Source organism: Camellia sinensis, chromosome 13 (genome assembly GCF_055761805.1).
Source record: "Camellia sinensis isolate YWXY chromosome 13, ASM5576180v1, whole genome shotgun sequence".
NCBI lineage: Eukaryota > Viridiplantae > Streptophyta > Magnoliopsida > Ericales > Theaceae > Camellia > Camellia sinensis.
Genome location: NC_138973.1, coordinates 31,156,728 through 31,300,906, shown reverse-complemented (window position 1 = coordinate 31,300,906; position 144,179 = coordinate 31,156,728). Strand labels below are relative to the sequence as shown.

At 40.2% G+C, this 144,179-nt stretch overlaps 8 protein-coding genes and 2 long non-coding RNA genes across 13 annotated transcripts; 2 read left to right on the top strand and 8 right to left on the bottom strand.

The window, feature by feature from the left end:
- Window positions 1-44,852: 44,852 nt before the first annotated feature.
- On the bottom strand, window positions 44,853-46,176 carry LOC145806094 (uncharacterized). The gene is made up of 2 exons (XR_014348616.1): window positions 45,733-46,176; window positions 44,853-45,425 (listed from the first exon to the last, which is right to left on the bottom strand). It is a non-coding gene; the product is annotated as an uncharacterized LOC145806094 (long non-coding RNA).
- A 3,883-nt stretch (window positions 46,177-50,059) lies between these two features.
- Window positions 50,060-64,203, bottom strand: LOC145805277 (protein NLP6-like). The gene is made up of 6 exons (XM_082900389.1): window positions 64,175-64,203; window positions 62,578-62,866; window positions 60,901-60,996; window positions 60,751-60,795; window positions 60,132-60,615; window positions 50,060-50,346 (listed from the first exon to the last, which is right to left on the bottom strand). Exons 1-6 carry the CDS (start codon window positions 64,201-64,203, stop codon window positions 50,060-50,062), a joined length of 1,230 nt encoding a protein of 409 aa, XP_082756515.1.
- Window positions 64,204-69,324: 5,121 nt separating this feature from the next.
- Window positions 69,325-70,146, bottom strand: LOC145805276 (uncharacterized). The gene is made up of 2 exons (XM_082900388.1): window positions 69,699-70,146; window positions 69,325-69,581 (listed from the first exon to the last, which is right to left on the bottom strand). The coding sequence occupies exons 1-2, from the start codon at window positions 70,144-70,146 to the stop codon at window positions 69,325-69,327; spliced, it is 705 nt and encodes a 234-aa protein (XP_082756514.1).
- Window positions 70,147-79,348: 9,202 nt separating this feature from the next.
- LOC114264162 (urea-proton symporter DUR3) lies at window positions 79,349-83,848 on the bottom strand. Its single transcript, XM_082901850.1, is given in 9 exon segments — window positions 79,349-79,859; window positions 80,407-81,056; window positions 81,661-81,899; window positions 81,969-82,231; window positions 82,318-82,538; window positions 82,661-82,743; window positions 82,857-82,952; window positions 83,040-83,147; window positions 83,428-83,848. Coding segments are annotated over 9 exon segments (2,169 nt in total). The 5' UTR covers window positions 83,641-83,848; the 3' UTR covers window positions 79,349-79,563.
- Window positions 83,849-90,198: 6,350 nt separating this feature from the next.
- On the top strand, window positions 90,199-91,047 carry LOC145806093 (uncharacterized). Its single transcript, XR_014348615.1, has 3 exons — window positions 90,199-90,555; window positions 90,640-90,721; window positions 90,813-91,047. It is a non-coding gene; the product is annotated as an uncharacterized LOC145806093 (long non-coding RNA).
- A 290-nt stretch (window positions 91,048-91,337) lies between these two features.
- On the top strand, window positions 91,338-93,824 carry LOC145805275 (formin-like protein 14). The gene is made up of 4 exons (XM_082900387.1): window positions 91,338-91,394; window positions 91,488-91,604; window positions 92,454-92,520; window positions 93,646-93,824. The coding sequence occupies exons 1-4, from the start codon at window positions 91,338-91,340 to the stop codon at window positions 93,822-93,824; spliced, it is 420 nt and encodes a 139-aa protein (XP_082756513.1).
- A 1,193-nt stretch (window positions 93,825-95,017) lies between these two features.
- LOC114287832 (protein NLP6-like) lies at window positions 95,018-100,070 on the bottom strand. The gene is made up of 4 exons (XM_082900386.1): window positions 99,758-100,070; window positions 98,541-99,040; window positions 95,764-96,533; window positions 95,018-95,628 (listed from the first exon to the last, which is right to left on the bottom strand). Exons 1-4 carry the CDS (start codon window positions 99,945-99,947, stop codon window positions 95,100-95,102), a joined length of 1,989 nt encoding a protein of 662 aa, XP_082756512.1. The 5' UTR covers window positions 99,948-100,070; the 3' UTR covers window positions 95,018-95,099.
- Window positions 100,071-110,227: 10,157 nt separating this feature from the next.
- Window positions 110,228-129,409, bottom strand: LOC145805274 (uncharacterized). The gene is made up of 9 exons (XM_082900385.1): window positions 129,156-129,409; window positions 129,029-129,058; window positions 128,689-128,939; window positions 128,402-128,608; window positions 128,233-128,322; window positions 128,051-128,137; window positions 127,614-127,955; window positions 127,433-127,516; window positions 110,228-110,398 (listed from the first exon to the last, which is right to left on the bottom strand). The coding sequence occupies exons 1-9, from the start codon at window positions 129,385-129,387 to the stop codon at window positions 110,228-110,230; spliced, it is 1,494 nt and encodes a 497-aa protein (XP_082756511.1). The 5' UTR covers window positions 129,388-129,409.
- Window positions 129,410-129,446: 37 nt separating this feature from the next.
- On the bottom strand, window positions 129,447-133,066 carry LOC145805273 (uncharacterized). The gene is made up of 4 exons (XM_082900384.1): window positions 130,479-133,066; window positions 130,290-130,389; window positions 130,119-130,213; window positions 129,447-129,450 (listed from the first exon to the last, which is right to left on the bottom strand). Exons 1-4 carry the CDS (start codon window positions 133,064-133,066, stop codon window positions 129,447-129,449), a joined length of 2,787 nt encoding a protein of 928 aa, XP_082756510.1.
- Window positions 133,067-138,030: 4,964 nt separating this feature from the next.
- LOC114289874 (urea-proton symporter DUR3) lies at window positions 138,031-142,803 on the bottom strand. 4 transcript variants are annotated; one of them, XM_082901837.1, is made up of 9 exons: window positions 142,369-142,803; window positions 141,775-141,882; window positions 141,592-141,687; window positions 141,396-141,478; window positions 141,052-141,272; window positions 140,703-140,965; window positions 140,395-140,633; window positions 139,076-139,725; window positions 138,031-138,536 (listed from the first exon to the last, which is right to left on the bottom strand). In XM_082901837.1, the coding sequence occupies exons 1-9, from the start codon at window positions 142,549-142,551 to the stop codon at window positions 138,241-138,243; spliced, it is 2,139 nt and encodes a 712-aa protein (XP_082757963.1). In that variant the 5' UTR covers window positions 142,552-142,803; the 3' UTR covers window positions 138,031-138,240. The 4 variants fall into 4 exon arrangements, with proteins under 4 accessions (XP_082757963.1, XP_082757964.1, XP_082757966.1 ...); XM_082901838.1 differs by having other exon boundaries at window positions 140,703-140,950; XM_082901840.1 differs by lacking the exon at window positions 142,369-142,803 and adding an exon at window positions 142,006-142,138.
- Window positions 142,804-144,179: the final 1,376 nt, after the last annotated feature.

Genomic DNA, 144,179 nt, shown 5'->3' with positions numbered 1-144,179 from the left:
AGTCAATGCCCTGGATGAGGGATGGTGGTTCGCTTGGATGTGCCGCTTGTCCGAAGACCGTATTGCTTAGCGGTGCCCTTGGCTGAGCCTTCCGGCAATGAGTTACAATATGCCCCGGCAGACTGGGATCCAATTGATTGGTCTCACTCACTGTGTATTCTACTTCCCATTCCGGATTCGGCGCCAATTCGGCCATGATCAAACCTGCCCGCCAGAGGGGATAGAGTATCCTGCTGCATTCCCCGCCCGAGGCGCACAGCTTGCTTGGCAGGCCACCACGTGGAGGACAAGAGAACTCCTGGCCCCCGCTCCCACTTTCAGTTGCACTTTGTCTGACGAGTGCTTGGATTGGCTTAATGAGGAGACACAGGTCGGACCCACCTTGGCATCAGAGGCTTTGACCAGCTCTGGGAGAGGGCGCAAGAGCACCTGACTTGACTATGCCCCGGATTTATTGCTTTATTAGTACTTTCAAGTTTTCTTTATGAATGTAATAAAAAGCAACTTCGATTGTATGCAAGAGCAGGAGAACTCTGTTTTGAAATCAATGAAATTGAAGGTTGTGGTACTGAAAATTTTCCGCTTTGGTCCAAAAATGGTCTAAGTTGTAAAAAGATTAATTTGAACAAAGTCAGTTTTTATTAAAACTTCTCAAAAGCATTTTCGATGTGGATCAGAACTGGACACGCCTGAGATTTGTCACCGAGATGCACAACCCCAGATCTCTGCAACTGGAAAGTTGCCCCTAGTCTGAGGAGTACCACGGCACTACATGGCAACGGAAAGTTGCCCCTTGTCTGAAAAGCACTGCACCGGAGATCACAACCGGACCCTTGAATGCTGAATAGACAAAGATGGCCGAGACAATCAAATGGACAAAGTTGATCGGGGAAAAAGGGTTATGGCTGAACTTCAGGATGAAGCTGCCTACGTATCCCAAAGATAGGAATCAAGCCTTACGTAGTTCAGGCTCAGGTTCACTCGAGTATTTTCACTCCCCTTTTACGCTCTAACTTTTGCCAAGGTCGCCCTTTGCGGGTTTTCAACCTTGCGAGCTCAGTTTTTATATTTTCCAATTTTCTATGCTCTAACTTTTGCCTAGGTCACCCTTTCGGGTTTTCGGCCTAGCGAGCCTCTCAAGGGTAATATTTCTTCAACTTGTCCATGTTGATCGGTTGGGAAAATTCCAGGCCATCTAGGTCCATCAGAACTACAGCTCCACCTGACCAGATAGCTTTGATGATGTAAGGACCAGTCCAATTAGGTCTGAACATGCCCCTTGGGTCGTGGATGGGGGCTCGGTTGTCCTTGAGCACCAAATCTCCTTCCTTTAGATTCCTGGACTTAACTTTCTTGTTGAAAGCCTGGGCAATTCTGTGCTGATAACTTTGAACATGGTACAGTGCTTTCAGTCTTCTCTCATCAAAGAGCACGAGTTCCTCAAACCTGCTCTGCTGCTAATCTGCTTCGGCTATTTGACACTCGGCCAATACTCGTAATGACGGAACCTCAATTTCGATAGGTAGAATGGCCTCCATCCCATAAACCAATGAATACGGAGTCGCTCCGGTAGAAGTTCTAATTGAAGTCCTGTAGCCCCATAGAGCAAACGACAACTTATCTGGCCAGTCCCGGCAGGTTTTCACCATCTTCTGTAGTATATGCTTGATGTTCTTGTTGGCGGCCTCAACTGCTCCGTTGGTTTGCGGCCGGTACGTGGATGACTTCTGAAAAGCCACATTATATTTCTCCAACAAGTCAATTACTTCCTTCTTAAAGTGGGAACCGTTATCCGAAATAATCTCGTTTGGGACCCCGTAGCGGCAGATGATGTTGTTTCTGATAAACTTTGCAACGTGCGATGCCTTCAACACGGCATATGATTGGGCCTCGACCCACTTTGTAAAGTAATCTATCGCGACTAGAATGAACTCATGCCCATTCGACCCTTTTGGAGTGGCAGCCCCAATCACATCAATTCCCCAAACTGAAAATGGCCATGGTGAAGTCATGTTGTACAGCTTTGACGGCGGGATGTTCATGCGGTTTGCATGGATCTGACACTTGTGGCATTGCCGAACAAAACTGATGCAATCCTCCTCCATGGTGGACCAGTAGTAACCCTGTCTGAGGATCTTCCGTGCTAGCATTACTCCGTTCATGTGCGCACCGCACTCTCCTCCATGGATGGCCTCCATCAGGCGCTTCGATCCTTCGGCTTCGACACATAGCTTGTGCATTCCCAGATGGCCTCTCTTATACAGCTTACCCCCACAGATGATGAACTGAACGGCCATTCTTCTGAATGCCCTTTTATCCTTGGCATTTGCCCCTGGTGGATACGTCTCTTTCTTCAAGAAGTTCCAACTGTCGTAATACCAGGGGTTGTCGTCCTGAGCCTCATCTATGGCGGAAATCGACTCATATGCTGGCGCAAACTTCTGGTCGATAATGACTGGACGCATCCGGACTCCGGACGGGATGTCTATCATGGAAAATAGAGTTGCTAGTGAATCTGCGAACTTGTTGTTCTCTCTCACTAGGTGGGTGAAATTTAGCTTCTCAAACCGAGGAATTAACAAATCCAAGGTCTGATGGTAAATTATCATTTTCTCCTCCTTGACTTTCCAGTCTCCTTTTGCTTGAGACACAACAAGGTTCGAGTCCCCAATGACGTCCAACCGCCTTGCCCCTAGTTCTAGGGCTGCTTCTAGGCCGGCAATACATGCCTCATATTCTGCTTCATTGTTCGAGACTTTGAACCGGAGCTTGAATGCTAAGGGGATACGGGAATCGTCAGGTGCTATCAACAACACTCCTATCCCATACCCATACTAGTTTGATGCCCCGTCAAAGTAAATCGTCCAAGTTTCATCTTTGACGTGCAGAATGGCTTCATCTGGGAATAGGTACTCAACCGCCTCATCCCCTTCAACCGGGTGGTTGGCAAGGAATTCCGCTACCGCTCTTCCTTTTACTGACTTGCATGTCACATACTTCAGATCAAATTTAGAAAGCAACAGCAGCCAGTGAGTTAGCCTACCCGTAAGTGCTAGTTTCTAGAAAAGATATTTGATGGGATCCAAGCATGAAACCAACATTACAGAGTGAGCTAACAGGTAGTGCCGCAGCTTCCTGGTAGCCCATACCAAGGCCAAACAAGCCTTCTCCAGCAGAGTGTAGCGGGTCTCGTAATCTAGTATCTTCTTGCTTAGATAGTAGATAGCCCTTTCCACTTTGTCCTCGGACTCTTGTGCAAGCATGCAGCCTATGGTAGTCTCAGTTACTGAAAGATACAATATCAACGGTCTTCCCTGCTCGGGCGACGATAACACGGGCGGGTTCTGTAAATATTCTTTGATCTGTTCAAAAGCTGCTTGACATCGGCCGTCCCATTGGAATTTCTTTCCTTTCTTCAGGAGACCAAAGAGTGGTTCACAAGTCAAGGTTAATTTGGAAATAAACCGTCTTATGAATTGCACTTTACCTAGAAAGCCTTGCACCTCCTTTTCAGTCTTTGGTGGTGGCATTTCTAAGATGGCCTTGATTTTGGAAGGGTCGACTTCGATGCCCCTTTGTGTAATCAGAAATCCCAGCATTTTTCTCGCTGTAACACCGAATGTACACTTCTGAGGGTTTAGCCGCAGCCGGAATTCTCTGATCCTTTGGAAGAACTTTTGCAAGGCGGTGTAGTGGCCTTCTCTTTCTTTGGACTTGACAATCATGTCGTCCACGTACACCTCCACCTCTTTGTGGATCATGTCATGCAATATCGTGGTCGCGGCCCGTTGATATGTAGCTCCAGCATTCTTCAACCCAAACGGCATCACTCTGTAGCAGTAAGTCCCCCACGGGGTGGTGAAAGCAGTCTTCTCCTGGTCTTCGGGCGCCATCACTATCTGATTGTAGCCTGAGAAGGCATCCATGAACGAAAGTAAAGCATGCCCCGCTATAAAATCCACCAACTCATCAATATGCGGTAGGGGAAAGTCATCCTTCGGACTAGCTCTATTCAAATCCCTGAAATCCACGCATACTCGGATCTTGCCATCCTTCTTTGGCACTGGAACAATGTTGGCCAACCAAGTCAGGTATTCGGATACCAACAGGAAGCCTGCATCGATTTGCTTGGTGACCTCTTCCTTAATTTTGATGGCCCAGTCCGAACGAATCCTTCTGAGCTTCTGTTTGATCGGTTGGGCCTCGGGGTCAAGAGGGGTCCGGTGCTGTACAATCTCAGGATCGATTCCAGGCATGTCTTCGTAGGACCACGCGAAAACGTCTTTGAAATCTTTTAATAAAGTGACTAAGCGCTCGCGTTCCTCCGAAGACAACATGGACCCGATCTGGACCAGCTGCGGATCCTTCTCAGTACCAACATTCACAGTAGTGATTTCATCCATTAAGGGTTTAACAAATCTCTCATGCTCTTGATCAATTAATCGTTGCAAAACCGGAGGAATTTCTTCCTCGTCGTTTTCATCAAAATTTTGAAAATCCTGATTTAAGCAATAAATCAAAGGCACAGAAAAATACTCAGAAACCACATCCACATCATTCTCATTAAATACTTCCAAGCCGTCCGATTCTTCTGTTACAACAGACTCAAAAGAGAAAGAAAAAGACGACCTAGACAGGACTGTGGCATCCGGGTTATCACCCCCAGGAATACCAAACTTAGACTCAGTCGAGCTGGAACCTGATTCCGACTCACAAGACTCGGTGGAATCAGATTTCGGCTCACTACCTGACCCGGTGCTGCTGGACAAAAATCCTTCTTCATATTGCCAGACGAGAGAGGGTGCGATGGATGCATCCAAAATAGTTGATGGTAGGCCCGCAGCCGTTTCATTCCCAGTCATGCATACCGAGGAGTTATCCCCCAAGCACTTCTGTTCGATCGGAGGATCCGAAAGTAGACATGCCAGCGCTACCCCCATTTCATTTTCAGCGTCCTCAGACTGTACTTCCTTACTTTGCTCAGCCTCGGCCGATAGATCTGCCTGCCCTTCGGCGATGTCATTCTCAGGTAACTGCAGGTCAAAGAAAATCTCAAACCCCGGTACACGCTTCTGTAGACACCCCATTTTTGACCGTCCTCAAGACTTGGACGTCACCGTTTGAACACTCGGTGATTATCCATGTTTGTGTTCGTTTGGAGTTCCTGGAGGTCTCGGCTCGCGCGCCCTGCCTCAGGATCCCCGAACTCGACCGTTTAGTGTCCGGTTTTGCACCGAACACTTGTGTTTTGCCTTGGAAGGGCAGGGTAGGGCTTGTAGACCATCCCCACCCATCACCGGCAGTGGCTAGAGGCCACCGGCTGGTTTTTGCTGCCACCGGCAAAATAGTTTGCCGGTCGGCACTATTTGTTGCCGGTCAGCACTTTTTTGTGCCGGTCGGCACTTTGTTTGGCCAAGATGGCATTTTTTGCCGGCCGATTGCTGTTCATCTGCTTTTGCAGATATTTTAGGACAGCTGTATAACTTTTTCTCCCCTCCATACACGTGTATGGAGGGATCTCCCTCTTGCAAAGCTTGTTGAATAAGCTTTACAAGAGGCTTATAGAGAGGGCTCTCTCTAAGGCTTAGAGGAGAGGCTTAGACATTTTAGAGAGAAAAAAGACAGAGAAGAGCTCTGGTTTTCTAGGGTTAGGGTTAGATACACTCAATCTATCTCTCTTTTCCTCCCATTTTGCACACTAGGTGTTTTGTGCCTTACTATTGCACACAAACACCTAGTGTTTCACCTTCCTCTTAAGATTAGAGTTCTAAGGGGTTGTTCTTGAGTTTCTTGACTGATTTGGAGCCAAAGGAGGCCATTGGAGCATCCTTGTTGAAGAGGACTACAAGGGTAAGAAACTTACACCTTTATTCCCCATTCTTGCATCAATTTTATACCTATCTTAGAGCTGTTTTTGTGATTATTGTATAACATAAAAAAGTTCTATTTTTAAGCCCTCTTTATTGTTTATTCAGAGTGTTTTGTTGTTTGAGGGTTGTTGACCACCCTTAGGCCTCAAAAGGCCTCATTTTGAGCCATTTTGTGCTAGCTCCGGGATTTTGGTGTTGAGGTCTCTTCACCACTGAAATCTTGAGGGATTTCAGTGGTGAAGATGATGCTTTGAAGTCCCAAGAAGGAGAGGGCCACCCCCTCTCCTTGTTGTCCTTGAAAAGGGCACATTTTGGCCTCTTAAAGAAGCCTATGCTTGAGTGTGTGTTGAGCATGTTTGGTATGTTTTTCATGCTTATATATCCATGATATAACATGATTTCAAGTTGGTTTTGGAACTCCATGCATGTTTAGCATAGTTGCCTTGTAATGCCATGTTTATGCCTTAATGTGCCTTAGGTTGTTAGCCTTAGTTGGAGCATGTTTTAGGCTTGCATTTGTGAAGTTTATGTGCTTATTTTGCCATGCTTTAGCTCTGACCATAGTCGTTTGGGTTGATCTTTGCATGCATTATATGGCTCCTTTGCATTTAGGCTTGTTGGCTTTGAGTATGTGCATGTGTAGCATGCCATCTTTGCATGAATTTGATGATTTGGAATCATCTTGCATGCTATTTCAGTCCCATTTCCATGCTCGTTTGATTGCCTCGCATGCCTCTTTAATGCTTTGAAAGCATGTGTTGCAATGCTCCATGTTTTGGCCATGGTATATGCCTTTGTATTTGGGCCATTTAGATACCATCTAAGTGGTCCTTTAGGTTTGTTTTAACATGCTAAACCTCTGATTTTGGTCTCTCTTTGCATGCCTTGTTTGGTCTTGCTTAGTGTAGTTCAATGCCTCATTGATTTGCTTTGAACGCTTAGGCCTTTTGGTGCATGTTTTGGCTTGATTTATAACTTGATTTGGCATCATTTTATAACATGATTTTAGGGCTCATGTTGCATGCTAATTAGTCCATGATCCCTCCTTTCAAGTGTGCTTGAATGTTGTTTGATTCATGCTTAAGTGTTGGTCCTTATGTGCATGTGTGTGTGCATGCCATTTAGCTCTCACTCTTTAGCACTTTTGGCTACTGTTTTAGGCCTATTTTAGAGTCGCCTAATTCATGTTTAAGTCCATCTTTGCACTCATTTGTATTGCCATATGCATGCTTGTATGCTTGCATAAGTGTTTTGCCATGCCATGTTGCATCCTTAGCTTGTATGCCTAGGTTGCATTGCATCTGGCATGCATGCCTTGCCTCTTGATCATGTGATAGAGGTTGGGCTTTAGTTTGTTTGATTGGTTTGCATGCATTTGAAACCAAAGTTGCATACTTGGTTCCTTGGGCCATCATGCATGGAAATGCGTGATTGGTGGTCCGAGAACCGAGGCACATGTCCCTTTGAGTCATTACAATGATAAGAGACATGGTTGATGCATACATACCTTGAATTGTGCTGCCATGCCTTGTTTGCCCTCTGTTGCTGTGAGTTGCAGGTTCTGCAGGAATACTCTGCCGACCGGCAGTGTAATGTGCCGACCGGCACAATTTTCTCTGCCGACAGACCCTATTTTGTGCCGATGGCCATACTACACTGCCGGTGGAAGTTTCATCTAGCCGGTGGTGATCCCCTCTGTCCAAGGATGCAGTCCTGAGGCTTTGACAGCCTCCAGAGGAGGAAAGGAAGGAAAACAGAGGCAGCTTGCGCATGGTGGCGCATTTCCCGAGACGCTTTCCTGCTTTAATTAATTTAATTTAATTTGTTAATTAAATTAGTTAATTTGTAATATTTAAATTAGCTTGCGTAGTTAATTAATTTGTAACATTTATTCGGTCCCTCCGAGCGAGGGCAAATCTGTAATAAGTGTGTGTGGGTGTGTGAATGTCTTCCAATCCCCACTTCTTTCTTCCCTTTTACTTACCTGCTTTGATGGTTAGTATTAGGTCACGTCTAATTTAGCATACCTTATGCTATGCATGTGTGCATCCATGCATTTGTATTGCATGCATTAGGCTCGGTACATCACGCTAATTGCATCAATACTTCAAATTTTCAAACTGAATACGTGATAATTGTGCATTTTCACATGACATGTCTAGGATTAGCCGAGCCTATCTTAGCGACATTTTGTATGCGATGCATTAGGCACTTCACATGGACTTGGATCATGCATGTTTGCTAACAAGTTCTTTGTTTTGGCACGGAGTACTATGTAAGTATTTCCGCTTTAGCATATCGCATGAGTGTGAATGTTACCATAACAGCATGCTTAACATGTGGCTAGATGCTTATGTGTTAAACTGTTTTGAATGCCTGTGGGTGAAGGTTGGGTTGTTTGAGTTGGAAAAACTCGTTGAAATCCGTATTTTAGCCTACTTGCGAGTAGCAAATTCCAAAGCATTTTCAAACCAAACGGATATGCAATGTTTATTTCCAAATTAGGCAATCTAGTCTATACTTGTTTGCTGTGCGCATAACATAGTAATTCTAGGCTAATAAATGGAATAAGAACACGTAAAGTTTTCAAAAACGGATATCATGGTTAGTAGAGGCCGGTCTTCGGACCGGGCGAAAGGGGGTGCTCATAGCTGACCTTCCCCGATCGTACCCAAGCTCCCGAGCCGAGACAACTCCGGTGATGACGGACATGTGGCCTTCGGCACCGAGTCAGGGTTTCCTAAATTCTCCCATAAAAAATATTTAGGTGGCGACTCTGTATCTGGCAAAGCAGTCCATGTTTGGCACTACTTTTTCAAAAAAAATCTGTTTCTCAAAACGATTTGCCAGATTTGGACTCTTTGGTTCAGATTTAGAACCGTGACACAAATCGAGAGTCCGAACTGTAGCGCGAGGCCCCACGCGGGCGCTGTTACAGTTTCTGGCGACTCTGCTGGGGATTTTAGAGAGCTTGACTCGAACTCATGATATCCCGTTTTGATTACAGTTATGTGTTTCTTTGCATTGCATGTGCATTGGTGCGCCTAGGAACACAGTGTTTGCCATCTGCCATTCCTGAACGGTTTGCCGGAGGCTTGTCTTGTCAAGGCATGTCCATAAGGCTGACCGGCTATGGGCTCTGACAGCATGGGAACACAAACCCCGGTTTACCGGGGCACCCTTTTTGACCATTCGACCTAGTGCATATTCGGAATCCATAGTGACCATTCCAAGCTAGGACAGGTTGCTTACCCGATTATAGGTTGTTTGAAACCGCTGCGTGCGTAGTGAAATCCTAGTTCCTGACAAAATAGGACAGGGAAACCCTACCCCAACATAGGGGTGTTTTGGCTCTCTCTTACTTGCTATGTGCTTTTAGAGTGTATCTCTACAGGAATGTACATACCAGTTTGCAAGTTTGGGGCATCAGGCCTAAGGGCATTGGTATCAGAATTTGAGAATCAGTTATCCGCGGGTATCAGATTCAGTATTTTGGGGAACAGAAATCTGGGAACAGTGATCAGCAGTAGGGAACAGTTGTTCGGCTACACCCGTGTTTGATCAGTTTGGGCTGAAGTGCTGTCTGTTTTTCTTTCAGTTCAGAGAGTTGCAGAGTTGATACAGAACAGCCAGTGTCTCCCCTTTGCTGAGGCAGGATTTATGGCGGCACAAAATTCAGAAGAAGTTGTGGTTATGACGGCTGCATTGGAGCAGGGGATCGCTCCACAGAGTGAGGCCAACATCAGTATGTCATATCCACCCAGGTCGCCCGTTGTGCACCCAGTTTGGGCTCCCCAGTTATACCAGGCTCGTGAGCCCACCACCTTTGAACTGATGGGGATGATAGGTGACCTCCAAAGGTCTGTGGCAGACCTCGCCTATGGAATGTCCGCTTCACCGCCAGCGGCGTCGTATGCCGGGAATTTTGTACCACAGGAGCCCCCGCTACTGGGGCGGATTGTGATAGAGCTCAGCCAGCCAGAGGTGGCTTCCGGCTATAGCCACGACATGCCAGAACCAACCCAGGCCCTCGATCAAGCTGAGGCCAAAGGAAAGGACAAGGCAAAGATAGACGCCGACCCCATTGAGCAACTGCTGTGGGCAGTCGAGGCTTTGAAGGCCAGAGGGATGAACAAGCAACAAACATCTGCAATAGTGACCAAAGCTGTAGATGATGCTTTCCCCGCTCCGATCAAAGGCAGCTCAAGCCAGACAGAAAACCGGGATGGGCCCCGTCATGCCCAGACAATTCCAGTAGCTCCCACCCCTGCACCGGGGAAGGTTCAAAAAGCCAAGGCAGCGCCAGCTGATCCTTTCGCCAGCGCATCTGGCAAGAATCCTCAAACTGCAAAGTACCTGCCCCGAGGGCGCAGGGTCTTTCACGACCTCCACATGCCTTTGTCTAGGGCATTGTTGATATTGGCGAAGAATGGGCATCTTAAGCCTTTGGAGCCCCGACCGCTCCCGAAGAATCTCCCCGCCACCCATGATGCTACCTTGTACTGCGCGTACCATCAGCAGTCCGGTCACAGTACCGATGGATGTTCCCGCCTTCGTCATGAAGTGCAGGATTTGATTGATAACAAGGTTATCCTACCACCTACCTCAGGCAAGCCCGTCACCACTCAGTTGTTGGATTTCGAGGGCTCAGATACTGCGAGTATGTAAAGTGAACCGCCTGCGGGCAACATTTGGTATATTTTTTTTTTTTTTGATGAAGCGTTTGGCACGCATTTTTGAGCATCGGTGAAACCGAGTTTTGTAAATTCTGGCTTGGATATCGAGTCGGTCTTTTGTTTTGAGTCTGTCTCTTTGTCTTGAGTCAGTCTTTTTTTGCTTAAGGGTCTGTCTTGTTGTATCGAGTCAGTCCCCGTTGTATATAATACCCGGTGATTCAGGGGTTGTTGTCCCGAACACCGTCTTGTTTTATTATTATCTGTTTTTGTTTTGAGTCTGTTTCTGCCGAGGGGCCAGTTGCACCAACAGAGCCGATTGAAATAGCTGTTGCTATCTCAACTTCATGCTTGCTTTCAGCATAAGGACCAGAGAATTTGAATGGGCTGACAGTACATCTCGCCTGCTCTCCTGCGCGCCAAACTCATAGCATTAACCTAAGTTTTTCAAAAAAAAAACTTTTGAACACTGCGGTGATGAAAACGAAGAGGAAGGAATTCCTCGGGTTTTGCAAAATTTTGATCATTTTGAGAGAAAGAGAGGCGTGCTAAGCCATTTTATGAATGAAATCATGCTTGTCGGCGTGAGTACTGAGAAGGACCCTGGCCTGATCCAGATTGGTTCCACACTATCTTCGGCACGAGCGATTCGTCGCCTTCTTAAAAACTTTCAAAAGCAAATGTTTTACGCGGCCCTGCGAAGACTTGTGTGGAATCACTCTTCAGATTGCGCAGCCTAGGATCGCTCTCAGTCTCAAGATTCAACCTATTTGTTTTCCGAGTTTGAACCCGTTCAGAATGTTCAGAAAGTTCAACGGACAAACGCCATGGAGGCCCGTGTGGCCAGTTTCGAAACAGCCCTCGAGCAGGAGGCACCAAAGCCGAATCAGAAGGAGTAGATCTCGTCGGAAGAAACTCGTAGAGCAACCGAGATGGATTCTCCGCGAATCAGTGCAACAGCCGTTCTCCTAGATACAGAGAGGCTTCAATTTCAAAAAAACCATTTGGCATGGACTTGCTACACTTTTACCCTTTGAGAGGCTCGCTGGGCCGAAAACCCGGAAGGGCGGCCCAGGCAAAAGTTAGAGCAAGAGAAAAATACAACAAAAAAAGAGAAAAATACAAAAAGAAAGATTGAAAAAGAAGAAAAGAAAAAAATAGAAAAGAAAAAGAAATGAAAAAGAAATAGAAAATGAAAAGAAGCTCGCAAGGTCGAAAACCTGCATTGGGCGCCTTGGCAAAAATAAGAGCCAAACAAAGTGAAGGTTAAAATACCCGAGTGGACCTTAACCGGAACTACGTAAGGCTTGATTCCCATGTTTGGGATACGTAGGCAACTTCATCATGAAGTCCAGCCCCCAACGCTTTCATAAGCGTCTCAGTCCATGCAATGGTTTCAATTTCGTTCCAAAGTCCAGTGGCCAACACCCTTCAAGGTGACTGTGTCCATATATGTGTTGTGACCGTCTTCGTCATCGCTGTGTCTAAGAGCTCGACCACCACCAATGAAGACTGTCTGTGAATTGCTGCGGCACCATCCCAAACAAGGGGCAACTTTCCGTTGCCACGAGCCGCTGTGAGCCGCCTTTCAAACTAGGGGCAACTTTCCGTTGCCTCCCAACCTCCTTCAAACCAGGGGCAATTTTCCATTGCCTCCGATCCGAGGTTGCGCATCTCGAAGGGTAAGTTTCATGCTTGTTGAGCATCAGCTATTTGAAAAATAGTTTTTGAAAATTTTTACTGAGGTTGACTATTTTCTCGAAAACTATTTCATTTTCCAAAACCGGACCATTGTCTTGGACCTAAAAGGAAAATTTTCAGTGCTTGCTGCCTGACTTGCATGCTTTTCAAAACAAAAGTCGAACAAGTACGTTAATCCGACTCTCATTTCGATCAAAACCGTTTTAGTAGAAAGCAAAAACGAAAAAAATGGTTAAAATGATGAACTAGGGGCACAGTTGAGCCAGGCGTTCTGTCTCTCCCCCGTCATCGACGTACTTGCCAGAAGAGCACTCTGCCTGCCGGAAGAATAGCCGTGAGCTAACGGTGTTGAGCATAAACCCGCACCTTTCCATTTATCCATCAATCACCCCGGGGAGGGATGAAAAATGAGAGAATGAAGAATAGAGAGGTGTAAGTTGAGAGAAAAGTGAGGAAAAGGGTTTTGAGAGAAAATCCGAGCTTGAAAGTCGAGTGATGTGAGGATCGCAAATCAGAAAGGGTGGGAAACAATACCTAGATTGAACTGGCTCCTCGTGGTCCGAGGTCCCCCATCTTTGGTTACGCGTCTGTGTGTCGTGTCTCTTTCATTTGACGGTCTCGTCTTTTGTTTTGAGTCTCTCCCGAGCGTGTCTCGTTGTGTTTAGGTCGTGTACCTTTATATTTGAGTCCTCCCCGCTGTGTTCGGTTGTAGGCTCGACATCCCGGTTTGAAAAACCCTCATTCGATTTCAAAAATCGCTTATGCTCAGAATGCTGTGCCATTCTCTACATTTGAACGCGTGTTCGACTCCAACCGGTTCCATCTTTGAGGTCCGTCCTGATTAGATTGGGCTGTCTTGTTTGAGAATTGCAGTGTGCAGAATGAACTGAATGCTGTGTTTTGGGCTGTATGCAGATCAATCCCCAACAGAGTAAGGGCTGTGTGTTCAAGAATCAGGCAGTGGGTTGCTTGGGTTGTTTCGGTTGTTAGCTGTTTAAGTTATCTGATTATTACAGTGCAAGTGTTCAATTTTCAGACAACCAATCAGTTCCGTTTACATTAAAGTGTAACATGATGAGATGCGATGTAATGCATGAAATGTGTAAATGTAAACACTTTTTCAGATAAAGAGTCTGTTTCATTTCACTATCTTTTCAAATGTACAAGCTTTGGAAACAAAACCTGCCTGTGGCAGTACAAGGTAATCTATCTACCAACCAAAAAGAAAAGTACAAGGAAAGAAAGAAAAGATAGCAAAAATCTACATCTATGTCAAGCACTCCGAAGGGCCGTCAGTCTGTCCTGGTCCTCTTCCTGGACGAGGGTCCAGGAGCATCATCAGCGTCGTCGTCAGAGCCTGAGCTAGAACCGTCTGCGGTCTCCTCATCCGATGACCCTGCCTCCGCCTCTGACTCCTCGTCGTCGTCATCGTCCGGGACTGGAGCCCGCGAGCTGCTCCCGACGTGAGTACGCCCACCCCTAGTGCGGGGAAATATCCTGCCCTCCTCATCTCTCCCCCGGGCAGGGACAGAAGGTCTGGCTGGAGCACCTCCTGCCATGGGAATCTGGAAGGGAGGCTGAAAAGTACACAAAAAGTGAAATGCATCAGTATACTGTAGACAGTTTATCAGTGCAGAATGCAGTGTATGGATACAGTGTATGAATGCCGTGAGCAGTTTGTCAGTACAGAGTTCAGTGCAGAATGCAGTGTGTGCAGTGCTCAGATACAGTGAGATCAGTGTATCAGGTGTTGTGCCGTGAATCAGATTATGCGAAGCAGTGTATGAATGGTTTGAGGCCAGTGTCAGAAGGACATACCGGTATGCTGTAGACAGCCAGAAGGTCAAATGTCCACTGGAGCATCCCCATCATCGAGGCATTCATCGCCAACGACTGACGGGTGTACTCAGAAGAAGCCTGCAAAGGTATCAGATGCATTAGTATTCTGTGGAATATCAGTAAACTGAAATGAATAACTGTACGAAATGCAGTAGAACATACCGGCGGTAAGTCGGAGATGTCAATGAACTCGTGACCAGCCGGTGGAGGGGCGAAGGGGATCTGATAGGTCGACCCACCCTGCCCCTGGAAAGTCAGTACAGCAGGCAGGGCAGGCCAGCCAGCTCCTCGTCCACCCCGCACTCCGCCCCTGCCACGGACCCGGGCCCTCCTCGAAGATCCAGCCCCTGCTCCCGCTCCGGCCCCAGCCGCCGATGCCACAGGCCTGGCCCCCTCTGCTCGACGGCCGCTCAAAGGTCGCATCAGGTACGTCCGCACGTACTCCTGATAGTCGCCGGTGCCTCGGAAGCCGGCCTCCTCCCAGCCGATGGAGTAATCATCCAGCTGCTCAGCGGTAAGCCCCTCGGTCTCCCTCATCTCTGCAGGAGGGCGAGCCGGGACTATCTGCTCAGGTAACCCGCGGGTCTGGCGTAGAAAACGCTCCCCCAGGTACCAAGCCCGACAGACCGGGCCCTCTAGCAGAATCCGGAAACGCGAGGTCTCCTCAGCACCAGGGAACCGACCCTGCATCGCCGACGGCAAGGAAGCCCATGGCCGCCATGTGATCTGAAAGTAACAGACAGTTTGTTATCTACTGTTATTGAAACATGCAGTGGGAAAGCGAAGCTAAACGAACTGAAAGTAAAGCATACCTCTGTGGGGGTGATGGTGTCGAAGTATCGGCGGAAGAAGCCGAATGTCTCCCGAGGTCGCCGGGTGCATCCCCCGTCAAAGCGACTCGAGAAAGGAACAGCCGGAGGAGGCTCCGCGACTGGCACAAGCGCAAGCCTAGGGAAGTAGGCATAAACCCACAACTGCAAAACAGATGTCAGTATGACCATCAGATAAAGCAGGATATACAGAATGAAGCAGAAATGGCAGAGCCGTGTGTTGAGCCGTGTATTGTGTACAGTGTGAGCAGTGTACAGTCAGTGTGAAGCAGAATGTATGTGCGTGCCGTGTGTACAGTATACGGTAAGTGTAACGCAGACTACAGTGTGTGCAGTGTACAGACTACGGAAAGTACGAGACAGAAAGGAAAAGAGGAGAAGAAATGTACCTCCCAAGCCCGCCAGTAACCTCCGAGCAGCTGGCCGCTGCCGCGAGAAGCCGAGCTCATATAGCCGTACAGGGTGGCCAGAGCAGCGCCGCCCCAGTCGTAATGCAAGATATCTCGGACGTCCACCAGTGCACTGAGAAGGCAGAGAGGCACGGTGTTCGCCCGGTCGGCGAAGATAGTAGTCCCGAAAAGGAACATGAGGAAGCCCCGAGCATACCTCTCCACGTCCTCCTCGGTCATCTGAGTCTCCTCCCCCAATGCGGGCAGGACCCTGAACTGTGCCTCGAACCAGGAATAGCGGACGAAGCCTGGGCGAGCTAGCGGAGGGGCCTCCCCCAGTAAATGAACCTGAGCGGCGGTCCACTCATCCATCGCTATGTCGAAGGGGATCGGATCACCCCCTACCCCAATGCCTGTGAGCATCGAGAAGTCATGAGGGGTCATCGTCATATCTCCTGTAGCAGAGAAATGGAAAGAATCGGTGGTGTCCCACCACCTCTCCGCCAAAGCAGCAAGGAGAGGTCTGCATGTGGAGAGCCTAGAGAGCCCTCGGCAGAAGGTGCCGAAGCCCGCTCGGTCCACGATGCGCTGGACCGCATCAGGGAGCTCGTCATACCACTCCCGCGCACCAGTATTCCCATACCCGCGAATGGTATGGGAACCCTCCTGTAAACAGAAAACAACAATTGCAGGACAACATTCAAAATGCGATTTTGAAAAGACAGATATGGCATGTATGCAAGTTTGTCAGATTCAGGCAGATACCGGGTGCCGGTGTGCTTATAGAAAATACGTGTGCTGTGTCAGCGTGTTTGAGTGTTTCAGAACAGATGTAGCATGTATGCAAGGTTGACAGATTCAGACAAATACTGGGTACCATTGTGTGTGCAGTAGAATACAGTGGGCGCCGTGTGTTTGGGTGATTCAGGGCTAGTGCAGTGTGTGTGCATGCGTCAGTCTCAAGCAGATATCGGTTGCATGTATGTTTACAGTCAACTACGGTCTACGGCATATCAGATTTCAGCAATTAAAGAATACAGCTAACTATGGCAGTTTTGTATCCTACATTGCAGAAAGTAAAGCAGAAGATGAAGAGTTACCTCGGGAGTGCCGAATGAAAGGTGGGAGGTAGGCTCGCGTAGCAGTAACTCAGGGGGCGCGTACCTCTCGAAGCTCCGGAACTGACGCAGGCCGTCAGGGGGCAGAACGTGGATCGCCGGCCGGTAGGTCGCCGGGTCGAACGGGCGCTCGCTTAGTGGTAAGAGCTCGACCCCGGGGTCCATCTCGTGGTCCGGGGGAGTCCCGACATGTGGAATGTCGTCCGCCATGTAGAGAGTGGTGTGAAAATGGCCGGAAAAGGAAAACCGAGCCGGAATACGAAGAGTCAACTGAAAAGTCAACTCCCGAGAGGGTCGGAAATGGCCGGGAAGGCCGGAATGTGAAAGGACACGGAAATGAAGAGGAAAGTGAGGGGAACAAACCCCGAGAAGGCGAGAACGCCGAACGAGGCACCGAAACGAGAATGTGATCGGTGGAAAATGTCCGAAACGCGAAGAGGATCGCGAATCCGACGACGAAACGAGCGTAGAACGCGAAGAAACGGGCGAAAAATGAGAGAGAAGCACTCTAGAGAGAGAGAGTGAAGGATTTCGGCGGTGGAAAAGTAAGGAAATAGGGCATGAAGCCCTATTTTATAACACCCAAGGTGAAAAGACAAAACTGCCCCGCACCAGCAACTGTTTGCCGGTCGGCAATGTTTTGTGCCGGCCGGCACTTTTTTGTGCCGATGGAATTGTTTTTGTGCCGATGGCCAGCCGGTGGCCTCCTCTTTCTGCCGATGGGGTTCCCACAGCCTTGTTTAGGCCATTTGAATTGTTTTGGGTCTTCATAGCTGAAGAAAGTGCAAGAAAGCGCATCTCCGACATTCAACCGGCCTCCGTTTTGACTTCGGGCCGTGTCTCCAGTGCGTGGCACTCGAATTCGTGCAAGGTGTATCCTTTTTGTATCCTTTTTGAATTCAAAAGTTGCCCCATGTGTGTTGCACAAATTCATCACACTACTTCGGTGCATTACATCGCACTGTCGTGCGCCACACATTTGCATTGTTATGCACGTGTTACATGCGTTGCAACACGCACCCCTTTGCATTGTCGTGCACATTTCTCATGCATCATCATTGCATTTCCATTCCATGCATTGTCATGCATTCCGGAATACATGCGTTGTTGCGCATTTGAGCCCATTTACACTCCGTGTGGCATGCACGTCACACTTGGCATTGCACTTGTTAGTGCATTGTATTTTGTTCGCGCTATCTTGCGCACCTTACTTGCACTTGTTAGTGCATTGTATTTTGTTCGCGCTGTTCTGCACATTGCACTTGTTAGTGCATTGTATTGTTCGTGTTGTTCTGCGCATTGCACTGTCTTGTGCATTTCAAACCTCGCGCTGTTCTGCGCATCGCACTGTTTTGTGCATTTCAAAATTGTTCGCGCTATCTTGCGCACCTTACTTGCACTTGTTAGTGCATTGTATTTTGTTCGCGCTGTTCTGCGCATTGCACTTGTTAGTGCATTGTATTGTTCGTGCTGTTCTGCGCATTGCACTGTCTTGTGCATTTCAAACCTCGCGCTGTTCTGCGCATCGCACTGTTTTGTGCATTTCAAAATTGTTCGCGCTGTTTTGCGCATCTCATTGCATTTTGCATGCATTCCATCGCACTGTCCTGTGCACTCGCGTTGCCTAACGCATTGCGCTATTTTGCGCATCATACCGTCGTGCAATACCGCCGGTCTGGCGAGACCTTAAACACGCACGGTCTGGCGAGACCTTAAACACGCATGGTCTGGCGAGACCTTAAACACGTACGGTCTAGGAGACCTTAAATCCTTGGAAGGTGTAAGACCTTTAGTGTTCGCATTGTCGTACACTTCGAGAGCCGCGTGTTGTCGCGCATTCCTTGCAACATGCATCACTTGCATCATTTGCATTTCAAAAAAAAAACAAAACAAAAAAAAACATGCATTGTCATGCATACATTTTGCATCCCGGTCTAGGAGACCTTAAATCCTCTGAAGGTGCAATTCCTTCGGTGTTTGTCGTGCCCGAACGACTTTTCGGTGGTCTGGTAAAGCCACCTGTCTGTGCTTGCGATGAGTTCCTAGAAGACCAACGGGGACGGTGGAAACTAGAGTTCGAACGGCTTATGCCTAGAACGCAAAGGTTCGGGAGTTCCGAGACTAAAGTCTGGTTTAAATACCCAGAGGTTTACCCTCGGCTTGAAATCTGTATGGAAGCCCCATAGGTTGAGGCGGCATGTCTACGCCTCAGTTCTGGATACTGAACCAACCTAGTATATCACCCTGTTGGTAAGATAGGGAAAGTTGCAATCATAGTCATTGCATATTTGCATTGTCTTGCATTTGCATTGTAGTTTGCATGCATTCATTGCATCACCTTCCGCCTATGGCTTGCGCCTTTCCAGGTTGAGCTTGGTCTGGTATGTGTCCTTACATTTCATGTTAGAACACAGTTCTGTATGTGTATCGCGCCGATTCCACGTTGATATGTTGGTTGAGGGTTGCGGCACCTTTTCTGTGTTACACATGGCTCGTATGTGTGCATGCCTTTCCTAGGCAAGATTTGGTTTGGCTTGTATGCCATATCCATTGTATCCATTCCATTGCATATTTGTAAATATTGCATTGTAGATTGCATGCATTCATTGCATCACCTTCCGCCTAATGGCTTGCGCCATTCCAGGTTGAGCTTGGTCTGGTATGTGCCCTTACTTTTCATGTTAGAACACAGTTCTGTATGTGTATCGCGCCGATTCCACGTTGATATGTTGGTTGAGGGTTGCGGCACCTTTTCTGTGTTACACATGGCTTGTATGTATGCATGCCTTTCCTAGGCAAGATTTGGTTTGGCCTGCGTGCCATATCCACCCATTACATTGTAGTGTAATTTTTGCATCCGGCATTAGGATCGTAGTCCTTTCTCCAGCGGTTTGTTTCCCCACTTGTGTCATTCCACCCAATACTTGTTCTTGCGTCTGTCTACAATACTCATAGTTCAGTTGACCGTTCTATGGTAGACAGACTTGTTACCTCCATCAATCTATTTGACATAGGTGTGGTTTCGAACCGCTCGTGATTGGATCACGATTCAATTGCTTTGCATGTAGCTTGCATTGTTTCAATTACATTGCATCTGCATTTGCATTGTTTATACATTGTTTTGTATATATCGCATATCGTTTTGCATCCACATTTGCATTGTCATGCATGTTGCTAACCATATTGTACCTGTTAAGTTTGTTTTCTTTGCAGGCACGATATTGTATGTACGGTTCATTTGAAGCTGGTGCAACCAGACGAGCCGCACAGGTATTGTATCTCCCGAGTGAGACGTATTGAGAATTCCATAATTCTCTTACATCCTTTCTGCATTGTAGTGTAGTTTGGTATGCTAGCTTAAAATTGTTGCATGTTTGCTTCATTACAGCTTTCTTTGCATGATCATAAGTTATGCTCGGCTCCATGCATTGTCGTGCATTTTGCCCCTGCCTTCGGGCGCATATCTTATTTGTATTGCATGTTTGTCTAAGTCTTCGGCCTTGTCAAAAATGGGTCGTCTCTGGGCTTTGACATTCACTCCCGTCATTGTTATGACTTTCGAGTTCTGTCAAAGAGGGGCAACTGTAGACACCCCATTTTTGACCGTCCTCAAGACTTGGACGTCACCGTTTGAACACTCGGTGATTATCCATGTTTGTGTTCGTTTGGAGTTCCTGGAGGTCTCGGCTCGCGCGCCCTGCCTCAGGATCCCCGAACTCGACCGTTTAGTGTCCGGTTTTGCACCGAACACTTGTGTTTTGCCTTGGAAGGGCAGGGTAGGGCTTGTAGACCATCCCCACCCATCACCGGCAGTGGCTAGAGGCCACCGGCTGGTTTTTGCTGCCACCGGCAAAATAGTTTGCCGGTCGGCACTATTTGTTGCCGGTCAGCACTTTTTTGTGCCGGTCGGCACTTTGTTTGGCGAAGATGGCATTTTTTGCCGGCCGATTGCTGTTCATCTGCTTTTGCAGATATTTTAGGACAGCTGTATAACTTTTTCTCCCCTCCATACACGTGTATGGAGGGATCTCCCTCTTGCAAAGCTTGTTGAATAAGCTTTACAAGAGGCTTATAGAGAGGGCTCTCTCTAAGGCTTAGAGGAGAGGCTTAGACATTTTAGAGAGAAAAAAGACAGAGAAGAGCTCTGGTTTTCTAGGGTTAGGGTTAGATACACTCAATCTATCTCTCTTTTCCTCCCATTTTGCACACTAGGTGTTTTGTGCCTTACTATTGCACACAAACACCTAGTGTTTCACCTTCCTCTTAAGATTAGAGTTCTAAGGGGTTGTTCTTGAGTTTCTTGACTGATTTGGAGCCAAAGGAGGCCATTGGAGCATCCTTGTTGAAGAGGACTACAAGGGTAAGAAACTTACACCTTTATTCCCCATTCTTGCATCAATTTTATACCTATCTTAGAGCTGTTTTTGTGATTATTGTATAACATAAAAAAGTTCTATTTTTAAGCCCTCTTTATTGTTTATTCAGAGTGTTTTGTTGTTTGAGGGTTGTTGACCACCCTTAGGCCTCAAAAGGCCTCATTTTGAGCCATTTTGTGCTAGCTCCGGGATTTTGGTGTTGAGGTCTCTTCACCACTGAAATCTTGAGGGATTTCAGTGGTGAAGATGATGCTTTGAAGTCCCAAGAAGGAGAGGGCCACCCCCTCTCCTTGTTGTCCTTGAAAAGGGCACATTTTGGCCTCTTAAAGAAGCCTATGCTTGAGTGTGTGTTGAGCATGTTTGGTATGTTTTTCATGCTTATATATCCATGATATAACATGATTTCAAGTTGGTTTTGGAACTCCATGCATGTTTAGCATAGTTGCCTTGTAATGCCATGTTTATGCCTTAATGTGCCTTAGGTTGTTAGCCTTAGTTGGAGCATGTTTTAGGCTTGCATTTGTGAAGTTTATGTGCTTATTTTGCCATGCTTTAGCTCTGACCATAGTCGTTTGGGTTGATCTTTGCATGCATTATATGGCTCCTTTGCATTTAGGCTTGTTGGCTTTGAGTATGTGCATGTGTAGCATGCCATCTTTGCATGAATTTGATGATTTGGAATCATCTTGCATGCTATTTCAGTCCCATTTCCATGCTCGTTTGATTGCCTCGCATGCCTCTTTAATGCTTTGAAAGCATGTGTTGCAATGCTCCATGTTTTGGCCATGGTATATGCCTTTGTATTTGGGCCATTTAGATACCATCTAAGTGGTCCTTTAGGTTTGTTTTAACATGCTAAACCTCTGATTTTGGTCTCTCTTTGCATGCCTTGTTTGGTCTTGCTTAGTGTAGTTCAATGCCTCATTGATTTGCTTTGAACGCTTAGGCCTTTTGGTGCATGTTTTGGCTTGATTTATAACTTGATTTGGCATCATTTTATAACATGATTTTAGGGCTCATGTTGCATGCTAATTAGTCCATGATCCCTCCTTTCAAGTGTGCTTGAATGTTGTTTGATTCATGCTTAAGTGTTGGTCCTTATGTGCATGTGTGTGTGCATGCCATTTAGCTCTCACTCTTTAGCACTTTTGGCTACTGTTTTAGGCCTATTTTAGAGTCGCCTAATTCATGTTTAAGTCCATCTTTGCACTCATTTGTATTGCCATATGCATGCTTGTATGCTTGCATAAGTGTTTTGCCATGCCATGTTGCATCCTTAGCTTGTATGCCTAGGTTGCATTGCATCTGGCATGCATGCCTTGCCTCTTGATCATGTGATAGAGGTTGGGCTTTAGTTTGTTTGATTGGTTTGCATGCATTTGAAACCAAAGTTGCATACTTGGTTCCTTGGGCCATCATGCATGGAAATGCGTGATTGGTGGTCCGAGAACCGAGGCACATGTCCCTTTGAGTCATTACAATGATAAGAGACATGGTTGATGCATACATACCTTGAATTGTGCTGCCATGCCTTGTTTGCCCTCTGTTGCTGTGAGTTGCAGGTTCTGCAGGAATACTCTGCCGACCGGCAGTGTAATGTGCCGACCGGCACAATTTTCTCTGCCGACAGACCCTATTTTGTGCCGATGGCCATACTACACTGCCGGTGGAAGTTTCATCTAGCCGGTGGTGATCCCCTCTGTCCAAGGATGCAGTCCTGAGGCTTTGACAGCCTCCAGAGGAGGAAAGGAAGGAAAACAGAGGCAGCTTGCGCATGGTGGCGCATTTCCCGAGACGCTTTCCTGCTTTAATTAATTTAATTTAATTTGTTAATTAAATTAGTTAATTTGTAATATTTAAATTAGCTTGCGTAGTTAATTAATTTGTAACATTTATTCGGTCCCTCCGAGCGAGGGCAAATCTGTAATAAGTGTGTGTGGGTGTGTGAATGTCTTCCAATCCCCACTTCTTTCTTCCCTTTTACTTACCTGCTTTGATGGTTAGTATTAGGTCATGTCTAATTTAGCATACCTTATGCTATGCATGTGTGCATCCATGCATTTGTATTGCATGCATTAGGCTCGGTACATCACGCTAATTGCATCAATACTTCAAATTTTCAAACTGAATACGTGATAATTGTGCATTTTCACATGACATGTCTAGGATTAGCCGAGCCTATCTTAGCGACATTTTGTATGCGATGCATTAGGCACTTCACATGGACTTGGATCATGCATGTTTGCTAACAAGTTCTTTGTTTTGGCACGGAGTACTATGTAAGTATTTCCGCTTTAGCATATCGCATGAGTGTGAATGTTACCATAACAGCATGCTTAACATGTGGCTAGATGCTTATGTGTTAAACTGTTTTGAATGCCTGTGGGTGAAGGTTGGGTTGTTTGAGTTGGAAAAACTCGTTGAAATCCGTATTTTAGCCTACTTGCGAGTAGCAAATTCCAAAGCATTTTCAAACCAAACGGATATGCAATGTTTATTTCCAAATTAGGCAATCTAGTCTATACTTGTTTGCTGTGCGCATAACATAGTAATTCTAGGCTAATAAATGGAATAAGAACACGTAAAGTTTTCAAAAACGGATATCATGGTTAGTAGAGGCCGGTCTTCGGACCGGGCGAAAGGGGGTGCTCATAGCTGACCTTCCCCGATCGTACCCAAGCTCCCGAGCCGAGACAACTCCGGTGATGACGGACATGTGGCCTTCGGCACCGAGTCAGGGTTTCCTAAATTCTCCCATAAAAAATATTTAGGTGGCGACTCTGTATCTGGCAAAGCAGTCCATGTTTGGCACTACTTTTTCAAAAAAATCTGTTTCTCAAAACGATTTGCCAGATTTGGACTCTTTGGTTCAGATTTAGAACCGTGACACAAATCGAGAGTCCGAACTGTAGCGCGAGGCCCCACGCGGGCGCTGTTACAGCTTCCTCTCCGCGTTCAGCCACGGCTCCGGGAAGCCACAGAACGGAAAGTCCTCCCCCTCTTGGACAAAGCGTCCGTTTAGGGTACCCTGGATGGGCCGGTGCATTAAGTCAAAGGGCTTCCCCATCTGTTTCGCTCTAGCTCTTCTGGCCATTTCCTTTCCTTTCCTTACCCAGTCCTCTTTGGTGGGTAGGTAACCCAATCCAAAGGTATGAGGGTTGTGTGGCACTTCGGCCAATGCTGCGACGCCCTTCCGGCCGCTCTTCCCCAATCCCATCCCGGGGATATGCTGGAGTTTGTTCATGAGATAGACTGCTTGGGCACTGACATATACCCCTTCATTAGCTGCCATGATGTCCTGTACAACCCAAGCCTCAGCTAAGGTAAAACCCGATATGAACACATCTTCCATACCGTGCTCGATTTCTAGAACAGGCGTAGATACCTCCGGCGGCAGGTGAATTGATGAGTTTCCGAAAACAATGGCTACTCCCTTCCCATAGGGGTATTTCACCACTTGATGTAGGGTGGAGGAGACCGCCTTTACCTGATGCAGCCACGGCCGCCCCAAAAGCAGGTTGAACGTTGCGGGAACCTCCAAGACATGGAAATCTATCTCGTGCTGTCCCGGCCCAACCTTTGTTTGAATCTTAACTGTTCCCATTACTTCCCGACTCATGTTGTCATATGCCCGAATCACCTAGGCCGTTGGCACAAAGTCCGCGACTTTCAAACCGATCGCATAGGCTGTCCTTGCCGGGCAGACGTTGATGGCGGACCCTGTGTCGACAAGCACCACAGGTATCCATTTATCTCTGCACTCCACAGAGATGTAGAGTGGCTTGTTATGGTTCGCACCCTCATGTGGCAGTTCTTTATCAGAAAAAGTCAACATCGGGGCGGCCCCTCCCGAAAAAACTAGGCCCACCAGCTGTTCGGGCGTGGTGTCTATGGAAAGCTTGGCTTTGTCCATGGCTGAGAGGACAGCCTGTCTATGTACTCGAGAAGCCATAAGCAGCCCCCAAATGGAGATGTCTGCTTGTATCTTTTTCAATTGTCTCAATACGGCCTCATCTTCGAGTTGTTTTTCTTTTTGCTTCTCTGCCTCCCTATCTTTTCCAGACGCCTCTGGTTGATCAAGGTGTGGAGGCTTGAAATACTGTCCACTCCTGGTCATGTGATCGACTTCGCCGACATACCAGGTATCATCTGGTTGGTTACTCCCCCAATCTTCGTCGGTGTGGGCAAGACATAGATCATCATGCTCGCACCACATTCCATCTGCGGCTGACAGGCACCTGTCCGGTTCTGGCATGACTGTTCTCATACTTGCAGCACTTTCTATTCCTATGCTCGCGGCATTCTCCCTTTCTGTACTTGCAGCAATCTCAATACCCACATGGGCTTTTGCCTTCCTGATTCTCTCAGAATCTTCAAATCTTCCCTGTTCCGACTGTGTCAATGCAGCCGACTGTCCAATAATCCCCGTACTCGAAATACTCCAATCCCGAGCGAAATTCTCGACACCGGCGCTCTCCGGCGATGCATTCTGTTCTTCAACCCTTCCGGCTGCCACTGATATTCTTCCCCCTGCCGAGCCTTGTTGCGGCTGAAACTCCTCTACCACATCTGGTTGATCATCTAACCATCCTGTAGCCTCTGTCGATTCCTCATAATCGAACCAGTTGACGGCTAAGTCCTCTGGATCTTGGTTACTGTAAAACTGGAGCTTAACAAGGTCCTGTTCCACGGCCGTTACATCATTCGTTCCCGGTCCCAGACTGCCTCCTTGGATCACACACAGCTCCCCCTCTGTTGGTAGTTCCATATCTGGCTTGTCTCGGCCTATTGACAAAATGTAGTCACTCAGACTATAAGCACTCCCAACACCACTCCCAGATTCTGCAGACTCTGGCTCAACGACCCCCTTCTCCTTTAGAGCCTTCTCTTTCCTGTTCTCAATAGTCACCACCGTTGGCTTAGGTTGGGCTAGGGAGATATCCATCATGCATAAATCGGTGCAATCGGGAAGGAACACTTCCGGCTTGGGCAAGTAGGAAGGAGTGATATAGATGCTAGGATCGTAAGGCACGACCCCAGCTTGGATGAAGTTGACTCTTTTGGGTGGTGGAGTTTGGTTATGTGTGGGGAGAGGGTTTGTAGTAACGTTGGGTTTCTCGGGAGGCAAAATCACCCCATTGTCAATGAGATCTTGAATCTCATGACGCAATCGGAAGTACAGGTCGGTGTCGTGACCGTGCTGTTGGTGAAATGCACAATATTTGGTGGGGTTGTGGGTAGCGGGGAGTCTTTCTGGTAAGGGCCGTGGCTCTAGGGGCTTCAGATGCCCCTTTCTGATTAAGACCCCCAAAGCTTTGGACAAGGGCATATAGAGTGGAGCGAAGGTTCTGGTGTTTTTGGGTGAATATTTGACTGTTTGTGGGTTACTTCCGGACACACCGGAGAATGGTGTGGCTGCCGTAGTTCTTGGGGGAGGGTTGGTGGTGACCATACTCACTTCGGAGGTCCTGGTAGTTGTAGTGCCACTCGGACCTGCATTAGTGTTACGGTTGAAAGTTCTGCGGGGTTGCTCCCGGTCATTATCAATTAAGCCTTGCTTTAAGGCATCCTCAATCTACACCCCCATTTCATGTAGATCTGAAAAGGTAGGGAAGGGGAGTACAATCATCTTCTGCATTAACTTCGGCTGAAGATTGCGCACAATCATCCGAATCTGGTCTTTGTCTGTGGGCCTTAAGGTCATCATCGAAGCCTTAGCCCGCCATCTGGTTACGAATTCTGAGAAGCTCTCTTTGGGTTCTTGCCTCGTTGTCTCGAGATCCCGGGTCGTAATCTCGATTTGTGTATTGTATGAGTACTGCAAGATGAAGGCCTCAGCCATCTCATCCCAACTCCTCTTGACATCATCCTCCAATTTGGCATACCATATGGCCGCTACACCCGACAGGGTCCGGCCAAATAGAGACAGCTTCTGCAGTCTAGTGAGGCCCATTGGCCTTAGGATGTCTGAAAACAATCTTAGGTGCACCATGGGGTCTCCAGACCCATCAAATCGGTCAATGTGCGACATCTTGAATCTGTCAGGCAGCGTCACGGCTGCGTCGGTATACCCATCTTCGATGTCAGGGATGGTCTTGACTCCCTGGGATCTTTTGAACAGCTTTTCCAACTTACTCAATTTTAAGGCTGTGGGGTCCATTTCGAACTCAAAAGGAGAGTCCGGTATATTGACAGGCGTGGGTGCTTTGGATAGTTGTGGCGGGATCGGGGGCGGAGCTGGCCTCGTTGGAAGGTCGGTATCCTCTTGGACATTCCGGACATTCGGTGTTTCTTCGGGTATCGGAACCCTTGGTGGGGGTGGAACTTGTTGCGAAGCAGATGCTCCGTTTTGCTGTTGTAACCTCATGATTAACTCTGCTTGTTCGCTCACAATCGTGGCCTGCTATTTGGCGAACTCTGCCTGCCGAACAGCATCCTGCTGCATCATTTTCATGCTCTCTTGGAGTTGGCGCACCATCTCCTCTAAGCTAGCCATACTATTCTGCTCTGGTTGAATTACTGGTATATGTTCCCTCTCTGTAGGTGAAACAGGACCCTGATCCCTACTGAACTCAGGTGGGGTAGATAAGGCCCTCTGAACTGACTGTTGAACTGATGCCCTCTGCCTAGCTGTCCTCCGTCTAGTAACCGGGGGTAGGGAGCAGTACACTGGTTGTCCGTCTACCAGATCCTCAGATCGATGGAGCCGACGACCTCTAATCCAGAGTGCTTGGGGAATATCTACCGGGTTGGAAGCAATGGTGCTAAACTACCTAGCAAAAAGATAAACAAAGCAGTAAATAAACAAACAATCGGACGGCATAACGGCATAAAATAAACACATACAACGTGCAGTTGGGTATTTCATAATACACAGTTGGTAAGCCGAACACACTGTTTGTCGATACTGATCACTGTTCCCCAGAATCACTGTTCCCAAAACTGAACCCGATACCCACAGATAACTGATCCTCATAAACTAATACTGATGCCCTCAGGTCTAATACTCAATCTTGCAAACTGACATGTACGTTCCTGTAGAGATACACTCTAAAAGCACATAGCAAGTAAAAAGAGCCAAAACACCCCTATGTTGGGGTAGGGTTTCCTTGCCCTATTCTGTTAGGAGCTAGGGTTCCACTATGCACGCAGCAGTTTCAAACAACCTATAAACGGGTAAGCAACCTGTCCTAGCTTGGAATGGTCACTATGGATCCGAATATGCACTAGGTCGATTGGTCAAAAAGGGTGCCCCGGTAAAACCGGGGTTTGTGTTCCCATGCTGTCAGAGCCCATAACCGGTTAGCCTTATGGTCATGCCTTGACAAGACAAGCCTCCGGCAAATCGTTCAGGAATGGCAGATGGAAAACACGGTGTCCTAGGCGCACCAATGCACATGCAATGCAAAGAGACACATATATGAAATCAAAACAGGATATCACGAGTTCGAGTCAAGCTCTCTAAATTTTCCCAGCAGAGTCGCCAGAAACTGTAGACGTGCCCACGTAGGGCCCTCGCTACAGTTCGGACTCGATTTGTTGTCGCAGTTCTTTATCTGAACCAAAGAGTCCAAATCTGGCAAATCGTTTTGAGAAACAGATTTTTTGAAAAGAAGTGCCAAACATGAACTACTTTGCCAGATACAGAGTCGCCACCTAAATATTTTAAAATGGGGGAATTTAGGAAACCCTGACTCGGTGCCAAAGGCCACGTGTCCGTCATTGCCAAAGTTGCCTCGGCTCGGGAGCTTGGGTACGATTGGGGAAGGTCAGCTATGAGCACCACCTCTCGCCCGGTCTAAAGACCGGCCTCTACTAACCGTGATATCCAGTTTTGAAAATGTTATGCGTTCTTATTCCGATTATTAGCCTAGGATTACTATGTGATGCGCACAGCATACAAGTATAGACTAGCTTGCCTAATTTGGAAATGAGCACTGCACATCCGTTTATTTTGGAAAATGTTTTGGAATTTGCTACCCGCAAGCAGGCTAAGATACGGATTTTCAATGAACTTAGCAGTCCAGCCTTCACCCACAGGCATTCAAACAATTTATCACATAAGCATTTAGCCGCATGGCAAGCATACTGTCATGGCAACACTCACACGCATGCGGGATGCTAAAGCATAAATACTTACATCGTACTCCGTGCCAAAACAATAAACTAGTTAGCCAACATGCATGGTCCTAGTTCATGTCAAATTGCCTAATGTAACACATACAGGATGCAATCAAAGTAGGCTCGGCTAACCTAAGCATGGCATGTGAAATGCGATCAATTGATGCACGTATTCAATTTGGAATTGAAGTACAAATGCAGTTAGCATGATGTACCGAGCCTGATGCATGCAATACAAATGCATGAATGCACGCATGCATAGCATAAGGTATGATAATTTTAAATGTGCCCTAGTCTTCCATCATAAGCAGGTAAATAAAAGGGAAGAAAGACGTGGGGTTGGAAGACATTCACACACTCACGCACACTTTTTACATCATTGCCCTCACTCGGAGGGTTCGAATAAATATTACAGTCCGAATAATAAGCAAATGAATTATTACAGAATTTCTAATTTACTTAACAGAATAAATGTGAGAAAAAGAAAGGTAGCCATGGCCCCTACCTTGGGATGCGCGAATGATGCATGCTCAAACCCGTTTCGTCCGGAAAGCCCGCACCATACCATTGTTGCCTCTGTTTTTACTGTCTTGCTTCTCTGAAAAATGCCAAAATTCTGGGACCGGTTCCTTGCACACTGCAGAATACCACCGGCTGGGGGGAATTCCCACCAGCAGTGCATAATTTTCATCGGCTGCTGCTGGAGTTATCGGCCGTTCACCTATGGCCGGTCGGCACTGAATTCTGCCGGTCGGCAGAAACTTCCTGCAGAAGACAGTTTTGACAGCAACAGAGGACAGACAGCATATGGCATAGGATTTCAGGCACATGTGAGCTTGGTCATGTTTCCTATCATGTATTAAACTCAGGGAGGCATGGCCCTCGATCCTCAAGCCATCAATTGTGCATGATAGCCCAAGAGATCAAGCTTTCCATTTGATGTAAAAATGCATGCAACACACAAATGAAGACCAAGGCCTTATAACGTCGAAGTCAAAGGCCCCGGTGACCGAGAGTTAAGGCACGTTGCATCACTTATAGTATGAACGCTCCTTAACCCTCACACTTGGTTTGACACCCCAAACCAAGTAATTCAATGCATGTTATGCTCACATGGCTCAAAATGCAACATGATACTAATTATGCAAGGCATGCCAAATGCCATGCAACTACTATGGCAAATATGCAATGCTAGGCATGCAAGATGCAAATGTGATGCAAATATGGACCAATATGCCATAAGGCTAGCATGGGACAACACATTAATGAACCAAATAAGCGACAAGCATATGATAAGCATACAATGGCGGACTTAAACCATAAAGGGGCAGACCTCAATCCACCCCAAAACAGTGACCAAAAGTGCCCGAAAAGGTAGGCAAACTCTCATGCCAACATGCAAGCCAATGGACCTAAGGCCAAGGCACAAAAAGGGGCATTTTACTTCTACCAATATGACCAATCATGGCATGAATTAGACAAGTAAAAACAGAATTTTTACATGCAAAAATGAACTCCAAAACCTCCTAATATGACAGCTTAGGTGGCTCCAATGAAATGCATACACCAAAACTCATTTCTAGGCATAAAAGGGCACACCCTCAAAGCATGAAAGAGGTCACATATGCAAGCATGCAAGCATGATTTATGGGCTGAAATGTGACCCTAAATGATGGCAAATCATGAGGATGGTCTAAGCTATGCATGTTGGAGGTCAATATACTCAAGGCTTACAAGTCAAAATACAAAGAGAGGACACCAAACATGGTAAGCATGACTGAAACAAATGGCCAACAGACCTTGAACATGGTGAAATAATGCCAATATCTTCATGAAACTAGGCTAACACATGCAAGAATTATGGCCTAAACACAAGATGTATTTCTAGGCCAAATAGAGGAATGTAAAGCAAGTATGTTAAGCATGCAAATGGGTACAAATCCAACCAAAAACAGAGATCATATGTGACCTAAAGACACCCAAAAAGCTCTGAAATATGGCCAAAACCAATCAAGCATACATGTTGCCCTTTAAGCCAAAAGGCAAGGAAATGAGGCAATGAAGGGAGAGAGGTATCCCTCCCCTATACAAGACTTCAAACCACCTTCCTCACCACTGAAAACCCATTGGTTTTCAGTGGTGAGAAGACCAAAACACTCAAGCAAACAAGGCCTCACAAAGGAAGCACCAAAAGGGCCAAATAAGGCCTAAGAGGGTGAGTTTGAACTCAAATCACAAAATACCCTTAATGAAAGTTCTTAAGCATGAAAATACAAGCTTTTTTTTATGTTATGCACAAAACTTAAAACAGCAAGCAAGATAGGTAAAAAACTAGTGCAAGTTTGGGGAAACTAAAGCAAAGTAGTTACCCTTGAAGATCCTTTGAAGAACAGTTGGTCCAGCCCTCTTCTTTTGATCAAAATCAGTCCAAAAACTCAAGAATCAACCCCCCAAGCCTCTCAATCTCGGAGCAAGGTGTAATGGTGTGTATTTTAGTGCAAAAGTAAGGCCAAAATGCACTTTTGGGCTTCCAAACACACCCTAAGGATGAGAGAGAGAGATATATAGAGAGAGATGATATATCTAGTAGATATATGTATATAAGCTCTGGTTTTTAGGTTTAAAACTCCCAACCTTAAACAAAGGAGGAGGAGGGCTCTATATATAGGCTAAGCAAATGGTTCTTGGCTTCTCCAAGAAGCCAAGTGAAAGGGGCAAAGGGTGCAAAGGAGTCTAGGCTTCCTGGAGAAGCTAAAACAGCTGGCAAAGCTTCTCCAAGAAGCTTAGCCAAGGGTTCATCCTTCTAGAAGGAACCAAGGGGTTCAAAGGCTCATACCAGCCAAAACCGCACGGGGAGGAGTGATGGTGCATTCCAGCTGGCACAGTTGGCATGTACTATGCCTCAAGGGTGCAAAGGAGTCACACCGGCCAGCCAAAGATGCCACCGGCAAAAAAAAGTGCCGGTCGGCAGTATATTATGCCGACCGGCCATTGATTTTAAGAAACCATGGCCGGTGGAACCCCTACACAGCCGGTGATGCTAGGGGAAGGCCGGTGGAATGTGAGGATGGCCAACAAGCCATTCTCCTCCCTCCAAGGCAAAAGCACAAGTGTTTGGTGCGAAACCAGACACTAAAGAGTTGAGTCCGGAGATCCTGAGGCAAAGCGCGTAGCCGAGGCCTCCGGGAACTCCAAACGAACACAAACATGGATGATCACCGGGTGTTCAGATGGTGACGTCCAAGTCTTGAGGACGGTCAAAAATGGGGTGTCTACACCCATATAGAGTGAGCCACAGCCCAGTAGAAATATACTAAACCAACTATGAACAATGACTAAGAGATTAGCAACTGATAGATGGTCAACACTTACACTTCCATTTACATCTTATTACAATTCCAGGACGGTCAAGTCTAGGTTACAATTTACCTTCCATTTCTTATTCAACTTTGAGTTTGAAAACAAGGTTCAGTACTCTGGCCAAAACATTTGATGAGATTATAGTTCATCACTAGAACATTTTCAAAATTCAAGGTGGATACACATTTTGGTGTTGTATCAATAACACATAAACTACTTCCATACTTCACAAACGATGATGATATACATTTTAGTGCTATATCAAATCAAACAAACTTTTCAATAGATAAGCGTATGAGCTATATCACTACTACAACAGATAAGCATATGAGTTATATCAATACTACAACAGATAAGCATATGAGTTGCATCAACATTCCAATAGATAAACATATGAGCTATATCAACACTTTAACAGATAAGCATATGAGCTGTATCATCACTACAATGGGAGAGCATATAAGCTGCATCCCTGGGTCCATCCCCCATCTTCCCTTAACCATTAACCGGTTTAGAGGTACATCCCCTATCTTCCCCTAAACCGTGGAGTACATCCCCCATCTCCTCCCATACACAAGTAATGCATATAAACACAGAATCACATACGCAATCAATCAATAAATAAAGTTAATGTATTCTATCAACTGTCTACACATAATGCATATAAACACATTGGCCATATACACAATCAACCAACACATAAAGTTAATGTATTCTATCAACCGTCATACTCTATGACACATCCAATTGATTAGTTTTAGTTGGCCTAATCATCATGCATTGTCTACAACAATCAACACTACCCTCCACCGGTAGCCCAAAGCAATTATTTCTAAGCAGGAAATAAATGCACAAGTGGATAGTATATCAACATTTCAACTAGATAAGCAATAAAAGATTCGACTACACTCTTTAGTCCCACACATCCCAATTTCAACATTCTCAATTCAATTCCTCGTTTTCTTCAATTAACTATATGCATTAATTAATTAAACCAATTAGGGCAAATTACCATAATTCACAAAACAACCCTAAGGTTCCATTTCCATCAATGTCCCAACATTAATCTCATTTCTCTATGCCTAACATGCATATAGGTTTATATATATATAACCCCAACTTTGGTAAAATTACACAAAGGCCTAAACTTTCTCAAAGATTACCTAACAACCCCCAACATATCAAAATGCTAAAATTCAAAGACAAGGCTCATAAGATGGAGTAGGTTATCCCTACCTCGAATGATGGGACTCAACGAAGGAGATGAAGAAACGGAAATGCTCCAAATCCCAAAATTTTCAAATTAAAAGATAGCCCTCGACGATCAACACAACTTTTGTAAAGGCCCAAGGTGAGAAAACAACTCCTACTAGATCAATCCTAAGAGAGAAGTTAGGGTTTTAGTGAGAGGAACTCTCAAAATAGCTTTTTGGAAAAGTAAGAGAGAGAAAGGATGTTGAAAAGTGAACAAAAAGGTCGGATCTCGGCTTTATATAAAAGTCACCCCGCTCGAGCGGCAAAATCCCCGCTCGAGCGTCAATCACAGATCCCCGCTCGAGCATCCAATCCCCCGCTCGAGCGGCGGATGCACGCTCCCAGAACTTTTACAGACATGGTGCCCGCTCGAGCGTCAAACTCCCTGCTCCAGCGTCAGACACAAACTCCCGCTCGAGCAGCCAATCCCCCGCTCGAGCGTCTACCACTGCAGGTGAAATACTGGATGGGTGATTTCCCCGCTCGAGCGCCAACACCCCCGCTCGAGCGGACAAGCAACAACAAAGTCCCGCTCGAGCGTCAAAAGCGCCGCTCGAGCAGAGAGACCAAAAACTGGGCAAAGATTTTATGTTTTAAAACACAACCAACTTATTCCGAACTTGCCCAACACAACCCAAAGCTCGAACACAAAGAGAAAGGGATAGAAAGAGGATAAGACAATAGCACCCTTACGAAACCGAATCCGGATTACAGTTAAGCACGAAAGGGAAAACCGGGATCGCTATAGAGTATCTTGCCCATTAACTTCTACACATACACAAGGGTACAATTACCATCTTCAAATACCATGACCAAGGGGAAAATCTCACTCAAAGCTAAGAGAAAGGCTTTGGAAAATGATTAGACTTACCTTAAGCTTGAGGTCCTTAGATTCTCTACCTTCTCCTTGTTAAATTCCTCTCAAACCTCCACTCTCTCTCTCATCCTTTCTCTCTTAGAAAAATATCTTGAAGAAAATCTTCTAAGTCCAACACATATGAACATGAGTATATATTTATATATAAGCATACCCTAGGTGAATAAAACAAAAATCACTCAGTTTAATCATCCTAAATTGAAATTTCACAGAAACGCTTAATATTACCTAAAAATTATGCTAATCACATATATAACATCAATTTTAGATAATTAAGCCCCTAAGGCTTCCAATTTCTGCTTCAAACATTCTAATGTGACAAATACTTGTTTTGTTAAACAGATAGACTCCCTTAAACATGGAGTCCCCCTACTTAGCCATAATTTTTCATAGAATTTTACGATACACATTCAAAAGCATAAAACAAAAACTGAAAATATAGCAAAAAGCTTGTACGAGGGTCGGGTTATTACAAGTAACTCATTATGATATTGAGTTGTATTAAATGTATGTAAAAATTAATTTTTTGAAAGATAGTTTAGGTAAAGAATTTTATGTAGATCAACTCAAAGGTTTCTCTATTGAGAAAAATGAAAATGTGACTTGCAAACTTAATAAATCAATTTATGGATTTAAACAAGCTTTCTAAAAATTGTATCTTAAGTTTTATAATACTATTTTTCCTTTGGATTTAAAGAAAACATTTTTGATTAGTGTACATATCCAAAGATCAGTGGGAGCAAGTTTATATCTACGATTTTGTATATTGCTGATATTTTGCTTGTCAATAATGTATGTGATTTATTGCACAAGTTAAGAAATTTCTCTTTAAGAACTTTGAAATGAAATATATTAATAAGACAACCTATGTGATAGAAATTAAAATATTTCTGATTGAATCACATGAATTGTTGAGATTATCTCAGAAGGTATATATTAAAAGTTCTATAGAGATTTAGAATGAGAGAATATTTACATAAAGTTATCCATGTTTCAAAAGGAAATAAATCCAGTCTTATGCAAAAATTTTATAAAATCAATTGAAATGGAAACAATTATTTATACATTTATTGTAAGAAGCTTAATGCTCAAATAAGGAAGTGATAAGGTAATTATAAGAAATAAAAGATTATTTACTCACATTTATAAAGTCTGATAATCTTGAATTGATTGGCTACTTAGATTCAGACTTTAGATAATATATTGATAGTAGATAATTCACTTTTGGTTCTTTGTTTCTATTATCTGGAGGAGCAATATTAAGAAAAGTGTAAAACGAACTATCATAAGTATCCTCTATGAAAGTGAATTTGTGGTATGCTTTGAGACTACAATTCATGAATTGTTATTACGGAACTTTATCTCAGGACTTGGGATTTTGTTGCAAAGTCATTGATAATTTATTTTGATAATTTTGCAATTGTTTTATTTTCTTAGAATGACAAGTATAATGATGCTAAACACATAGAATTAAAATACTTTGTTGTTAAAGAAGAATTTCAGAAACAGAAAGTGTCAATAAAACATATAAATATATAACTTTTAACTGCAGATCTATTGATGAAAGGATTACTCTTAAAGACAATTAAGAAACTTGCCAATTGGGTCTTGAATGTGATCCATAACAGTTGTTTATGATTGATTGTTATTTGACACATTGAGATCTCATTAATTGTGTTTCTGATATATTTCCTGTTATGAAATGAGTATGTACATATATGAGAATGAATGAATGATAACAAGAATAGTCTTTCATAAAAGACATTATCGTTGGACCTCTTTATACTCTTCACTTAAAAGGCTATGTTAAACTAGTTGCTAGTGTTGTAGTACATGGAAGGGACTATATTGCACTATTGGTATAGAACTGTCATGACTCATATTAGTGAACTATTTAATTATAGCATTATGATGATGACCAAATTATAGGTAATATTGAATATGGTTTATTTCACGCCTAATGTTAACCTTGTTAAATCTTGACGTAAGTTCTCATATGGGCCAAGTGGGAGAATATAAGACTAAATTATTTATTTAGTCATTATGTTGACTCACATGATATGGTAATATGAATTAGAGATTTGGCATAATTATGATTCCATATTTTTTGCTACATTAATTGGTAAATAAATAAGAGTGTTTTCCAAATATCCTACTTTGATGGGCAAGTGGAATCATTGTTGAATAAGGAAACTGGTCCTCTCTCTACCTATAAAAGGACATTCAGACTACCCATCAAAATAATTCTGAATTCAATGTCTTCTAAAGAGGGTCAAGAGAGAGAAGCCTTTTTCCACTAATATTATTATTAGGTTTATGTTCAATGAAATTTGGGTCTCTTGCAGGTTTCGCATAACTGATTCGGATATGTTATTTATTTTCCGCATTATGTTATTATTTGTGAAAATCAAGACAGTTCACAATTTTGGAGTATGAAGGTTGTTATATGCATAACACCATAAATTTTTTTACATTTTTTACTTGTTCAGCAGCAAAAATAACAAATAAATAAATAAATATGGGGCATGTGGCATATATTCAATCATGCCAGATGGAAGTTTCCTAGCAAACAGAAATTTTTATTGAAAATGTAAACATTTCAATGAGGCTAATCATGCAATTCTCCAGCTTTAAAGATGCTCAAATGAAAAGCCAATATTAAACTACTGTAACTTATTATTGAAACAAATTGACTGCTTGTGCAATTGATACAATTTCAACAAGTTTATCGGTAAAATAAATTTTGGCCTATAATTTATGGGAATTGAGTTTTTGTTTGGTGATGAATTTTTCATTTTAATTTTGGGTAATGGCTTCAAAATATAAGGGATAAGCATTCATGTGCTATGGAAATTGAAGCAAAAATGCGAATATAGTGTCAAAAACTGGTTATATAATGTACCTACAGGAAAAGAGAGTACAGGCCACAACAAAACAATCACTACAGTGAAACCCACACCCCATTTCACAATCCACGCTGTCGCTCTTATCAGCTTTTCCTCCTTGAACTCCTCAGCCGGCAATTCGCTCTTTTCCTTCTCAACCATAGTTATCTGCTTGGTAGTATCCTAATCATAGTTTTGAGGCCACAAAAACTACACACAGCATGAATCGCTCCACCAGTAAGTATAGACACAAGATTTCCAACAAGCATCAGAGCATTCCTTCCACCCATGTCAAGATTGACCCTACCATACTCAACGCTTGCAACTGACAACCAAGTGATAATCCCAAGAATGCAACCAATGGTTGTTCCACAAATTGCACAAATTGCATTTGCTTTGTGCCATAGAAGCATGAAAGCTATGGGAAGGACGACTGAGCCAATGAAGACTCCCATGGCATGGTATATTCATCCTAGTGAAACTCCGGCCTTGTTTAGTATTAATTCTAAAAGTCCCATGAAACATCCAAAGCCTAGGATGACTTCCCTTGACACTCTGAGGATTTGTTGTCCATTTGCGTCCGAGTTTATGCAAGTGTGGTAGATGTCATAAGTGCAAAATGAGACTACTATTAGTTCAGAGTAATTCAGTGTTCATAACACAATACAGAAATATTGGTGTTTCAACATTTAGAACAATTTTGTATGAGGTCTTAAAAATTAAATTGTCAAAACTTCAACTAAAATTTGACATTTTAAAATACTGATAAAATAATTCAAGGTTTGAGTCAGAACAGAGTCCAAAATTTAGAAATTTTGGGGTTAGGGTAAATTTGAGTAGTAAAATTGTCCAAAGTTATAAATGTAAAATTTCCAAAATCTGAGACAGCTGGAAAGGGCACAAAAAAAATGGAATGTTAGGATTCAAATGGTGATTGTATACAATTTAGTAGCCAAATGTATAGTTATTGGCGACTAAAAATCAATTTAGTTGCCGATTATATGGGTTTTACAGACTAAAGGTTTTTTAGTAGCCAAAAGTGACGGTTTTTGGCGACTAAAATAATTTAGTAGCCAAAAGTATAGGTTTTGGCTACTAAAAAACAGTTTGGTCGCCGATTATACGTGTTTTGGTGACTAAAAACAGTTTGGTCGCTGAAAGTGAAGCTTTTTGGCTATTAAAAAAAATTTAGTAGCTAAAAACAGGCAATTGGCGACTAAAATTCAATTTAGTAGCCAAAATGGGACTTTTTGGCGACTAAAAACAGGTTTAGTCGCCAAAACTGTTTATTTTTAGGCGGAACTTATTTTTTTAGCGACTAAAAAATAATTAGTAGCCCAAAATTACAGAATTGGCGACTAAATGGATTTAGTCGCCAAAAGTGGCCTCAATTTTTTTTTAGTAAATAATTTATTTTTTACATAAATTATATTGAATAAAATAATTATATTTATATATATATAGTTTTATATTAATACGAGTCAATATACTATATAAATAATATATATTGCATGTATATTCATGTGGTGTCGTAGTGGCATAGTGGAGGGAGTGTGTTGCTAAAGGTTTAAAATGTGGGACAGGTTGGTGGTTCGAATCTCAGAAAAAGCAAAAAAGTTGGTTTTTTTTTTCACGGAAGCACCTTTGGCAACTAAAATTATTAGTCGCCAAAAGTCTTCATTTTGGCGACTAAACGGTTTGGTCGGCGATTCAATGAGTATTGGCGACTAAAGGATTAGTCGCTAAATGTATGATTTTCAAAAGTGTAAATCACTATTGGCGACTAAAACTTTGGTCGCTAAAGACCTGTTTTTTGCCGACTAAAAATGTTTTAGTCGCCAATACCTCCGGCGACCATGTATTTGCGACAAAAGCGGCGACTAAAAATTTTAGTCTGGGAAACTAAAAAGTTGACTTTTGGAGACAAAAAATGGACTTTTGGCGACTAAAAATTTAGCCGCCAAAGGTGATTTTTCTTGTAGTTACATAACTTGTAAGTATAAGATCTCACCAATTGGCTTATAGCTCATTCGGTTTCGAGGCCATTCAACTTTTATTGGGGATGTCACTTTTGTGTCTGAGCTTCATTAAATTTTATTAGAGTAATTATTTTGAAAATTATGTGGGTTCTGTTTGAACAAAAAAAATGTTAAATATGAAAAATATTTCAGCCTTTTAATGTCAAATGGACAGAAGTGTTACACTACAACTTGAGTTAAAGTATAGCGATCCCGATTTTACCTTCATTGTTTAATTGTAATATATGACAACTTTTCAAAGATTATGCATGATTATACTAGATTCATCTCATTAGTAAGATACATGTACATCAATTAGATGGTGACTAATCATTGATACCTATTTATACAATGTATAGAAGACTAATGCTAATACATTGAATGTGATGGATTTATTATGAATGAATCTTAGAGATGCATTATGTTTCTATTATGAATATGTAAGATACATTAATCTATCTAATGAATTCATTAATATAGAAGATGCATTATGTATCATGAATGTATGAGATACATTAATCAATTGAATGAAGTTCATTGAATGAATAACTTGAGAGTTTCTCTCTCTAGACTACATCTTCTCTCTATAAATACATCTAGTTCTAGTGATCTTCTACCCTAGTTCCTTTGTATTGAGTGCGGAGCTTCCCTTGATCTTCATTTTAATCTGAAAGTTTGCCGATTTGGAGCACCTTGGTTTTTGGCTTTCATCTTCTCCATTTGAGGTAGGGATTTCTTTGTTCTTTTTCAATACTCCGTCTATAGATAGACATGTGGTAATTTTGTATTGCATGAAAATCATATCCGTGTTGGATTTGTTTTAAAATCATGAGGGGAACCTAGGGTTGGTTGTTTGAGAATGGTTTTGTTATCATTGACTGTGGTTTGGACTAATTAGAGAATAAAATTAGCATGTTATTATTGAAAGAAGCGAAAGCCCTAAATTATATTTTGATTTGGTAAAATAAAAAGGGTTTATGGTTGAACAATGTTAGTAAATTTCTATTGTTAATATGAGTTGTGTAGAAGGTGTTAAAGGATTAATTATGGTATTGGAGTTATTTTGAAATGAACGTATTGAATCAAGTTGGGTTATGGCTTATTATCCATGGAATTGATTTTGTAAAATGAAAAGAATGTAATTGGTTTTGTGAAAAGGGAAAAGTGTTTTTGGAATAAGTGATGGAACGTGTTGACTTGAAAAATTATGAAAGTTGATCTTGAAAATGGTAAATGAAATGTTAACTCTATGTGAGTCTCAGAAAATAAATTTGAGAATTGAACTATTGTATCATGAGTGTTGAATACACACATTTGGGGGTTTTATCTTTACCCATCGTACTAGTGTCGTTGTTGGGTTTAAGGATTGCTTGAGAGTTGAGTCTCTTTTATTAGGTGTACTGAATACATGCATCTAGAGGTTTTGTCCTTGGTCATCGGTGGAGGATGACATTGTTGTGTTGAATTGTGATGTATGCGTTACACTTGTGTTGGGTAAACATTATTGAATAGTTTATGTGTATGTATTACACTTGTTATTTATGCTTTGTTGTATTGAGGAATTTGTACATGATAATCGCTTATGTACATTGTTTTGTGTGGGAGGAGATAGGGGATGTACTCTAGGGTTTAGGGGAAGATAGGGGATGGACCTCTAAACCGGATTTTGTTTGGGAGGAGATAGGGGATGGACTCCATTAGCACCACTATATGTGTGCTTATTGATATTAGAAATGTTTTTGTTTGATATTGATACAGCACTAAAATGTGTATCATTTGTGAAGTGTAGAAGTGTTTTTGGTTACTCAACGGTTTAGGGGAAGATAGGGGATGGACCTCTAAACTGGATTTTGTTTGGGAGGAGATAGGGGATGGACTCCATTAGCACCACTATATGTGTGCTTATTGATATTGGAAGTGTTTTTACATGTTATTGATACAACACTAAAATGTGTATCATTTGTGAAGTATGGAAGTGTTTTTATCTGAGATTGATACAGTACTAAAATGTGTATCTATTATGAGGTATGAAATGTTTAAAATGAGTTATTATCTCGCTTATCGCTTGGCGTATCCTTAGCTTACTGTGCATATAGTCGGTAGAGCAGAGTTTTAATTGTTATCGTCAGTGTATCTAAGTATGTTATGGGTTGCGATGGTTACAGGTTTGAAAGGCCGAGCTGCCTCATTTGTGGATTATATACATGTTGATGATTTGTTATTTCCCTTTTATTTAAGGCATGCATGTATTGATATGAATGTATTGGGAACAAACCAAAATGCCATTTTGAGATTTTGGAAAGTGTGAAGGAAAATGGGGTATTTGTGAACTTGTTTTCAAAAAAGGTCATTTTGTTGTAAGTACGGAAAATGGGGGAAGAGTAATGGGCTTGGTGAAATTGTTATCTAGAACTGTTATTGTCATGAAAGTTTGTGAAAAAAAAATGGGTAATGAAAAGGAAATAAAGATGAACTGCTTATAGCGTAGAATGAAATGGCTATTTTCGAGAAAAGTTCATACTTATGTATGTTTTGTATAAACTGTCACATTACTATTCTAGTATGAGATTGAGCATTCATGATCATAGCTATCTGTAAGTTGTTATTGTTGGAGATCATGTTGAGATCCTTACTGGACTATATGTTCATCCCACGTTGTTGAATTTTTTTCAGGTGATAGCCAGGATGTTCTACAAGGTTTTTGATCTTCTTATTTGTGGGCCACGGGGCCTCTTTTGTGTTGGCGGAATGCCATTTATGTAAAAAGGGTTATACCCTTCTTCTTGACTTTTAATGATGTAAGCCTAAGGGCAATTTATTTAGTGTACTCATGTTGTATTTACTTGCATACGAATGAGAGCAATGTTATTCACTTCTACAAGTTGAATATGCGAGTTTATTTCCGCATGTTATCTCTGAAATGGAATTAAGTAAATGAAATTGGTAATACTTTGAGTAATAAAACGTGGGGCGTGACATAAAGTATAAAAGGTTGATTGTCACAATTAAAAGTGAAGGGTTCACAGTGAAATTGTCTATGGAATCAGAAAAAATAACTAGAAATTGACAGAATTTCTCATATCTAGGGCATAGATTTAATCTTTTTGTTATGGGGTCACTCCATGAATGAATTTTGGTCTTAGATTTTAAGTTCTGGATAATTTTTTTTGGGTTATGTAGAGCTTTCCTTTAGTGAGAATGCAAAGGTGCTAAATGTAACTAGACTACACTGAAATTATAGCCTTTCGCAAACACCACTAATGTTGTATTTAGCTATTGGATTTCTAGAATGATTTGTAGAAGGAGAAAAGAGTAAGAAAATAATTTGAGTAAAAAATTAACTTCTATTTTATTTACTTTTCTTTTTTTTTTTCTTCCTCGAATTTAAGATTGTTACACAGCGTTAAGGCAATTGCTGCAGATTCGAAAGAAAATTGTGTGTATCCATGTGAACAAGATGGATAACATATATATCAAGTTAATTAGTGTGATAATGCAGTAGAAAAAATGTGTACCAAAAAATTAAGGTTAAACCTAAACCTCAGAAAAGAAAAGAAAAGAAAAGAAAAGATCACCAAAATGAGCGTTTGAACAGCTACAGATTTTTAACTCTAAGTCAGCCAGTTTTGAGTTCACTCATAAAATAGAAGGGATGGCGAAAAAGCACAGAAAGAAATACCATATTTTAAGATTAAGAATTTTTTATAGCTACTGTGAAGGCTTTTAATTAACCTTTAAAATTTGCACTGTAAAATCACATAAAAAAATGAATTTTATATAATAATTACAATACAAAAATAATAATAAATATTATTTGAAAAAAGGTTCCCACTAAAAAAAGAAAAAAGAAAACATGTTGCCTTGGTCCTAATCAAAGAATAAGCTGGCCACGATGGGGTACCTAGCTAGTTGGTTTTGTATGAAAAATAATTCGTAACATCAATTCATCAAAATAGCTCAATCAATCAATTAAACAACGTGCAATAAAAAAAAATTAATGCAAACTTTAACAAACATACAAGATACAAACTTTAACTACAGGAAATTACACTTTTGGTGACCAAATTTTTAGCCGCTGAAGGTTGTTTTTTAGTCATTGAAAGTCAATGGCAACTAAAGTGCTTCATCACCCCGTTGGTCGCCAAAGCCTTGCCAGCAATGGTCAATGGTGACTAAATTGACGTTGGTTGCTAATTATCTTATCTTCAGCTACTAAAACGGACTTAGTCACCAAACATAACGTTTTGGCAACCAAATATTTAGTTGCCGAAAGTAATTAAACAAAATGAAATTCTCTTTCAACAACTAAAATATTTAGTCGTTAAAACATTTTAGTTGCTAATACTAATACATTTACCAACTAAAAATTTTAGTCACTAATAATAACACATTTACCGACCAAATAGTTTAGTCGTTGTTAGTTTTCACGAGTAAACATTTTAGTCGCCAAATGATTAGATATATCATTCCATGGTATTTTACGACCAAGCATTTTAGTTGCCAAAGGAGGCCATGTTCTTTCATGACAAAAGTATTTAGTCGGAAAAATTTTCTTCCCTCATCTTGATTTATTTTCGCTACTAACTATTTGGTCGCCAAAAGTCTTTTGTTTCTTTTTTACTACTAAATATTTCGTCGTGAAAAACCTTTGCCTGCATTTTTTGCCAACAAAATATGTAATCGCCAAAAATATTATAATTTTTTTTTTAATTTGTTGACCACCTATATTTATTCCATTATTAGTACAATCTATACCCTGTATATAAGTAAAATAATCCATATACAAATAAAATTAGCAACCATTCCACAACATGCACACATTTCACTTCGAACCATCAAAAAAATTCATATTTAACATCAAATTAATATTTTCAATAGAAATTCCATAGAAACCAAGTATAATCCAATCTCAAAAATATAATTCCATACATAATAGAGGATTAAGAAAAATTAATATCCAAAAGTTAATCTGTACCACCAAAAACTAATTTGTTCCACGCCAAAAGGTGATCAACCTTTGCTTTATCTTCGTCTTCAACTATATCAATCAAGCTTGGTAGTTTGTCTTCAAACAATTCTGATTTGTTCTCAACAAATTTTGAAACTTTGGCATAAAGATAGTTGTCATTGACAATTTTTACTAATTCAGGAAAATGCCAGTTGGCGGAGGACACATCACATGGCACAATATATAAAAGAACAAAAGTAAAAAGAAATCAACCCTTGGAACTGAGCTCCCAATGTTGTCATTTGGCATGAAAAGAAGTAGAAAATTGACTGATCTTGTTCAAGTGGCTGGCAAAGTATTTATCAAAAAAAAAAAAAAAAAGTGGCCAGCAAAGTAAATGACAAACTTTACCTATTTTGGAAAGATCAGGGTCACAATTATTAGTTCATTGACAATGCCCTTTTGTTGATTCTATCTTTTGGTTTCTAATATTATTTTAAAAAATGAATTTCTCACCATACAGTCTATACACATAACGAACATCTATGACTTTTACAAGTATTGGCAACAACAGTGACACAAAATTAGGCTAAAATACTAACAGTTCCATGATTTAATCATTTTTTTAATATTTATTTATAACAATGTTTAAGGGATATCTGGCAGTCAATTGTGCATACCCTAGCACTGAATCAAGGCAATTCTTTTCCAATAGCCAAATCAACATGGATACTGAAGAACAAAATTCAAATAGACTAAACACAAAGGATGAGAAATAACCTTCACTGGCATGATGGCATCAAAGAATTCGCCTTGATTAGACACAAAGCTCGGACACCTAACTTGCTTCCCAAAATCATCAACCCCAGCAAAGCTACCAACACTCACCAACTCACATCGAGGATCGAAGAAATCATCCACCATCGCCACCATAGAACCTCCATCTCTGTCCTCACCACCAGTCTCCATACCAAAAACACCATCATCCACGACTTTAACAACAACAACAACTACATCACCATTCGAATTCGAATCGGTCTCACCTCCTCCTCCTCCACCATCACCATCGTGATACTTTAAAATAATCCAAGAGTAAAATCCAAGATTCTAACCGCTCACTTGAGTTGAGAAGAGATATAAATAAAATAATCCAAGAGTACCATTCTCTGCATTAAGTTTCACATCTGATTGTCAATTTATGTGGGTGTTTCATTTCGACATATGGTCGAGCACATGGTGGGCACACCATTAAATAGTTGTAAGGAACAAGAGAAGAGCCCGAAATAGACAAGTTAGAAATAATTGTACAATAGACAAGAGGAAGAGGATGAAAAACAACAACAATTACAAGCATAGATCAAAAAAATAGGTATATCATCAATTTTCAATTGAAGATCTATAGATACACAAATATACTTATGTATATATACACACCTACATATATATATATAGAGAGAGAGAGAGAAAGCATACGCGAGATGGAGCATCAATGGAGTAGAGTTCTTCTCAGCAATGAAGCCTCTGGATCTCGCGGCGATGGAGGTGGATCTATGAAGATTGGCGAAGGAGGAGGAGGAGGAGGAGGCGACGGCGTGAAAAGATCGGCAGTACTCAAATCTATGAAGATCGGCGGCGACGAAAGGTGAAGAGAGAGAGAGAGAGAGAGAGAGAGAGCAGCGATGGAGGTGGTAGCGGTGGCAGTGGTGGTCGCATCAGTCATGATGGCGATGGCAGAGAAGAAGGAGGTTCTCCGGTTGCTGATGAAAGCGAGGAGGAGCAGCGGTAAGAGAAGGAGAGGAGAGGAGCAGCGGAGACAAAGACGGAGATAGAGACGGAGACGAAGTGGGTGAGTGAGAGTGAGAGTGAGAGTGAGAGTGAGAGACCCTGAAAATAAAGAGAGAGATGCGCTGGTTGTTTAGGGTTTGGTTTGGAAACAAAATATATATATATATATATCATTTTACACAATTCGCGACTAAATATTTTGGTCACCAATTAATTTTTTAAATCCCTTCAAAATTTGAAATGTCTCTCTCCAAATAATTTAGTTCTTTGGCGATTAAAATTTTTTTTAGTTGCTGAAAACAAATTTTTGGCGACCAAACTTTTGGTCGCCAAAGATAAAAAGTAAATTTTTGTTTTTCATTCGACGACTAAATAATTTTAGTAGCTAAAACTAACTATATAGCCACTAAAAAAAATTCGTCGCTAAAAGTAAATTTTGGCTACCAAACATTTGTTCGCCAAAGATAAAAAGTACATTTTTATTTTTCATTCGGCGACTAATAATTTTAGTAGTCAAAACTAACTATACAGTGACTAAAATTTTTTTTAGTCACTAAAAATAAATTTTTGGCTACCAAACTTATGGTTGCCAAAGATAGAAAGTAATTTTTTGTTTTTCATTCGGCAACTAAATAATTTGAGTAGCGAAAACTAATTACACAGTAACTAAAAAATTTTTTAGTCGCTAAAAATAAATTTTTGGCTACCAAACTTATGGTCGCCAAAGATAAAAAAAATAAATTTTTGTTTTTCATTCAGTGACTAAATAATTTTAGTAGCCAAAATTAACTATGCAGCGACTAAAAAATTTTGTTTGTCGCCAATTGTGGTATATTTAGCAACTAAGAATTTTTTGAGTCGCCAATTGTGACATTTTTAGTGACTAAATTTTTTTTAGTCGCCCATAATCTATATACTCCGACTAAAAAAAATTAGTAGCTAAATCTTGTACTTTTGCTGACTAATATAATTTTTGGTCGCCAATTCCACAGTTTTGGCAACTGAATTTTTTTAGTTGCCAAAAGTGTAATTTCCTGTAGTGTTTTAATGTAAACTAGGGAATGCAACATGCAGTCAAAGTGATAAATAGATATTCAGTAGGAATTTAAGGTGGGCAATTAGTAATTGCCTAAGCAACATTGTGACTATATTCCTCTCTTGTGATATTGAATTGCAAGTATAATTTTGCAAGTCCTCATCGCATGCTATTAAAATCCAGTCATTGTTCTCATCTTCAAACTTGACACAATAAGTCCAACCCACACTTCTCCTTAAAACCCAGGTATTAAGGAGAAGAAAACCAGAGCCTTAATCGTGTATGTTATAACTAGCACAGATGGGACATACACTAGCCGGACAAACGACACACCAGTCATAAGCCCAACCAAGCTCTAATACCAAATTGAAAAGTCTAGCCCACATTTCTCCTTAAAACCCAAGTATTAAGGAGAAGGAAACTAGAGCCTTATAACTAGCACAGATAGGGTAGCTCCATGAGATGTGGGATACATTCCAACAAGTTCCACCTTGTAGGTTCAGGTTTTTGCCACTTGTTGTTGAAACTCTACCATTCCTGTCACACACCAAACCCGGGTATGGCCGGCCGTGGCCCATAGGGCCTTAGCCCAAGGCATGCGTAAGCCTAAACACGAATCCATAATCACATTGAACAACTATACAATAGTCCAATAATAAATAACCAAACTCAATCCAGTGATATGCCACAAGTATGAACGGCAAAACCAACCATAATCAATACCATCCAAACTTATGGGATATAAAAAACCCACATATCAAAATAATACTAAATGAACCTCAATAAAAATAAAAATAAATATGCACAAACTTGACATAACAATCTAAAACAAAATAAATGAATCCCCGCTATGCCATGAGTCCACTCTCAATCCTTCTAACACCTGGAAATGATAAACAACTAAGTCAGCTAATAGCTCAGTGAGTAACATCATGGATAGTATATACAGTTTTGAAAATAGGGATCAATTCCAAAATAAGATATATATCACAAAAACTAGATTGGCATACAGTTTTGATAAAGATAATCTATTTCAAAAAGAAGGCTTCACAATTCAACAGTTAAAATACTCATGTCTCTCAAGAACATGATAAATGACATTTTCCACTTAAAATAGATTACAACATGAGCACCAATAATTTTTTGAGTACCAAAAATAACAAGTAACATGCCACACAGTTCTCAAGGTAATAAGCCCATTGGATCCAATATCGAACCAAGAGTCATCCTCAGGGTGGCAACACAAGCCTTTTCTCTAAGACGATCCAATTGAAGGTCACCTAGCCTAGACTAGGTCTTTTTCTTACAATCGTTGAGCACTAGAGGCAACACGGTCCAACCCGAATCTGTTCCCCAGTGGCTAGAGTCACCACACACAATGGAATAATTTCGCTGGACTAAAATATACAGATGGCCCTAATAATCAATACACATCAGTTTCGCAAAACATGGTAGTTCACCATTATAAACATGAGATCATAACAAATAGTTTACAATATGCCAAGTTTACACATGTTTCAGAAATAATTTAATTCCATTGATAATATAATAATTTATCAAAACAGTTTAGTCCTAAAACAACAATTTAATTTTCTAACAGTTCAGGGTAAGGGAACATTTATAAAAATATGTAGCAATCAACTACTCACCTGAACACGGTATAATATAATCCTCAAATAAAGTATGAAAGTCCAACTAGTGCCCTAAACAAAGTATTAAAACTACACGTCACTACTAATTCAACATACTAAAAGGAATAATAAACTAAGTAATCCCAAATTAAAGCGCACTAACACAGCTCAACCCAACTCATTGTTAACTCTTAAATAATATCTAAGTTCATGTTCTTCAAGATCTAAAATTACCCAAGACATGGGTTCAAATTAAAACTTAATTAAAAGTAACCTTAAGTTAAAACAAAATTTTAAACAAGTTTTCCCAATCTATTCGTTAACTTTGAAAATTAAAAACCCACTCCATACTATTAAAAAAATTCCAAAACCCTCCAGATATCAACTAATATATCCTAAGTTTCAAACTCAATTGGCTTCACTTGATTTTCTTATCAATTATTTACAATTAATTATATCCAAACAGGTTGTTTTCTGCAGAACTTTAAAGAAATTAATGTTTCTCTTAGTATATGAGAGCAATCAATGCAAGGCCAAAAATTTAAGAAACTAGACTCATAACCGGTTCTAATGACGCTGATTTGATAATTTTCAGATTTATACCCAAAGAGAACGACACTTCCGAAATTACTGTTTTACACCAGTTTTCTGGGCATATTTGAACGCATCAGTTTATATGGGTTTTGACTCCCAAAAATTATAAGAAAATTCTGGTATGCAATTCAAAATGTAATTAATCTATTGTAAAAATTTCAATTCAAAATTCATCCGTTTGATAAGGTTTCTCGATTTTTAAAGTTTGTGATTTTAGAATCAAGAATTTCCATCCACCATTGTAACCCAAAACTTCCCATCACCAACCCCTAGCTTCACACCACCGTCCATCATCCACACAAAACAATGACTTCAGCAACTCAATGATTACCATGGTCTTAATTAAAGAAAACAACATACATGCTTATATATAAAAATATTTACCTGTACAACAACTCCTTTTTCCTTCTTTAATTTCCTTCACAAAAGGCACCCTTCCCTCTCTTTTCTCTATATCTCATGGTTGCTGCTAGGGTAGCTTAGAAAATAATTGATATCTCACCATTAGGGTTTTATCCTCCTATAATAAATTTTCAAAATGACCCCTTACTAACTATTTTATTATTATTATTGTTACTATTATTAAGATTATTATCAATAGTCTTTAAAATTGTGGACTTCCATAAAATAAATTTATTTATAGTTTAAAATTAATTAAAAGATTGTTTGGTAATATTTAATTTGCACCTTAAGATTTACAAATAAAATATTTGAGGCTTGTAAAACAATTATTATTTAATTATTTATTTTATTTTTATATTTGGGTTCTCACAATTCCCGACGACACAGGGGGGTGAAATTTGATAAAATCATCTCCATATTTTGCCTTTATAAAATGTGGCTTTGTGCTAGAAACAGTAGCCATGTCTTGCTTACAAGGTGGATCAGAAATTGGAGGCTGACTAGGTTCTTGGATTTGTTCTTGAACAGCACCTTGGACAAGTTTATTGGAAAGCGAGTGGTTATCCTTACTTCTCTTGCAAGGTGACCACCAGGTGATATTATATTCCCTGCAAGTACGCTTCACTGTGGATTGGCTAACTGCAAAACAAAAAAAAATCCAAATTCAGATAAAAAAAATACATTGTTTACTACTACCAAAAGTATATGACATTTCCCAAGGATGTAGCTAGGAAAGATTTTTCCCAAGTATGTAAGCTTACTGCCAAGGCTTTTGCAGCCTCTTTAAGTTTCATTCCAAAAAGTCGTTGGAGATCCTCCAAGCTAAATGGAATTCTAGCTTTTTTTTGTAGCCTCTGGGATGAGTTAATTATGCAATTTTGCTGTGTAGAAGTAACAACATTGTTGTTTTCTTCTGTGTTACTAACAACATTGTTTCCAGAGTCTATAGTGTCACGCCCTCAAAAATAAACCCATAATATATATATCATTGACATGCAATATTAAAAGAAAGCAATTTATTATCTCAATCATCAGAGTACTACTAAATGAAAACATTACCTGTAACATCAAATTAAATGCCCTACAGGCTTACATCTTTCCAAGCGAACACTTGCACACAAAAGTATGAGTTCTAACTCAAATACAAATAAAGCCCTAGGCATGAGTGTTTACATGTACAAACAAATAAAAACAAATAACTGAAAATAGTCTTCATAATCCAAGTCCTTCCAAGCTAAGTTCTTGGAGGTAGCTTATCACCTGAACCTGAAAATGATGTTCCCATATAGGGTGAGCCACAGCCCAGTAGAAATATACTAAACCAAATATAAATAATGAATAAAGAGATAGCGTTCAATAGATGATTAACCTAGATAATCAATTATATCATTAAACTGTCTCATGACACTAATGTCTAAGACACGTTTTACTTTCCAACATTATCAATAGGGCTCAGAACCTGGCCAAACTTACAACAGTGAACTATATATATATATCATATTCACATTCTTCCAATGTCTACCAACAAATGAGACTCAGGCTCAAATCAAAACACTTCATACTTCCAGTTTGATACACATTTTAGTGCTGTATCAATAAAAACACTTCAATATAAATAAGCACACATAAAAGTGATGCTAATGGAGTCCATCCCCTATCTCCTCCCAAACAAAATCCGGTTTAGAGGTCCATCCCCTATCTTCCCCTAAACCGTGGAGTACATCCCCTATCTCCTCCCACACAAAACAATGTATGTAAACACATAACATATACAACACACAATCAATACACATAATGTCTGTATTAATTCAACAGTCAAAATTGATGACTTAATCAATGATTAGTTTCAGTTATCCCTAATCCACATGCAGTGTCTACAACAATCACGACTATCCTCCACCGATAGCCCAAAACAGTTATTTCTAGACTTGGAAATAAATAACTCAACAATTAAATGGACGAGTGATTTAAATTAACCAACTACCCCATTTAATCAATAGATTGCTCAAACTCATGAATTTAACTAGTTTTCCCCAATGTTCCTTAAATTAAATATACAATTCAATTTATTTAAACAACTAGGGTTTTTCCCAAAATTACCAAAATACCCCCAACCTATTAAAATGCCAGAACTTAGAACAAAACGTATACATTGGAGTAGGAAATCCCTACCTCGAAGAAAATAACCCGAATGGAGAAGACAGAGATGAAGACCCAAATTCCAATGTGCTCCAAATCACCAAACGTTCAAATTAAATGGAAGCCCTCGACTCACTCTATCTTTTTAATAAAGGATCTAAGGTAGAAACTCACTCTAAGTAGATCAATCCTAAGAGAGATGGTGTGTAGAGGGAGAGAGAACTCGTACCTAGGGTTTTGGAATCTGAAAGTGGATCAAAAACTGATCTGAAACACGCTACTGCCTATTTAAACCTGACAGACTCGCTCGAGTGAAGACTTGGTCGCTCGAGCTACCAGAAACACGAAAACCTCGCTCGAGCAAAGAAAAGCTCGCTCGAGCCAAAAATGCAATGCTTCAGGTCTGTAACCCAGCAGCACGCTCGAGCAACAGAAAGCTCGCTCGAGCGAGGAACTCGAAAACATACACCTCGCTCGCTCGAGCGAAGAAAATCTCGCTCAAGCGAATAAGCACTGCCCTCAGGTCTATACTAGACGCAAACGCTCGCTCGAGCGAAGCAAAGCTGGATCGCGCCAGAAGACACAAAATACAACCCTCGCTCGAGCGACCAAGCCCTGGCTCGAGCGACCAACCCAAAAACTGGACAGCAACACTTGGTTTACGAACCCAACCAACCTGAAACAAACCTGCCCAACACATCCTATAACTCCAAATGAGAAAATAAAGGACGACAACAACAATTATACAACGAAAGAATAAACGGAACCTAAGTCCGGATACAATAATCAAATGGGAAAAGACCGGGGTCGCTATAACCTCCCCCCTTAAAAGAATTTTGTCCCCGAAATTAAGCATAAATTTTTTTTTTTTTTTAAATATGACAATTCAATAGTACACAACTTGACCCAATACTGGTCATTTCATCTCTTTATCAAGAGGCATCTCACAATATATATATAAAACAACATATATTTCAACCTGCATCACTATTATGCATTATTCCTTTCAATGTTAGCAATTCTCATATCAAATTCAATTGCATGATATATACAACACATTCAACAATGTAATCAACATATGCAATGTTACACTAAGCTTCTATAATGAAGCAAGTTTCAAGATACACCCATTTACCAAAACATACTCAATGTTTTACAACTTAAGACATATGTAAAGCTCTTAAGTTCAACAATATTACAAAATCTAAATACAAGATTACAAATCGATAAACATGTCCGGGTATTTTTCGCGGACTTTCAACTCACGTTCCCAAGTGGCTTCCTCCACTCCGTGATGTTTCCACAAAACTTTGACCAAAGGGATGGTTTTGCCTCGTAAAACTTGATCCCGCCTATCCAAGACTCGAATCGGTCTCTCCTCATACGAGACATCCTCATCAACCATTAAATCGGTCCAATCCAACACATGTGATGGATCCGGCTCATACTTCCGAAGCATACTCACATGAAACACGTCATGTACTCCAGACAACTGCGGTGGCAAAGCTAAACGATAGGCAGCCTCGCCAATCCTCTCAAGGATCTCAAAAGGACCAATGAACCGAGGGGACAACTTCCCGCTCTTCCCAAACCTCATCAATCCCCGTCTAGGTGATATCTTCAGAAAGACATGATCTCCCATGTCAAACACCAAAGGTCTCCTCCTACGGTCAGCATAAGATTTCTGACGACTCTGTGCTGTAACAAGCCTCTTACGGATCAGCTCAACTTTCTCCGTCGTTTCCCTCACCAACTCCGGGCCCAACAGAGGTGCATCACCCACCTCGGCCCAACAAACAGGAGATCTACACGGTCGGCCATACAAGGCCTCAAACGGTGCCATACCGATACTAGACTGGAAACTGTTGTTGTAGGCAAACTCTACCAACGGCAAATGCCTCTCTCACGACCCACTAAAGTCTAGAACACAACCCCGAAGCATATCCTCAAGGATCTGAATAGTACGCTCGGACTGCCCGTCAGCCTGAGGATGATAAGCCGTGCTAAAGGTCAACTTAGTGCTTAAGGCACTCTGCAAACTCTGCCACAACCTGGCAGTAAAACGAGGATCTCTATCTGAGACGATCGTCACTGGAACCCCGTGTAACCTCACTATGTCCCGAATATATAAATCGGCCAGATGATCGACTGAATCTCTAACACGCATAGGAATAAAGTCCGCCGACTTAGTCAACCGGTCTACAACCACCCAAATAGCATCACTACCCCGCTGAGTCCTTGGAAGACCCACAACGAAGTCCATAGTGACGTGTTCCCACTTCCACTCGGCAATAGGCAAGGGTTGCAACAAACCCGCTGGCCTCTGATGTTCGGCCTTCACTTGCTGACAAATGAGGCACTTAGATACGAAAGCTGCCACATCTCTCTTCATACCCCGCCACCAGAACTGGCGACCCAAATCTCGATACATCTTAGTGCCTCCCGGATGCACCGCAAGGCGTGAATGATGAAGCTCTCGGAGTACCTCCTCTCGGCAAGACTCCGGCACAAACAGACGGTCTCGGTATCTCACACTCAAGTCGGAATACACCATCAAACCCTTCTCAACCTTCCCACCGGAAATCTTCTCACGGAGAGATTCTACCTCAAGGTCACCTCTCTGAGCCTCTAACACTCGAGTCACAAGTGTAGGTTGTGCAACAACAGAAAACAAGGCCGCAGCCTCAACAGATTTGCCCAGAAGTAAATCAAACTCCCCAAGTGCACCCAACATCTCCCATTCTCGGATGGCTATACTAGCTATGTCACCAACAGGTTTCCTGCTAAGGGCATCGGCCACCACATTGGCCTTTCCCGGATGATAATGCAACTCAAAGTCATAATCGTCAATGAACTCCATCCACCTCCTCTGCCTCAAGTTCAAGTCTTTCTGTGTAAACAAATATTTCAGACTCTTATGATTCGAGAATACCTCAAATCTCTCACCATACAGATAATGCCTCCAAATCTTCAAGGCAAATATCACAGTTGCTAACTCTAGATCATGCGTAGGGTAATTCTGCTCGTGAGTTTTCAACTGACGTGAGCCATAGGCAATCACTTTCCCCTCCTGCATTAACACACAACCCAGACCCTCTCGTGAGGCGTCACAATAGACTGCATAACCCAACCCTCTCTCTGGAATAATCAAGACTGGAGCGGTGGTCAGTCTAACTTTCAACTCCTGGAACGACTTTTCACAAGTCTCACTCCATACAAATTTGACTTCCTTCCGAGTCAATCTAGTCAAAGGTGAAGCTAATCTGGAGAAATCTTTCACAAACCGACGATAATACCCAGCTAACCCCAAAAAAACTGTGGATCTCAAACACACTCTTAGGCTGTGCCCAGTCTTGCACTGCCTCAGTCTTGGATGTATCAACAGACACTCCTTCCCCAGAAACTACATGGCCTAAAAACTTGACCTCTTCTAGCCAGAACTCACACTTCCCAAACTTAGCATAAAGCTTATGGGCTCTAAGTAACTCAAGCACCACTCTCAAGTGTTCCTTGTGCTTCTCCTCAGAAGGTGAATAGATAAGGATGTCGTCCACGAAGACGACTACAAAACGATCTAAAAATTCCCGGAATATCCGGTTCATCAAATCTATAAAAACTGTCGGGGCATTGGTGAGCCCAAATGGCATCACCAAAAACTCATAATGGCCATACCGCATACGGAATGTCGTCTTCGGAATATCCTCCTCCCTGACTCTTAACTGATGATAACCCGATCTCAAGTCTATCTTTGAGAAACAACGGGAACCCTTCAACTGATCGAACAGATCATCTATACGAGGCATAGGGTACTTATTCTTAACCGTAGCCCGATTCAATTTCCGGTAATCTATACAAAGTCTCAAAGCACCACCTTTCTTTTTAACAAAGAGGGTCGGTGCTCCCCATGGCGAAACACTAGGACGTATATAACCCTTGTCTAGTAACTCCTGAAGCTGAATCTTCAACTCAACTAACTCGGCTGGGGCAAAACGATAAGGTGCCATAGAAATCGGCGCCGTGCCGGGCATTAGGTTAATAGAGAACTCAATCTCCCGATGCGGTGGCAAACCAACAAGATCCTCGGGAAAGACGTCCGAGTACTCACAAACCACCCGTGGCAACACAATCTGGGTCTCATCACACTCACTACTTAAAAAGCTAGCAAGTAGACCACTAAGCTCACTCCGCCCTCGCGGATCATACCCCGGTGGCAAAACACTACCAACCTGGTCCCCCAGAAAATGAAAACACTCCCCGCTCATGGTACAACAAGTGACCCTCTGGCGGTAGCAATCAATAACTGCCCGGTATGACAATAACCAGTCCATACCCAAAATAACATCGAAGCCCTTCATGGGCATAACTACAAAAGGAAACGGAAGTCTATGATAGTCGACCTCTATATCACAACCCCTAACACCTTGTTTCAAGATCAATTCACCCCCAAGAGGTGACACTACACAAATAGGAGATGCTAACTGTGCTAACTCCAACTCCAAAACAGATGCAAATGCAGCAGACACAAAGGAATGAGATGCACCCGTATCAATCAAAACACTAGCAACCGAGTTGCAAAACAAGAAGGTACCTCTCACAACTGATGGTGCCGGCACAAGATCCTGCGCGGTAACAGCGTACACGCACCCAGACGACCTCTGATCAACCTGCTCACCCCTAGGAGCATAAGATTGCTGCACCGACTGGGACGATGAAGCCCCCTGATTGGCCCTCGAGGCCTGACCCGACTGAGCTAGCTGCTGACCCTGAATCTGCCTCAAACCAGATACACCAGGTGTGCCACCCAACTGCGGGCAATACCTCTTCATATGCCCTGGCTGACCACACTGATAACACGAGAGTGGATGGCCTCTACCCTGACTCTGGCTCTGAGATCGAGCCGAAGATGATGCTGCTCTCTGCACTCCTCCCCTCTGAGGACAAACTGGAGACTTGTGGCCCAGCTGGCCACACTTGAAACAGGTAATGTCTCTCTGACTACCTTTCCCTGAACTAGCACTCGGCACAGGAAAAGTCGATCTAGAAAAGCTACCCTGAGACTGCTGAGGATTAAAACCCTTCTGTCTCCTACCATCACTCTGACCATCCTGACTCCTCTTGGAGCCCTTCTGTCCTTCCTCCTCCTCCTGCATCATGATTTCCATGTGGGCTGCAGCATCAACCAAACGCCCATAATCCTGAATCATAGTTCCCCCAACTCTCAGCTTGAGGCCACGCCTCAGCTTCTTCTCAAACTCGATACAACGGCGTTCCTCAGACGCCACCAACTCAGGTGCAAACCTGGACAAGCTAGTAAATGCAGCCTCAAACTCGGCCACTGAAGAACTCGACTGCTTAAGCTGGCAGAACTGGTCTCTCAGCTTCTCCCTAACTGCTGGAGATAAGAACCTCTCCTGGAAAGCATTCACAAAAGCCTCCCATGTACCTCCTATACGACCCTTAGTGAACTTCCACCACTGACCCGCATCCCCCTTCAGCTGGAAAGATGCCAAGGTCACTTTCAACCCCTCGTCTTCGATGCCAAGCATCTCAAACGTCTTCGTTGTCTATTCGAGCCATTCATCTGCCTTAAGCGGCTCTTTAGGATCACCCACAAATTCATCCGGATTAGACCGGAAGAACTCCCTCTTCAGAAAGGAAGGTCCTGCATCCGTAACAACAACCCGAGCTTGATTCTCAGCTCTGAGAATGCCTACTGACTCCCTGAATGCCCCTGCTATCTCTCGGGCTAGAGCGCCCATAGCCTGCTGGCCTACTGGCTCGGCCACATTGGCCTGGCCAATTCCCTCCTGAACTGCCGGAATCTCCTCTGGCACAGGCACCTCCTGCCTACCCGGCCTACCACGCCTACCGCGTCCTCGTCCTCGTCCTGACATCCTAATAAAGGAAAACAAAGACGTTAGCACATTAATAAATGTGCCGAAACTAAACACTCACGTCCTAAAGCATTGGACAACAATAATTCAATCCACGTAAACACATAATCACATAAACACCTACGAATTTCATTCCTGGATAATGATAGTCCCGAAGCGTTACTATAGTTCCGGTTGGAAGCAGCATTGATCAAGTGCCTTTCCAACAAGACTACTAGAAACTCAAGGGTCCAATCAACATTCTAGGAACTACATTCCATACCCACATAGTCACATAAACAAGTTATCATGTAAGCATATAACATTACACTAAGTCTCTATCAAACGAGACGAACCCATTATGATGCTAATCACTTCCTACGTACCCAAAGTATTCAAACCCGGTACGCTCTGATACCAAGTTGTCACGCCCTCAAAAATAAACCCATAATATATATATCATTGACATGCAATATTAAAAGAAAGCAATTTATTATCTCAATCATCAGAGTACTACTAAATGAAAACATTACCTGTAACATCAAATTAAATGCCCTACAGGCTTACATCTTTCCAAGCCAACACTTGCACACAAAAGTATGAGTTCTAACTCAAATACAAATAAAGCCCTAGGCTTGAGTGTTTACATGTACAAACAAATAAAACAAATAACTGAAAATAGTCTTCATAATCCAAGTCCTTCCAAGCTAAGTTCTTGGAGGTAGCTTATCACCTGAACTTGAAAATGATGTTCCCATATAGGGTGAGCCACAGCCCAGTAGAAATATACTAAACCAAATATAAGCAATGAATAAAGCGATAGCATTCAATAGATGATTAACCTAGATAATCAATTATATCATTAAACTGTCTCATGACACTAATGTCTAAGACACGTTTTACTTTCCAACATTATCAATAGGGCTCAGAACCTGGCCAAACTTACAACAGTGAACTATATATATATCATATTCACATTCTTCCAATGTCTACCAACAAATGAGACTCAGGCTCAAATCAAAACACTTCATACTTCCAGTTTGATACACATTTTAGTGTTGTCTCAATAAAAACACTTCAATATAAATAAGCACACATAAAAGTGATGCTAATGGAGTCCATCCCCTATCTCCTCCCAAACAAAATCCGGTTTAGAGGTCCATCCCCTATCTTCCCCTAAACCGTGGAGTACATCCCCTATCTCCTCCCACACAAAACAATGTATGTAAACACATAACATATACAATACACAATCAATACACATAATGTCTGTATTAATTCAACAGTCAAAATTGATGACTTAATCAATGATTAGTTTCAGTTATCCCTAATCCACATGCAGTGTCTACAACAATCACGACTATCCTCCACCGATAGCCCAAAACAGTTATTTCTAGACTTGGAAATAAATAACTCAACAATTAAATGGACGAGTGATTTAAATTAACCAACTACCCCATTTAATCAATAGATTGCTCAAACTCATGAATTTAACTAGTTTTCCCCAATGTTCCTTAAATTAAATATACAATTCAATTTATTTAAACAACTAGGGTTTTTCCCAAAATTACCAAAATACCCCCAACCTATTAAAATGCCAGAACTTAGAACAAAACGTATACATTGGAGTAGGAAATCCCTACCTCGAAGAAAATAACCCGAATGGAGAAGACAGAGATGAAGACCCAAATTCCAATGTGCTCCAAATCACCAAACGTTCAGATTAAATGGAAGCCCTCGACTCACTCTATCTTTTTAATAAAGGATCTAAGGTAGAAACTCACTCTAAGTAGATCAATCCTAAGAGAGATGGTGTGTAGAGGGAGAGAGAACTCGTACCTAGGGTTTTGGAATCTGAAAGTGGATCAAAAACTGATCTGAAACACGCTGCTGCCTATTTAAACTTGATAGACTCGCTCGAGCGAAGACTTGGTCGCTCGAGCGACCAGACACACGAAAACCTCGCTCGAGCAAAGAAAAGCTCGCTCGAGCCAAAAATGCAATGCTTCAGGTCTGCAACCCAGCAACACGCTCGAGCGACAGAAAGCTCGCTCGAGCGAGGAACTCGAAAACATACACCTCGCTCGCTCGAGCGAAGAAAATCTCGCTCGAGCGAATAAGCACTGCCCTCAGGTCTATACTAGACGCAAACGCTCGCTCGAGCGAAGCAAAGCTGGATCGAGCCAGAAGACACAAAATACAACCCTCGCTCGAGCGACCAAGCCCTGGCTCGAGCGACCAACCCAAAAACTGGACAGCAACACTTGGTTTACGAACCCAACCAACCTGAAACAAACCTGCCCAACACATCCTATAACTCCAAATGAGAAAATAAAGGACGACGACAACAATTATACAATGACAGAATAAACGGAACCTAAGTCCGGATACAATAATCAAATGGGAAAAGACCGGGGTCGCTATATATAGCATCCACTTCCGGTAATTGTTGACTTGATAAATCTAGCCACACTATCTCTTCTCCATTCTCCATCCTATTTGGAGATCTTGCAGTTTGCAGTATTTGATAAGAATAAAGTTTACCGTCCTCTGAAAAATCAAGAACTTTAATAGATGACTCCTCTCCTAGTTCTTCTCCAGAAGCAACCTTTAAAACTTTTAAATGCTGCTTCATTATTGTCAATAACGGAACTAAAGCAATCCTCGGATCCCTACCTTCAGTGTAATATGGGGGCAAAAAGAATTCTACCACATAAACATTGTCTTCAATATAACTACTCCGCAAGCAAATTGCAAAACAACCTGTAAGTCCATACTTGCATGCATAGTGTACAAAAGGGTACTCAGTTATGCTAAATTGAGTAATATCTTTGCAGAAGACCAAATTTGGGGATGAAACTGCTCTCCCAACAACTCTCTGCCCTTTTTGTAGGTGCTGTGCAACACCTATATTTAAAAAAGCAAGCATATGTCTCTCTCTATAATAGGTTCTATAAATTCTAGACACAGCATTGCAAAGCCTACACGAGACCCAAGTCTAAGCCAAAGGTAGATAATGAGTGCTACACACCACTTCTAGCATCTTCTTGATTTCTTTAAGAGTTTCATCCATGTCCTGATAATAGTTCACGAATACATATTTGTTAGCCCAAAGTCCTTACAATATCTAATGAACAAAACAATACAAGATTTGACATTTCAATTACAATTTGCCACTTACTTTCTCATCATACAAACACATACATTTTGAACTTGTTAGGCCTTGAACCTGCAAGGCACTGAAATGATATAACTGAAGAATCTTGATAGATTTAAACTGAAAGATATTTGTAAGAATCAAATATTATTACTTTGAAGTTAACTTTTATGACTATAGCCTTTTACATTATTAGCTAAAAATAATTAAAATAAATTATAAATTTGTTTGATACAACATTTGATAATTTGTAGAAAAAAATTGAATCTGTTTGATTAAGGAAACGGTCACATAACTTTTTTTCTAGTAATTAAGACAAAGAGATGAGACTCTTTTAGCCATACTTATTGAAGGGTTTCATTTAAAAAGAGATATAAATTATGAAGAATTTTTTTTTTTTGGGTCAAATAAACTGAATAAATCAAATTAGTTATAATTTCAAATTACAACCAAACATTATTAGTCAACCTTTTTTAAGCAAATAAGTTTGTTTATAAATAATAATACCCAAATATTGTATATAGTAAATGAAAAAATCAGCACAACTGAGGCCATTAAACCGACCAACTTAGGTTGCACCAAGGTATTGTATAATTGTCCAAAATCAGCTTCATTGTTTGGGACAGTTGCACCTTACCTTGGCATGGAATATTTCAATTGGTCCAACACTTTGAGCAGAAGTCTGCATTGCCTAGTAAATTCTACTAAAAACAATTAGGTAAATTCTACTAAAAACATTTAGGTAAATTGAACTCACCCTTGAGAGGTGAAAAAATAAAATAGTAATTCTTATATTTTTATGGTAATTACATCAATTTTTCTTACATTAAGGATAAGGTTAACTGAGCTAACAATAAGGCATACTTTTTTTTGGGCCTTGTGCATCATTACTTATTTTTTTTTGAACCTTGTGCATCATAATGAAATTATCAATTTTCCTCACGAGTGATCGGTGTAATTTACTCAAATGATTAATGTCAATGATATGATATCAGAATAAAAGGCTCAATATGTGCATAAGAATTATTGTCCAACTCCATGTTAATTGATTTATAGAATAAAATTAAAGGAAAGGAAAAATTAACGAACCATTAAAAAAGATTGGCCAGTAAAATGGAACCAACTAGTAAAATAATTTGAGCTCCATCAACAAAAGAAATAAGAAAAAAAAAAAAAGAAACCATCATTGAAAATTGAAATTAACAATCATTGGATAGGCATGAAAATAAATAAATAAGGGTAATTACACCGATAGTCCTTACATTTTACCTATTGTGTCATTTTGGTCCCTAAACTATTAATTGACTCAATTTTGACTCGTAATTTTATATTTTGCATCAATTTAGTCCAATTGATAACGCCGTTAATGTTTTTAACGAAAAATGATCACTGAATTATTTGAGATTAACTCATTAAGTTGAACAAATTTATAATTCACTCTAAAAGCATGAAATACATCACTTATATACATATTTTTCATTGAAAAATATTAACAATTGCAAGTAATTGGACTAAATTGATACAAAATCATAAATTTAAGATTAAAATCGAGTCAATTAAAATTATAAGAACCAAAATGATACAAATTTTAAAATACAGGAACTATTAGTATAATTTGTCAAATAAATAGATAAAAAAAAGTAAGGAGAATGTAAAAATGGGACTAATTATTCCAATTAGGGAGTTAGTTAGGGAACAAACCTCCATAAAAAACAGTGCCCAAATATCTATGGAATTTGTCATTTCAGTCGTCAACACCATCTCAAGTACACCAATACAGCACCGCCCAGAAGGCTCAAGGAATGGTATGGCCAGAGATTGCTTAATATTGCAAATGATAGCACAATCACGTTGTGGATACTCATTGCAAGAGTAATACTGCACATTTGGAGTAGACTCCCGCTGTTGATGGCGGAAAACACAGCCAAGGAGGCCAAGATGTTCCTCACTCACTCCATCCACATCAAATTCATAATCCAAAGATATCAACCTATACCAACAAAGTCCTTCATTGATGTGGTTAAAACCAAAAGGTTGGTGTCGACTTGTAAGTAAACGCTTGCCCCCAATTTCTATGACTTTCCAAAACTGTATAAGAACTTGGACATGCTACCAGAAAAATATCTTTCGAAAGCATGATTTTATATTCTTCATAAACTCTGGAATAGGAGGAGCAATCAGGTTCCATCGATTATCTCTGTACGATTTTGCAAATTTCCAAGCAAAAAAAAAAAACACACAATAGTCTTGCTAACAAAAATAGAAGGAGCCATCAGGGTTCCATCGATTACCGTTTTGTTTTATAATAAAGTTATACGTAGCAATTGATATATCAATTAATATATTAATAAATAATTTAAAATGATAATATTATAATATATAATAAATAATGTACGGGGAGCAAATATTCCGCAGGGCCCGTACTCCTTTCGTCCAAGCTCCTTGTTTGTCCGATCGACCTGCAAACAGAACGGCGGTGAGCTACCCGGCGGTGTGTGGCCGGAAAACCCCTCCGACGGTCAAGTTAGCACACACTCAGAGATAGAGAGATAGAGAGAGGATAGACTTGAGTGTATAGGTTTATCTCACCAAATTATGTTCCATCCCCAGCATGGGGGGTGCAGACGCGCTTATATACTTTCTGCGCCCAAATCTGCTCCCATTAGTCTCTTGACGCGTGGTGCTTCTCTCCCATCTGTCAACACAAATCCTGCAATCACCACTTAACCAAACCGTCAGGCTATATTAGCGGAGCCCGGCAGACCGGCGGAACCACCTCGGCCTTTCATGACCGCGCTACGCAGCGTACCCGAGTGCTCCACTCGCCGAGCTCCAGAATGACCGAACTCGGTTGCATTCCGGAAAAATCGAGTTCAAGATAGGTCGAGCAAGCAAACCGAAGGCCTTCCTGCCACGCTAAACGTGTGAACCGTGGAATCTAGAATGGGAGGCAATCATCTAATCGAGCAACTCAAGTAGCTCGATTTTCTACATAGACAAGCCCAAGTAGCTCGGTCCCAACATGGTCCTGGGCCTCAACCGAGCAAAACCTTATATGGACAAGCCCAAGCTATCACGGTCCAAACATGTTTGGCCCCTCATTTTGCCCGGCCTTTACCATGGCTCATTCTAGCTCATAAATCTCCATCTTAATTGCCCCTTAATTCCGTCCGCACAAGCATGACTGGGATTACATGGTCCGTCCGGGGTAAACTCTCCCTCGGTCCCTAGTTTGTAAGATGTTAACCACGCTAATTTCCATGCCTGGTTTATGGGCTTGCTCGGTCGTTGCCTCAACCTGCCATCTTGTCTCTTCAGAACTGACATCGCTGCCATTATGAACACGCGTCGTGCATTTATTGGCCTCGGGCAGCCAACCCAGACGTCCCTTCATATTCAAATTTAGGCACCCTTTCACTCCTATAAGTACGCCATTTCCCCTTCACTTTCTCTTCTTATTGCCTCTCTTCCGTTCCTGACGTCTTTGAGCTACAGTGCTTGACCTCCATTCTTGTTCTTCTTCTTCGTTCGTGCTTGAAGAAGTAGCCTCTGCCTCCAAATTGGTAAGTTCTTCAAATCCTCTTTATTGTTTTTTTTTTATTTATTTCGTATTTCACATTCTAAGACATAACGTCCATAGGTTTTAGGGTATGCCCTCCCAAAAACCCTCTCTTGCCCCTGTTCTTTTCGCTGTTCTTCAATTCCAGTGATGAACACAAAAAGATCTGGAGCGGACCGGGCTCCAGGTCTTCTTTTGATCCCAAAAAGCATTTAAACTGAGCAAATTGCAAGTTTGCAAAAACTCCTGTAGAAACCGAGGGAGGCAGAGGACTTGACCGCTCGACTGGGCTAACATCTGGTCCGCTTGAGCGACCGAGCTTCTAGGTTTACCTTCGTGACTGAGGTGGTCTGGCACTCTACCTGACCGAGCTAAAGTCTAGCTCATTTTGCGCAACCGCGCTCCCGCTTACACTTACCCTCCTTTTCCTACAGAGTCTAAGGGGACCACACACCAACACCGAGGCTCTCAAAGACCAAGCAGCCATCAAACAAGAGTCTGTACCAAACCACCTCAGCCGCACTAAGACCAGCCGGCTACACATGGGGCGCTACCGCTTCCTAGTCGACACGCCGATCGCTCTAGCCGCGTTCCGGGAAGAGTATGGTATCCCGGACGACATTCACCTAGAGCTCGGTGCCGAGGAGACGACCCCATGGGGCAGATTAGACCAGTGCCCCTTCATCGTGCTCTCCATAATAAAAGGTGGCCTCCGCTTTCCGATTAACCCCCTGCTGTGCGAGTTCTTGCAACGCACCGGGCTAGCACCAACCCAAGTCTCAACCAACACTTATAGAATAATTAACGGGATCCACGAACTGAACAACCGGTTAGGAACCAACCTAAGATTAGTCGAAATACTTTGCCAGTATACCCTCGGGCATACGGACGACGGCCTAGCCTATTATTTAAAGATCAGACCGGGCAAGGAGAAGATAGTGACCGGTACCCCAGACAAAGACTTGCACGACGATGACTTTTTCTGGGTGTCCGGTAATTATGAAATAGCCAACGTGTCGGGCTGGTATATTAACAAAAATTTCGACGAAACATGTAAGCCGCGCTAACCGCTCGGTTAGATTACTTTCCTTAACCATTTTGTACTAATGCGCTTTGTTCCTTTCCTCTTTGCAGCGATCAAAGCTTTGCAAGCCAACTACCATTACCCCAACGAAGCAGCAATCAGGACCGTGCTTCGCTACCGCAACCGGGATTGCCATGAACTCCTCGGTTACGTACCGACCTACAGATACTCAGCTCCATGCCGGAGTAAGGTCACAGACTTTCTACGTGCTCTATCTCCACCTCCTGATCCCACTTTGCCGGACGTGCCCCTTATCCAGTTGACTGAGGCGGAAGAGATGGAAAAAAGAAGTCGTATCAAAAACCTCATCACTGCTACCTCCACCGAGCTACTGAGCATCCCAACCCGCACAGCTGCTGCCGGTTAATCAAGCGGGACTGTGGTTGCACTGGCGTCTCCTGGCGCCGTGCAGGCAAGCAAAGAAAGCCGCCGGGTTGGGAAAAGGGTACGTACCAACCCCTCTGCCAAGCTAGTTACGGAGTTGAACACCGAGCAACCAGCGATGACAACTGACCCAACACCGCCATGGAAACCGCAGCTCAAGCACCAGGGTAAGGAGATCCCGGCGACTGCCTCGGTCAAAGGTGACAAGGAGCATCTACTCGCCTTTGACCTAACCAAAGCCTTGCTGCTACCGAGCAACGTGGTCGGCAGCGACCATGTACCGGACACCCGGCTGGTGAAGTCCTTGGTCAAGTCCATGACCCGGGTAAGAACTGTGCATACTTTGTTCAAATTTTTCCAAGTGTTTGCTCGGTTTCCTTCCTCTGATAAAGTTTTCTTCTTGCAGGCCATCCAGAAACGACACTTGGTGATGGAGAGGATCCACCGACTCCGGCAGAAGGCAACCGACGCTGCCAGCCAGGTTGAACACCTTCAAGCCGAGCTCGAACGATCCAAGGCTTCGCTGGAGATAGCAAATTCTGACAACTCCAGGTTACTCGGCTACCTTGGTGTCGCCGAGCAAGAAAGGGACGCTCTCCGGATCGAGCTGGAGGCATTGAAGCAGTCAAGGAAGGAGGAGCTGGAGGACGCCAACAACGCCGGTTTCAAGGAGGCCGAGGAGAGATACACAAAGCAAGTCCATGCCACCCAAGACATCTTCTTCAAGGCAGGCTGGAAGGCTGCTTGTGAACAGCTCGGCCAAGGATCTGGGACCAACGTGTTTGCCTCTCCCCCAGCTGCCTTCCTGTTGACGTACCTTATGCGATATGCTAACAACGTCTTCAGTGCGTTGCAGGCTGAGGCCGAGGAAGAAGAAGCGGAGGAGGCTGAGGAAAATACCGAGGGTGACAACCGCCCAAAGTAGGCCGGCCAAGAGCAGACCGGTGTCCAGGAGACCACAACCACAGTCGACTTGGAGGCAACCGCGACCGGGGATGAATTCACAAACCTTTCCCCCTTAGTTTAGTTTTCTTTTTCTTTCTTTTTCATTTGAAAATGTAACTGTGCTACTTCCCCACCTTTTGTAATGCTATTACTTATCAATGAAAAGTTGTATTTTTGTTAAGTGTTTGCATTGTGTTTAAGCTAAACAACTTTAGCTGGGCAAATCACCTCGGCTAAGCAAATCATTAACTCACCCTTGAACAAATTATCAACCTATTCAACCGAAGTAAAACATCTCGGTTGAAATCACATAGTTGACTAAATCATCAACATGCTTAACCGGAAAAAGACATCTTGGTTTTGATCACAGAGTTGAGTAAATCATCAACTCATTCAATCGGAGTAAAACATCTCAGTTGAAATCTCAAAGTTGAGTAAATTATCGACTTGTATAACCGGAACAATACATCTCGGTTTGAATCACAAAGTTGAGTAAATCATCAACTAATTCAACCGAAATAAAACATCTCGGTTGAAATCTCAAAGTTGAGTAAATCATAAACTTGTTTAACCGGAACAAGATATCTCGGTTTAAATCACAAAGTTGAGTAAATCATCAACTAATTCAACCGGAATAAAACATCTCGGTTGAAATCTCAAAGTTGAGTAAATTATTAACTTGTTTAACTAGAACAAGACATCTCAATTTAAGCCACAAAGTTGAGTAAATCATTAACTAATTCAACCGGAATAAAACATCTTGGTTGAAATCTCAAAGTTGAGTAAATCGTCAACTCAATCGACCGGAGTAAAACATCTCGGTTGGAGTCTAACGGTTGAGTAAATCATCAACTCAACCAACCGGAGTAAAGCATCTCGGTTTCAATCACAAAATAAGCATCGAAAATAATAGAATGCTTCTACAAATGTAAGTCACTTCTATTATATTAACAAAAGGAGTATTACATTCTGAAAGGCAAGGCAAACAAGTCTTTGCTCAAAAGAATAATCATTAAAACTATGGAAATTAAAAATAGTACAGTTTGAGGTTGGCTGCATTCCATGGTCGGGGTATGCCTTTGCCGTCCACATCTTCCAAGTGGTATGCCCCCTTGCCTGCCAAACCGGTTATCTTGTAGGGTCCTTCCCAGTTTGCCCCTAGCTTGCCTTCGCCTGGCACCAGGGTGTTGTCCATGACCTTTCTGAAAACCCAGTCGCCAACTTTAAATGGTTTGGGGTGCACGATTTTGTTGTACTTCCTGGACAATTCTTGTTGGTATGCAACCACGTGAATCAAAGCTTTTTTGCGGCGCTCTTCAACAAGGTCCAATTCCAGGGCGACTGCTTCAGAATTTAGCTCGGGCTCAAAATTTTCACTGCGGATGGTGGGCATGCCAATTTCCAATAGGATGACAGCCTCCATGCCGTACGCCAGGGCAAAAGGAGTTTCCCCGGTAGATCGCCTCGGGGTCGTCTGATATGCCCAAAGGACACTTGGTAGTTCCTCGGCCCATTTTCCTTTGGCCTTCTCAAGTCTTTTCTTCAAGCCATCAAGAATGGTCTTATTTGATGCTTCGGCTTAGCCGTTGGACTGCGGGTAAGCCGGGGTGGAGTTGTAGAATTCAATCTTCAATTCTTCACAAAACCCTCGGAATAAGCGGCCGTCAAATTGGGTGCCATTATCAAAGATCAGAATCTTGGGGACGCCAAACCGCGTTACCACATTCTGCCAGACAAACCGTTTGACGTCCTTTTCCTTGATAGTTGCTAGGGGCTTAGCTTCAACCCACTTGGTGAAGTAGTCCGTAGCAGCAATGAAGAACTTCCGATTGCCCGGTGCCGTTGGGAGTGGTCCCACTATGTCTAGTCCCCACATCGTAAAAGGCCAAGGGCTTGTGAGGGGAAGGAGTTTTCTGGCCAGTTGGTGAATTTGGTGGGCGAACTTCTGGCACTTCTCACATTTGCGAACATATTTCTAAGCGTCCACTTGCATGCACGGCCACCAATATCCCTGCGAGATAGCGCGGTAGGCCAAAGATCTGCCCCCTATGTAACTGCCGCATATGCCTTTATGAATTTCGTACAGGAAAGCTTCCACGCGGTTTGGGTGTACACACTTGAGATAAGGACCGGTGAAAGACTTCTTGTATAAAGTGCCAGATGGAGAAAGCCAAAACCGCTCTGACTTCACCCGGACTTTATGCGCTTCCATTTTATCAGCCGGAAGTGTCCGCTCTTTCAGGAAGAGGATAATAGGGTCCATCCAAGAAGGGCCAAGCTCGGTGCAGAGTACTTCTGTCTGCTCTGGTTCCTCTATACTAGGCCTTGGAAGAAACTCAATCAGAAGAGGACTAGGAGAGGTTCGGTCGACCATGGAAGCCAGACCGGCTAGCTTATCCGCGCGGCCGTTGTCTTCCCGTCCAATTTGTTGGACCCTGATCGCCTGGAATCGCTTGATGTGGTCCATTACCAAAGCTTAGTACTTTGCCATTCTGTCATCCTTAGCTTCGTAAACCCCAGATACTTGGTTGACAACCAGTTGGGAATCGTTGTAGACCATCAGCTCAGACTCGCGCACCTGGAGCGCGCTCTTAAGTCCGGCCAGTAGTGCCTCGTACTCGACCTCGTTATTTGATGCAGGGAATCCGAGGGTGATAGAATGCTCAATGGTCAGACTATCTAGCAAGACCAAGACTATGCCTAGCCCGGCACCGTGACGATTCGAGGCCCCATCTACAAAAAGTTTCCACATTTCGCCAACAAAGAGCTTCCAACACTCTGAGGGGTTTTAGGAGGCTTAAAGGTTGATGGGATCACGGTCGTTCGGCTGTTCGGCTTTAGGTTCAATACTGATCGGTTCCACTTCCTCCCCCATCGGCGACGTGACACTGGACCCAACAGGTTGGTCTGTTATGCCCAAGTCTATCGTCGCATCGCCAGGCTGCAGTGGCATGCCAGCTGGAGGTTCTATGGCGGGGCATGCAAGTTCCGCGTCGCCAACACCGCCGTGCTGCACAATTTCGGTGGAATCTTCATTGGCCTCCTCGGCTACCGTGGTGAGATCCACCAAACATACTTGGTGAATCCCGGGCAAGAACTCGGCAACAAAATCTGCCAATGCTTGAGCTTTTATGGCCGTTCGGGGTTGAAACTTAACATCGAATTGTCCCAACTCGACTGCCCACTTTAGAATGCGACCGAAGAAGTTCGTCCATTCGAACAAGGCTTTGAGGGGAAACTTGGTCAAAACGATGATTGTGTGAGCGTGAAAATAGCGTGCCAATTTCCTAGAGGCCATCATTAATGCTAAGGTAAGTTTTTCCAACGGCAAGTATCTCGACTCTGCCAGTAGCAAGGTTTTGCTCACGTAGAAGATGGGTAAATGCTGGATACCTGCTGACTGGACAAGCACTGCACTAACTGCATGCTGGGACACGGCCAGATAAAGGTAGAGTTCTTCGCCGGTGTAACGCCCTCAAAATAACAACATTAAACCCATCAATAAAGACATGCATTGATATGTAAAAGTTTCACATTCTTTCATTTATCAGAATTTCATTACAAAAAGTATTACATGTTAATGACAAAAGCAAATGCCCTAAAGGCTTACAGCTTTCCAAGTTGACACTTGGTTACAACAAAAGAGTACTAACTCATTTACACATTAAGCCCTTGGCTTGAATTTACATGTAATACATCAAAAATAAAACGACAAAGTGTGTCCGCCTCTAGCCTCCCAAGCTATGTCCTTGGAGGTGGCATGCTACCTGTACCTGAAAATGATATTCCCATATAGGGTGAGCCACAGCCCAGTAGAAACATACTAAACCAAATATGAACAATGACTAAAAGATTAGCAGTTGATAGATGGTCAACACTGATACTTTCCCTTATCACACTTTACATTTTCATGACATACAAGTCCATATTACAACTCATTTTCCAATTCCTTTCAATTCTCAAATTGCAACCATGGCTCAGAACCTGGCCAAACAACTCATATGAGACAATAACTCATATCAAACACTTCCCATTTCATATCAGATAAGCATACTAGCTATATCACACAACAACAGATAAGCATACAAGCTATATCATCACTTCCACAGATATGCATATGAGCACTATCACACTTCCAATGACAAGCATATGAGCTCTGTCAATACATCACTAGATAAGCATATGAGCTCTATCTATGGAGTCCATCCCCTATCTCCTCCCAACACATCCGGTTTAGAGGTTCATCCCCTATCTTCCCCTAAACCGTGGAGTACATCCCCTATCTCCTCCAACACAACACAATGCATATAAACAACAATTATACACATCATCACACAATACATAAATTTAATGTATTCTTTCAATCGTCAATCTCAATGACACATTCCAGTGATTAGTTACAGTTTGCCTAATCATCATGCATTGTCTACAACAATCACGACTATCCTCCACTGATAGCCCAAAGCAGTTATTTCTATACAGAAAATAAATGCAACAATGGATATATAATCAACATTTCAATTAGGTGAGCGATAAACAATCCAACTACACCCTTTAACCCCATACATTCCCAACCTCAACAATTCCACTTCATTTCCTCATTTCTCACAATTAATTATCCCAATTAATCAAACAATGTAATTAGGTCATTTTCCATAATTAGCATTTCAACCCTTAGGTCCCATTTTCATCAATGATTCAACATTTATTTTCATTTCTCTATGCCAAACGTACATCTAGGTTTATTATAAATAAAACCCCAACTTTTGCAAAATAACACAAAAGCCCCAAACTTTCACGAAATTACCAAACCAACCCCAACATCTCAAAATACTAAAATTTAAAGACAAAATCCATAGAGAGGAGTAGGATATCCCTACCTCAAATTCGGAGCTCCAAGGGAGAAGATGACAAAACCCAACGTGCTCCAAATCCCGAAATTTTCAGATTAAAATGTAGCCCTCAACGATCAACAACTTTTTTGTAAAGGCCAAAGATGAGCAAATCACTCCTACTAGATCAAAACCTAGAGAGAAGGTAGAGTTCTAGAGTGAGAGGCTCAACAATGGTGTTTTTGGAAAAGTAGGAGAGAGAAGAGAAAGTGAAAAAGTGATTTGAAAAGTCAAAACTCGGAACTTAAACCCAGTCTCCCCGCTCGAGCGTCAAACACCCCGCTCGAGCGTCACTTACAGACTCCCGCTCGAGCGTCAAAAATCCCACTCGAGCGGCGGATACACACTCCCAGAACTTTTATAGAACCAGGTCTCCGCTCGAGCTTCCAACTCCCCGCTCGAGCGGCACTCACACAACCCCGCTCGAGCGGCCAACTCCACACTCGAGCGTCCAACACTACACAGGAAATACTGGATGGGTGCAATTCCCGCTCGAGCGCCAAAACCCCCGCTCGAGCGGACAGGTCAAAATCTGGGCAACTAGTTTTGGTTTCTAAACTCAACCAACCTGTAACAAACCTGCCCAACACATCCCATAACTCAAATACAAAGTAAAAAGGATGTAAACAAGATAATAATCAACTACCAACATCCACGGACACATGTCCGGATCACTGTACAACAAGGGTAAATCCGGGATCGTTATAGCCGGGCTTGGGCGTTACCAATAGTGGTGCAGAAGACAAATACTCTTTAAGTTCGGCTAGAGCCCGATTACACTCCTCGTCCCACGAAAACTTGGATTTCAAGGCTCGAAAGAAAGGGCGGCAGCGATCTGATGACCGGCTTATAAATCAGTTAAGCGTAGCGGCCATCCCGGCCAGATGCTGCTCGTCCTTAGCCGAGTTGGGCTGCTTCAACTCTTGTACGGCTCTGATCTATGTGGGGTCTGCCCCGATGCCTCGGTTTATGACTAGGAAACCCAAGAATTTTTTGGATCCCACGCCAAAGGCACATTTAGATGCATTCAGGTGTAGCTTGTGCTGTTTGAGGATGGCAAACATCTCGGCTAGGTCGGACAAGTGGTCTGCTTGATGCCGGCTTTTAACCACCATGTCATTGATATAAGCCTCCATCGTTCGGCCTAGCAGAGGAGCAAACATTTTGGTTACCATCCTTTGAAAAGTTGCCCCGGCGTTCTTCAAACCGAAAGGCATGACTCGGTAGCAGAAGAGTCCCCTTAGAGTAATGAAAGAGGTGATCTCACGGTCGGGGCCATGTATGGAAATCTGATGATAGCCGCGATAGGCATCCAAGAAACTGAGCCTGTTATGTCCGGTCGTTAGATCCACCAATTGATCTATTCTGGGCAGGGAAAAGCTATCTTTAGGGCATGCTCGGTTGACGGTCTTGTCGTCGACGCAAACTCGCCACTTCCCATTCTTCTTGGGTACTACAACCGTGTTTGAAATCCACCGAGGGTAGTGCACTTCCTGAATAGCCCGAGCTTCAAGCAAGTTCTTTACCCCCTCTGCGACTACCTCGGCGTAGTGCAGCGCCGATCTCCTAGTTCTCTGAATGAGGTGATGACAAATAAAGCTCGGGTCGATGCCGAGCATGTTATAGGGTGACCATGCGAAGACTTCGATATTTGCCATCAAGAATTCTATCATCTCGGTCCTTTCTTGGGTGGTAAGGCTTGAGCCGAGCAAGAAGAACTTGTTCAGGCTTTCAGTGTCAATCCGCACTTCTACCAACTCCTCAACAGCTTTGTCCTCAACCTTGGCACCCACATCTTCAAGGATGCCACGGTCTTCCGGTCCTTCAATCATTTGGACGAAACCTTTGGCAGTTCGGCTCTCGTTTACTTCCACGAAGCATTGTTTTGACATGACTTGATCGCCCTAAACTTCTTTAATTTCCCCCATTGTCGAGGGAAATCTCATAACCTAGTAGAAGGTCGACGCTACAGCCTGCATAGCGTGAAGCCATTCCCTACCAAGGATCAAATTGTACGTAGACGGCACCTGCAATACCCAGAACTCCACCTGCTTGACCACGGATCCGGCTTTGACCGGTAAAATTATCTTTCCCAAGGCCACTCCGGTTGCGAGTTGAAACCAACCAGTGGAGAAGTTGCCGGAGCCAAGTCTGTATCTCGGAGTTTGAGTTGTTTAAACGCGTCGTAGTACACGATCTCGACCGAGCTTCCCTGGTCGATCAAGATGCGCTTGACATCAAATTCTTTGACGCGGAGTGTGACCACTAGGGCATCGTTGTGTGGTGTTTGAATGCCCTCTAGGTCCCTCGTGGAGAAACTAATCACGTCTTTCTCCTCGGTCTTTCCCCTTTTGATCACGGGCTGGACCGACAACACTACCCTCATGTGTTCCGCCTTTTTAATCATCCCTCGGAGCTCGTATATACGCGCCGGCTCCACTATGTCGTGGATCACATTAACCACTCCTTGAGGGGGCACCTCCAAGTCATCCGGTCCATGCTGATCAGCCGAGGTGGGATGTGCGGCCTTAATACCCCTGTCAATGTAAAGATCCAAGTGTCCGGCTGCGAGTAACTCCTCCAAGTGTTGCTTCAGAGGCAAACAGTCCTCTATCCGGTGTCCTCACTCCTGGTGATATGTGCAGCGGTACCGCGGATTGAAACCCTTTTGTGCATCGCCTAACTTAGCTGGAAACTGGACGTAATCCTCGTTACAGATTTCACTAAGTATGCGATAGATTGGAATCTTAAAGACCGTGGTGATGCCTGTCTGAGTTTTTAACCTTCTGTTGGCATCAGCTACGTCATCGCAGGGGTATTCATCTCGGTCATTATGACGACCTCTTCCCCGGTTTCGACGATTTGATCCTCGGTCAAATTCCTCGGCGCGATCACTTGGACGATTAGTCTCCTGTTCGACCGCGTGTACCTTGACAGGCGACCTCTTGTCTGTTGCCACCGGAGTTATTTTCGCGGTGGATGCCGCCGCATCATCCTCTACTCGAATGTGCTCATTGATGCGCTGCATGAGTTGGCCCATGGATGTCTGCTGGTTCATGGTAAGCAAGTCCCGCAGCTTATGTCCGACCGGGAGACCGCGCTTATATTGGGTGATTTCCAGGTTGATCGGGCAATCTAAAATCTCATTGAAGGTTTCCCAGTATCTGGAGTTGTATGCCTTGAGTGTGTCGCTCAACTCCATTTTGACACTGAGAAGGTAGTCCACCTCCTTCGGCGTTTTAGTGTTGGTCTTGAAACGAGTTACAAAGGCCTCCGCCAACTGTTCCCACCTTTTGATACTTCCCTCTGGCAGCCTCTCAAACCATTTCAAGCCCAGCTCGCCCAAACTCGACGGGAAGATAAGGCACATAAGAACGTCATTGCACTTATGTCCGGCCATGACCTGCCAGAAGTGGCTTACATGCATGTATGGATCAGTCTTTCCGTCATAGAGCGTAAACTTGGGCTGGCGAAAGCCCGTGGGGAGCGATGTTGTTTCTATCTCCAAGGAGAAAGGAGTAGCGCTCAGCCTCGCCAAATCTGTGTCTAGAAAGAGGGGCACGGCTGGGCGGGGTGGTGGTATTATGACCTTTTCACTGGCATGCCCCCCGTAAGATAGCCGCTGGAGCGCCAGCACCCTCTGAGTCTCTCATCGGCGAGCCTGCTCCTTCAAGACTGCCCGCAAGTCCTCTGAGCAAGCGGAATAGAAATACCTCGACGTTGTCGCCGGACGTGAGGGCTAATAGGTACTGTCTTGCGTGCTAGACTTCCTTACAGGCGCGTCGAATTCTCCAACCCTGTAGCTTCTGGTGATAGAAAGGGAGGAAGTGTGCCGCTGGCTCTGACTGCCTAAACGGCGTGGTTGGGTGCGCTCACTGTGGTCTCCCACTCCAGCAACACCCTTCCCTTTGACGTGCCATTTGAGATCTTCCATCTCCGCCGCCATTCTTCGAATGACGGCGTCTTGGTCGCTTAACTTGTGCTCCAGATGTCTGGCGTGTGATTCTCTCCGCCGCCGGTGTCCGTCTGGGCTCCGAGAGTGACCAAAACTCCTTCCGCGTTTATCCCGCGTGTCTCTTGAATGTCCTCCTGGAGAAGTCTCTAGGTCCGCCATGGGTGGAATGGCGGGGAGTCCGTCTCTCCGTCTGGCTGACTCCGGGGTAACTCCATCGATGGCGGACAACGGTATCTCGTCGTTGTTCGCCGTGGAAGGCGATCAGATGAGCTTGAAAGACAAGGTTTTGTCTATCAAGTTCCCACAGACGGCGCCAATTGTACAGGGAGCAAATATTCCGCAGGGCCCGTACTCCTTTCTTCCAAGCTCCTTGTCTGTCCGATCGACCTGTGAACATAACGGCGGTGAGCTACCCGGCGGTGTGTGGCCGTAAAATCCCTCCGACGGTCAAGTTAGCACACACTCAGAGATAGAGAGAGAGAGAGGAGAGACTTGAGTGTATAGGTTTATCTCACCAAATTTTGCTCCATCCCCAGCATGGGGGGCGCAGACACACTTATATACTTTCTGTGCCCAAATCTGCTCCCATTAGTCTCTTGACACGTGGTGCTGCTCTCCCATTTGTCAGCACAAATCCTGCAATCACCACCTAACCAAATCGTCAGGCTATATTAGCGGAGCCCGGCAGACCGGCGGAACCACCTCGGCCTTTCACGACCGCGCTGCGCAGCGTACCCGAGTGCTCCACTCGCCGAGCTCTAGAACAACCGAACTCGATTGCATTCCAGCAAAGCCGAGTTCAAGATAGGTCGAGCCAGCAAACTAAAGGCCTTCCTGCCGCGCTAAATGCGTAAACCATGGAATCCATAATGGCAGGCAATCATCTAACCGAGCAACTCAAGTAGCTCGGTTTTCTACATAGACAAGCCCAAGTAGCTCGGTCCCAACATGGTCCTTGGCCTCAACCAAGCAAAACCTTATCTGGATGAGCCTAAGCTATCACGGCCCAAACATGTTCGACCCCTCATTTTGCCCGGCCTTTACCATGGCTCATTCCAGCTCATAAATCTCCCTCTCAAATAATATATTAATTGACTTTTTGTTTGGCGTCACTTATTTGATATTTTCCCTATATTTTAACATTGACAGCAAAAGTTTGGATTTTCTCAGAGATAAAACTAACGAAAATAGAATAAATTTTTTTAATAAAAAAAAAGTAAAAGAAAATAAATAGCAAGTGTTTTAATAAGACACTGGTTAAATAGATAATTGGAATCAAACCCAACCAAGTAATAGGACCATAAGATATGAGATGAGAGAGAAACTAACCAAAGAGAGTCGGCGGAAGAGGAAGTTTACAACGGCCATCTTCTCGACTACAAAAAACCCACCCATTGTTAAAGTCTCTGCACTGGCAGAGCAGTTGGTGGTTCTTCACATATGATTTAAAATAGTGAGGAAAGTCACTGATCATATTATCATCCGTATGATTTTCTGTTCGGAGGAAATGTTCATTCTCGGCCATCGATTATCTACTTCCCTCTCTCTCTATGATGATGAGTTCTCAATCAATTAATATTTACTAGCATGCACACGTCATGTACAAGTTAAATAAATAAAAATAAAATAAAATAAAATATTTAACATATATTAGTTGTAACTTTAAGTAATAGAGTTTTTTTTATTAAATTTGTAATCTTGAGTTTAAGTCTCGCTCATTTTCTTTTTTAATTTTTTTTTAAATAGATAATTTGACACTTGACATAAAAACAGATAAAATTTTAAAAAATTAATCTAGGTCTCACATATATGATAATATGAATTATTTTAAAATTGTTGATAAAGTAATTATGTATCTTTTAGATATAAATTACAATTTTCCTCTACTAATTATCACATGCTATCCGCATAATATCCTACATCACTCCTATTGGTGCTGGGAGCCAAAATGTTCCTCTTATATGCCTAGTTGCCTCATTAAAAAATAAAAATAATAATAATAATAATAATAATAATAATAAAATCAAAAGAGTGGATGGAAGGAAACTGAAAAAGTCAAGTGATTCGAGAGGTTGGCATGGCCCAATCCAAAAATAAATAAATAAATAAATTATAAATACATTCATAAAATTTATTTAAAATACGAATGGTCACTTATGATTATAATTAATTATAAATACTTTATTGTAAAAAAAAATTATTTAACAAAATTAATTAAGAAAATGAAATTTCTAACTGTTTTTCTAGATAATAATAAAATTAGTTGAATTATTAATTAAAATATATTTTTGACATTATTAAAAATTATTAATTTATTTGATAATTTATTAATAAAATAGACAATTTTTATAAAATTAGAAATTTTAAGGGGCGGGATGTAATTTTCATAACCACGGAAGATAATTTATATTTTAAGCAAATTTTAGAGGTGTATTTGTAATTTATTCAAAAAAAAAAGAAAAAAAAAAAAAAGAATCCGAGCGATCAAAGTAAATAGAAAAAACAAATAGAAGGGAAATTCTATTCTTGTAGGATGTGTATCATTTGTACATTTAGTTATAATTTTTGTAATTTTGGTTATGACTTACTATATTGTTAGTCATGACACATTGTGATGTTGGTTATGATATTATTTTTTTTATGATCCTAAAATTGTTTAGCTATATGTAGTATGATGTTTGGTTATAACTAAACAACTCCTATAATATTGAGTTATGACCTAACTTGCATATGTTACCATGTCATTACCTATGTTTTTATACTAAAGTGTATATCACAACCTTTCCCAAATTGGACATATTCTTTTTAATATTACACAAACTATGGGTCTATTTGGGAATTGAATATTTTAGTTAAAAAAAAGTTATTAAAAAAGTCAAAAAAGATTATATAAAAAAAGTTAAAGATTCAATTTTATTTTCTTTTGTAAAATGTCAAAAAATTATTCCCAAACATTTTAATTATTTTTTAGGTCATATTTTAACAAAAAAAATACTAAAAGACACTTTCCCAACAAATCTTAAAATTTTTATTTACTAACAATTATCTCATTATTAAAGAGTCATGTTATAAATTACAAAGTTTCTTTATTATATAATATATCAATTACTAAGCAACCTATCACATTTATGAAAGTGAATGTTCAAATTGTAAATTTTAGGGCAATGCTATGATACCATAGGTAAGTTATGTTATTTGTGAATTTAATTATCACAAATGGCATAACTCAACATTATGAGAGTCATAACTATAAATAAAAAAAAAAATAATTATAATCAAACATCACCTGAGGTATAACTAAACAAAATCATAACCAAAATAATGTCATAACCAATAATATCATAATGTGTCATAACTAACAACAAAATGCAGAATTTATTAATCTGTCTAGTATTTATTAATAAATTTTACATTCTATTAATAAAATTTATTAATTTATTAATGTAAAATTCATTTAGGAAAAATACTGGACAAATTAATTTGTCTAGAATGTAAAATTTATTTATTTGGCTATTTTTCCTAAATGAATTGTCTATTTGGCATATGTATATACTTTTTCAATGTGGAAAAACAACCATTGACTAGTTGAGGGACAGTTCTTCAAACTGGTAACACCAAAATGCAAACGACAAACTTTACAAGATATGTAAAAATTAGAAGCAAGGCTCAACAACAAATTAAATTTTTTTTATTTTTAAAACTGAACCAAATTCCAAAAAACACACTGCTACCAATCCTAAGGTAGAAACCAATTGCTGTAACACTACTCATTTACATCACCAAATTTTATCCCTTTTTTATTTCATCACTTCAAAATCCAAGCAGAATTATGTGCCACTCATTCATGATGAGCTGAGTGAGAAATGTTTTAGGCAGGGCCAATGTGAGCATCTGGCTCTGATGCTTCATTTTTCTTGGCCTTCCCTTTCTCAAGCAAGTAAAGTCTTTCTGCTGCAGGTATCGCCAACATGATCGTGTTCAGCTTCAAATTCAACTCTTCGACCTTTTCCATGAGCCTGTCATTGGTAAACATGCCAAGAATGACGCTTTGGATCGTTTGCCTGCTTTCTGTCAGTGGCAAAACTATAACTACAGCTGATCCAATTGTACCCCATGCTATTGCTATGATTGCCCAGAATGTGAAGTACCCGTTGCTGAATCACCCTGCAATAACCCAACAACAAAACAAAACAATAAAAAAGGAAGAAGAGTTTAATCAAATCACATCTTTCATTTTCCAATTTCCATTTATGTAGTGAGAATTTAAAGTTTGTTACTTGTTCAGCAACAAAAACAAAAGAACAAAACAAAAAATGTTGCTTATCAAACTGATGTAACATATTATCGGCACAAAATGACACTTCTTCAATTGATATAATCTTAAAAAGTTCGTATGTAGAAGCTGGGAATGAGGTTATAGTCAGTTCAAGTCTTGGTGTTGAATTTTTCATTTTAATTTTTGGTAGTGGCTTCAAAATAGAAGAATTAAGCATTCATGTGCTATTATGGAAATCGAAGCAAAAGGTGAATATCAAAATTTTGAATTTACCAGTGAGATTGGATTACAAGGAATCAGAACGAACAGAATGAGTTGCCAGCTAATTGCTGAAAGTCCCTGGCCTCATTCTGTCCATTCTTAAGGCCTTTGGTCTGACTCCTGGTAATCCAATCTCACAAAAATGTGAATATTTACACTGGTTATTGAATTTACCTGCAGGAAGAGAAAGAAGGGGCCACAACAAAACAATCACAACAGTAATACCAACACCCCATTTCACAATCCACGCTTTCGCTCTTATCAGCTTTTCCTCCTTGAACTCCTCAGCCAGCAATTCACTCTTTTCCTTCTCAACCATAGTTATCTGCTTTGTCGTTTCCCAATCATGGTTATGAGGCCACAAAAAACTACACACAGCATGAATTGCTCCACCAGTAAGTATAGACACGAGGTTTCCAGCAAGCATCGGTGCATTCCTTCCAGTCGTGTCAAGATTAACCCTTCCATACTCAACACTCGCAATTGACAACCAAGTGATAATCCCAAGAATGCAACCAATAGTCGTCCCAAGGATGGCACCGATTGCATTTGCTTTTCGCCATAGAAGCATGAAAGCTATGGGAAGGACGGCAGAGCCAATGAAGACTCCCATGGTGAGATACATCCATCCTAATGAAACTCCGGCCTTGTTTAGTATTACTGCTAAAAATCCCATGAAACATCCGAAGCCTAGGACGACTCCCCTTGACACTCTGAGGATTTGCTTTCCAGTTGCATCCGGTTTTATGTAAGTGCGGTAGATGTCATAAGTGCACAAGGAGGAGACTGCTATTAGTTCTGATGAACCGGCAGACGTCACAGCCCTGTTTTTCATGTGCCAAAAAATTCAGTGTTTATAACATAATACTGAAATATTGGAGTTTCAAGATTTAGTACACATTTGAACAAAGAAAGAATGGATTGGCCAGAATGTGGGGATTTGAAAATTAAACTGTCAAAACTTCGCTAAACAAAATTTCAACTTCAACTGATATTTGAATAAGATGAAAGTTTAGTATTGCACATTTTAGAAGCCACAAAAGTCCGAAATCTTGAAATTATGGGACTCGATTAAATTTTAGTAAAATTGTCCAAAGTAGTAAATGTAAATGTCCAAAATTCTGAAACTGCTGAGAATAAAAATTGGAAAAAAAGGAATGCTTGAACTCAAATGGTGATTGTAAATATAAGATCATCAATTGGCTTAGCTCATTCGGTTTTGAGGGCCTTCAACTGATATTGGGGATGACACTTCGACATAAAACTTACAAAAGCTCTACCAAGCTTCATAAGACTATTGATGTACTTTTTCATCTAAAAATGTAGTCTTACTACACAGATATTGGCAAGATCATGGTCTATATATAATGCTCAATTCATGTTATCTATAATTTTGAAATTGTTAATGTAGCATTGCTTGAAACTCACATAAAAGGCATAGTAAGTAGAAGAATAGATCCTCCTTTTCCCATCAAAGCAATAGCGGTTGCAGGAGGAACAAGTCCATGACTGACCACACTTGCCGTTATAGGTAGATCAAGGGCTAGTGCTTCTAGACCTAGTGACGTTGCCAGAGAGAATGGCACAGCAAACCAGACCAACCCGCCCAACAAATAGCCCTTATGAGTTGATGAAGGCTTTGCAGCAATGGCACTTACCCAATATCCCTACACATTCAAATATTCTTTGTTACTTAGCAATTGAAGAATGTAGACACAGGGCCAACGCTCACTTACATTGTCAACAAACATGGTACCAAAGTTGCCAACAATGTTAATTATCCCAAAGACGAGCCCTCCAGAACTCAACATTGTAAGGTAAGAGCCCTTGTAATTCCCACTCACTGGCCCACAAGACTGCCCATTATGGGTGAGTGGCTCTTGGCAGACTCTTGATTTGCTTGCAACCTCAAGCAGACGATGGTATACGATACTCGGGCTACCAAGCTTACTGCTTGATGTGTAAACTAAGTACACAAACAAGACTAAAACAACGTGCACTGAAACCAAATACAAAAATAATAGAGCTTATATAAGCACCAAACGTAACTGGAAAACAAGATTACAATATAAAGAGCGAAAATACCTATTACTGAATGTATGTAGCTTGCCAAGAAGGTGGCTTTTAGCCCCCCTGCAAGTGTGTAGACAATTATGCCAAGTGGGATTAAAAAACTTGCAGCGTAGATATTCACTCCAGTGAGTGCATTCACGACAGCAGAGCCACCAAGAAGAAGCATGGCCGTGACAATGATGTTTGTCAAGAAGCAAAAAGTGAGAAACACAAGATGAGCAGCGGTTCCCCATCTAAAGTAATAGAAAGATAGCCTCAAATTCAAGGAAATGAAGTTTTTCAACGAGTAAAATGATTAAAGCAGCTATGGCACCTTCTGTGTTTTGATTGGAATCATGACAACTATGTGACATACCGAGCTTTCACAATTTCACATATGGTATGAGCATAGGGGGCCTTTCTTTTCATCTCTATCGCCATTACCCCAAACAAGAGTACCTGTTCAATTTAGAATTACCAAAATTATTTATTGAAAAGTATCTGATTTCCTTCTTGTGGAGATAAAGAACGTAAGAACAAAAACAATGGAGGAAAAAGAAGAGTTGACATGCCTGGATGGTAGCCCCACTGGCATACCAGAAAGGGCCGCTAACTCCATATTCCCACGCAACATTTGAGCTTTGTAAAATTGTAGCAGCCCAAGTCCACTTTAGAAATCAATATTTTGAAGCCATTTGTTAGGTGAACATAAAGGTATTCCAGATTTGCAGAAGTGGGTGAACTGAGCACATTACCTGAGATACAATCACACTAGCAATGAGTCCTGTTTTAACATTCCTGCCTGCGGTGTTGAACCATTCTGATGTGTGGCACGATCCAACATATCGCTTCTCTAGCCAAACCTGGCAAATTAATTCGTACTTTTTTGTTTCAATTTAAACAAGCAGCAATAATGGTAAAGAAACAAAAAGATAATTCACACTAGTTTGGAGTTTCAAATAGTTGTTACTTGTCAATGATCATACTTGTCTGGGAATTCAAATAATTGTTTAATGATTCTATGTGGAAGGGGCACTCTCAAATTATTATTCATGTAAAGGTCATATAATGGTCTTGGTCATTACCAACTACACTTCCACTAAGCTTATCCTTCAGTGAAAAATAAGTGCAACTCCATGAGGCAGGAGAAGATTTTATGATTTTATGAGGGGATTTTTTAGGATTCCAATGGCTAAAGAAGGCCCCAAATCCAAGAATAACAGAGTACCCAACACCTTGATTTAAAACTGCTTTCCCTCCAAAGAAACTGGTCTGTCTCACACAACTGTCCCCCGTGCCGGAGTAATACTTGGCGGCGAACTCAAACAGCGGACAATTTGGCAGAGAAGAAGCCATGAAGCCACTGCTCTTCTCCAACTTCAACTGTCAGAGTCTGGCACTCTGTTTGTGTGGGAATTTATATACACATAGAGGAACTGAATTGCTTTATTGTGACGGTGTACACAATATGGTTCAAGTCAAACTATGAAAGTTTCTGTCTCATTGCTTGCTATGAGAGTCATGTCTTGGATGGCACTGATGCTTTCAGTGGTCACTCTCTTGGCTTTGAATTTTATATATATATATATATATATATATATGCATATCTATGTATATGTGGCATGTCAATTATATATGTTTTGTCACACTTGAAAAACAGAATTTTTTTATTGTCCAAATTAGGTTCTTTTACTTCTTAAAAATGGAAAAATGTGTGCGCCTTGTATTTATTCTACATTGGAGCAGATACTGCTTGAAGGTTAGACTCTTTTCTCTTTTTTTTGGTGTTTGGTGAATTTGACCCTTAAAAAACCCGTGGGTGCCCTTTTCCTTCTCTGTTCAAAATACACGCTCATTTTTATGTTATTTTTTGGTAGTTTTATGGTGTATGTGTATTTTGCAGTTTTTGACTCTTGCTTTTTGACTGAAGTTTTGCCCGATGGGTTGTATCAACTCTACTTGCATGAGATCATTACTGAATTACATAAAACATTCCCTGAGTTATACTTTCTCGCATTCAATTTCAGAGAAGGTGAGAAACGGAGCCAGTTTGCTAAAATTTTATGCAAGTATGATGTTACTGTCATGGATTATCCGCAACAATACGAGGGTTGTCCCCTGCTACCACTGTCTTTGATTAACCATTTGTTGGAAAATTGGTTGTATATAGGGTTATTTTGGGCCATCTTTGAGTCCAAAATTGAGTGGGCCCCAAACGTCTTTTGGGGTGGGTCCAAAAAGGTGACGTGTTCCTTGCTGCATGGCAAGTCACACGGTAAAGATGGTTCGTCAAAACCATTTATGAGTGAATGGGAAGTTGACGTCATTTTCGGGTTCATGGAATTGGACATTTAAAGAATTAAATATGGATTTCCTTGAAAGGCTTGTCCCACATTGAAACTTGAAGAGAACTTATATGTGTATAAAGTTCGAGATGGCAACACTTGGGTTGAGCCCCAAGGGGCACCCCAAGTTTGTAGAAGGGAGGAGTTATGTTCAAAGTGAACCTTAGCCCAAACCATCGCGGGCCGGGCACGGGTATATGTGGGTCGAGTCGGTTCTAACATTAATTTTGTTAAAATCTACCATCACCTACTACACCTACTACACACCTACCACTACCACCTACTCCACTACATCTCCTATATAAGGAGCCCCTCACCATTTGTAAAATATATAACATTCGTCAATCAATAATACAATCATTTCTCTTTATACATTAAATTTTTACATGGTATCAGAGCAAGGTTAAGAAACTAGTCATTCTACTTCACCGGCGGGCGGCAGCCTCGCCTTGGCCGCCCGCCGGACCTCTACACATACCTTGAATTTTTTCACTAACAAGGCCCGCCATGTTGCTATACAATCATCACCGTTGGGATCAGCTGTGATTCATGATCCGACGGTCCAATTTTGTTACTGCTTTTCAACTTCAATAGACCGTACAACTTCCGTATCTCTTTCACTGGAACCAAACTCTCTTTGCATCCACTGGACTCGCCGGAGTCATCCGCCGACGGTCTCGACGACGAGCTCTCCCAAGATCTCCGGCCATATTTTCCGGCCACTCTCGAATCGCCGTTGGTCTGCAGCGCCGCCGTCATCACAGATTTCAACGCCCTGCTTGGCGAGGTCCGGTTGGCGATCATGATCTCGCCGATCTCCGCCACTGCCCTACCTCATCTTCGACGACATCGACAAATACTCCGTCGACGACATCGCCATCCGAGGCTTCAACCCGACGTTCCTCTCCCTGATATCAAAGGAATTTGTGCTCTCTGTCGCCGCCGATGGTCGCCGTCCCTCCATCGTCGCCGATGTCATCTTCGATCTTCCTCCTCCGCCACCGACTCCACATCGTCGGCAATCTCCTCCTCTCTCGGTCGCCATGCATGACCACAGAGCCACACACGGCGCTCCCTCTCTCAATCTCTCTCTGTCTCCCTGATGGGGGAGAGAAGAAAGAACAAAACCAGTGTGTGTTGAATACACACCGCGAGGGCTCTATCTGTGTTCCACCAAACACACCACAACAAAGCTTCCAATGTTATTATAAAATATTATCCCCACTCATCCACCACCCCACTTTCCTTTTCTTTATTTTATTTTATTTTTCGTAATCAAAAAAAAAAAAAAAAAATCCTGCCGACCTCAACAGGAAGCATGGGAGCATATCTCTAGCAACTTTTTATTTATTTTATAATAATAATCATAATTATTATTATTTTCTCTCCACTCAAGGACATCCCCCACTTTGTCACCTTTCCCGCCATTTCGTCTGATGAAAGGAGGAGACAGCACATGGAGGGGACGCACAGCAGCACATAATCCACACCCATTTTCTTTTCTTCTTTTCTTTCTTTATTTATTTCTTTTAATCACCTTTTGCACCCCACTCACTGCCTCCCTCACCAAAAAATAGAATACCTTTATTTATTTATCTTCTCTTTCTTGTGTTCCATTTTTCACAAAAAAATAAAAAATAAAAATAAAAATAAAAAAAACAAAACCAAAAATACAGCTTTGCACAACAACTTTGTTTTATTTATCTTAGAGATCCACCCCGATCACAATTTTACACACAACACAAAAAAAAAAAAAAAAAAAAAAAAAAAAAAAAAACAACAACAACAACAACAACAACAAACCACAACACAACACCAAAAGATTTGTTTTCTTTTCTGCAGACGGCCACCCACCGCCCTCACTTCTTCGCCTATTCCGCCGGTCTTTTCTTCTTGCCTCCGTCCTGGGCGGCCCTTGACGGTGTTGTCTCCGTGCTTCCTAATCCACCGAGCACATTCACACCCCTCTGCTCCTCCACTACAGCATATGGCGGACCTCCAAATCGGAACATAACGGTGGCCTTCCGCTTCAGCTCCTTATTTTTCGCCTTTAGCACACTTATCTCTGCTCGCACATCCTTATACATGCGTTGGAGCAGAGCCAGCTGGGCGTTTAACTGCTGCACCTCATTTGTCCTACTCTGCAGCCGGTGCGACAGGTTTGTGACCGCCGTCATGGTCTCCACACATGACTTCAAAGTATACTGATTGGCCTCAATATCAGTTTGCACCACCATTTTTTGCTCCACCGACCGCATCGGAAAGTTCAACGGAGCAAAACCAGAGGCGCTTGGTTGAGGTTCACTGGCCACCGCACCAGTTATCTCTCTTGTTGACTCGTTGAGGTTGGGAAAGAGAGTGAGCAGACCACGGGACGAAGAGGCCATATTCTGGGTAGCTGAACGGGAAGACGAGGCCATGTTATGGGTTGCTGAGTGTTTCGGAGAAGGGTTGGTTACAGAATGGCAACAGAGTGTTCCAGAATCTCTTTCTCAGAAACGGAAGAGTTTTTTCAAAGGATTTTCGGCGGTTTCAGACTGGTTTGCACAGCCTCCGCCTCAACCTTGGTTAAATAGCCGAGGCAGACACGCGCATCATGCGCCTCTCGGCGCTCGCCGACAACATGGGCGCTCCTTTTGATAGGTACGCCTTTTGATGGCACGCCTTTTTATGGATTGGGCACGCCTTTTGATGGCACTTTTTTTGAAAGATTGGGCACACCTTTTGAGGGTGCGACTTTTTAATGGGTCCGACAAGACTCTGTAAACTGTCCCGACATTGATTCCGGTTAGTTTCTACAAGGGTCCGACAAGACTCTGTAAACTGTCCCGACATTGATTCCGGTTAGCTCCTTCATGGGTCCGACAAGACTCTGTAAATTGTCCCGTCATTGATTCCGGTTAGCTCCTTCATGGGTCCGACAAGACTCTGTAAACTGTCCCGACATTGATTCCGGTTAGTTTCTACAAGGGTCCAGCAAGACTCCGTAAACTGTCACAACAACTGTCACAACATTGTCTGCTACAACGGTCCGACATGACCCCATAAACTGTCTTCTACATCGGTCCAACACGAGCCAGTGTCTTCTACATCGGTCTGCCATAACCATACAGTCTTCTACAACGGTCTGACACGACCATATAGTGTCTCCTATCCATTTTTTATTTTTCAGATTATTTTCTTGTTTTGTTACTCTCTCCAAACTCAAGTTGGTTAGTTCCTATCCCCCTTGAGTTTGCGGGGGGCTGTTAAAATCTACCATCACCTACTCCACCTACTACACCTACCACCACCTACTACCACCTACTACACACCTACCACTACCACCTACTACCACCTACTTCACTACATCTCCTATATAAGGAGCCCCTCACCATTTGTAAAATATATAACATTCATCAATCAATAATACAATCATTTCTCTTTATACATTAAATTTTTACAAATTTTTTTGACAAAATTCATTTGAATTTCTTCAAAAATTCTTGCGGGAATTTAATTCGAATTTGAATTCAAATTTTGTGTCCAATAATTGTGCCTCTTTCAAGATCAATTCCATAATAGATTAATCTGTCCAAAACAGGTTTTAAAACTGTTTTTGCACCGGACAGATTCTGTGTTCCCAAACAAATTTAAATCTACCTTGGCAGATTTGAACAGATTTTTTCTGAGGTTCAACAGGTTCAAAAATTCCTAACAGATTCAAACTGTTTTACAGTTTTAAAACTGCTGAAACTGCCCAGCAGTTACAGATATAAGCCAGCAGCAGTTATCTGTTCAAACTGCTCCAGATCTGTTTGAAATTCAAACTGTATCTGTCAGTTTGAATTTGCATCTGTTCACTTCAAATTATGTACCTGTTCGGGTCTGGTTTTTGCCTATAAATAGAAGGCTGTTCCAGCAGATTTGGTTGATTAAAAAACCATCGAGAAACAATTGTCCCCTTCCCGATTTTGCTCTTTCATTGCATTATTCTTCATTCTAGTTTTAGGGAAAAAATTCAAAGAGTCAAGAACACAGGTTTTGTTCGCCATACAAATTGTTTGGAGTGCTACTACAATTTGTGAAGATCATTGTATCTTGGGAGATAGACGCCATTTAACCGTAAGCACCGTAGCGGGGCGAATCTGTCTTAAGGACAGAGTGTCATACACTCGACTTGATCTTTTAAATATTCATTTCTGTTTGGTAAAATAAATTCTGTAAGTTATTTATTTTATTTGTTTGATTTAGTTTCAATTTATTTATTGTACAAGAAGATTGTTCCTACACCATTTCCTTCATGTTTGTGACATTTGGCTCTGAGGCGAGAATCACCAAACTATTATTTTGTTCATTGTGAGAGAGGGGGTTGGTCGCTCTTGGCATTTCTTTTAGCTAGTTTCTTGATTTTCAAAAAGTTGCATAGTGGAGAAAAAGACTCTTGAAATTGTTCATCGGGAGGCTCCTAAAGTTGCATTTAAAATTTCTGGCCTTAACAGTTAAATTATATGACTGTAGAAATAATTGCTCAGGGTGAAAACATCTTCAGAGAGAAAATAAGAAAAATATAAAACAGAGAAAAATGAATCACTCACTTGCAAAACATAAAAGGAAAATGAATATTTATCAGAAGCAATATTGTTTGAATTTGATGAATGAATTGCTAATGCTAACATTTCATACCATAATATATAGTTGTGCACTTGGAGTGCTTTTTATTATTATTTTATTTTTATCATGAAGTTCACTTAATTTGATCATGTCTGAGAACGTAGCTCAAATTGCTAGTGTTGCAGCATCCATGTCTTTTGCTCTGTCTGATTTAAAGGCATTTAATCTCAACTTTGATAAGCATGTAATGTCTCTGTCCATAACCAAGCCATAAAATTGAACTGCCAACAAGCTGGTCCTCTTCTCTTTTTAATTTGAGCTGCCTGTCAGTCACCATGTTGATTGAGTTTGATTTTTCAAGATCGTTCCATTGTGGACTTCCATGCTACAATGTTTCTGAGTTTCATTGAAATCTATACACTTGGTTGGAACATGAAACATTCAGGAAAAAGTGTTTTGTGGTTGTGTATGTGTATGGAAAGCACAGTAGTTGCATCTGCATCACATTTCTATTAGATTTTTTTTTTCTTTGGGGGGGGTTATTCTAATGCTTTATTTCCAGAATGCTGTTCTAGCTTTGGGTTCTTCAGCCCTGGACATTGATTAAGTAGAAAATCTCACTAAATTGTCCTACAAAAGAAGAAATGAGCCGATCAAAAAAAAAACAAAGAAGAAGAAATGACCATGCTGAAGGTACCCTTCCATACTCTCTCTCTCTCTCTCTCTCTCTCTCTCAATCTGTTGGGTTTGAGTTGTAATTATGTGATATTTTGATGTCATAGTATGTATCTGACTTAGGCATATGTTGAAAAATGAAAAGGTTTTGTATTAACTTCAAAATTACTCATTTGTTGGTTTCTTGAGTGTGGTACACTTTTATCTGGTGTACTCCTTTCTTTTTCTCTCTTAAGATGATTTCAAAATTATGTTTAACTATTTTATTTGTTTCTTACTGATTTTTCTTTCTTTCAGAAGTACAATGGGACCAATGATATGCTTGGAAAGTGTGAATAGGTTTTTGTTTTGGTTTGATGATGGACGGAAGGGAAGTGCAAAAATCCTGTATATGTATTGCTAACAAATTTTGTGCTTGATGAACATTTCAGTTTTTACTGGAGTTGATGAATATCCTGTGAGTGGAGTCCAAATTGTGAGTATTTGCATTCAGAATTACTTTTTCCAGTCAGGTATATTGATCTGGGACTTTTTTTTGTGTATTATCTGAGAACAAATGCTATTATTATTTCTAGCTGTTTGTGCTTATAGCTTCGAACTTGTTCAGGTGAATGACTTAAGATGTAACCTGAGCACAATTAATGCTGCTGCTAGAGAGGTACTTCCTTTTATTTAGGGTTTGTGAAGTTAGTTCTAGCGAGAAATCATTTTCAGTAAATTAATATTATACCTGTTATTGTAGGTAAAAGAATCTGCAAAATTGCGTCAAGTAATGCAGACAATTCTAGATTTAGGAAATGCATTGAACCAAGGCACTGCTTGAGGTATTATTCTGTGAGATTGAAGTTTGCTATGATCTGTAATATTTTGTTTGGTGGAAAGCTTTTGGCATTGATGTCCTCCTTTGTATTTTAGGATCTGCCATAGGATTCAAATTGGACAGCCTACTTAAGCTGTCTGATACTCGTGCAAGGAACAATAAAATGACATTGATACATTAGCGACCTCAGAAGCTTGATTTATTCCCAGGAGTAGGCAGACAATGTTTTCTGTAAAAGAGAACAATTTAGAAATATGCTTGAAAGGAAAAATGCTGACTCTTCTTTTTGTAAAGGAATTTTTGGTTACTACTTGCTAGATATTTGTCTGATAACACGTAACAATGAAGTTTTCTTTATGAAAGAAAATCTGTTTCTCTGACATTCTTGTGTTTTCAGAGAGTAATTTTGTATGTACAATTTTATAATGGTTCTTTAAATTGCTTTACACGTATTAACTGTTTTCTCTTCTTGAATAGTTCACCATATTTGTTTAACAGCTTCCATTTTGTTGTGCATGTTCAACATCATATTTGTATTTTATTCTTCCAATGTTTCTTCGAATTCTTGTGTGATGCTATGTCAATTGCTTTCCTGTCTTCATTAGCTCATTGCCGAGAAGATGCCAGAGTTGCTGGATTTTGACAAAGATCTCGTTCATTTGGAAGCAGCCTCTAAGGTTTGAATTTTTCTTAATGTAATATGTGAATAGGGTGTCTCTAGTTGATTTGTACAATTTATTGCTTGTTCCATCTGCATATCAAATGGCCAGATCCAATTGAAGTCTTTAGCTGAAGAAATGCAAGCTATGAGTAAAGGTCTTGAAAAGGTTGAGCAGGAACTCACTACTTCAGAGAATGATGGTGCCATCTCTACAGGCTTTCAAAAGGTAGGAGACATACTTGGGACACTAGGTTACTCTTTTTCTTTTCTTTTCTTTTCTCTCTTTTTTTTTCTAGATTTATGTTGGATCTTCATAGATGTACATAATTCTAGTTTCATGACAAAACTGGTGTATGTTTGTTGACAGTGATGTTGAGATATAAATAAAGGGAATTTGCCAATACTGAAATTTTAATCTTAGTAGAAAATTCAGCAGTAAGTTTTTACTGAGGAATATTAGCCATGCTGCCATTAAGTTGATGATGGTGCAGTAATCAATTAGAATAATTGAAAAGCGGACGTGGCAGAAATTATCTAGTGGAAGTCTTAGTTGAGGTTGGGAGAGTGTTGCAAACAAAGTAAATTCTATCATTATCATCATCATCTTTGTGGTACAGAGGCTCGGTCACTGTTATCAAAGAAAAAAATCACTTTTAAACAATTATTGAAGATGAAATCATATCCATATGGCTTGCACAAGAATCTTAACAGCATCATTGGTTTGTATGTTTTAGATTCCTGTCATGTGAGCTTGTGTTTTCTGGTTATGGAATTTAGTTGTTTTTTCCTTGAAGCTGTTATGGTCTCTGTTATCGCTTCATCTTGATTTTGAATGCCGAGTCTTTAAATTACATAGAAGTAGAATTAGAAAAAGAAAAAAAATGTTTGTTTTTAATGCAAAGCTAAGAATCAGTACTCGACCTTTCAGGCCTTGAAGAATTTCCTTGATACTGTTGAAGCTGAAGTAAGGTCACTTATCTCCATGTACTCTGAAGTGGAGAGCCTTCTTTTTTTTCTTTTGTTAAAATCTGCAAGTTCTTGCTTAGTTAAGTTTACTAACACATTTATCTTGCAGGGGAGAAGTGCAGATTCATTGTCTCAGTATTTTGGGGAGGATCCAGCTAGGTGCCCTTTCGAACAAGGTTTGGTTTTATTTTCCACATTTATGTACTTAATTTTTTGTTGCTGTCAAGTAGAGAAGTTCACTACATTTCTTTTGATCTGCCACAAGGATTATGTTAGAGATGGATCTATATGTAGGTTAGATTAGACGATGGAAGTGAAAATGCTAACATATTTCATTGCATGAGTCAAGCTAACTTGGTTAAGAGCCAAATTTCATTGAAATATTTCTAACAGTGTTACCAAAAAATGCTAATACCTTAGAGATTTAGGTTTTGGAACGTATGTTTTGAAACATGGCATATTTTCTTTCGGAAACAGTGAATCCAAAGTGATAACAAATTTTTTTTCCAATATATTTCCTAAACAATTTCCTTGGGAGGAAAAAAAATCAGATATAGTGAGCTAAAATCTAAGGAGAGGGAAGTTTTGCCAGGAAAAACCATGAATAGTTGGTTATAATGCTCATATAAATGTGTCATAACATGATTAATTTGACGGAAAAAAAAAAAGAATTCAATATAGGAACAGCTTGAATTCTAATAAAGTATTTTATATAAGTCTCCATATTGTGCCACATTTTAGAGAGCATGTGAGCATGTGGTATACGCTGTTCCATTCCACGTATCATAACAATCTACATTCTAGGTAATTTAGTTTTCTAATTATGAGTATAGTATGTGTATTTAATATGTGAAGAATTTGGTGTATATTATCATATTGTTGGTTATAACAATATCTTAAATTGTAATTTTTAGTGCATACAACTTGTGGACACATAATAAGCAATGAGTTCTGAGACCATGATGGTTTCTTTTGATTATTTCGTCTAGTCATGATCCTTAAATTCTATGTTAACCATCATATACAAATAAACTTTACATTGAGCATTGGACCAAAGTGGCCAAATGCAATTGCTTAATCTTAAACAATTAGAATCCTTGGCCAAAAAAAAAAAAAAAATTTTGCATGAAAAATAATTAGGCATGTCAATGCGCCCACAGAACCTCCAGAAGAAAGAGCTATGTAATTTTTTTGTTTGTTTGTCTTGTCTTCTATTAAATGTTTTAAGTTTCCTACTTAATTTAACTAAGTTAATAATAGTTATAAAAATTTTTGTTAATTTTTTTGGTTTCTGCCTGCAGTTACACAAATCTTGGCTGTCTTTGTTAAGATGTTCAATAAAGCACGTGACAAGAATGAGCAGCAGGCAGATGCTGAAAAGAAGAAATTAGAAAAGGAAGCAATGAAAGAGCTCGTAACAGCCCAATCTGCGAATGATCACTCAAAACCTAATTTCCGAATTCAGAAACATGCTCCTTGATCAGTCTGTACTAAAGTAGCAGGAAGCCTTACTGGCAGTGATGTGGAGGATAATATGTCGGTTGCATCTCCCTCAATATTCATAATCATGAATTGTGCCAGTTATTCCATGTTACATGTGGTGCCGCTGCATCTGACACTGCCTTCATTGCTGCTAGAATTTGTTTATGAAAATGTGTGTATCCTCCGATTTGTATATTTACATGGTTGCTCCATCGGCATTTTCAGGGCTAGTTAGCAGCCAGCTTCAAATATGCTTTCCCACCTCCATTTAATCAAGTTTTGTAGAACTATCTAATATGCAGAGGACACTCTAAATGTGATACAAAATGCCCAAATTGTCTATATTCAAGTTTCAAAATATACATGACAAGTTCAGCAACAAGTGGTTTTATCCATGGAAAAGAAATATCTCTCTCTCTCTCTCTCTCTCTCTCTCTCTCTCTATATATATATATATATAAATGTATGTATGTATATGTGTGTATACTACTTTTGTGTGTGAGCTTCACTGAATTTTGTTGGAGAATTATTTTGAAAATTATGTGTGTTTCATTAAGTAGAAGAAATGTAAATAAGAAAAAATATTTTAGCCTGTTAAAGTCTAGTGGACGGAAGTCATATTGTAACTTGATTTAAAATGAAAGAGGTAGATTGTCGTTAAATAAAAGTGAAGGGATTAAAGTAAAATTGTTTATAAAACCAGATAAAACAATTAGAAATTGATAGAATTTTAGACAGAGTGTAGATTTAATCTTGTTGTAGGATCACTCCATGAATGCATTTCGGTCTTAGATTTTAAATTGTAGATAATTGTGTTTTGGGTATGTAGAGCTACTGTTTCGTGAGAATGTAAGGGTGCTAAACGTAATTTAGAGTACACTGAGTGAGAATGTAAGAGTGCTAAATGTAATTTAGACTACACTGAATTCTAATGACTAAAATAAAATTTAGTCATTTGCAATTGTAGCCATTTGCAAATGTCACTTCCATTGTAATTGAATATTGAATTTTTAACTTTTGTTTCTTTTACTTTTTCTTTTTCCCCAAATTTAAGATTAAAACAATACCATGCCCTAAGATTAAGATTTTTTTTACAATCTAAGTGACAAATTTGATTCATATTATACAATCAATTAAGTAAACAACACGCAGTACATACAATTCATACAAACTTGTAACAAGCATACAAGATACAAGCCTCGAATTGTATTTTAAATGTAAACTAGAGAATTTCACATGCAGCTAAAATGATAGATGGATATTAAATAAGGATTTAAGATGGGCAATTAGTAATTGGTTGAATCAACATTGTGACTGTATGCCTCCCTTGTGATATCGAATTGCAAATGTAATTTTGCAAGTCCTCATCACAAGCTATTAAAATACAGTCATTGTCCTCATCTTGATACTTGACATGGTAAGTTCCACCTTGTAGGTTCAGCCTCTTTGCCACTTGCGGTTGAAACTCTACCATTCCCGACGACACAGGGAGCTGAAATTTAATAAAATCATCTCCATATTTTGCCTTTATGGTCACAATACTTGTGTCTTGCGTTGCTGTAAAATGTGGCTTTGTGCGAGAAGCAGTAGCCATGTATTGCATATGAGGTGGATCAGAAATTTGAGGCTGACTAGATTCTAGGATTTGTTCCTGAACAACACCTTGGACAAGTTTATTGGAAAGCAATTGGTTATCCTTACTTCTCTTACTAGGTGACCACCAGGTGATATTATATTCCCTACAAGCACGCTTCACTGTAGATCGGCTAACTGCAAAACGAAAAATCCAAATTCTTGATAAGAAAATATATTTTGTTTACTACTACCAAAAGTATATGAATTTTCCAAAGGATCCAGCTAGGAATGGGTATCCCAAGTATGTAAGCTTACCGCCAAGGCTTTCTGCGACATCTTTAAGTTTCATTCCAAAACGTTGCTAGAGATCCTCCCTGCTAATTGGAATTCCATCTTTTCTTTGTAGCCTCTGGGACGAGTTAATTATGCAATGTTGTTGTACAGATGTAACAACAAAATTGTTTTCTTCTGTGTTAGTAACAACATTGTTTTTGGTGTCTACAGCATCCACTTCTAGTAATTGTTGATCGAATAAATCTAGAAATAGTATCTCTTCTCCACCCTCCATCCTATTTGGAGATCTTGCAGTTTGGGGTATTTGATAAGAATAAAGTTTACCATCCTCCGAAAAATCAAGAACTTCAATGGATAACTCTTCTAGTTCTTCTCCAGAAGCGGCCTTCAGACTTTTACAATGCTGCTTCATTGTTGTCAATAACGGAACCAATGCAGTCTTCAGATTCCTACCTTCACTGTAGTTTGGGGGCAAAAAAAATTCTAGCACATAAACATTGTCTTCAATATAACTACTCCGCAAGCAAATTGCAAAAGAACCTGTAAGTCCAAATTTGCGTGCATAGTGTGCCAAAGGGTACTCAGTTATGCTAAATTGAGTAACATCTTTGCAGAAGACCAAATTTTGGGACGAAAATGCTCTCCCAACAACCCCCTGCCCTTTTCGTAGGTGCTGTAAATCACATATGAATAAAAAATCATCTTTATGGTACTCTCCTTTATCATTTTTGAACATAGCATTGCAAAGCCTACACGAGACCCAAGTCTGAGCTAAAGGTAGATGATGAGTGCTATGCACCACATATAGCATGGTCCTGATTTCTTTTTCATCCATGTCCTGATAATAGTTCACGAATACATATTTGTTAGCCCAGAGTCTTTACAATATCTAATGAACAAAACAATACAACTTTAGACATTTCAATTACAATTCACCACTTACGTCCCTATCATACGAATGCATACATTTTGAACTTGGCAGACCTTGAAGCTGCACCGCTCTGAAATGATGTAATTGAAGAATGTTGATATATTTAAACTAAAAGATATTTGCAAGAATCAAATATTATCACTTATAAGTTGTCTTTTATGACTATTGCCTTTTACATTATTAGATAAAAAATAATTAAAATAAATTATAAATTTATTTGGTACAACGTTTGATAATTGAATATGTTTGATTAAATAAACTGTCACATAAATTTTTTTTTTTCCAGTAATTAAAACAAAAGAAATGAGACTCTTTTAGCTAGACTTATTGAAGGGTTTCAGTTAAAAAGAATTAAAATTTTGAAGAATTTTTTTTCTTTTTTGGGGTCAAATAAACTGAATAAATCAAATAAGTTATAATTTAAAATTACAACCAAACATTATTTAGTCAACCGTTTTTTAAGTAAATAAGTTGATTTATAAATAATAATACCAAAACATTGTATACAATAAATGAAAAAATCAGCACAGCTGAGGCTATTAAACCGACCAACTTAGGCTGCACCAAGGTATTGTATAATTGTCCAAAATCAGCTTCGTTGTTTTGCAGAGGTGCACCTTACCCTGGCATGGAGTATTTCAATGGTCCGACACTTTGAGTAGATATCTGTATTTCTTAGGGATGTAAGAAAAATCGAAAAAACCGACTAAACTGATCGAACCGGATCGAACCGGTCATATTTGGTCAATTTTTTAATATGAATCGATCTGTTTGGTTTGGAAATTAATTTTTTTCAATTTTTGATTCGGTGCCGGTTTTGATATACTATACACCGATTTGCACCGAAACCGACCGAATATATTTACATATAATATATATTAAATATATAATGAATATTTTGACTCTATTTGATAGACTTGTGGTTTAGACATATGGGATGATTGTTTTGAGTTTTGGTATTGTTTTGATGTCAAGACTTTGGTTCTGAGATTATATTTTGTTTCTAATTCTAATTTAGTAAAAGCTTCAAGTCTTAGTATTTATTAATTTTTTTGTTTGTATTTTTGTGAATGGTTGGATTAGATATGGTTAAAATTGTATACAAATGGCTAATTTAATATTTTTATATAAATTATTTATTATACTACAAATTTAAAAAATGACTCAATTTTGAAAGTACTTAAACCGATTAAACCGTATTGAGCCGAACCGTTTGAATCGGTGCAGTTTGGTGCGGTTTGATAAAAAATTTAGTCTATATTGGTTTTCAATATAATAAAACCGACATTATCGGTTCGGTGTAAAATTTCACCTGAACACCGACCGTCCCGAGCCGATTACATCCCTAGTATTGCCTAGTAAATGGAGCTACTATAAACAATTAGGTAAATCCTTTCTTTTCTTTTCTTTTTTTGGGGTACATCTAGGTAAATCCTACTCACCTCCCTTGAGAGGTGAAAAAATAAAATAGTAATTCTTATATTTTGTTATAATTACATCAATTTTTCTTACATTAATGATAAGGTTAACTAAGCTAACAATAAGACATATTTTTTGTTGGTCCTTGTGCATCATAATGAAATTATCAATTTCCCTTATGAGAGATCAGTATAATTTATCCAAATGATTAATACGAGCATAAGAATTATTGTCGAGCTCCATGTTAAATGATTTACACAATGAAATTAATGAAAGAGTAAGATTAACGAACTATTAAAAAGATTGGCCAGTAAAATAGAACCAACTAGTAAAATAATTTGAGCTCCATCAACAAAAGAAATAATAAAAAGAAAAAGAAACCATCATTGAAAATTAAAATTAATAATCACTGGATAGGCATAAAAAATAATAAATAAATAAACAAAAGTAAAGAAGTGAACATAAAAATGGGGCTGATTATTGCAATTAGAGAGTTAGGGGATAAACCTCAACATACTTCCCAAATTTTTTACTTGTTATTTCAGTTGTCGACACCATCTCAATTACACCAATACAGCTCCGCGTATATGATTGAAACAATGGTACAGCCAGAGATAGCTTAATATTGCAACTGATAGCATGATCGCGCTGTGGATACTCTTTGCAAGAGTAATACTGCACATTAGGAGTAAACTCCAGCTGTTGATGGCGGAACACACGGCGATGGAGGCCAAGATGTTCGTCACTCACTCCATCCACATCAAATTCATAATCCAAAGATATCAACCTATATGAACAAAGTCCTTCATCGATTTTGCTAAAACCAAAAGGTTGGTGTCGAGTTGTAAGTAAACGCTTGCCTCCAATTTTTATGACTGTCCAAAACTGTGTAAGAAATCCATTCGACCCCCAAAATAATATTTTTTTAAAACTGGATTTTATTCTCGCCATTTCCTCTGGATTAGGAGAAGCAATCAGGGTTCCATTGATAATCTCTATAGGATTTTGCAAATTTCGAAGCCACAAAAAAAAAAAAAAAAATACAAGGCAAAGTAAGAATAAGGTAAGCAACAAGTTCATTGTCTTTATTTTATGACTTACTTACCCAAAAAAAAAAAAAAAAAAAAAAAAAAGAGTAAGCAACAAGAAAAGAAAGTGGGAATCTACTAAATCTAATCTAAATCTAAATAAATAAAAAATTTGTTAACATACCTACTATTACTACTTAAGCACAGGTTAGAAATGTTACCGTTTTGTTTTGTGTTACCTGTTTGATATTTTCCCTATATTTTAACACAGACAACCGGAGTTGGGATTTTCTCAGAGATAAAACCAACCAAAATTAAATTAAATTTTTTAATAAAAAAAAAAGAAAAAGAAAATTAATAGTAAGTGTTTTAATAAGACACTGGTTAAATAGAGAAGAGTAATGATACATCCCACTAAAAGTGGTGCTCTAAAGCACCACTAATGAGTTGGCAAGTACTTTAACTAAAAAAAAAAAAAAAAAACACAAGACACAAGCAGTGGGTCCCGTCCACTGCCACATCATTAGTGGTGCTTTTAGAGCACCACTTTTAGTGGTCTCAAGCATTATTAAATAGAGAATAATTGGCCCAGCAAAAAAATTTTTTAAAAAAAAGAGAATAATTGGAGTAAAAGCCAACCAGTAAGTAAAGGAACATATGAAATGAGATAAGAGAGAAACTAACCGGAGCAGGGAGGCGGAGGAGGAGGAGAAGGAGGAGGAAGTTCCCGAGGGTCGTCTTCTCCACTCCAAAAAAACCAGCCCCTGCCCCTGCACCAAACACTGTATTGGCGCTCGCAAAGCAGTTGGTGGTTCTTCACGTATGATTTGAAATCGTGAGGAAAGTCACGGATCGTATCATCATTCTCGGCCATCAATTATCTGCGCCTCTCTCTCTTTCTGTACTTCCCGGCACCAGCTGCCAAAGTGGTCTTCTTATCTGCCTAGTTGCCTCGTTAAGAAAATAAAATATAATAATAATGGTAGTAATAGGTGAAAGGAAAGTGCGTTTCAAGTGATTCAAGAGGTTCACTTCACATGGTCCAATCTTTAAAAGAAAAAAGTCTTTTAATGGTCAAAGTAAACAGAAAAAACAAATAAAAGGAAAATTATATTCCAGTACATGCCATATGTACTACTTTCGGGTTATGATTTTTTTTTTTTTAATTTTTTGTTATGATTTATTATATTATTAATTATGATACATTATAATTTTGGTTATAATATTATCATTTTGTTATGATCTTAAAATTGTTTAGTTATATATCATGTAATATTTGATTATAACTCAATTTTTTTTTTATTATTAAGATTCTTATAGTATTGAGTTATGTCATTTGTGATAATTAAAAATTCACAAATAACATAACTTACATATGATACCATAGCAATAAGCCCCCCCCCCCAGTATCACAATCTTTCCCAAATTGGATATATTCTTTTTAAAATTACACAAACTAAATATAGAGTAATATTACACAAAGGTCGATTTGGGAATTGAACATCTTAGGTAAAAAGTTATAAAGAAGTCAAAAAAATTATATAAAAAAATCAAAAATTCATTTCCATTCCCTATATTTTTTAAACCTTTTTTTTTGTAAAAAATAAAAATATTATTCTCAAACACTTTAAATCTTTTCCGAGTCATGTTTTAGCCCCAAAAAAAAAGTTGCTAAAAAAGACAGTTTCTCAACAATTTTTAATTACTAACACTTATTACATTATTAAAGTAAGTCATGCTTGAGGTAGCTCAAGCTCTTCGCAACTTTCGCTCATAGTTTGTCTCTCATGTTCGTAGGAAAAGTAACATTATTGCTCATGGTTTGGTTAGACTAGTTATTCATTTCTCGTCACCACGGGTTTTGATGGAAGATATCCCTTCCTCTCTTCACCCGCTCATGTTGCAAGATATTGTTGGAATTTTATAATTTGACTTTCAGGTTATCTCCATCTAATGGAAAAAAAAAAAAAAAAAGTCATGTTTTAAATTATAAAATTTCTTTATTATATAATATATCAATTACCAAGAAACCTATCACATTTATGAAAGTGGATATTGTTTTAAATAGTAATTTTTTTTATTTCACAATACATCAGTTAGTACAAAAATAAAAATAAAATAAAATGTAAAATGAATTAATTTGTCTATTAGTTTTCCTAAATGAATTGTCTATTTGGCATATGTTTATACTTTTTCAATGAAGAAAGACAACCATAGACTAGTTGAGGGATAGTACTTTGATGAACATAGACTCTTAGGTCACGTTTGTTTGGTGGATTAGGTTGGATAGGATTGTTAATGAAAGGATTGTTAGTGAAGAGATTGTTAATGTGGGGATTGTTAGTGAGGGGATTAAATAAAAGTGTATTTATTTTAATGATAATGTAAGAGATGATTAGTGATGGGATTATTAAATTATTTTTGTATAAAATAAATAAACAAATTATTTCTATATTAAAAAAAATTAAAACAAAATTATAAAATGACTTTGATTCTTATAGTATCAAAGTCATTATTAAAATTAAAAATTAAAACAAAATTAGTGTTTATTTTTTTTTTATTATTAAGATTCTTATAGTATTGAGTTATGTTACACAAAGGTCGATTTGGGAATTGAACATTTTAGGTAAAAAGTTATAAAGAAGTCAAAAAAATTATATAAAAAAATCAAAAATTCATTTCCATTCCCTATATTTTTTAAACCTTTTTTTTTTGTAAAAAATAAAAATATTATTCTCAAGGGTATGTTTGGTTTGTGTTTGAGAGATGTGTTTTAGAGATAAAAAGTACGAAAAGTTGTTTGGTTTGGTTTGGTTTGGTTTTTTTCAAAAGATGTTTTGGAAAATTATTTTGAGAGAGAGTTTTGAAAAAAGTGATTGATTTGATGTGTGTGAAAAAGAGATTTGTTTGAAAAACTTGTTTGGTTTACAAGTTTTGAGAAATTTTTTTGGAAAAATTTGTTTGGTTTGATTACTTTTAAAAATTTATTTGTAGAGAAAATTTCTCAAATTTTTTTCAGAAATACAAACCAAACGAACCCTTTAAATCTTTTCCAAGTCATGTTTTAGCCCCAAAAAAAAAGTTGCTAAAAAAGACAGTTTCTCAACAATTTTTAATTACTAACACTTATTACATTATTAAAGTAAGTCATGCTTGAGGTAGCTCAAGCTCTTCGCAACTTTCGCTCATAGTTTGTCTCTCATGTTCGTAGGAAAGGTAACATTTTGCTCATGGTTTGGTTAGACTAGTTATTCATTTCTCGTCACCACGGGTTTGGATGGAAGATATCCCTTCCTCTCTTCACCCGCTCATGTTGCAAGATATTGTTGGAATTTTATAATTTGACTTTCAGGTTATCTCCATCTAAAGGAAAAAAAAAAAAGAAGTCATGCTTTAAATTATAAAGTTTCTTTATTATATAATATATCAATTACCAAGAAACCTATCACATTTATGAAACCTATCACATTTATGAAAGTGGATATTGTTTTAAATAGTAATTTTTTTTATTTCACGATATGAGAGGGTAATTTTTGGGAAAGAATTGGGCCGAGCTGTGAGCTGGGCCGAAGTAACACTACGGCTTTTTATCGATTCCTTTACTTCGGCCCATAGAGGTGAGATTACTCCGGCTCAAAGAAGAAATAGTTACTTCGGCCTGAGGAAGAATAAAGCTACTCCGGTCGGAGGCAACTTGGAGTTAGGCCGGTCTCAGTATTAGTCCGGTCGCGATATGTACAGGGAAGGCTGGTTTAGGGATTAGTCCGGTCGTCACATACTATGGTTAGGTCGGTCAGAACTTGTTACTGGGAAGGTTGACCTAAGCACACCAAGGTTGAACAAGGGCAGCCGAAGTAATGAGTTAGAGGAGAAGACCGAGCTAATGATAGTTCGGCCTTCTATGTGGCTCAGCAGAGCCAGTGTTATTTCGGTCATGTTATAGTTCGGCCATGAAGAAAACCATCCCACTTGGTTTAAGCAGTGGGGAGGGTGTAAAAGGATAAGCATTATCCTTAGGAGAATGAATCCTAGGAGGACTCTGCATGGAGAAGTACAAGTCCTACTAGGATTGTGCCACGGGAAACTTATAAAAGCCTACAAACATCACCTTGGAAGAGGTAATTTGAACACAATCTTTCTGAGAACTTAGAGCTTTGTCTATTTGTCAAGTTTTCTGACTTAGGCATCGGAGGGGTTTCCGGCACACACCCGCCGGCTAGCTCACGTTTGTGTTTTCAGGTGACAAAGCGACGTCGTACGGAGAAGCGTGAACTTGGTCAACAGGATTATACGAGGAGAATTATTTCCTCCCCGTACAAATTGGCGCCGTCTGTGGGAAGAACAGACAAGAACAAAAACCTCTTGACTAAGCTTCTCCTTTTCTCATTCAATGGCACACATTGAAGACTTGCCGCAGTCCGCCGTCGACGGACAAACTCCAGAAGGGGGCGCAAGGCGTGAAGGATTACCTACCGTCCCTCCCATGGCAGACTTGGAGCCCCAACAACATAATTCCAGGAGGAGTGCCAGGGGAAGGCGGAATGGCAGCCCTCGTCACTCTCAAAGTCCCGACAGGCAAAGGAGGAAGATTGATCCTCAAGCCCTGGAAGATCGCGTAAAGGAACAGGATGAACTAATTCGAAGGATGGCGGCGGACATGGAGACTTTAAAACGCCAGATGAAGACGAAAGATGTGGCGACAGGAGAGGGGCGCAAGCATAAAACGCCCCCTCGCCACTCAGAGAATCGTAGTAGGAATACTACGCCCTCCCAAGGAGAGAGCAGAAGCCTCAGGACAGGCGACACTCACTCCTTATCTTCAAGAACTCGTCACTCCAGGTCTGAGAGGACGAGATCCGAAAGATCATACACTGAAGGAAGCACGTATTGGCCTTCACATTCACACCAAACCAGATCCAGACAAACCGAGCTACCCAGGTCATCCGACTTACGAACCGTGCTAGAAGAAAAAGCACGATGCAAGGAGGATGCCAGGGCAAGGGATCCACACCGAGTTTCGGCCTTACAACGGTTGGCTCCTCGGACGCACGGAAGCGTCGAGGTTGGAATGCCAATACCACGACCGGCCTACGAACCAACGGACAAGGCATTGGGAAGACTACAGACTTCGCCGTTCGTCCCAGCGATCAAAAATGCTCCCCTACCATCAGGCTTCCTTCAGCCGAAGTTCAATACATATGAAGGGAAGACGGATCCGTATTCACACTTGAGCCACTTTCGCCAAGTCATGGTCGTGTACAGGCGAAACGAGGCCTTAATGTGCATACTTTTCCCATCAAGTCTGGGCGACCTGGGCTTGACTTGGTTCGAAAAGCTCCTAGAGGGTAGCATAGCCTCCTGGGCCCAATTGGCAGAAGCGTTCGTAACAAGGTTTCGGACAAATACTAAGACACCGGTGGAGATAGACCAGTTACTCTCCATCGACATGGGTGAAAAAGAGACCCTCAGATCTTACAACAGTCGCTACTGGGAAACATTCAACCAGATTGGAGACTGCCCCACCAATCTAGCCATTGCGCAATATAAAAGAGGCCTACTAGTAGGAAACCGATTAAGGGACTCGATCACCATGACGCCACCCCTCACCATGGAGGCCCTGATGGAAAGAGTGCATCAGCACATCAGGGTAGAAGAGGATGGCGCGCGTGCTAAAGCAAGATCAAGCACGACCGCAGCACCAGAAAAGAAAACCCCTGCCAAGGTCAACACGGTTGACCGAAGTAACAAGAACGGACGTGGCAGACGAGATAACGGAGAAGACCCAGACAAAAGATGGTTGAGAATCCGCACTGCCATAACAACGGTGTTCAAAAAACCAATATATCGGATTCTGAGCGAAATCAAAGACAAGCCTTTTGTCAAGTGGCCAGCCAAGCTTGGGGAAGCTCAGAAGAATTACGACGACAGATCACGGTGCACCTTCCACAAAGAAAAGGGGCACCGAACTGAGAATTGCACGCCACTAAGGCAGCATTTGGAAGAATTAGTGGCAGCAGGCCACTTGGATGAATACATTGAAGGAGGAGCACAACCGGCCCCCCAAGATCATAATGACCAACCCAACAGAATGCCAAACGATGCACCACCACAAGGCATTATCAATGTAATTCATGGAGTTTTTGAACCTGAGCGCGTATGCGAGCTTAGAGGTTCGATCAAGAAGGCTGAGCACTTTAGGGAAGTATTAAGTGCCCAACCCGCCATCAAGAAGGGGAGGACAGAGGCAACAAACGTCATGTCCTTTTCGGATAAGGACTTGGAACGAATTTACTGCCCCCATAATGATGCCCTGGTTGTCACTCTCCGAGTCAAGGATTTTGACGTCAAGCGGATTCTGATTGACCAGGGTAGTTCATGTGAGATCATGTATTACGACACATTTAAACAACTAAAGCTGCAAGACAAAGACTTGGCACCTGCAGTTTCTCCTCTGATTGGATTCAACTCCATGCCAGAGTGGCCTGTCGGCAAAATAATTCTTCCAGTCAGAGCAGGATGTATATCAAAACAGGTGGAGTTCTGGGTATTGAAGGTCCCCTCCACCTACAACATCATCCTGGGCAGAACATGGCTGCATGCCATGCGTTCGGTAGCGTCATCATACCATCAGGTAATGCGGTTCCCCAATGACGCCGGTATAATTGAAGAAATCTATGGCGATCAGATCATGTCAAAACAGTGCTTCGCCACAGCAAATGGAAGCCGAGCTGCCAAAGGATACGTTCATTCGGTGGAAGAACCAGAGAGTAATGGACTATTCGCAGACGTCGGTAAAGAAGCTGATCAGAAAGCAGTGGAAGACTTGGTGGAGGTAAAAATAGATGAGAAGAACCCGGATAAGTTCTTCTTGCTTGGCTCATCATTGTCCAGCGCTGAGAGATTAGAGGTCATGGAATTCTTGACCTCTAATATCGAAGTGTTTGCCTGGACACCGTACGACATGCCAGGCATTGATCCAAACTTCATCAGTCACCAACTCAATGTCCACCCATCCGCCAGACCAGTCATTCAACGCACACGCAGATCGGCACTCCACCACGCCGAAATAGTGGCAGAAGAGGTGGGCAACCTGTTGGAGGCAGGAGCGATAAGGGAAGTACACTACCCAAAATGGATCTCCAACACCGTCGTAGTGCCAAAAAAGAATGGTAAATGGCGTGTCTGCATCGACTACAAAACAGTCAACAAAGCGTGCCCAAAAGATAGCTTCCCTCTACCAAGGATAGATCAACTGGTGGACTTAACAGCAGGACATAACCGACTTAGCTTTTTGGATGCATACAGAGGCTACCACCAGATCGCCATGCATGAACCAGACCAGGAGGTCACTTCCTTCACAACACCAAGGGGGTTATATTGCTACAAGGTCATGCCCTTTGGCCTAAAGAACGCAGGGGCGACATTCCAAAGGATGGTCACCAAGATGTTTGAACCATTGTTAGGCAGAACAATGGAGGCATACATCGACGACATGGTGGTCAAAAGCAAGGATGAGAATGACCATCTGAAAGACTTAGGCGAGATGTTCCAGATCCTGAAGAAACACAAGCTACGCCTCAATGCGTCCAAATGCGCATTCGGAGTTGGATCTGGCAAATTCTTGGGCTTCCTGGTGACCAACCGAGGTATAGAAGCCGACCCCTCTCAGATCAAAGCGATCCAGGAATTGGAGAGACCAAACTCAGTTAAAGAAGTGCAGCATCTTACTGGTATGGCGGCTGCACTCAACCGGTTCATAAGCAGATCGTCGGACAGACTACGACCGTTCTTCCAAGCTTTAAAGGCCAAGTTTGAGTGGGATGAAGAATGCGACCGAGCTCTGGAAAGCTTGAAGGAATACATGTCTTCCCCACCACTACTTGTTACTCCAGTACCTGGCGAAGAACTCTTTTTGTACCTAGCAGTCTCTCAACACGCAGTCAGCGCAGTGTTGGTTCGTGCAGAAGGAATACAACACTTGCCCATCTTTTATGTCAGCAAGACATTGTTGGGAGCCGAAACAAGGTACTTACCATTGGAGAAACTAGCATTAGCATTAATGATGGCATCCAGAAAATTGGCGCACTACTTTCATGCCCACACCATAGTCGTCCTCACGGCCTTTCCATTAAAAGCTCTGTTTGAAAGGGCGAACTTCAGTGGGCGAATTTTGAAATGGGCAGTAGAGTTGGGACAATTCGATATCAAGTTCCAACCAAAGACCGCAATAAAAGCCCAATCTTTGGCAGACTTCGTCGCAGAGTTTACTCCTGGAAGTCATCATATCTGCCCAGTCGACCTGACTGACTCAACCGAACTAGGGACGGAAGTTGACGCCGGAATAACGCAACCCCTAGTGGAAGGTAGTCCATCAAGCACAAAGACAGACCACATTAAGGACGACAAGGAGGAGCCAAACAAAGGCTCACCAGCAGTTCAAACAGAAGACGAAGGGCAGACAGCCAATATGGACTTTGAAGAAATCACCATCCTTGACCCCACGGCATCGTCTGACCCTTCCACCTGCTGGAAACTATTCGTTGGGGAGATGTGGAAGCTCTTTGTGGATGGAGCATCCAACCGACATGGTGCAGGGCTTGGCATAGTCCTCATCTCTCCAGACGGCCTGGTTATAGAGCAAGCAATCAACCTTGGCTTCCCAGCATCCAACAACGAAGCAGAATATGAGGCGCTTCTCGCAGGACTCAAGTCGGCACACTTCATGAAAGCAACCGAACTAATGGTATACAGTGACTCACTGCTAGTGGTAAACCAAATTTCTGGCGAATACGAAGCAAAGGATGACAGAATGGCCAAGTACCAAGAGCTAGTCAGAACGGAGATCAAGAAGTTTGATGTGGTAAGGATAGAACAAATTGGCAGGGAGGAAAACAGCCGAGCGGACGAGCTAGTAGGCCTTGCCTCAATGGCAGATACATCAATCCCTCATCCATTACTCATCGACTTCTTACCAAAACCAAGCATAGAAGACCCCGAAGCAGAAGAAGTGTATTGCACAGAATTAGGGCCCTCTTGGATGGATCCCATCGTCCTGTTCCTAAAAGACGGCATCCTACCAGAAGAGAAAAAAGAAGCCAACAGAATAAGGGCAAAGTCACAACGATTTTGGCTATCTCCATCTTTGGCATTATATAAGAAGTCGTTCTCTGGGCCTTACCTCAAGTGCGTTCATCCCAGCAAAGTAGAAGCATTCCTGTTCGAAATACATGAAGGGGTATGTGGAAGTCACCAAGGGGGAAGGTCGCTCACTTACAGGGCTATTTCGCAAGGATATTGGTGGCCATATATGCAAGCAGATTCAGAGAAATATGTGAAGAAGTGCGAAAAATGCCAGAAATTCGCACACCAAATACACCAACCAGCAAGAGAACTCCTACCTTTAACTAGCCCATGGCCTTTCGCAATGTGGGGCTTAGACATAGTAGGACCACTTCCAACGGCACCCGGGGGCAGAAAATTCTTTCTCGCAGCAACAGACTACTTCACAAAATGGGTGGAAGCAGAAGCATTGGCATCAATCAAAGAAAAAGATGTGAAGAAGTTCGTTTGGCAAAATATTATCACTCGGTTTGGCATACCAAAAGCACTGATCTCAGACAATGGAACTCAGTTCGACGGCAGAATCTTCAGAAGCTTTTGTGAAGAATACAAGATAGAGTTCTACAATTCCACACCGGCGTATCCTCAAGCAAATGGGTAGGCTGAAGCATCAAATAAAGTCGTCTTGGATGGACTAAAGAAAAGGCTAGAGAAAGCAAAAGGCAAATGGGCGGATGAACTTCCTCATGTTTTATGGGCTTACCGCACCACACCTCGGCGATCAACTGGAGAAACACCATTTTCCTTAGCCTATGGTATGGAAGCAGTGATCCCACTAGAAGTTGGCCTTCCCACAATTCGAAGCGAAAATTTTGACCCAGACTTAAATGGAGAAGCCATAGCCTTAGAACTCAACCTTGCAGAAGAAAGAAGAGAAAGAGCGTTGGTCCACATCGCCGCATACCAACGAGAGTTAATCAAAAAATTCAGCAAAAAGGTTCATCCAAGACAATTCAAAATTGGCGATTGGGTACTGCGCAAAGTAATGGGAAACACCTTGGTCCCAGGAGACGGCAAGTTAGGCCCCAATTGGGAAGGTCCCTATAAGGTGGTTGGGTTAGCCGGCAAAGGGGCATACCACCTAGAAGACAAGGATGGCAAGGCAATCCCTAGGCCATGGAATACGGCCAATCTCAAGTTATTTTACTTTTAGCTTTTCTTTTTCAAACATGTAATTTTCTCTTCCTTCAATAAAATGAGCAATTCTTTTTAGCACAAATTATTCTTTGTAAAAGTTAGCTTTAGAGACTAAGTTTATTGCAAGCATTCTATTCCAAGTTAGCTGGAAAAACTAACTCAGAGGTTGGCTGGATTTAACCAACATCCTTCCTAAGCCCAGGAAAAGGATCTAGGCTGCAGGACATTTGGTCGGAATAACCAAATACTATAAGTTAGCTGGAAAAACTAACTTCCATGGTTGGCTGGAATAAACCAACACTTGTTACTCTTCAGCCGAAGTAAGTGTACGGCTGAAGAGTGGTTGGCTGGAATAAACCAACACTTGTTACTCTTCAGCCGAAGTAAGTGTACGGCTGAAGAGTGGTTGGCTGGAATAAACCAACTCCTGTTACTCTTCAGCCGAAGTAAGTGTAAGGCTGAAGGGTGGTTGGCTGGAATAAACCAACTCTTGTTACTCTTCAGCCGAAGTAAGTGTATGGATGAAGAGTGGTTGGCTGGAATAAACCAACACTTGTTACTCTTCAGCCGAAGTAAGTGTAAGGCTGAAGGGTGGTTGGCTGGAATAAACCAACTCTTGTTACTCTTCAGCCGAAGTAAGTGTATGGCTGAAGAGTGGTTGGCTAGATTAAACCAACACTTATTACTCCTCAGCCGAAGTAATTATGTCGGCTAAGGAGTGGTTGGCTGGTAAGTATAGTTTAACCAACCAAAAACCGAAATAACACTTGGAGTAATAGAAGACATTACAAATGCAAGCATACACACAATAACCGGAATAAGAGAAGTAAAATTTTCATTCGAAAGAGAAGTCATTACAAGGGGGCTTAGTTCGGTTACAAAGAAAAGAGTACAAATTTAAGAGAAAAGTTCATCTATCTCGGCATCAAAGGCAGCATCAGTGTCAGCTGGAAGACCGGTTTCTGGCGGCAGGACTCCTTCAGTCACAACAGTGGTATCGACCGGAGCCACAGTTTCATTTGGCTGTTCAATAGTCAGATCTTCCACTCTGGACTCGGGCCGATCTATCTGATTCACATTCACAACCGAAGTATCCCCAGGGGCAGAGTCTTCATCAGAATCTTCATCATCTGAGCCCTCAAGGAACTGCTGTTGCATGGCCGTGGCATATTCCATCAAGGAGTTAGGTATGAAATAGGCTGGAGGGTTGAAAACCTCGGTCTGAGGATCATGACCGAGCTTCTCAACGGCTCCCCTCCAGCCGCACTTAAAGAAAAGATCCTTGGCAGCATTACATTGTTGGGCGTAAGCGTCCTCTGCTCTCTTGAAGCCCTGCTGGTCAGCCTGTTTTACCTTCTCCTTTATTTCGGCATCCTTCTTTCTTTCAAGTTTTAGCAACTCGCGCAAGTACTTGTCCTTCAGCACAATGGCAGTCTTTTGCTTTTTGGCCTCGGCCGAACTAACCATTCCGGTCAAACGACCGACCTCACCTCGGAGTTCGGCCATTTCCTTTCTGGCCGACTCTAGTTCGGCCGATTTCGCCTCTGCCTCGGCCGCCGCTTGCCTTGTCACTTTCCTCAGCTCCAGTACTCTCCTGTGGGTGATTTGGTTCTTTTGAATGGCCTGACAAAGCAAACAACTTCCCTTTAACCGAAGAAAGAGTTAAAAAGAAAAAGAAACATAAACAGAAAAGCAACCGAAGTCACTAACCAGAATCATGGATTTAGTAGCAGACCGGATGGACTTCAGCTCGGTGGTTAACTGTTTTTGGTGATGTTCCATGTCTTTGGGCAGACACACGCTCTTGGCCAGGTTGATGGCCAACAAGTGGTCTTTCTCAGCAACAACCGAGTCTGTGTCTAGAATGACTCGGTCGTTGAAGGTTAGTTTCGGTGCCCAGCAGCCGATAGTTCGGTCGGAAGACTCCGGTTGGGGGCTCGGTGGTAAGCTCGGCTGAATAGGAGTTTCTTCATCAATCAGAACTCGTTCGGGTTCGGAAGTTCGGGCACGTTTGGTTCGGCGGGAAGAGGATGGCTGTTGGGAAGGAAGGGCGACAACAGCAGGTTGCGGTTGGCTGGGAGGCGCCACTTCGGGCCTAGCTGTTTCGGTAAGAAGGGCCCTGACCCTGCTCCTTTTCGCCATCTCTTCTTCTGCGGTTAGAGGGACAAGTCTTATCTCGGGCAAAGTTGGGTCCGGTTCCGGTGCCTCTTCAAGAAGGAAGTCAGTCACCTTTGCTTTCCGTCGACCGCTGTAACGGTAGGTCGGTTCGAAATTTAGAAGCTTGGCCCAATCCCTTTCTTTAACCCGAAAAGCGGCTCGCAAGACTCCAAGGTTAGGATAGCTATACAGGGAATGGAGATGGGCAAAATCTGCAAAAAAGAGAGAAGTGTTAGTTCGGCTAACAGACTAAACAACCGAGATAACTTACAAAGCAGAAGACCGAAGTAAAATTACCAGGCTCTCCCATTTTCCAATTTATAGGTCGGCCAGGAATTTGAGCTTGAAAATCCTCAAAGTTCCCAGAGACCCAAAAGAAATCGTCATCGTTAAGATCTTTGTCCGGAGTGTGCTTGATTATCTTCTCTCGGCGGCGGCGAATTCTAAGGTAGTAGACCCACCCAGCATTCTTTGAGCCGATAGAGTATTGATGAAAGATCTCGGCTAGACCAAGATTCAGTCCGGTTTGGTGGTTTAATGCGGCTATCCCCATGATAATACGGTATGTATTGGTGGATAGTTGGGTGGGACATAACCTAGTCTGTCTAAGAAATTCGCAGATTAGCGGTTGGACAGGAAACCGTAGTCCGGTCTCTATTATGGATTGAAGGGTAAAAGGCACAAAGCCTTCATTGTTCCAGGGGGTAGCATCTTTTTTGGCCAACGCCAGATGGACATCATCAGGAATCTGGTAATCTTGCCTAAATTCGGCTAGGCCACCAGGGGTTTCGACTAAATATCTATACTTACCCATTTATTGTATAATTTATGAATAAATTATTTCGGTACCAAAACTAGGCTCAGTAGCTCGGTTGAGCACACGCGGGAGTGCCTGGGCAACCTAAGTCTGCAAAGTAGAAAACAAAGGGGTTAAGCACAGATCGTTGGACCGCGCTACAAATTATAAGCAAGATATACAAATCCTACTTCGGTTTAGCGGGCTGGTTCTACCTCGGCTCATCAGAAGGTTTCTTAGCTCGGTGTCGAGCAGTTTAGACCGGTTTAACGTCTAGGGGCAGCTTTCTGAGTTCGGACTAAAAATCTAAGAAAGCTGGTTTAGTCCCAAGGCCTAAATCGGTTGCGATGTGAGGAAAGTTACTCCGGCTGAGCCCCTAGGGGCGGCTTTCTGAGTTCGGTTTAAGAACTAAGAAAGCCGGCTTGGCCCCAAAATCTTAGCTCGGTTATAGACCGAAGTACCTAGTTCGGTATGAGCAAGCTTGTTCGGTGATCCTATCTTGGCTAGAGTGGGTCAGAAGAAACTACTGATATTCCTACAAGTTCTAGTCCGATTATTTTCTGAATCTATTCACATACATGACACAAACAGTATCCAAGTTCGGTCGGGACGTGATTCTGAATCAAAATCGAAATTTTTTCTCTAGGGTATATGACATATACATAGAGTTCTAATGGTTTCTCCATAAAAGTACAAAAGCGAATCAGAAATGGACAAACTGTTCTCAAAAAACATACAGAGCATGGAAAGCAAAGTACGAAAACAAAGAAAGCAAGAAGGATAGGCTTGCTTACCTGTATAAGAGAGAAGCTAGAGATGGAGGCGGTGGCAGCAATGGAGGCACGAGCACAGCAAACTCAAAGACTCTGGAAGCAAGGGAGAAGAGAAAGTGAAGAAAAGAAGGTGAAGTGATTCAAGAAAGAGAAAGGTTGTTTTGTGAAAAGGGAGAGAGAAAAAAGGCGGCAAAAAGAGGCGGGAATTGTACGAAATTTCTGCAGGACGGCGTAACAGTTGGCCACGGCTTATCAGAACCTGCCACGTGTCACTGGAATGGGAAGCGTTACAGACGCTATGATTGAAGAGACGTTTTTGACCGGACAAGACGGGGCCCGGAGTAAAATTAGCTCGGCTTGAAAGTTCAAGAGTTTTTAGATCGGCCGGAAAAGTTTCGAAACGACGCCAGCTCGGTTGTTGGACAGGTAATCCCAATCATGCTATGCAGATGGAATTAAGGGGCAATTGAGAGGGTAATTTTTGGGAAAGAATTGGGCCGAGCTGTGAGCTGGGCCGAAGTAACACTACGGCTTTTTATCGATTCCTTTACTTCGGCCCATAGAGGTGAGATTACTCCGGCTCAAAGAAGAAATAGTTACTTCGGCCTGAGGAAGAATAAAGCTACTCCGGTCGGAGGCAACTTGGAGTTAGGCCGGTCTCAGTATTAGTCCGGTCGCGATATGTACAGGGAAGGCTGGTTTAGGGATTAGTCCGGTCGTCACATACTATGGTTAGGTCGGTCAGAACTTGTTACTGGGAAGGTTGACCTAAGCACACCAAGGTTGAACAAGGGCAGCCGAAGTAATGAGTTAGAGGAGAAGACCGAGCTAATGATAGTTCGGCCTTCTATGTGGCTCAGCAGAGCCAGTGTTATTTCGGTCATGTTATAGTTCGGCCATGAAGAAAACCATCCCACTTGGTTTAAGCAGTGGGGAGGGTGTAAAAGGATAAGCATTATCCTTAGGAGAATGAATCCTAGGAGGACTCTGCATGGAGAAGTACAAGTCCTACTAGGATTGTGCCACGGGAAACTTATAAAAGCCTACAAACATCACCTTGGAAGAGGTAATTTGAACACAATCTTTCTGAGAACTTAGAGCTTTGTCTATTTGTCAAGTTTTCTGACTTAGGCATCGGAGGGGTTTCCGGCACACACCCGCCGGCTAGCTCACGTTTGTGTTTTCAGGTGACAAAGCGACGTCGTACGGAGAAGCGTGGACTTGGTCAACAGGATTATACGAGGAGAATTATTTCCTCCCCGTACACGATACATCCGTTAGTACAAAAATAAAAATAAAATAAAATGTAAAATGAATTAATTTGTCTATTAGTTTTCCTAAACGAATTGTCTATTTGGCATATGTTTATACTTTTTCAATGAAGAAAGACAACCATAGACTAGTTGAGGGACAGGACTTTGATGAACATAGACTCTTAGGTCACGTTTGTTTGGCAGATTAGGTTAGATAGAATTGTTAATGAAAGGATTGTTAATGAACAGATTGTTAATGTGGGTATTGTTAGTGAGGAAATTAAATAAAAGTGTGTTTGTTTTAATGATAATGTAAGAGATGATTAGTGATGGGATTATTAAATTATTTTTATATAAAATAAATAAACAAATTATTTCTATATTAAAAAAAAATTAAAACAAATATTAAAACAAACAGGTGCACTTGGTAAAAAACAATAAAATTAAAAAAATAAAAGTTTTATATAAAATAGACTCAATTATCTCATTATCTTCCTAATCTCGCCTAAAATTTAGCTAAGCTAATCCTTCTATGTGAGGATATTCATAGTCCTATAAGACTACTAATCCACTTCTATTTTTATCAACCAAACATGGGTTATGTAGGATTCATGGGATTGATAGTCCAATCACCCCACCTATGGAGCAAAACAAACACGACCTTAAGTCTTTTATAATACTTTCTCAACAAAAAAATAATAATGATAAAATAGGTGGAACCGAAAGAAGTCAAGTGATTCAAGAGGTTCAAGTATTTCAATTTTTAAAGAACAAAAAAAAGTCTTTCATAATAGTAGTAAAATAATAAAATTAAAAGTGTGCAGAGGAATTGCAGGAAACTAAACAAAAAGCTCAAGTGATTCAAGAGGGTCGCGTAGTTCAATTTCTAAAAAACGAACCAAAAAAATGGTTCGCACGCTAAAAAAGTAAACAAAAAAGACAAATAAAAGGGAAATTTATTTCCTACCCACATGTATTATATGTATTTTTAGTTGTGATTTTGTGTTTTTAATTATAATTAATTATGATATATTGTAATATTAATTATAATTTTCTGATTTTGAGTTTTTAATTATAATTAGTTATGATACATTGTAATATTGATTATGATATTATTTTAATTATGATTTTAATATTATTTAGGTATACTTAATGTAATATTTTGTTATAACTCAATATTTTTTAATTATGATCTTTATAATGTTGAGATATGTCATTTTTAGATCGACAATGCTAGGTAGCTCAAATTTTTGTGGCTCAAATGGCTCAAATCTGTCAAAACGACGTCGTTTTGACAGATTTTGAGTGTAAAACGACGTCGTTTTGACAAATTTGAGTCATTTGAGCCACAAAAATTTGAGCTACCAAACATTTTCCTTTTTAGATATGGAATCACCTGTCCAAGTTTCGTGTCCCATTTTTCTATCCCAGTGTTTTTCTTCTACCACATGTCCAACACCAAACATTCAATTTAACTCCGCTAACTCTCCATAAAAAAAACCCACAGCGCACCATCTTCAAATTTCCTTTGTTCCTCTTCCTTCTTTTTTTTCATCCTCTATATTGGTCTCCTTTATTCCCAGCCACAAAACACAACTGACACCTCTTTTCTCTGCCACAGTAATCTCCTCTTGTTTTTCTTCTCTTTTGCATTGCCCTCTGCTACTTCCTCTCATTTTCTTCTCTTTTGAATTCCCCACTTTCCTCCTTTTCCTTTTGATATAAACCCACATCAAACCAAAAGTGTAAGCCCACCGAAAATATACGTATACTATTGTAAAAAGCCATATGACTTTGACTCTAATGTTTTATTAAGTTTATTAAATGAAATGAAATAATATGATATTTTTTAAAAAAATATTTATTTTATATTTGATTTATTCAAAAAATAATAAAAATTGCATTGTAAAAGAAATAATAATTATTCCATAAGAAAATAAAAAAATAACCTGATGATGCAGTCCGTCCTGGATGGATGGGTCGGGCTGGTCCAAGCTCTTCAAGTTCCGATCCAGGCGGATGATTCCACCAGATGACCTGCAAGCAAGTCCAAAGGGGAACGGGGTAGTCCCCCAGTGAACCTTCCGGCGAGCAAATCAGTAGAGGAAGAAGGAAATATAGAGAGAGAGAGAGATAGAAAAACTTAACCTTCCTCTTGTCTTCAATTCTTGCTTATATCCTTTGGTAATCATTTCACTGTCTCTTGCGATGTGCCCCCTTCCGCTGAAAGCCTGTGCCGTAGCTTACCTTGTTCAGGGTGAGGGGGCTCTGTTCCGACGGGGAGGTGGTGTCGTAATAAATGCTGTGATGGGCTACATTAATAGTGATGTGTTGTGGCAATAACTCTGCAGATCTTTGTCTGCTGATGTGGCCTGTGTTTCACCTGTCATGTGCCCAAATGTCATTGGCTCTCCATGCCCAGATGGCCTCCAGCTGTCCTGGGCTTTGCCAGCCGGGTTATGCTATGGGTCCCAAGCGATGGGTTTGGGATTGTTTGCTGTGGGCTGTAAGCCTTATGGGCCTATCCATGTCATAACCATTTCATTCCATTGCACTTCATTCCATTTTACTACTTGAACTTTTTCTCCAAAAATAAGATTTAGTTTCTTACAAAATTAAATAGAATCAATGATTAAATATAAGATAGAAATTTTAATTTCTATTATAAGATACAATTATGGAATAAATAGATGAGATAAAATTTTAGTTCAAACGAGTGGATTTTTTTATAATTATTTTTTACTAGAATGGAATAATTAAATGGTGATATTACACTCCAATAATCATACGGTATCACCGTTAAACTTTGATTTAGTTTCATTTGTAACAAAATATTTTTGGACCCGTGCAAGGCACGGGCTATTCTTGTGATAAATTTATATTTCCAAAATGAAAATCTTATAAAAAATTATTCTATTTGTTTTGATTTTTTAAAAATTATTTTTAGATGACTTTTCCTTTGTTTTAATAAATTTTTTCATATTTTATTCAAAATTATTTTTTTTCTATTTATTATGTTAAATAAAAAATTCTAATAAGGAATAGTTGTAATTTATAGTATTGTAGGGATTTCATATTTTTAAAAAATCTCAAAAGTTTATTTGTAATTCACCCAAAACTAAAAAATTTATGTGTCATAACTAACCAAGAATCTTTTGCATTATTACGAAAAATCCTTCCTCAAACTAGTACAACCAACATTGGTAAATATTATCAAAGAAAAGGTTAAAATGGGAAAGTCAAATTATAGGTTACCATTAGTAAATTATACAAAATAAAAGGGCAAAATAGGGTGAGAAAAAAACAGCAAGGGTGTATTTATAATTTATGAGGGGTGCTATTAGCACCCCCTCTATTATTTTGGACTCCCCATTTCTTTGAACCCTCACTTATAAATTTTAAAACCCTTAAAATTTCTTTTTTCCCCTCAGATAATACCAAAATTATCATTGTGAAAACATTCCACCCATTCAATTGAATGCACACCCCTCATACCCCCAAAAATCCTCTCTTCAAAAAACTCTAACAAAACCCACAAAAAAGAAGAAGAGCCAAGTGTAATTGTTGTTTATGCTCTCTCTCTCTCTCTCTCTCTCTCATCCTTTTCTTTGGTGATTAATGTTCGGTTATTGGTTCTTGAACAAATAATAAATGTTCGATTACTGGTTCAGTCCTGAAAAATGACGAACAGATTTTATTAATTTTGCTATTTTTTTTTTTAAAGAAATTTACCCTTGCAAGGCTAATCTCCTCTGAGCTAAGAACACCATCAAAGCTATAAACTTCCTCTAAACTTTTATTGTTGTACTCCTCTCGTCTTATGGAGTTGTGGTTGTCTAAAAAACTTTCACTCATTATCATTGCTGGAAAAGTGTGTGTAATGAAATGGTTGCTACCGTTATCGTTGAAATATTGTTGCCAAATGGTTTTTAAGGTTTTGAGGGTGGATAAGTTTTGAAGGTGAGATATGGGGAAAATGGATGGGTGGTGATAGATGTGAGTGCTCTCATAAACCCTAATTCATGATATAATGGTGTGTGAGTTTAATTGTGAGATGAGGTGTCACAAAATTAATGATGTCTTTTTTAGTAATTTTATTTGAGGTTATTATTGTAATAAAAAAAGAGCTAAAAATTGAGGGGTCCAAAATAACTCATGGGGTGCTAATAGTAGCACTCTAATTTATCCAAAACCAAAATATTTATGTTTCATAATTGACCAAAAATCTTTGCATAGTTACGGAAAAACTTTCATCCAAATTAGTACCACCAATATTGGCAAATAATACAAAATAAAAGGGCAAAATGGAAAAATTAAATTGCAAGCCTCTAATAATAAATAATTCTATATGAAAGGGTAAAATCGAAAAAAATATATATACATGCCTCAAGCAGCTAAGCAAGAGCTTCTATTTGTACCCCAAAAAATAGGTTGTGCACCCCAATTTAATGATGATTATTATTTATTTGGTCCCTATTTAAAATAACAAGAAAGTACTTGACTTTGGAAAAAATATACATAAAAATATTTTGGACACTCCATTCATCATCAATCCTAATATTCTTTTTCTCTCTTCTCTTCCTACTTTCATCACTTTGCATCTTCATACCCAACCCTATTAGCTTTAATTCATCATTATTGCATTCTATTTCATATTGAAATCAACAATGGACAATAAAGAAGACGTTTCCAAACAATTTTTTGTAAAGAAAGTAAGTTTTTAATTGTTGTTCATCATTTTTCGTAGGTTGGTTTTCTGAATTGATTCAAAATTGAGTATCCAAACAAATTTCATAGCTTTGGAATTAAGTATCTGGACAAATATATTTTGTTCGGCACTGAGTATCCATATGAAATAATTAGAATCAATCTTCTTGTGTTTGGCATTGAGTATTTGAACAAACTTCATAGGTTCGGAATTAAGTATCCGAACAAATATATTTTGTTCGACACAGATTATTTATATGAAACAACTGGAATCAATTTTTTTGTGTTTGATACTAAGTATCCGAACAAACTTTATAGGTTCGGAATTAAGTATTCGGACAAATATATTTTAATTCACTGAGTGAGAGACCTTTGTTTTGGAATACCTCTTCATCTCAGATAAACTCAGAATCTCTCTTCGTTGCTTGGAATTCCAGACACCCAAAATGTGATTTTATTTTGTTCCTCTGTTTATGGATAATGGGATGTACAAAGTAGATTTGTATAGACTTTTAAGATTTTTAAGGTTATGATAAATATTACTTGGGTCTAAACAAATAAATAAAATTTCAAATTTATTATTAGAATGCTCAAAATAATAAGATGCCCAATCAATTTTTTGAAATGCAAATAAAAACTTCCCAAATAAGCACGCCTTATATATCAATTATGATAGAGACCCTCACACATACATGACCTCCACAACCCCCACTCTCATCCCAACCACTTATAATGTGAGGCCTACATATACATAAGTGGATCTCACACACACACACATCAAAGGCTAATATCAAATTAGGGGTCATGAAACCCCTAAAAAAAGAGGTCTCAAACATTTCTGCTTATATATATAGCCTTCGTTTGGGAAGTGGGTTGGCTTTTTGGCTTTTTTGGCTATTTTAGCCTGGGCTAAAAAGCTTGGTTTGAGAAGGGCTTTTTGGCTTTTTTAACTTTTTTTTGTGAGAGAAGAATGTAATGATTATGGGTTTGATGTGATGTTTTATTTTTTGTGGCTAAAATAGAATATTTTGTCTTTTGTGACTAAAATAGTCAAAAAAACCCGAAAAAGCCCTTCCCAAACGGACCCATAGTAGCACTTTCAAAGAGTCCTTCTCTCGTTGGGTTGAAGGTGTAAGGTAAAAATACAAAATTATCCTTTTAACAAGGATTGTTTGGGACAATTTATGAAAGTTTATTTTTTTAAAACCAATTTTCGGTTCAATATTCGATTGACCAGCCAATTCCGTCTGATTCTTAAAACATTATTTAATAGTGGGTTAGGTGGTGCAGAGCTCAAGTTTTTTTCTCATTTAAGAGGCATGTAGTCTATAAATTGACACTTTTTTTTTTTATTTACAAAATGATTGGTAGCTTAGGTATTATATGACATAAACAAAATAAGTGTATTTATTTTTTTTTTTATAAAAATTCAAAAAAATATAGTTATTTAAATTATTCAAAACAATCCCTGCAATTGGATATGACAAAGGGAAATTGACATGCTTCTTTGCTGATCCAGACTCTACTATTGATGTGGTAAATCTCTCATTTTACTCTTTTTTTTTTTATTTGAGTTAAAATAACTTACTAAAAGATAAAATAGACTAAAATAGTCAATAAGACAAAATGTCACAACCAACTCATAATCATTTTACTTTTTCTCTTACAACCATTAAATCAACTAAAAAAAAAATCCAATGAACTTCCCAAATACAATTTTTTTACTCAGACTAAAATAATTAAAAAACTAACTACCTAATTAAAATAACTAACTTCTCAAACAAGACTGGTATTGATCAATGTTCATTATATAATTTTACACAAACAAAAATAAATAAATAAATAATTATATGCAAGCACACTCAAGCAATTGGGCCTTCATTGGCCTTATTTTAGTAGGCTATTTTAGTTTTTGATTATTTTAGTATAGTAGGCTAAAATATTTGTGTTTAGAAAGATTGTTAGATTTTTTTTATAATTGGATGTGATATTTGTGAAAGAAAAAATAAAATGATTATGAATTTGATGTGATATTTTATTTTATTAACTATTTTAACCTATTTTTTCTTTTTACAAATTTTAATCCAAATAACAAAAAAAAAAAAAAAAAAAGGCTTTTTAATTCGGAGACCATTCGGAGACCAAGGGAGTGGCCTTGGTGCCCTTTACTTGGGCCGGTCTTGGGTAATCATGATATAGAAAAATTCTTGAAATATTTAATTTATTATTCTTAAAATTCACTTTTAATGATATATTTGACAAGTATTAAATTTTTATTTGTCAAACATTTAATTATGTCAAAAATGCTAGGGATTCAAAAAATTCTACTAAAAACTCTATCAAATGTCTCATATGGGTGTGGGATCCACATAGGACCCACATTGTCTAGGTCCTACACCCATGTGAGACATTTGGTAGAACTTTTGATAAAATTTTTAGAGTCTCTAACATTACTTTTATTATGGAGGATCTAACCTCAATACCACATCATTGTTGCCATATATAACCACTGAATATAAGTGAGACTCATTTGACACCTATTGTAATAAAGGAAATTGATTGAAAAGTCATATTAGAAAGATGGGTGTATCAATAAGTTTTTTATTTTTATTTTTTAGTGTATTAAAAAGTCCTATTCACTTTTAATTTTTATCGTAAAGTCCTATTGTTTAATGTTTTTAATGGCTTTTTTAAAAACATGTCACTAATTGTTAGTTTTTAGTAACAGTTACAAAATTCGTTACTAAAAAAATCACTAAATGCCAATTTTTAATGACAAATTTTAAAAAATATTACTAACACATATGGGACTTCTAATTTATACAAACACTTCTGGATGCACAGGTTCTTATAACAAGACCAATAAATAATTATCCACTGTAATAATGGTTATGCATATGACAAATCATGTTATAAATAAAAAGTGGTATAAAAGAATTACTTACTTGGTTTAGTCTTCAATCAATTTTTGGGAGTTCAAAATTTAAAATTTATTTGGTTTACAATTTTTTCGAAGGGTTTGGTTTCTCTCCCGTCCGTGATCAAATTGGAGGGTGTTATTGGGCCCATGGGGGCTTATCACGGGTCTCGTTTTGATAATATGAACCGTTCAATGTGTAGAACTCAGCGAGTACTATACACCTAAAAAAAGTCATGTTGATCGGATATCGATAACTATGTGATTAAATCAGTTTTATATAAATAGTAAAAAAATAAACGATTGACAAAAATCTGATCCGATGAAATAGTTATCGTTTTGATTTGGCCATATTCTTTTTAATAGTACACAAACTATGAGTCTATTTGGGAATTGAACATTTAAGTTAAAAAAAAGTTATTAAGAAAGTCAAAAAAAAAAATTATATAAAAAAAAGTCAAAGATTCAATTTTATTTTCTTTCGTAAAATGTCAAAAAATTATTCCCAAACATTTTAATTATTTTTTAGGTCATATTTTAACAAAAAAATTACTAAAAAGACACTTTCCGAAGAAATCTTAAAATTTTTGTTTAGTAACAATTATCTCATTATTAAAGAGAGTCATGTTATAAATTACAAAGTTTCTTTATTATATAATATATCAATTACTTAGAAACATATCACATTTATGAAAGTGAATCTTGTTTCAAATTGTAAATTTTAGGGTAATGCTATGAAACCATAGGTAAGTTATGTTATTTGTGAATTTAATTATCACAAATAGTATAATTCAATATTGTGAGAGTTATAACTATAAATAAATAAATAAATGAATTATAATCAAACATCATGTGAGGTATAACTGCCACAACCTAAACATGCCCCTACAGGTTTAGTGTCGTAACCGGCCAGTAATCCTTGGATTACTGAAAGCCTTTGAACAGAATAACATACAAATAGGGGCTGAGGAAGCAAATATACAAAATACACTACAGGAAAACGTGTTTTTTGCGACGGCAAAACGCCGTCGCAAATGGTCCGTTAGCCGTCGCCAATACCTTTTGCGACGGTAAGTTGGCTTTTAGCGATGGCAAAGGGGGGTCGCGACAGGGGGGGTTGCAAAAGGGATTTAGCGACGGTAGGTGCCGTCGCCATTGTTTTTTGCGACGGGAGGATGTCTTTTTTGCGACGGTAATTTTCTGTCGCCAATAACGCAAGAAAATCTGACTTTTTGCGACGGCTAAATATTTCCGTCGCTAAAAAAGGTTTTTGAGACGGCAAAAAGCCGTCGCTAAAAGTGTGGTAGCCTATACTATTGCCGACGGTAAGCTGAGCCGTCGCTAAAGGTTTTAGTTTAAATTAAATTACTAGCTTTTGCGACAGGATGTCTGCCGTCGCAAAAGCCTCCAAAAATGTTTTTGCGACGGCTTATTATGCCGTCTCAAAAAATTAAAAAAAAAAAAAAAAAAAAAACCTGTTGGAAAATTATTAAAAAAATAAAAATAACCTGTATTAAATGAAAAATAACTATAAAAAATCCAAAAATTAAATTTATAATATAAATACATACATAAATAAAAGTTGACAAATAATAAAAATTCATAATGTTGTTCCATTCATAACAATACAGAAATAAAAATGCATAAAAACAAAAATTATGCCACTACATAATGTCGCATACTACATACACAATGTTATTCACAAATTTAAATAACATAAATCAAAATCAAAACCAAAAGTTTTCGTCTTGATGTTATTCACAAGTTTGCGACGGGTTACAAAAAAAAAAGTTGGTAATAATCTTTGTACGCCCACATTCCACAAGAAGCAAGCTGCTACTCAGGAAATATCAGAAAAAAACAAGATAAAAATAATTAATAACCATATAATGGTGTTAATATTTTAATTACAGAAAAATATTAAAAAAAAATTGACTACTATATAATTAGAAAGATAGTTTAGTAAATAATTTTGACTAGACCGAAATCCGGCTCTAACTCCCAAACCGGGAACCCGTTTCGAGCCCCGTCTTCTCCCACAAGTCTCTCGTGCCTAGGCGGCCGCGTGTGCCAAGTTTCGTGCTCAACCGACGCCGTTTGGTGATTTTGGGGCGTTAACGCCTCGAATTCAAGTTTCTTAAGGAACTAGTTTGCTTAAAGTGAAATCCGGCTCTAACTCCCAAACCGGGAACCCGATTCGAGCCTCGTCTTCTCCCACAAGTCACTCGTGCCTAGGCGGCCGCGTGTGCCAAGTTTCGTGCTCAACCGACGCCGTTTGGTGATTTTGGGGCGTTAACGCCTCGAATTCAAGTTTCTTAAGGAACTAGTTTGCCTAAAGTGAAATCCGGCTCTAACTCCCAAACCGGGAACCCGATTCGAGCCCCGTCTTCTCCCACAAGTCACTCGTGCCTAGGCGGCCGCGTGTGCCAAGTTTCGTGCTCAACCGACGCCGTTTGGTGATTTTGGGGCGTTAACGCCTCGAATTCAAGTTTCTTAAGGAACTAGTTTGCTTAAAGTGAAATCCGGCTCTAACTCCCAAACCGGGAACCCGATTCGAGCCCCGTCTTCTCCCACAAGTCACTCGTGCCTAGGCGGCCGCGTGTGCCAAGTTTCATGCTCAACCGACGCCGTTTGGTGATTTTGGGGCGTTAACGCCTCGAATTCAAGTTTCTTAAGGAACTAGTTTGCCTAAAGTGAAATCCGGCTCTAACTCCCAAACCGGGAACCCAATTCGAGCCCCGTCTTCTCCCACAAGTCACTCGTGCCTAGGCGGCCGCGTGTGATAAGTTTCGTGCTCAACCGACGCCGTTTGGTGATTTTGGGGCGTTAACGCCTCGAATTCAAGTTTCTTAAGGAACTAGTTTGCCTAAAGTGAAATCCGGCTCTAACTCCCAAACCGGGAACCCGATTCGAGCCCCGTCTTCTCCCACAAGTCACTCGTGCCTAGGCGTCCGCGTGTGCCAAGTTTCGTGCTCAACCGACGCCGTTTGGTGATTTTGGGGCGTTAACGCCTCGAATTCAAGTTTCTTAAGGAACTAGTTTGCCTAAAGTGAAATCCGGCTCTAACTCCCAAACCGGGAACCCGATTCGAGCCCTGTCTTCTCCCACAAGTCACTCCTGCCTAGGCGGCCGCGTGTGCCAAGTTTCGTGCTCAACCGACGGCGTTTGGTGATTTTGGGGCGTTAACGCCTCGAATTCAAGTTTCTTAAGGAACTAGTTTGCCTAAAGTGAAATCCGGCTCTAACTCCCAAACCGGGAACCCGATTCGAGCCCCGTCTTCTCCCACAAGTCTCTCGTGCCTAGGCGGACGCGTGTGCCAACTTTCGTGCTAAAGCGACGCCGTTTGGTGATTTTGGAGCATTAACGCCTCGAATTCAAGTTTCTTAAGGAACTAGTTTGCTTAAAGTGAAATCCGGCTCTAACTCCCAAACCGGGAACCCGATTCGAGCCCCGTCTTCTCCCACAAGTCTCTCGTGCCTAGGCGGACGCGTGTGCCAACTTTCGTGCTAAAGCGACGCCGTTTGGTGATTTTGGAGCATTAACGCCTCGAATTCAAGTTTCTTAAGGAACTAGTTTGCTTAAAGTGAAATCCGGCTCTAACTCCCAAACCGGGAACCCGATTCGAGCCCCGTCTTCTCCCACAAGTCACTCGTGCCTAGGCGGCCGCGTGTGCCAAGTTTCGTGCTCAACCGACGCCGTTTGGTGATTTTGGGGCGTTAACGCCTCGAATTCAAGTTTCTTAAGGAACTAGTTTGCCTAAAGTGAAATCCGACTCTAACTCCCAAACCGGGAACCCGATTCGAGCCCCGTCTTCTCCCACAAGTCACTCGTGCCTAGGCGGCCGCGTGTGCCAAGTTTCGTGCTCAACCGACGCCGTTTGGTGATTTTGGGGCGTTAACGCCTCGAATTCAAGTTTCTTAAGGAACTAGTTTGCTTAAAGTGAAATCCGGCTCTAACTCCCAAACCGGGAACCCGATTCGAGCCCCGTCTTCTCCCACAAGTCACTCGTGCCTAGGCGGCCGCGTGTGCCAAGTTTCATGCTCAACCGACGCCGTTTGGTGATTTTGGGGCGTTAACGCCTCGAATTCAAGTTTCTTAAGGAACTAGTTTGCCTAAAGTGAAATCCGGCTCTAACTCCCAAACCGGGAACCCAATTCGAGCCCCGTCTTCTCCCACAAGTCACTCGTGCCTAGGCGGCCGTGTGTGCTAAGTTTCGTGCTCAACCGACGCCGTTTGGTGATTTTGGGGCGTTAACGCCTCGAATTCAAGTTTCTTAAGGAACTAGTTTGCCTAAAGTGAAATCCGGCTCTAACTCCCAAACCGGGAACCCGATTCGAGCCCCGTCTTCTCCCACAAGTCACTCGTGCCTAGGCGTCCGCGTGTGCCAAGTTTCGTGCTCAACCGACGCCGTTTGGTGATTTTGGGGCGTTAACGCCTCGAATTCAAGTTTCTTAAGGAACTAGTTTGCCTAAAGTGAAATCCGGCTCTAACTCCCAAACCGGGAACCCGATTCGAGCCCCGTCTTCTCCCACAAGTCACTCGTGCCTAGGCGGCCGCGTGTGCCAAGTTTCGTGCTCAACCGACGCCGTTTGGTGATTTTGGGGCGTTAACGCCTCGAATTCAAGTTTCTTAAGGAACTAGTTTGCCTAAAGTGAAATCCGGCTCTAACTCCCAAACCGAGAACCCGATTCGAGCCCCGTCTTCTCCCACAAGTCACTCGTGCCGAGGCGGCCGCGTGTGCCAAGTTTCGTGCTCAACCGACGCCGTTTGGTGATTTTGGGGCGTTAACGCCTCGAATTCAAGTTTCTTAAGGAACTAGTTTGCCTAAAGTGAAATCCGGCTCTAACTCCCAAACCGGGAACCCGATTCGAGCCCCGTCTTCTCCCATAAGTCACTCGTGCCTAGGCGGCCGCGTGTGCCAAGTTTCGTTCTCAAGCGACGCCGTTTGGTGATTGTGGGGCGTTAACGCCTCGAATTCAAGTTTCTTAAGGAACTAGTTTGCCTAAAGTGAAATCCGGCTCTAACTCCCAAACCGGGAACCCGATTCGAGCCCCGTCTTCTCCCACAAGTCACTCGTGCCTAGGCGGCCGCGTGTGCCAAGTTTCGTGCTCAACCGACACCGTTTGGTGATTTTGGGGCGTTAACGCCTCGAATTCAAGTTTCTTAAGGAACTAGTTTGCCTAAAGTGAAGTCCGGCTCTAACTCCCAAACCGGGAACCCGATTCGAGCCCCGTCTTCTCCCACAAGTCACTCGTGCCTAGGCGGCCGCGTGTGCCAACTTTCGTGCTCAAGCGACGCCGTTTGGTGATTTTGGGGCGTTAACGCCTCGAATTCAAGTTTCTTAAGGAACTAGTTTGCCTAAAGTGAAATCCGGCTCTAACTCCCAAACCGAGAACCCGATTCGAGCCCCGTCTTCTCCCACAAGTCTCTCTTTAACTTAGAATGACTCAATTATGCAAAGATACATTTTAGCTTAGAATGCAAAGATACATTTTATACCTGATCTTCTGGTGGTGGTGTATATGGATTCTCGTCTTCTGCAGATTCCCTAAATGCCCGGTGGCCACTCGATGCATCAGGAACCTGTGATAGTCAATACATAATGTGGTAATCATATTCGAATTTTATACATAATCTTGTGTGAAAATTGAACTATCAAACAATTTAATTTATATCGAACCTGTCTATTGGGATCCACACTTGCCCCCTGTGACACTAAGGCCATCATCTCAGCTCTCATCTGCTGTAAATGTGTAGAGAACTCTGCTCGCAGCTCCTCCCTCAACTCATCCCTTAGCTCTGCACGAACCTTCTGCGTGATCTGATCAATAGTCGATGGCTGGGGTGTTGATTGTGATGGCCCAGCACCATCTTTATACACCGCTCTTCGAGGCACAATTCTCCCGTATGTGCGACAATATCCATGTCCGTCATGACCTATCAACTCATGGAAAATGGCATTCCTAGCCTCCAAAGTCCGACCATCCTCAGGTAGCATAGAGAGTTGACGATTAAACTCATCCTGTATTGAATAAGACATATAAGTATATGCCAAATTAAGATGGTTGACACACAAAAAGTAGTCTTTAAATACAATCAAAGGTGTTTGGAAACTACCAAGGTCTGAATAACCTCTGGGTCATCTACTCTACGTGTCATAAGCCAAACATTCATCTTATCAGTAGACTCCCCCTTACTGGTCATCTGCATTTTTTTAGAAATATGAAAATTAGAATGTAAATAATTTGTAAATATACAATGTTTATTTATATACAAAAATATAACAATAAAATGTAAACCTCATGCCGTATCTGAGAGAAAGTAGTACGCCCTGTGGTATGAGCTATGCCGTGAGCTCGCCGATTTTTAGCGTTCCTACTTGCGATTTTCTATAACAGGTTCGACAAATGTGAGTATGTAAATATGATTTGTATGTTTACATATCATAAATATAACTTATTTGTATACCTCAGCATCGGAAGTACGCCAATACTCCACAAGTTCTTCCCACTGGCATGGCACAATGTGCATAGGAACATCATCCTTCAGATTAGGATCAGAACTTCTAGGCTTGAAATACTTTGCCTTAAGCTTGTTCTTGTGATCCTTCCATATGCTGTTGCAGTTTTTCATGCAGATTGGCTTGTACTCCTCTGGACATATATTCAAATTGTCCTATAAAACACAATTTCAAAGTTTAAATAATAATAACACAATTTTGGAATTCAAATTTGTGGACAAAAATATACTTTTACCTTCACATCCTTCCAGATAGCATCAATAATATCATCAGGCACATTGTTCCAGTCAAGAAAAGTAAGAGGAACAATGTTACCATTCCGCACAATAATGCCAAGTTGAGTAGTTAACTTAGCCACGTTATCCCCTATTGGACAGTAATTTCCATCAAATTGTATGTCTAGCTTTTTACCAGTACCCCACTCTTTAATGCCCTTGGCACATCCTCTACCACGCCTAGTCGAGGTTGATGAAGAACTAACATGACCTGTGAGATACAATAACAATAAACAATATGCAATGGTAATAAACAAATGCAAATTTAAATAATGTGAATACAAATCATATCACATAAACCTGAGGTGGGCTGTGAAGAAGTCGAAGGGTCTGCAAAATACAATGAGAATAAACAAGTTATATATAATGAGCATAAATAAATGTATGTTTAAATAATTTTCATACAAATCAAAGCAAATTTATATACCTGCGGATGGCTCATAAGCTGATGATGATAGCTGCAGTGGTGGCACTGATGGTGGACGCACCGATGGTAGGCATGGAGGCTGAGTACATGGTAGCTGCTGTGGTGTCACTAAAGGCCCCTCCGATAGTGGCCGATGTGATGCCTCCTCTGATGGTGTTGCTACTGATGTCCTGTTATGTAGCACATCAGACATCATGCGCCGGGGATGATCAGGCTTCCTCTTCCTTCCCATAATAATCTGCAAGCAATATAACATTAATTGACATTAGAAACATAGACAATGGTTTGTTGTCAACTATAATATGACATTAATTGAACTAATACAATTACAAAGACAAAGTAAATTAAGAAATTGATGATTAACTACAACCTTGGCCTTAATTGAATTACTAATGTTTCCATCACTATCAGCCTATTTGAACATCAACTGTTTCCCCTTCTGCGGCTTCCCTCACCCAACCAACTTCTTCATCACGAAGCATTATATTTTCTTCCAATTGTTGGCTCATGTATGGCTCGATTTGTGGATCAGTCGAACTCATATCAAATAAACCTCTTTGAGACATCTTCACCACGACTTGCCAGTCTGGTTGTAACGGGTCTGCAACATACCAAACTTGCTCTGCTTGGGACGCCAAGATGAAAGGTTCATTGGTAATTCGATCATCTCGGTACAACAAATGATTGAAGTTCACCAACGTGAAATTGAAGACATCTTCTTTCTTTCCGTGAATGTTGTCAATCCAATCACACTTAAACAACACATGTTTCTTCTCATTGGAATATCGAATCTCAACAATATCTGTCAATTGTCCATAATAGTACACAGACCCCACACGAGGATTCTTGTCTTTTCGACTAGCATAACTTATGGTATCTGCCTTCAAAGCTACACCACAATTTTGTGTGGCTCGACGATCATCCATGGCCTTTACTCGATACCGAAACCCATTCAGTATATACCTGTTGAACCTCCTTGCCAAGTTATGAGGACCATTTGCCAATAGAATAATCTCTTCAGAAAATATGACATCAGTAGTCCTTCGCAAAGTTTGGACCTATTTTACACGAAAATGTAAAATTTAAAATGTAGTTCAACTTAAGTAACTAGAATCTATAGAGTTAAATACATACATGTTCCTTGAACCAAATGTGAAAAGTTTCAAAATGTTCACGCCGAAGCTGATGATCGTCAACACGAGGCATTTTGAGCTTAAGTACTTCAAGGTGTTCGCTGTGTAGATTGAAATTTTAGCAATACAAAAAATTTTGTAGAAAATTCAATAAAACATAATAAAATATTGAGTGTGTGACTTAACCTACTTTATGAATGGTTGAACCGCGCTTGTATTGAATAAGATGTACCGATGAGCTTGTACCCAAGAAGTATTATCAAGATAAAAGCTTGTGTTTTCACCAATAGCATGACCCAAATTATCAGCACCACTATAGTTCCTCACGGGTCGACTAGATTTGGTTTCCACATCATTGAGATATTGTGCACAAAAATTCAGGCATTCTTCCATAAGATATCCTTTAGCAATTGATCCTTCAGGATGAGCTCTATTACGCACGTATTGCTTCAAAGTAAGAAGATACCTCTCAATTGGATACATCCATCGAAACTGAATCGCTCCACCCAATAAGGCTTCATCAGCTAGATGTATAGGCAAGTGCTCCATTATATCAAAAAAACTCGGAGGAAATATTTTCTCTAGATGACAAAGTGTTATAGCGATACGATCTTGAATATATTGCAAATCCGTCGCACGATTCACTTTTGAACACAATTGTCTAAAGAAATTGCTCAATTCAATCAAGGGTTCAATTACATTCTTCGGTAACGATCTTCGAATAGCCAATGGAATAAGTTGTTGCATCAGAATATGACTATCGTGGCTCTTAAGACCCCCAATACTTCTATCATGTGAGCGCACACGACGTGATATATTGGATGAATAGCCGTCGGGAACTCTTACTTCCTTCAACACTTTCAAGAACAAATCTTTCTCATCCTTGGTCATTGTGAATTGTGCTACTGGTAAATAGGCTTTATTCGACCCTCTTAACTGCAAATGTAGGGGTTTTCTAATATTCATATCTTGTAAATCACGCCGAGCATTAACGCCATCCTTCGATTTTCCTGCAACCCCTAATATTGTCCACAACACATTGTCACAAACATTCTTCTCTATATGCATCACATCGAGGTTGTGTCTTATTAGATTGTGCTCCCAATATGGCAATTCATAAAAGATACTTTTTTTCTTCCAACTGTGGGTGCGATGTCCAGCTTTCTCCTTCTCTACCTGTCTCCTATGCCTCTCCTTAAGGTCATCCCTCTTGTACTGGGTTAAAATACCCTCAGATTCTAATTGTAGCAACATCTCAGTTCCAGACAACAATTTGGGTTTGAGTCGGACTTCCCGAGTACCATCAAATGATACTTTATCCTTCCGGAATTTATGGCCAGTAGGTAAAAATCTGCGATGACCCAAGTATGATTGTTTCCTACTATGCTTCAACCAACACGATGTAGTTTCCTTATTGCAACAAGGACATGCATATTCGCCTTTAGTGCTCCATCCTGACAAGTTTGCGTATGCAGGAAAATCACTAATTGTCCACAGTAAAGCTGCATGCATTTGAAACATTTGATTTGTTGATGCATCAAATGTTGACACACCCTCATTCCATAGTTCTTTCAACTCCTCAATCAACGGTTGCATGTACACATCAATCTTGTCACCAGGTCCTTTTGGGCCGTCAATAAGCACGGCTAAAATTAGAAATGGTTGCTTCATGCACATCCATGGCGGCAAGTTGTATGGAACGAGCACAACAGGCCAAGTGCTATGAACTATGTTCATCGTTCTGAATGGGTTAAAACCATCAAATGCTAAGCCAAGCCTTACACTTCGGCAATCATTACTAAACTCAATATTCCGACGGTCAAAATCTTTCCATGCAAGGGAGTCAGCAGGATGCCTGAAGACACCATCATCAGTTCGTTCCTCTGCATGCCATCTCATTAACTTGGCCGTCTTGGATGACATAAACAACCTCTGCAACCTTGGCTTTAAAGGAAAATACCTCATCTGTTTTGCAGCTATTCGTTTGCCACCTTTGTTAAGACCATTTGAACCACCATCACCATTTGATTTCCATCTACAACTGTTGCATATGACACATTTATCAAGATTGGCGTCCTCGTTTCGAAACAACATGCAACTGTTGGGACATGCATCCCACGTCTCATACGTGAAGCCCAAATCTGTTGTGACCTTTTGAGCTTTATAATATGAGTCCGGGAGTTTCACACCCAACGGGAACGCCTCATTCAATAACTCAAGCAGCATGTCAACAGACTTGTCTGTCCACTGATTAAGCACCTTCAAATGTAAAAGTCGAACAATGAATGACAAAGATGTGAACTTCTGACAACCCGGATACAATTCACTTTGTGCATCTTGAAGAAGTTTGAAATACTTTGCAGTCTCTGCATTTGGACCGAGCTGGGGTTCAAATGCATGGGGATCAGGCCCCTGTGGTTCATCACCCTCAACACTTGTATCGGCATGTGGATTTCCCATAGCCCCTTGTATCATTCCAATCATATCATCCCCAATGTCTGAATTAGCTAATGTTTCATTCTCTCGATTACCATGCAGAGATACGTAAGATTCCCCATGATTAATCCAATGTTTGTATTTTTTAAAAAAACCATTCAAAATCAGATGCTCCCGTACACCCTCTCGTACAAAATAGTATCGATTCTCACACTTCCTACACGGACAACTGATCATCGAACCTTCAACCCTATTGGTGTAGGCAAACACAAGGAATTCATCAATCCCATTAATGTATCCGCTCGACATCCTATTTGGAAAATCGATCCAACTCTTATCCATCATCTGTACACATCCACAAAAATATCTCATCAAAGTAACTCTAAATATAATACCAACGTATTCATGTACCATGATACCTATCCATCCAATTTCTCTGAAATAGGTAGGTAGTCTTATCCTAGTTAATTATTTACCGATTTAATAGGAGAACATAAAAAATGATATAATTTCATACTTTCTGAGTCATAACTTAAAAAATAAATAAATCATAACCAAACACCACATGAGACACAAGTTGCACCTTAGGATTTCTATTCCATAGAAAGATTTTGTCAATTATCAAAAAGTTGAAATTGCAATATTCAAAGGAAACAACCAGGTAGTTCAAAACCAATATAGACGGATCACAAAACGAAATAGGAGTACCATTTACATTCGAAAATGCAAGCAATGTTATTATAGAATACAACAAATAAAAAGAATAGACTCTTCATAGCCCATTTTTGCAATTTACAATTCCGATTACACTTTGGCCTTTCATCATGAAAATGCACACCCTTCTTCATATAGAAAGTCAAATATATGAAAATAAACATATAGGGAGAAAATATTACAACTACAGAACTACTTTCCATGTTACCTTCCTAATTTTCATAAATGAAATCAAGTAGAGTCACTTCCTCCTGACCAAACTATTCTTGGACTAATTTGGTTGCATTTCGTGTTCAATTTTTTTTCCTAATTTTTTTTTTTACATATATAAAAATAGGTTGTGAATTTTTAAAAGTTTATTATTTGTCAAAATAATAAATGTTATTATTATTTATAATATTTCCATAAATGTCAAAATAATAAACTTACTAATTTGGTTATACTAATTTTTAATTTGGTTATAAGAAACTTAATAATTTGGTTATAATAAACTTAATAATAAACTTACTAATAAACTTGGTTATAATAAACTTAATAATAAACTTAATAAGTTTAATTTGGTTATAAACAACCTAAGTTTAATTTGGTTATAATAAACTTAATAATAAACTTATTAATTTTTTTTTTACATATATAAAAATAGGTTGTGAATTTTTAAAAGTTTATTATTTGTCAAAATAATAAATGTTATTATTATTTATAATATTTCCATAAATGTCAAAATAATAAACTTACTAATTTGGTTGCATTTCGTGTTCAATAATATTTCCATAAATGTTATTATTATTTATTTAAATATACAGATTTTATAATATCAATGTAATTAGAATTATAATGTATATATATATATATATATAATTTACATATTTATATATATATATATATATCAATATGTATATATATATAAAGATGCTACAAATTTATATATATATATATATATATATATACAGATTTAATAATGTATACATATTAATTTACATATTTATATATATATATATATATCAATATATATATATATAAAGATGATACAGATTTAATAATGTATATATACAGATTTAATAATGTATATATATATATAAAGATGAGACAGATTTATATATATGCATATTGATACAGATTTATATATACAGATTTAATAATGTATATCTACAGATTTAATAATGTATATATATATATATAAAGATGAGACAGATTTATATATATACATATTCATACAGATTTATATATATATATACAGATTTCATAATGTAAATATTATCAATATATATATATATATAGATGATACAGATTTATATACGTATATATATATAGATGATACATATGTATATATCTATACAGAGAGAGAGAGAGAGAGAGAGCATACCGCACCACCGTTCGTCCTCACCGCACCACCGCCGCACCACCGCACCACCGTTCGTCCTCGCCGCAGCACCGCCGCACCACCGCACCACCGTTCGCCGTTCGGCTTCGCAGGGATTTGGGGGAAAGAACTTGGTTTCACAGATTTAGGGATTTGGATATAGGTTTCACTTTTGATCGAGCGGCAAGATGAAGAGGGGGAAAAAAAAATTCACTTTTTGCGACGGTAGGTTTTACACCGTCGCAAATGTCAAGTAATTTATGCATAAAACGACGCCGTTTAACTTACACTTATTTGCGACGGACAATTGCCGTCGCAATATGTAAAATATTCGCGACAGCAACCATACGCCGTCTCCAAAAAATTGCTTTTGGCGACGGTAAAAATAACCGTCGCTAATACTGATGCATTTACTTCCTACCGCGCATTTCTTATTACCGACGGGGACAATGCCGTCGCTAAAGCCCTCATTTGCGACGGTTGAGGCTGCCGTCCCAAAAAACCATTTTTTGCGACGGGAAAATTGCCGTCGCTAATGCTTCCGTGTTTTTTACCCCCTTTTCTTGTAGTGATATAAGGTCCATAGAACTGTGTAGACATACATAAGACAGAAAAAAATTTAAACTTATATAATGTCAAACTTCCGTAAGACTTGTATCACCATGCACATAATGTCATGAGGGGCCTAGCTCAGCGTACAAATAAGCAAAACAAACAACAAAACATCTTCAACAGGTTCGTAAAACTTGACTTCTCAAAAAGAACTTCCTCGGGAGGCACGATGGCTGGTTGACCCCCAAAAAACACTCCAGGCAACAACTTAGGCCTGGTGACGCACCTGCTCACCTACATATATAATATAAATAGTGAGCGAAAGTCCAGTAAATAATAACAGAGTAAAGGGTTTGAATGAATGACGTCTCTTGTTAGATTCAGAAAAACGGAAACAGATTCATATTCATATTCTTGTGCAAATCATATACAGAAATCAAAGTTTATGTGTAATCATACATGGTACAGCCATGAGCGTTATCATGCTTGTTAGTTCCATGAGGAACCTCCGATATTGGGAACTTGAAATATAATTGAGCCACGGTATTGTTACCCCTGGGCGAGGGCCATGAGACTGGGCAATGGCCTTATACTCATAGACCATGGTATTATTACCCTCAGGTAAGGGCCTTGTGCCAAGGATGCCAGGAATACATTTTCAGAAATTTGGATAATCATTCATTCATACAAAACATCACATTTCAAAAAACTAATCATTTCATAGCATCATAAAATAATTAAGGTTAAACATAATTTTACAGAGTTATTACTCAGAGATGGCTCCAGAGATAGACAGACAGAGCAGACAGATCAAAGAGCTTACGGCGCGTAACCTACACAAGCATAACAGATACATACTTGAAACACACACCCGGATAAAACTGGATTTATTTTATTCATTCCTAGTGTGTTTTTAGACCTTAACCTCATTATTGTGTCTTGATCTTGGCCTAGGAATGCCAAGGATGTAATGAGGATGCTAAAATGCACTTAGAAACACTTAACAAAACTTGCTGAAAACAAGGGTCCCACTCGAGCGGACATGCAAAAATGTGAGTGGTCACTTGAGCTCAACTTTTGTCGCTCGAACGGTCTGCAAACTCAGTAAAAGTACTGGTTCCTTGATTTTTCCGCTTGACGCTCGCTCGAGTGTAACTTTTGTCGCTCGAGTGGTCTACAAAACATGTGAACTTCTGGGAGCTTGCATTTCATGCTCGAGCGAACTTTCGATCGCTCGAGCAGAAGTGCAAGATCACAGAGTGGTCGCTCGAGCGCAAGTTTTGTCACTCAAGCAGAGAGGTCGAATTCTGGAATTTCTAGATTCACCTCTAAGCTGCAAAACTCGAATCAAACACTTTAAAACTCATTCTTTTGGGACAAAAACTTGAAGAAAACTTGTGTAGACTTGGAAAACATCTTGAATGCAAAACCATTCGCAAAATCAAGGCCCAATAGCATGCCAATTGTTCAAAAGCCAACTTGAAACTTATGAATATGCCATGAACATGACATGCATGAATTTCTATGAACTTAGACTTCCCAAAACATGATCAATTAAGGTCAAATGGTAAGAATTGTGATGAATTCTCAAAACCAAGTCAACATAGACACATGCATTTGAAAATTCTTTATAATCAAACTCAAAATGCTATGGTATATGCATGCATGCATGATACACTCCTATAGTCATCCATCTAAGTTCGATTTTTGCATTACACCACTCAATTCTTATGTTAATTTACCTTTCTCACTTGATTTCATGTAGTAATCACTAAATTACAACTAAACGGTAGAAATCTTTACCTTAGAAGCTCAATTGTGTGCTAGGTGTTCAATTGCTAGAGTTTTCAAGTTCAACATCTCTCTTTCTCTCTCATGTTTGGTGTGTGTGTAAGCTCAAAGATGTGTTGAAGTGAAGAAAAGGAATGAGTGGAGGCACAATAGGAGTCTTATATAGGCTTAATTAGGAGTTGGCTAATTAGTTGACATTAATTATTCTAATTTAATCACCCCGAATCGAATTTCAATTAAACCTATCATAAAATTCTAAAAATTCCAAATAACACATATCCTAAGTCAATTTCGTGATTGGTTGCCGATAAAGCCTTCAATTCATAGAACAAAACAGAAAGTCAAAAATATATTCCTACGATAAACAGATAGAAACACAAATAATCCAACACGCATGTAATTAATGTAGAATTTCTTCTTAATCACTTATTAAACATTATTATTCATGGATTATACGTTAATCATGAGTCAGAGTTGTTACAATAATTAAATAAAATCATAACCAAAATAATGTTATAACCAATAATATCACAATGTGTCATAACTAACAACAAAATTCAGAATTTATTAATTTGTCTAGTATTTATTAATAAATTTTACATTCTATTAATAAAATTTATTAATTTATGAATGTAAAATTCATCTAGGAAAAATTAATTTATGAATGTAAAATTCATCTAGGAAAAATACTAGACAAATTAATTTGTCTAGAATGTAAAATTTATTAATTTGGCTATTTTTCCTGAATGAATTGTCTATTTGGCATATGTATATACTTTTTCAATGTGGAAAAACAACCATTGACTAGTTGAGGGACAATTCTTCAAACTGGTAACACCAAAATGCAAACGAAAAACTTTACAAGATTTGCAAAAATTAGAAGCAAGGCTCAACAACAAATTAATTTTTTTTTTAATTTTTATTTTTAAAACTGAACCAAAATTCAAAAAACACACTGCTACCAATCCTAAGGCAGAAACCAATTGCTGTAACACTACTCATTTACATCACCAATTTTTATCCCTTTTTTATTTCATCACTTCAAAATCCAAGCAGAATTTTGTGCCACTCATTCATGATGAGCTGAGTGAGAAATGTTTTAGGCAGGGACAATGTGAGCATCTGGCTCTGATGCTTCATTTTTCTTGGCCTTCCCTTTCTCAAGCAAGTAAAGTCTTTCTGCTTCAGGTATTGCCAACATGATCGTGTTCAGCTTCAAATTCAACTCTTCGACCTTTTCCATGAGCCTGTCATTTGTAAACATGCCAAGAATGACACTTTGGATCGTTTGCCAGCTTTCTGTCAGTGGCAAAACTATAATTACAGCTGATCCAATTGTACCCCATGCTATTGCTATGATTGCCCAGAATGTGAAGTACCCTTCGCTGAATCGCCCTGCAATAACCCAACAACAAAACAAAACAATAAAAAAGGAAGAAGAGTTTAATCAACTCACATCTTTCATTTCCAATTTCCATTTATTTACTTGTTCAACAACAAAAACAAAAGAACAAAACAAAAATGCTGCTTATCAAACTGAGGTAACATATTATCGGCACAAAATGACACTTCTTCAATTGATATAATCTCAAAAAGTTCACCTGTAGAAGTTGGGAATGAGGTTATGGTCAGTTCATGTCTTGGTGATGAATTTTTCATTTTAATTTTTGGTAGTGGCTTCAAAATAGAAGGATTAAGCATTCATGTGCTATTATGGAAATCGAAGCAAAAAGTGAATATCAAAATTTTGAATTTACCTGTGAGATTGGATTACAAGGAATCAGAACGAACAGAATGAGTTGCCAGCTAATTGCTGAAAGTCCCTGGCCTCATTCCGTCCATTCTCAAGGCCTTTGGTCCGATTCCTGGTAATCCAATCTCACAAAAATATGAACATAAAAAATGTGAATTCAAACACTGGTTATTGAATTTACCTGCAGGAAGAGAAAGAAGGGGCCACAACAAAACAATCACAACAGTAAAACCAACACCCCATTTCACAATCCACGCTTTCGCTCTTATCAGCTTTTCCTCCTTGAACTCCTCAGCTAGCAATTCACTCTTTTCCTTCTCAACCATAGTTATCTGCTTTGTCGTATCCCAATCATAGTTTTGAGGCCACAAAAAACTACACACGGCATGAATTGCTCCACCAGTAAGTGTGGACACGAGGTTTCCAGCAAGCATCGGTGCATTCCTTCCAGTCGTGTCAAGATTGACCCTTCCATACTCAACACTCGCAAGTGACAGCCAAGTGATAATCCCAAGAATGCAACCAATAGTCGTCCCAAGGATGGCACCGATTGCATTTGCTTTTCGCCATAGAAGCATGAAAGCTATGGGAAGGACGGCAGAGCCAATGAAGACTCCCGTGGCAAGGTACATCCATCCTAATGAAACTCCAGCCTTGTTTAGTATTACTGCTAAAAGTCCCATGAAACATCCGAAGCCTAGGACGACTCCCCTTGACACTCTGAGGATTTGCTTTCCAGTTGCATCTGGGTTTATGTAAGTGCGGTAGATGTCATAAGTGCATAAGGAAGAGACTGCTATTAGTTCTGATGAACCGGCAGACGTCACAGCCCTGTTTTTCATGTGCCAGAAAATTCAGTGTTTATAACATAATACTGAAATATTGGAGTTTCAAGATTTAGTACATATTTGAACAAAGAAAGAATGAATTGGCCAGAATGTGGGGATTTGAAAATTAAACTGTCAAAACTTCGCTAAACAAAATTTCAAATTCAACTGATATTTGAATAAGACGAAAGTTTAGTATTGCACATTTTAGAAGCCACAAAAATCTGAAATCTTGAAATTATGGTACTCGATCACCAATCTTGAAATCTTGAAATCTGAAATCTGAAATCTTGAAATCTGAAATCTGAAATCTTTAAGTTTGAGTAGTAAAATTGTCCAAAGTAGTAAATGTAAATGTCCAAAATTCTAAAACCACTGAGAATAAAAATTGAAAAAAAAGGAATGCTAGAACTCAAATGGTGATTGTAAATATAAGATCACCAATTGGCTTAGCTCATTTCGTTTTGAGGGCCTTCAACTGATATTGGGGATGACACTTCGACATATAACTTACAAAAGCTTTACCAAGCTTCATAAGAGTATTGATGTACTTTTTCATCTAAAAATGTAGTCTTACTACACTGATATTAGCAAGATCATGGTCTATATATAATGCTCAATTCATGTTAGCTACAGTTTTGAAATTGTTAATGTAGCATTGCTTGAAACTCACATAAAAAGCATAGTAAGTAGAAGAATAGATCCTCCTTTTCCCATCAAAGCAATGGCCGTTGCAGGAGGAACAAGTCCATGACTAGCCTCACTTGCCGTTATAGGTAGATCAAGGGCTAGTGCTCCTAGACCTAGTGACGTTGCCAGAGAGAATGGCACAGCAAACCAGACCAACCCGCCCAGCAAATAGCCCTTATGAGTTGATGAAGGCCTTGCAGCAATGGCACTTACCCAATATCCCTACACATTCAAATATTCTTTGTTATTTAGCAATTGAAGAATGTAGACACAGGGCCAACGCTCACTTACATTGTCAACAAACACGGTACCAAAGTTGCCAACAATGTTAATTATCCCGAAGACGAGCCCTCCAGAACTCAACATTGTAAGGTAAGAGCCCTTGTAATTCCCACTAACTGGCCCACAAGACTGCCCATTATGGGTGAGTGGCTCTTGGCAGACTCTTGATTTGCTTGCAACCTCAAGTAGACGATGGTATACGATACTTGGGCTGCCTAGCTTACTGCTTGATGTGTAAACTAAGTACACAAACACGACTAAAACAACGTGCACTGAAACCAAAGACAAAAATAATAGAGCTCATATAAGCACCAAATGTAACTGGAAAACAAGATTACAATATGAAGAGCGAAAATACCTATTACTGAATGTATGTAGCTTGCCAAGAAGGTGGCTTTTAGTCCCCCTGCAAGCGTGTAGACAACTACGCCAAGTGGGATTAAAAAACTTGCAGCGTAGATGTTCACTCCAGTGAGTGCATTCACGACAGCAGAGCCACCAAGAAGAAGCATGGCCGTGACAATGATGTTTGTCAAGAAGCAAAAAGTGAGAAACACAAGATGAGCAGCGGTTCCCCATCTAAAGTAATGGAAAGATAGCCATCAAATTCAAGTAAACGAAGTTTTTCAACGAGTAAAATGATTAAAGTAGCTATGGCCCGTTCTGGGTTTTGAGTGGAATCATGACAACTATTTGACATACCGAGCTTTCACAATTTCACATACGGTATGAGTATAGGGGGCCTTTCTTTTGATCTCTATCGCCATTACGCCAAACAAGAGTACCTGTTCAATTTAGAATTACCAAAATTATTTATTGAAAAGTATCTGATTTCCTTCTTGTGGAGACAAAGAACTTAAGAACAAAAACAATGGAGAAAAAAGAAGAGTTGACATGCCTGGATGGTAGCCCCACTGGCATACCAGAAAGGGCCGCTAACTCCATATTCCCATGCAACATTTGAGCTTTGTAAAATTGTAGCAGCCCAAGTCCACTTTAGAAAACAATATTTTGAAGCCATTTGTTAGGTGAACATAAAGGTATTCCAGATTTGCAGAAGTGGGTGAACTGAGCACATTACCTGAGATACAATCACACTAGCAATCAGTCCTGTTTTAACATTCCTGCCTGCAGTGTTGAACCATTCTGATGTGTGGTGCGATCCAACATATCGCTTCTCCAGCCAAACCTGGCAAATTAATTCATAGTTTGTTGTTTCAATTTAAACAAGCAGCAATAATGGTAAAGAAACAAAAAGATAATTCACAGTAGTATGGAGTTTCAAATAGTTGTTACTTGTTAATGATCATACTTGTTTGGGAATTCAAATAATTGTTAATGATTCTATGTGGAAGGGGCACTCTCAAATTATTTTTCATATAATGGTCTTGGTCATTACCATCTACACTTCCACTTAGCTTATCCTTCAGGGAAAAATAAGTGCAACTCCAAGAAGCAGGAGAAGATTTATGATTTTATGAGGGGATTTTTTAGGATTCCAAAGGCTAAAACTTTTCAACAAGATTCTGGATAATTCTAAATACACCCACAAAATTTCTCAATACACCCATTTTACAATTCCCCAAATAGTGTGTTTATTCGATATTGCCACTAATTACAAGTGTGAACCTTATGAACAATAATAGAGTGTAGAGAGATAGAATGGGGGTAATACCAGAAAGGAGGTGGAGACAGCAAAGAAGGCCCCAAATCCAAGAATAACAGAGTACCCAACACCTTGATTTAAAACTGCTTTCCCTCCAAAGAAACTGCTCTGTCTCACGCAACTGTCACCCGTGCCGGAGTAATACTTGGCGGCGAACTCAAACGGCGGACAATTCGGCAGAGAAGAAGCCATGAAGTCACTTCTCTTCTCCAACTTCAACTGTCAGAGTCTGGCACTCTGTTTGTGGAAATTTTTATAAGAAAAATGCTTGGGAGCACTAATCAGTGCTCCCACTAATTAGGTGGCAGTGGGTCTCGCCATTAATGATGTAATGTTTTGGTTTTGGTGTTGTGTTTTTTTTTTTTTTTTTACTTTTTTAATGCATTAGTGCTATTAGTGGTGATGTTTTTAGTGGGATGAATCATTGTTGTTTTTATAAACACAGAGGAACCGTAAAACCCAAGTTTTGTATGTAATTATTTTTGGATAAATTAGTAATTAAATTAATTTATGTGGATCATTTAATAATATTAAGCCTCCGTTTGGGAAGTGGATTGGCTTTTTAGTTTTTTGGCTATTTTAGCCTTGGCTATTTTAGCCTGGTTTGGGAAGGGCTTTTTGGTTTTTTTGGCTTTTTTGACTTTTTTTGTGAGAGGTGATTGTAATGATTATGAGTTGGATTTGATGTTTTGTTTTTTGTGACTAAAATAGTTTATTTTGTTTTTTGTGGCTATTTTAGCCAAAAAAGCCTGGCTTTTTTCTTCCCAAACGGAAGGAATTAGTTATGAGATGATATTATTGTTGGGTATCTATACTATATATATAACCAAATGTAGTTATTTTGTTAAAAATCTCTAAATATTTATTCCTAAATTCTTATAATTTTGAAACTCTCTCTTTCCTACGTGGCAACCTTCTTTGAGTGCCTTTCTTATTTTCTATTTTTCTTTATTTTCTATTTGTTTGATTAATTATAATTAAAATTAATTTCATTGCTTATGGATAAAGATTTGAATTTTAAAATTTTTCCATATAGATAAACATATAAAAACTAAAAATTAATTTTATAGTCTACAAATAAAGATAAAAATTAAACAATTAATTTTAAAAAATTAATTTCATAACTTATAGATAATTTAAAATTTCTTCCTATAAATAAACAAATAAAAGTTGATAAATAACTTATAAAAATTAATTTCATGGCCTACAAATAAAGATAACGATTAAATAATTTTTTTTAAAAAAAAATTTCTCATTTTTTCTTCCCTTCATTTCGTACTTTAATTAATTTCATCATAGATAAACATATAAAAATTCATAAATAATTTATGAAAATTTATTTCATGACCTATAGATAAAGATAAAAATTAAAAAATTATTTAAAAAAATAATTTCATGACTTATAGATAAACAAACATATGAAAATTGATAAATAATTTATAAAAATTAATTTCGTGGCCTACAAATAAAAATAAAGATTAAATAATTGATTTACAAAAAAAGTAAAACAATAAAATTTAGATAAAGATATGATTTGTTAATCTATATATCTATCAAAAACATATATATCTAAATCTTTATTTTCATTTTCTCTTATCACATATTATCTTTTTTTATTTTAAATTTTTTATCTTATGAAATGTCCTTATCTATAACTTCTTATCTCCTATTGAATTCTTAACCTTCTTTTGATAATTTTTATTATTCGTTATTATCTACCAAGTGATAAAGAACAAATATAGTTGTTTTGTTAAAAGCCTCCAAATATTTATTCCTAAATTCTCATAATTTTGAAACTCTCTATTTCCTACGTGGCAACC

Excerpts from the sequence above, each read along its gene's own strand:
- LOC145805277 (XM_082900389.1), bottom strand. The coding sequence starts at position 64,203 with ATGTCAGTTCTGAAGAGACAAGATGGCAG. Across the intron at positions 62,867-64,174 it reads CTGAAGAGACAAGATGGCAG|GTTGATATCTTTGGATTATG; the intron begins GTTGAGGCAACG and ends TTGTTGGTATAG. Across the intron at positions 60,796-60,900 it reads TGTGTTTGTATGATGAGAAA|GACATGGATGAAACTCTTAA; the intron begins GTAAGTGGCAAA and ends AACTATTATCAG.
- LOC145805276 (XM_082900388.1), bottom strand. The coding sequence starts at position 70,146 with ATGGCCTCTAGGAAATTGGCACGCTATTTTCACGCTCACACAATCATC. Across the intron at positions 69,582-69,698 it reads GGAGGAAGTGGAACCGATCA|ATGGGGCCTCGAATCGTCAC; the intron begins GTATTGAACCTA and ends AACTTTTTGTAG.
- LOC145805275 (XM_082900387.1), top strand. The coding sequence starts at position 91,338 with ATGCCAGAGTTGCTGGATTTTGACAAAGATCTCGTTCATTTGGAAGCA. Across the intron at positions 91,395-91,487 it reads ATTTGGAAGCAGCCTCTAAG|ATCCAATTGAAGTCTTTAGC; the intron begins GTTTGAATTTTT and ends TCAAATGGCCAG. Across the intron at positions 92,521-93,645 it reads TAGGTGCCCTTTCGAACAAG|TTACACAAATCTTGGCTGTC; the intron begins GTTTGGTTTTAT and ends TTCTGCCTGCAG.
- LOC114287832 (XM_082900386.1), bottom strand. The coding sequence starts at position 99,947 with ATGGCCGAGAATGATGATACGATCCGTGACTTTCCTCACGATTTCAAA. Across the intron at positions 96,534-98,540 it reads ATGTTGAGGTTTATCCCCTA|GACATGGATGAAAAAGAAAT; the intron begins ACTCTCTAATTG and ends AACTATTATCAG. Across the intron at positions 95,629-95,763 it reads ATTAGCAGGGAGGATCTCTA|CTTATCAAGAATTTGGATTT; the intron begins GCAACGTTTTGG and ends AAAATATATTTT.
- LOC145805274 (XM_082900385.1), bottom strand. The coding sequence starts at position 129,387 with ATGGGAAGGAAGAGGAAGCCTGATCATCCCCGGCGCATGATGTCTGAT. Across the intron at positions 128,323-128,401 it reads GGCGTACTTCCGATGCTGAG|AAAATCGCAAGTAGGAACGC; the intron begins GTATACAAATAA and ends AACCTGTTATAG. Across the intron at positions 127,517-127,613 it reads GTGTGGATCCCAATAGACAG|GTTCCTGATGCATCGAGTGG; the intron begins GTTCGATATAAA and ends TGACTATCACAG.
- LOC145805273 (XM_082900384.1), bottom strand. The coding sequence starts at position 133,066 with ATGGATAAGAGTTGGATCGATTTTCCAAATAGGATGTCGAGCGGATAC. Across the intron at positions 130,390-130,478 it reads GCGGTTCAACCATTCATAAA|CGAACACCTTGAAGTACTTA; the intron begins GTAGGTTAAGTC and ends CAATCTACACAG. Across the intron at positions 130,214-130,289 it reads ACATTTGGTTCAAGGAACAT|GTCCAAACTTTGCGAAGGAC; the intron begins GTATGTATTTAA and ends CGTGTAAAATAG.
- LOC114289874 (XM_082901837.1), bottom strand. The coding sequence starts at position 142,551 with ATGGCTTCTTCTCTGCCGAATTGTCCGCCGTTTGAGTTCGCCGCCAAG. Across the intron at positions 141,273-141,395 it reads TGTGAAATTGTGAAAGCTCG|ATGGGGAACCGCTGCTCATC; the intron begins GTATGTCAAATA and ends CCATTACTTTAG. Across the intron at positions 140,634-140,702 it reads GTACCGTGTTTGTTGACAAT|GGATATTGGGTAAGTGCCAT; the intron begins GTAAGTGAGCGT and ends TTGAATGTGTAG.